We start from the raw sequence: 122,655 nt of genomic DNA, 5'->3' as shown, positions 1-122,655 counted from the left end.
CTGTCTTTGCTGTGCCCTATGGAAATGTAAAACAAATTCAAGTACCAGGAGATATCTCAGCACAGAGGAACAATGATCCCAATGTAAATGAACAGAGGTAAATATTGTATTGGAATTCACTGGCACTAGGGGAACAGGAGAGAAGGGAGGGGGAACAGGAGAGAAGACTAGTTCTCTTCCAGAGGCTGCGATCAGCTCTGCTGAGGGCCTGAGCAAAAGCTTAACATTGACTGCAAACGTAACCAATCCCTCACTGTCAACATGCTTTAACACAGGAGCCTCTGTCACTGGTCTCTACAACATACACACCCTCCTCAGTCCTGTCTGTGTAACTAAAGCTCTAAGAAATTCATCTGGGACTCAGAATAGCCTGACAACCATATATTTCAATCTGAAGTGTCATGCTCCTCGTCAAACCACACTAACTACTAGCTAGTTATACAAGATCTGCCTGATGATGGACAGTTGTGTCTGTATTTAAATTACAAACTGTAGCTCTGTAAACTGACAATTGACTTAAGAAATGAAAATGCAAAGTTGATTCCTCATGAAACCAGGAATGTCTATATTTTGGTTTGTTTCTGTGTGTGGCTGTGTTTGATGAGTTGAGGTTTCAGGGTGAAATGTAGTGCAGTAAGGCCATTCTTATGTGAACATGGCAGGCCTCTGAAGCACAGGCCTTCCAAAAAGAATAGGGGAAAAGTGCAGGAATCCATCCATCCGTTTTTAACCTCTCTATCCAGTACAGGGTCACCGGAGAGCCAGAGACTGTCCCAGCAAGCCACGGGCACAAGGCAGGATACACACTGGACAGGGCACAAACTCAAACACGCACACACCAGGGCCAGTTTTCCCACAAGCCCATTAACCTCCCAGTATGTGGAAGGAAACCAGAGCACCCAGAGGAAACCCACACCAACACAGAGAAAACATTCAGACTCTATGCATGTAGCGCCCCAGGAATTGAGCCCAGTGTCCAAACACCACCGTCCCACCCTAGTGCAGAAATCACAAAGGCAAATGGAACAGAAGCAGACTGGCAAACATGAAGCACTTTCGCCGGCCAAATGGTGCCCCCTCCCTTCCTCATGGCTCACCCCAGGGTTTATATGATTGTGGTTTCTATTCCCATCACAGCTCAAGGCCAGAAAAGATCCTTTAGCCTTCTGTAGGGAAATAAAGACTGTCCACGTGTAATCCCTCGCCATCATCATGACTGCAGCTCCCTGGGCTGTGCTGCAACACACTGACCAGTGCTGGCCCATCAAGCTAACAGCCCATGCAGTAGTCCCATGGCACGCGCAGACACAGAAGAAAAGGACCACACCAGGGAACTCTGGCAACAGGATACGACTGCTAATTAAACCTCAAACAGGTGTTTTAAGGAAACGAAGGAGCAGGTAGAACAAGTATTTAAAAATCCCCGTGAAAGTATGGTAGATAAGAACCATAGAAAAGGTACCGGAGAGAACGAGAACAGTACCAAGTAGAGAATGTTTATCATTTTTCAAAATACTAATCAGTGATTTGAAAGGTGACAAACCAGAGACGCCATTTGCTTGCCATTTGGCCCATCTTGCTTGTTCAGCAGATAAGGAATCCTCCAGATGTTTCTTATAAGACACTAGGGTATTGCCTTCATATACAGAGTTCTTATGTTAAAAACACCTCACATATGAAATGTCTTGATTAAGAAATCTTCAGATAGTGTTTCATTATGGCTCAGTGGTTTATTCTTGTTTCGTTCTCACTTCAGTCTCCCATGAAATGGGCTGAAGAACACTGGTCTATGGTTAGTGCACCTTATGACAAGACAATAGAATTTTAATTTTCTAGTTGAGCCCATACAAATTCTAAACTGTACCCTCTTCAGTTCTCAGATTTGCAGGTCACTTAGTGTTATTAAAGACTAACACTTTGGGGTGTCTAATGCAGAAATGTAAAATCTGCCCAAAGTGCCAAATTTCGGCCTTAAAGCCGCCTTGATAATCTGCCCTAGCAGCAAGCTTTGACAGCAGTGCTGAAAAACATTTTCTAGTACTGGCACAGAGTTCGCTATCCAGTGTGTCCTGGCATGACTATTTGAATGGACCTTTCCTCCTCTGTTTTCTGCAGGTTGTTTACACAGCACATGGCAAGGAAACAATTGCTTCAATGTAAACAAGCCTTTTTCACCTCCCCTGACCGGCAGTGTTTGACAAGTGAATGAGCTTCCAAGGCTCAGACCAGAACCAGAAATAACTGCCTACAAAGACAGGAAACATTTAGTTACACTTTCTGAGTTTATTTAGAGGTTTGAGGACTTTAAACACTTGGTAAAACCTTTGAAAGGGACGAAACACAGTAGAAACAGACCTGATACATTATTATCATTATACATGACCTTATATTATAATAATTCGCTCCTTATGTAGGTACAGGGATTTCAGTTCTTCCAGTTTCCTGTACAACCTCCCGTGTGCCTCAGTTTGTCTCTGATTTAGTGTGGTGGATGTGTCTAATTTTGTCTTTCCGGTGGTGTGAGAGGAATGAAGAGGCCTCCCAGATGGATGACCACAGCTATTTTTAGGAAGTATGGAAGTGCCCAGCTCTGAAGAAGTGTGCGCCCCTCCAGGGTAAGAACTTGTGTCATTCAGTGTTTTGTCATCTTAGGATCATTTTTACAAGGCAATGTGTTGTCACAATTTGTCATGCGCTTGTAATCTTAGTTTTCCTCACAGAAACTAAGCCTTCACTGAATCTTCTGCGGTGCGGTGAATAAGTCTTTGGCCTTGTCACTGACAGGTTGCAGGTTCAAGTCTCTGCTGGAGCCTCTTGCTGTTGTTCTCCTGAGTGACTTTGCCCCAGGTGCTCCTGTCCACCCAGCTGCATAAGTGGGGACCAGTATTGCTGGGGGGCATCCCCAAAATGGTAAGACAACAGAAATGAGGATGAGCTCTATCCTGATAAACCACTGTGACTCTTGGGGCAGACAGTTGGCTGAGCGAGCAGGGGAGTGATATCATTGAAACACTCATTACTGTGACAGATTATGAGTTCTGTTACATTGTCACCACTCTTGCAGAAACATGAACAAGGAGTCATTTTAGTTTCTTGCAACCATTTCCCCAAGGCCAGGCAATCAGCTGTATTGTCACTGAAAACCTCATATGGGCGTACAGACCTGATGGCAATCCACGTTGTGTCTGACAGCTCAGTCTCTTGGCTGACTGAAAATGGTCAAGTTAAAAAGCTACACACTCTGACGTCCCCAAATGATATACGATTGAAAGAGTAATTACCTGAAACTCTGGACCCAACACACTCTCTGACTGGGGAATACAGCCTTTGAGTCAAGATGGTTTGGAAACTGGAATAGCTGAGCTCTTCCAAACTTGCCACAAACACACTCACACATACAGTCATCTGCAGTTCAAACCAATACCATCGCAGGGTCAAACTACAGGTACAGGTAAACTACAGCATGCCAGCTGTTACAACAGTCAATGACAGGGGTGTCAGAAATTCAGCCTGCAGGCCAGGTCCAGCCTTCTGAGCTCATTTGATCAGCCCATGTAGCAGGGTCAGTCCAAGCCTCAGTCAGGATACAGTTCTGGTCATAGCGGAACCTACATGACCCACACTGCCCACCTCCTGATGGTGCTACTGTATCTGTCTTACATGCACAGCAATCCCTGTGCATCTGTACCTCTGTCCAGTCGTGGTGTCTCTGTTTGATATTGTCTGTCTGATTACTGCAATTTAAAGGGAGGTAATTTGTTGTAAAATACACCATAAACGTGAAAGACAACAAATAATTCATCCTCTGTAATAGGTGTGTCTGGTATTTTGATCATCTATGATAAGCATAGCCTGCCTGATGTACATTTCAATCAAATGTGGCCTGGATAGCAAATGAGTCTGACACATCTGGCCTATGAGACTTAAAGTTCACATCCCTGACCAAGGTATTCATTAAACACTGTACACCTTATGAAAGATACACTTGTTTATTTTTCCTGAGTTGCAAGACATCAACATCACTAAAGTCTATGAAGATGCAATTTACATATCCCAGCTTTGCATCGTAACCATTCCCATTTTGCTTCAGTTACTGAGTTTATATTCTGTTGTACATTACAAGAAAATGCAGCATGCCTAAAAATATTTTATGAATATGTCCAATACATCTGTGGTATACCTAGCAAAGCTCTTATTTAAGCCCTGTCTCTCACTGACCTATTTCTCAGCCCTGCGCAAACAGAGAACACCCAGCCTCATCTCCCAAATGTGGCATTTGAAATCAGCATGCTACTGGGACAACGCTGAGCCTGCTGTTCTGATTCTAATATCACAAAAATGTCAGCCCTTCCCCTTGGCTTCACGAAGGAATTAGTGCTTATCCTCAGTCTGTACCACTCCTATCCTTAATTAGTCATAGATGGGAAAAGACATGCTTGTCTTGAGTCTAATAAAAGTGAAAGTGAAGTGCCAAGTCCTATACTTTTATTGTGGAAGAAAACCCTGCTTTGCTTAACTGGAACTGGGTTCCGACTGTCTGGCAAGCATATCGATTAGTTTTCATGATCTGGCTAGAATGGAGATCGGATGTTTTGGAATAAGAAGCCCTTATCATCTGTATCTTCATAATGTGTTTATTTTCTAATTTCCTGTCTTGTTCAAATGCACACCGCAAATCTATTTACATGGTATTTTCACTGGAACAGTTGAAATATGCACTACCCTGGCGATTGTTTTACAGTTCAGATTGTGTGAATTCCAAATCACAGCGCATAAAGGTTTTACTGTTTTCACTCCTAAGCCCTGTAACATTTCTCATGCTGCCTGAAGTTCCTTTGCAGCACTGCTCAGGTAGTGAAGTAACAATAATATTTACTGGGAGAGCATGGGCAGTGTGCCATGCTGTCTGACGTTTTACAAAGAGCTCATTCTGCATGCGTTTAAGGGGAGTGTGCTTTTCAAGGAAAGGGATTGGTCTACATCGGATCTGTGTTCCCTTCTTCAGAGGCAGGATGCAGTGCTGGTGCCAACACCGAGGCTCAGCTCCTTGAGATCAAACAATAAGAAAGTAGGATACAGCACAGCCCAGTGGAACAATGATTTTGCAACCTAAGCTCTTGCTGAGAGAGGGACTTTCTAATCTTATCACCTCGGCTCAAATTTCCAAACACCACCTGATTAGTTTTTTCCCTAAGAAGGCTGTGTTCTATCGCTTCTGCATTGACCTAGTTTTGACAAATATGTACATTTGTGCAGCTACGGCAGTGCTTTTGTATTGTAGACACAATTGGGGAAATAGCATCATGCCTCTCTCTCCCTGGTAGAGCTGCTCTGTACATAGGACCAGCAATGTGAGGTTTAGATGAATGTTCAGAAGATAAAGGTCACCTGATTTCTAAACACCAGACTCTTCAACAATATAAAGGTTTATGGATCTGACAAATGTCCTGACTCAATAATGTCTCTGCAAAGGGCAGAGAAGAGGGGAAGGGAATGGTTCTGTAGTGCAGCATCTAGAAAGGTAAACCAAAAGTCCCAAGACTGAATGGAAAATCTACAGTCTTCTGGGACGGTCTGTTGTGCAACGAGAAGAAATGTTTTTTTTTTATTTATATCTTCCTGGCCTGAATCCTTCACTCTTGTTTCCAGGGGAATATGGGCATTGGGACAGGAAATGGGGGGTGAATAAATCCCATTTGGCATACAGAAAACATCAGTTTAAAACAATTCTTGCCAGCCCTTCTATCATTGCACGTAACAAGACCATTAAGACATAATAGGATTTGTATCCTGAAATTGTAGGGAGAAGGAATTTCAATCGGATTTAGGTCTAAATACCTTAAAATCGGAATACAGATTTATCCAAACTGGCACTGATACAGCAATGGTTTATAGTGAGACCTACAGAGTAAGTCAGCAGTACATGCAATGAAAACTTTATGTGCTTTGATTTTGAAAGTGACCTTAGTTAAAAAAACATTTTTCACTAGAACTTCGTATTTTTTCATTGATATTATATCACCGCAGTCTCTTTGTAAGAGGGGATGAATTAAAATGAATTCTATTCATTATGCATCAAGCATATTGTAGATTGTGAATACTATTGCTGCATGATTCTTCGAGTTTCAAAAGCTTTGCCCCCAAGTTCCTGATCTTAAGAAGAGATAACCTACTCATTACCCTTGCACGTCTCTGCTTACACTGAGGTTCTGAGGACACAAATCTAACGTTTAACTTCTGATGAATTACTCTACAGCCGAATTTGTGCTACAGGAGAACTTACACACGAGGTTCTCTTAGGAGAACGAAGCCAGAGGTTTCTGCTTTTGCTCAGGTGCCAGCAAGATCAGGCTGTTCATTTCCCTATGGACATGAAGAGCTGTTTTTCAGGTCAGCAGCCAGTTCTCTCATCTGTACATCAAACTCTTGGCAGTTCTTTTTCAAAATATGCACACAAGTGTTTGTCAGCTAGGGCATTCTGGCTTTCATAAAGTTATTACTCGGTACTGCCAATAATTTAGGAAAAAAAAACACTCTTCCTTTTTATTTCTTCAAAGAAGGTTTTTACCTGAAACAATTAACTGTACAAAAGCCATTGGGCTACATTTGCTATACATGGCCTGTAATGTCTTGTTTATAATACCATACTCCACAGGCTGAAATAATAATAACAAAGCCTGCAATGACAGTCCTGATAGATGGCTGTTTTTGTCACAGATGTTTAAACAAGCAACAGTCTAAAGGAAACCACACCCATATAGAAAATGGGCATTTTAACCGATGAGTCACTTCACAGTGACTGACTGCAAATGGTCCCGGTTTAACATCTCTCTCACAAAGTTCATCTCTCCAGTTACGTACCACAAACCTCCAGCTGGGTGCAAGGTTCATAGGGCTGCGGGTTTACTGGAAAGCAATTGCACAAGGTAAACTTCAGCCCTGCAATTGATGGCTGTTTTTCTTGAGATTAAAAACCCCAAAAAAACTGATGGCTTGAAAGCCACAATCAGATGCAGGGCCAAACAAGTACCTTGTGTAATCTGTTTTCCAGCAAACATGCAACAGAAGAGAAGGTAGACATTTTTCTTAGGCTAATTCTCAACTGGCTGGTGTATCACACAGATCTGTTTTGATCTGGTACCTTGGAGGTAACTCGAGTCCGTGACTGTATTCCCCCATCCCCTCACTGGACAGTCATATTTTACTTTGCATAGAGGTTCCGAGGTTAAAAACCTTTGTACCTTACCTCAGAGCCCTCTGGTGCTGCAGATTCATATAAAAATACAAGTGTCACTCCGTAATAACCACCTTGACGCCTGCAGATACAAGCCACGCTTGGAGAAACCCTTCAACAAGTGGCTTCCCAGTATCAGCGACGCTGTTCCAAAGGGATATGTGTACAAATCTATACCATTCTTACTAGTTTACAGAAGCCATACATTTTGTCAACAGTATTGGAATGTACAACACTAAGTTGTAGGTGTCAGCTTCAGAGTACAGAATTTATTCCTGTAATTAAACAACCACCTCGTTAAGGCTGGCACAAGTTTAAAGAGCAGCTGGACAACCAGCACCAGCTGCTCTCGAACCAGGATGTTATGGTGTCATGGAAAACACTCACCCCTCATCAGGGAGCAGGCACTAGGAAAGGATTGTTCCACTTGCTCTTTGCCCAGTGCTGGTCAAAAGCCACCCCATCCCACCTCATGCATCACTTTGACACGTATCCCACCCCCAACACCCCTGAGCATCACCCACTTTAAAATAAAGCCTCTGCTTTAGATCGGGGGAAAAAAAAAAACAAAAAAAACCACAAGTTGTGGATTTCAACATCCTCATTGCACAAGGCAAAAAGCTCATCACACAAAACAAAATGTAAGAACTCATGTCAATAAGTGCCAAGAACAAAGGTCTGTATGAGTCATAGTGTTCATTACCACGAACAATGTGCCAAGTTGTTTACTTTGCGGCAGTACTGCTTAACACCTGCAATGAGGAATGCTCGGATACCCTAAAATACAGGGATCAACCACCTAAACCCAGATTTTTTTTTACTATGTTGCATAAAGTTATTAGGGAGAGGAAAAATGCAGTTACTTGTTAAATATTATCTGCTGTTTAAAAATACAAAAATGGCAGCATAGGACAAAGGCAACACAGGTAAACCTAATTAGTAAATATTTAGCAAATTAAAGCTAAATAAAGTTAATGAATGCTTTTCTATAATGGTTGCAACAAACCCAGAAGCTTTTTAAAAAAAGAGCTATGTAAACTTATTCCCTGAGAGTATATCAGACCAGCTCCACACAGTCTCCATAGGTGCCCATGACTACTATAAATCTGCAGCTGTACAAAAAAAACCACACATACACAAAGGCTTCTTGAAGGATCTTGCACTTTATTCAATTTGACATGTAATTTTTTTTAAACGTGGGGGCTTGTATTTCAGGAACGGGAGTGGGTCGAAATCTAGTTTTGGGGAGGGGGTGGAGGGAGAGGTGGCAGATAAATAGAAAAGGCACTTTTACACTTACAGCAACCAGTAGGCCGATCTCTCAAATAAAATGAAAACAAGAGAGCAGGTAAACAAGCCGGCTTCTCTGTACAACACCGGCCAAAATCTGCCTCTCTCGTCGCAAAAAAAAAAAAAAGAAGCCCAAGTGGTTATGCTCACCTATCCACTCAAGAATATTCCACACCAGCCAGAACCCTGCGAGAAAACCCAAGGCTTTTCTGTAGGACACCTCGGCCCACAGGGGTTGCTGGAAACAAATGAATTATGGCATTCGGAAAGAAAAAAAAACCTAAAAGAGCTGCCTTCTGAAGCTCGGGCTTCTCTGTATCGACGCAGAGCTTCAGAGTACAATAATAAATAGGAAACAACTAGACAATCATTTTTCAAGTATTGAGAGCTTTGTTGACACCCTTCTTTATGCCATGATGGGAGCTGGTTTCTCTGTATCTACACCTGCTGTCATGACAGAAAGGGAGCTGAAATTTCACCTTTGTTGAAAAGAAACAAAGCAGAAGCCGCCCTCAGAAGGAGTGCTTCCGCACTGCCGGTGGAATTAACTTTCTCAGAAAGAAAATAAAACGTCAAGTACCAGTGTGTCAATCCTACAGACCTCGGGTACAAGGGCCTTCTGACATTTCTGCATTACATCACAAGGCACCCGTGACCTGCGCTGGGAGAACAGGAAGGTCACAACCAAGGTTTGGCTAGTGCTTCATCCACGATGCATAGCATTTTTAAAAAACCTTCGTCACAAGGTGTACCATTGTAACACAACGTCCCGCAACGAGAGGGGCCCCAGCAAGGAAAGGGGTTACTTTTTATTGGGCAAGGGGGGATAAAACATTTTTTAAAAATCTGCTACGTTTTTGATTAAATACTCTATATAACCAGAGCCCTGTTTCGGGTCATCTAACACATTAAAAACTACGCACAGACTTCAGAAAAAGCCTATTAGATAACAGCAGGCAGCCATGCACTGCAAAAGCCTTGCTGAAGCAGGATAACTTAGTGTGCGGTATCTCGTTTTAAGAAATCAATGCTTTGAGCTATTCTATGTCTCGCAATGTGCTGGGCATTCCCGGGAGAGAAGTACAATGAATAATCGGGTGTGTTTTTGAGCTGTAAAGACAAATACCCACTTGTCTCACAAGCTCTTTAATCATGCCACCTTGCAGTTCTACTGTGTAATATTTATTCTAATTCAGCCAACAGCCAGCCTTTTTATAGAGGGGATAAAACAGACCGTTACAAATCCGTTGAGGGTAAGAGGAGATAGTCGTGTTGGGGGGGGGAGGGGGTTCGGAGAGCACCAGTGGTCTCAAGTTACTAAATCAAGGGTCAGGCCCTGGGAATCCATGGACTAGTCTAGTCTCAAAAAAGTACAGACCCCACAACGGAAAAACCAAGATGAATGAGTACATTCAGATGGAACAAGTGCCATTTACGAAGCCGATCTCTTATGGTCCCATACACACACAGACTAAGCTAACAGCAGCTCGGAGTGGTCATGAAGTAGAAGATGAGTTAGGAGAAGACAGGGTTTGGGGTTTTGATTTTGTTTAGGAGGAGACTTTTGGGCCTTTTCCCCCCTAAGACCTGGAAGGCTTCTCTGTAGTATACACCAACAGGCCTGGGGAAAAAAAGCTTAACAAGTTTAGTATTTGAGCTTTTTGGGCACCTCCCAAGGGAAGGAATCCCTACCAAAGTGGCCATATGCAGCGGTCCTCTGATAAATGGGTTTCTTCAGGTCCAGATCCCTGGAATACACAATTTCTTCATTTAACAGCCGCCACAGGGATTTCTTCTTCACACACACAAACAAGAATGAGATCCAATTCTCGGTCCAGGCACCATCACCAAACATTCACTTCCAGTGTTTTTACAGGGTGTCTCTGATTTTCAAATCCCACTAGGAACAGTAACTTACACATTTTAGAGGAAAGATCATATTCTCCCCCCCCCCACCCCCAAAAGCAAAAACCTCAATAGACAGAACCTAGAACAAAAGGCCCTGCTGGTCGAGCGGATAGGCATTCTTTATCGCCCCCCACACACACAGAAAAACATCCTGAACTCCAAGGAAAAAAATGGACAGAGCAGGAAGAAATCACTTACCCACGCTAAACATCAAGCCACTGGACTTGGTTGGAATTCTTCAGTGAGATGAGAACTGTATTCATGGGTCTCGTTACACATCCCCCTTTGCAGTTAGCTTCTGTAGTTAACGCACCCTTTGCACTAAGCCTACCGTTGCCAGCTGTTTGCTTTCAGTCCTTGTGAATAAGTACAGGGTCGAGGAAAATATGGAGGGGCAGTAGCTAATCAAAGTCTAAACCATCCAGCTCAGGCGAGAATGAGAACCCACGGAGCTAAGTCATGGAAAGATAGCCCGTCACTCCTATACTTTACCTGACGATGACCCCAGGTCGGAGATCAAAGTTCTTCTTGACAATCTCCAGAAGCTCTCTCTCGCTCTTCTGGGAAGTCCCATAGTGGAAAATGGAGACAGACAGCGGATGCGACACTCCAATTGCGTACGAGACCTACATTGTAAATAGAGCAGCGCTTTTCGTTAAGCAAGGGGAGGAAACAGATCAAGAGTTCATGCATTGTCTCAGTCACACAAAGAGGCGATATTCTCAGGTTCTGGTCTTCATGCTTTGTAAAGAATTTATACTTTAAACCAGATTGTTTTTGCCTGACGTACACTGCTAAATCTCAGTTTTTTGCTGCATGTGCAATAATATAAGAAAGTAGAGTAATATTCAAGATTGGGGTTGTAATAATGTGAAACATCAAGACATCAATACTTCAAAAGTCACATGCATTCCTTTCTAAATATTAGGAGCTTGTTTGCCAGACCCAGAAGTGTTACGCCTGCTGGTCAGGAGTGCATGCAGCAGGCTGCAGGCTGGGGTGGCCCGTTAAGAAACCTCACCTGGACCAGAACCCGCTTGCACAGCTCGGCCTTGACCAGGGACTTGGCCACCCAGCGGGCGGCGTAGGCAGCTGACCGGTCCACTTTGGTGTAGTCCTTCCCAGAGAAGGCGCCGCCTCCGTGCGCGCCCCAGCCCCCGTAGGTGTCCACAATGATCTTCCGGCCAGTGAGACCAGCATCGCCCTGCAGACCAGAGGGGAGCCCGTTCAGTCAGAGCACAGGGGACGCCCTGGAGGATCTCTGCCAGGCGAAGGACTAAGCCCTGACCGATCGGAAAGCTGGACTCACCTGCGGGCCCCCGATGACGAAGCGGCCGCTGGGCTGCAGGTGGTAGATGGTGTCGTCGTCCAGGTAGACGGAGGGCACCACAGCCCTGACCACCTTCTCCTTCAGCGCGTCCCTCATCTCGTCCAGGTGCACGTCCTCGTCGTGCTGCACGGAGACCACGATGGTGTGGACCCGCACCGGGATCACAGCCCCACGGTCCTGACGGTACTGCACGGTCACCTACAGGGAGGGGGGGCCGCAACATCGTAAACAGAGCAGCACTTCCCACAGAGATCAAGAGTTCACTCACTGTCTCGGCCACACAAAGAGGCAATATTCTCAGGTTCTGGTCTTCGTGCCTCGTAAGGAATTTATACTCAAAACCAGATTATTTTCGCCTGACCTACACAGCTAAAACGCTGCAAAACAAACTTGAGGCATGCAGGGCGATTCCAGGGTGCAGAAAGCTGAAGCAGAGACAACCGCAGCAGGAAGTTGGTTATCAACAGTGTGGACAGACAGCAGTCCAACTCGGAAAGCTAGAAGGACGCACTTTACGATATGAGCCAGTTAAAAGGTCAGCATTACAAAATAACCTGAGAAGTCACGCCATGCAACACAAAGATAAAATCTCCCCGAGTTTCTGAAATACTGTGAAGATGTGCACTTTGAGTTAGGGCTCTCTGGAGATACAGACTATAGAGCAAAGTTCAACTACACTCTTGCAAACGCATCTTATCGGCCATGACCAACATTTCATCACCTGTGCACTCCCTGTACTTTCCATATACATTTGCATTGCTTTGTGCATTTTTTTTTTAAGGGATAAGAACAAGAGCAGCTGAGGCGACGTCGATGAACCAGCCTCTCTGAAGACACTCCCTACTCGCTGGCCCCGAGGACTCCGGTGGTCTCGAGGCGGTGGCGGCCGAAGGGCTTACCTGGGTCTTGGAGTCGGGGCGCAGCCAGGGCAGGGTGCCATTGCGGCGCAGCTCCGCCATCTTGGCGTTCAGCTTGTGGGCAAGAACGATGGTCAGGGGCATGCACTCCTCGGTCTCGTCAGTGGCATAGCCAAACATCAGGCCCTGCAGGCAGGCGGGAGAGAGGAAGGCACAGGCGGCACCTTTGAGCGTCCGATCTTGGCACAGGACTGATGGATACGCGACACGTCAAAGCCCTGCTGCCTCTGGGTGAGGGGCAAGTCGAACCACTTTAAATTGCAAAGTGCAAAATCTTAGCAGGCAACAGGAAGTGCTATAACTAAAGTGGGGGTGCAGGGCGGGTCCCCACCTGGTCCCCAGCTCCCACGTCCTCCTCGTTGCGGTCCAGGTGCACACCCTGGGCAATGTCAGGAGACTGCTGCTCCAGAGCCACCAGCACATTGCAGGTCTTGTAGTCGAAACCTAGGGGGAGAAATACAGGACTCCTGTCAGATGAGGTGCGGTGGCTAAGGATCTGCGCCTGTGGCTGGAGGGTTGCCGGTTCATATCCTGCAGCCGGCAGAGGAATCCTACTCTGTTGGGCCCATGAGCAAGGCCCTTAACCCCAACTGCTCCAGGGGGCCTTATAAATGGCTGTCCCTGCTCTCTGACCCCAAGCTTCTCTCCCTGTCTGTGCATCGCATGGAGAGGAAGCTGGGGTATGCAAAAATAGTTTCTTGTATTAGGAATTTGTATATGGGCAATAAAGTGATCTGATCTTATGAGTTTGAACAGCAGACTGCACTCTTTCCATCGCTGCACGCTCTCAGAAACACAGGCAAGCCGTGCTGTGGCCAGTCGAGCTCGGCGTGCCTGCATCGCCGCCGTCAAACAAAGACTTGAGCCCAGGAGGCGTGGGGTGCCAACGCCCACTGCTGGAGCGCCAGCCTCGAGCACGGCACTCACCTTTGGAGGAATCGTCGTAGCCAATGTGCTTAATGGTTTCCCGCACGACCTTCTGATAGTCCACGTTGGCCCTGGATGTGATCTCTCCAGCCAAAAGGATCATGCCAGTCTTCGCCACCGTTTCTGCAGCGAGAACAGAATGTCGACAGGCATCAGGAGCTGAAGCGGCTTAAAAGCTGCCGAACCGAACTAGCGGTCGCCTTTGCAAAGTGAAAGGTGAGGAGTAAATGAAACCAATTAATGCAGTGGGGAAATGAGGCTCCACAGAGACCAGAGTCAACAGGCACAGAAAGGAAACAGCTGGCCTGAAGCCTGAAGATAAGAGCAACAATAGTTACCGCAGGCGACTTTGGCATCCGGGTCCTGCTTGAGATGGGCGTCCAAAACCGCATCGCTGATCTGGTCGCAGATCTTGTCTGTGGAACGAGACACACCCTGCTCAGTTTCTGCAATTGCAATTGTTTTTGTTTTTTGTTTTTTTTTTACACTGACAGAGAGGGGGGGGGGGCTTGAATGCAGAGGCGCTTCTCTGAGACCCTGGGGCATAGCGGGTGTAGTGGGGGGGGGGGGGGGGGGGGGCTGTTCCAAACAGCTGCAGTGCAAGCAAGTGCTGCAAGGGGCACTTCTGCAGCAAGAGCAGACCGCCTCGTGACCGTCAGGCCCGAGAAGAGCGCGCCACAGCCCCGCCCACGAACGCCAGCGATTGGCTGAAGGATCACGGTATACATAAATATCGGGCAAGCCCGCCCCGGTCTGTCTCTACGCTCGTTATGAACTGAACTGCTACTATTGGCTTCCCCGAACGCTAATCGAACAAGGGTGATAAAACGTCACCCCCCCCCCTCCCCTCCCCTCCCCTCAAGGTATCGCCCCACGCCCCTCTGCTGTTACACGTTCCAAAGGACATTTCGCAGAAACGCTGCCTTTGCTTGAAATCCGAAAAGTCAAAACGCACTGAAGTGCCACCGACACGTACAAGAGGCACTAAAAAAAAAAAAACAACCGTTTCAGCAACCCCGGCCTTTCAGACGGGACACACGCCGCCTCCATGTCTCCCACACGGGCGCCAGGCTCCAGAGCGGCGCTCTCGGACCCGGAGGAAGCCACTATCGCGCTGCCCAGTACCCCCCCACTACACGCGCCCCTGCGCGGCCAGTCCCCGCACGGGCTCACGCCGGAGACCGGCGCACGACGTGACACCGGCGGCCCCCGCCCTCCCCAGAAGAGAGGCTCTGCCGCAATACGAGAGGCGGCCATGATGACCGAATGTTCCCGGGCTGAAGCCGACCCAGACGGCAGACGGGAATCCGGGGTGCCCTCTCTCGTTTTGGGCTCGGCCGGCTCCGAAAAACGGCATTCCATCTTAAGGAATACTGCTAGCGGGATTCTGAGAGGGAGTCTGGGGATGCAGACGTTGGTGTTTAAATCCAATTAAGCACAGGAGGTCCGCCATAATCCCCATTGTTCGCTAACCCTGGATGCTGCGGACTTTGGGTTGCGGTCTGTCGGCACTTCCTCAATTGAAAAATAAATAAATAAAAAAAAAGTCATTTTTTGTCTAAAATACCCCCCATTTCTAACCCTGTACATGAGCCTGATGGAAGGGGGGAGGGGATCATCACTGGCAAATCTCTACCGTTTCAGAGGCAACGCGGTCGCGCGCGCATTTACAGAGGAAGACTCGCGCCCGCACCTCGTGGCCCCTTTTCGTCGCTACAGCGGAAATCTACCTCAGCTCGTGCCCGTCAGTGCGCCCAGACTTAAAGGGGCTCCAGTGTGAGATTTGTGGAACAAATTCAATTTTTTTTTTAAGTCATGATACTTAAAATACCCAATACAAGAAAATATAATACAACCAAATACGGGCGTATAGTTATTTACGCAAAGTGGTGAGGATGAGAAGCCACCACGCGTGGCCGGCTTTCCGAGTGTATGATGTAATCGGGCAATACCGGCTAATATAGGACAGTAACGTGCCCAATCAATGTCACGGTCACGGCCGCTCAAAGACTGCTCCTATTTACATAAGACCAACAGGACCAAGGTCTACCGGATATTTTTAAACAATTTTACTCATGACGTATATCGCCCGCACAAGCCATTGTCTGGAAGCGCCCGAATTTCGACGTACACATACGACACACGGACAAGGGCAGCCCCGCTTAGCCAGCTGCACAGAGACACGGAAACAAACCTGGGTGACCTTCCCCGACAGACTCCGAAGTGAAGAGAAAGCAGTCTTCCTCGATCAGGGAGCTGTGGAAGTCGTTGATTTGTCCATTCATCATCTTCAAAACTGGATTTAAAGCTTACCAATATATTCTCTGCTTTAAGAATTCTCAGGTTTATCTAATGATGTATTAGGTATGTAGGGTTTGTTTTTTGGGGACTTTTTTTCCTCTTTTTTTTTTTTTACTGCCCTCCTTACCAAACAACCTGACTGGATCCTCTTGGCTGAATGTGCCGGCAAACTCCTGCACAGCAGCTTTTATCCGCCTTAGAAGGGGCTCTGACGTCACAGAGGCGCGCCCTCGAGCCCTCCTCTTTCGCTTCTTTTCGGCTTTAGCGGGCGGAACCATTTCGGACCGAATGGGTGGAAACGTATATCATGTGAAAGATTGCAGGCGTTGTTTGCTGAAGTCTACGTGGTAACAGCTCCTTCAGCTGACACGAAAATCCGTGGTAATGTTAATTACGCGTCGCCGTCCGCGTCGTCGCCAAGCTTCGTATCCGACAGAGGCACGAAGGCGAATCTTTCTATCCCTCGCTATAAAATCGACTCTTCTCAGACGCTGAGTCAATTGGAGTCGAGGAGATTGGCGAGCGAAGATGTTCGGGTGCTGTGGTTCTGTGCAGAATTAAAAGATGTGTAGTTAGCCAGACAGCTGCACTTAATAAAAGCAGAAATCCATAGCAACACATGGCTTCACCAGGGCCGGTGTAGCTGAAATGTGTTTTTGACATGTTTTGACGTTATTCATTTATATTTAGTAAATCTCTCAGGCTATATTTGTGTACAACTAAGTACCCTTGAATCCTCAAAATTCAGTAACGCTGGCTATGCTTCATTCAGCACAATTTAGAAAATAAAATGTTCATTGTGTATGAATTATTTTCAAATACATTATAATTGTTGTTGTGGTGGTGGTGGAGGTTGTTGTTATTGTTCTATTAGAATATATTTTCTTTGTATTTATGTCGCTACTATTTGTGCAATAATAATCTTCAAACTGGCGCAAACCGATGTCGGACAATCCATGCGGAGAATGACTGGGTATGGATCGGGTGATGTAATTCGTGAACGAGTCGTCTTTTCTATCCTACCGACTTTGGATTTGTTCCAAGGGCATTGAACCTGACATGAAGGCCAGGTTAATTGGCTTCTCTCGCTGTTTTCGAGCGTGCGTTCTGCCCTGTGTTGGACTGACGTCCTGTGTTCCGGGGGACTGCTAACACATGCAGTATAAACGGCTTTCTGGGTGGGTAAAGGAGTTCCATATATACAAATATACTGCAATCAAATATGTCTGACAATCTCATATTAGACACGCTCAAATAATATCTTCCGCATGTAAACAGATCCAGTGCTTTTCACATGCCGTTACAATATGATGGTTAGTTAAATCACATGATTAACATTTTTTAATAAAAAAAACATACCTGACCTGTTAAACCAAATCTTTCTTAGGTGGCTCTGTGCTTCTGGGCAGATTATACAACCCACTCCTGCCTTCCTGATGCTAAGGGTTCTTTCAACAAACATTGTTTTCACTGCAGATGAAATGCAATTTCACAGCACTGTGCAAAGTGTGAGTTTGCGATTTTATGTTGTTCACACGGAGCTGTATGTGTGACCCAGTGCTGCATTTGGAATCAGTGTCCTCCTGGAAATCAGACACATGTTTCAACACCAGCAGCACGCTACTTCCATGATCCATGAGGAAAGCCCGTGGACAGGTTGCACAGGCTCATTGCTGAACCTGCTGGTTCCCCTGGCTGGGACACAGGTCCATTATTGAATTACACCAGGTCTGTGTGATATCAGCTTCCCCTGTTCAGCCCAAACAGGGACCGAGAGCAGGAACAAAGACAACAAACATTCATGGAAATTGGACTTCAATTGAATTAAAGCAAACAATTTTCCACCGCAGAGCTTATCAGTGACCATTAGCTGGTCTTCCAGCAAGATAACATGCGGCCTCATGGCTGTTTCGAGAAGTCATTTTGACCTGAGCTGGAAAAAACTCACCATAATAAAAGAAATATCATTATCTGAATTCCACGGATCCTTATACCGATAGCATCAAACACTCAACTAAATGAAATGAAAAACAGTTCTCTCTACACAGATGCCCCTAATGCGCAGCTCCTGTTTAAAACGGAGTGTTTTACTTAAAGCAGAAAAACACTAGCAGTTAACTTAATAAAGAAACAAAAGATGGTAAAAGTCCTGATATTTATTCAATGTAAAAAAGAATTGTTGGATTCGGTTTTCCTTGTGGGCTGGCCGCCCATATATTTCTTTCTCTATGCTGTGGGCAGCTTGCCTACAGAGTAAATAAGGACCAGCATCTGTTAGAAGGTCACTGGCATGATCCTAATTTCTCACACATCCTGCTACTGTAGTTCATCAGTACCTTGCGCAAAGTGCTTTCAAAACACATAATGCTTTCATATGGCAGTGCTGTGTAGGTCCAGGGTGGTACTTTAAACTCTAAAACCAATCAGGAGATGGATTTTGAGTAACTGTTACGATGCGTGGTTCAGGACCCTATGCAGACGGTATAATCCGGAAGCGAGTGGAAAAGGACAACTGGGAGGAGACGAGGATCAAGGCAGGTTGATGAACAGGGGGGCGTGACGACGGTGAACTGGTGCTCGGGGGGGGCGTGGCCATGGCGAACTAGTCCAAGGGAGTCCAGGGGGGAAATCTGGGGCGAAGTCCAAGGTCCTAATCCGAGTCATTCATCCGCGATGAAAACAAGACACAGTTAAAAACCAGAACAGGATCCGGTACAGGGACAGGGAATAAAAACAGGATGATGAGGCCAGGCGCTCCGAGCCCCAGACTCAGCAGGGTCAGGACGCCAATAGGAGGCCTATGCCCTCATGCTGCAGGCGTAGGGCGACTTGGTGGTAGGCAGGCCTCCGGGCATCCATCTTCCTATGCAGAGCAGGGAGTAGCGTGAGCGCCAGGCTTAAAGAAGGAGGGGCAGGATTGGAGGCAGGTGCACATAATCAACTAAAATGTGAAAGAGCCAGAGCGCCCTTAAGAGAAGGGATTCCGATCGTGACAGTAACGCCTGCATTGAGGTCTTGCCCATGTTCTGGATACGGTGTTGCATATATGGAGTTGAACCTGGGGAGGCATTTCAATGCTTCTCCAATGGACACAGGATTGCTGTCCATGGTTCATCTGACTTTAAGCTTTAAAATGTACCTCGGGGTCTATATTTTGCAGAACCCTTATAATGTGGCTAATAACAAAGTGCCTTACATTAGGAATAATTTCTAGCACATACGCTTAAAAATAGGCAACATTTTCAAACATATGTGCTAGACGTTCTTCCTGATGTATTCTGTACAGTAACCAGTTGCTCTCAGATGTTTCATCAGACTACTTTAGTGCGAGCAGAAGGAATTTCTGTCTCCTTTTTAAGCTTTCCTCGGTGCCCTTTTCTTGAAGCAGCATGAGGAAAGGAGATTCTTTGTTGATGAGCTCTGCTGCAGTACATCACAGGGCCAGACCTTCCTCTCCCTCCTCTCTGTCTGGGATTGCTGTGCGACCTCCTTCACCCCCAGGCCCAGCTGACTCCTCTGGCCCGCCGCCAGCAGGGATTCTGCGCTGATGCGCTCGCCACGCCGCCGACATCAGCCTCTGCACAGATTCTGCAGTCTCCATGGCTACAGTACCTGGCCTGATGGGCGAAACCGCAGCTCTGCTTGTTCTCAACCAATGAAAATGGGCTTTTTTTCAGCTTGGAGACAGAGAAGCCGGTCAAGGACGTTCACTATGGGAGTTCTGCACTCTGTACAGTAAGGCATCACTGGAAACACGCATGTTATTTTTTTATCTTTTTAACTGTTATTTTTTCATGTACCCATGAGAGGGTGTTGGTATGTTCCAGTGTGACCTGAAGCATCCCCAAAGCAATACATCCCAGGCAGACACGTATAATCTAACCCTGTAATCTAGCCTGCCCCATTACTCTTAATCTGTCCCTTTGCCCCATCCCCTGGCCTCTTATTGCCCCAAACCCAGGGATCTAACAGCCCACTGTTCTGCTCTGAGTGAGAGGGCTGTGCTCCATGTCCGACTGCCCTCTGGAAGACTGCACCACGGAGGACTGTGCATAACTTTAGTGAAGGACAGTTTGTTTCAGTATCGCTTCTCATTCGAAACCGGCCAAGACAAAGACCAGGTCCATTATCCTGGTTACTGTGGTGTTAAGCAGCCCGTGGACATGTGACACCAGGACACAGGGATCAACCCCCTCTTATACAGCTGAAGCACTTCACTGTGGACGAGAATGGAGCTGAAGGGTTGCATTTAGAAATGGAAAAGTCTGAGATACAGTTAAAGAAAGGGGTCCTGGATTAGTCAGGTTCCAGTGGCGATCAGGCTGTAGCAAAATCTCCTCTAAACCGATCAGCCTCATTGCACCAATGAGGTAATTGAACAGAGATAATCTTACCTTGTCCACGTCTTAAATTAATTACTTTATTGGGGCTGCAGGAGTTCAAGGTTCAGGCCAAGTTACAGGGGAGAGAAAGCTTTTCATCTGAATAGAAAATACTGTATATCTGTCTCTATTACCTTATTGAAGCCAGTAGCTTCTCAAGCCGGTCATTGCAGAGACACAATGAGCAAACTGTTTCTGACAGACCTGGAGATCTTGTTGTGAGAAATGGGAGTGTTTACAGAAACACAGAATGGGGTTTAAACAAAGACTTTGACCTGGAGTCACTGTGTCGCTCCTTGCAGATTTTTAAATCACAAAAGAAACATTGGCTGTGGCATTACCTTTCCACTGACATTTACAACCACAGCTCCAAATAAGAACAGAAAGAAGTTTACAGACATCATAACGCCATTCAGGCTGAGTAGTTTGTTTGGTTGGTGGAGTCTATTTGAACTGGGGATTTCATCCAGCTTTTTGATAGAAGAGAAAACATAATGAATAAGTACTGAGATTTAAAAAAAAAAAACATTTTTGTTTTGTTCATTTACTGATGTCTTCCTTTAATCTCTGCCGGAATTGTTTTGTTTGTGTAAGAATTACACAAAAGCTAATACCTGGACAGCTTATCCAAATCCTATGGCGTTAAAGCACATATTGATCCTTGTGGACTGACAAGTTCAAAACTGCACTGTCTTTGAGAAGGAAAGCGTTCAATCAAAATATTCTCATCGAGGAAGGAGGGCCTGTTGTTGATATTCGTGCAAATCCAACCAGTTTCTATTGACTGAGAAAGAATTTAAAGCCGTGCTTATGATTCTGTTAATTTCCACTAATAATCACTATAGAAATAAGCACACACTGTTGCTGCTCTAGTGTTAGAGCTCTGAATGTGAAAATGAGGGATCTGCTACCTGGAGCTCATTCCCAGATTCAAAGAGCGGCTGGCCTGAGAGGTGAGCTGCTGACTCGCCTGAAGAGAGCTTTCCTGGGATAAGAAGCTCTCTTCCTCTGTCTCCTCTCGAGCACAGAGCCTTGGCTGCCATACCCGCTGGAAGCCTGTAAAATGTGCAGCAGAACAATCTCACACAGTTCAGCCAGAATTCAATATTTCTGTAGAATATTCTGTGTCCATTTATCATAAAAACAACCCACCTAGTACACACAACTTTCATGAAAAGGATCGTTGAAGTAGAATTACTCATTAAATAAGATTCCATCAATAAGCCTGTGCTCATTTATTTTGTATACACAGCTCATTTTATCAAGCATTTGTAAACTTGATTACGGTCTGCCTTGTCTCACACCACTTCCTGTACACTCTTTTTCGGGATGGGGTCTGGGTCCTTCCGCTTTTGTTTGCATTTTTAGTTTAAGATCACGGTAATCGAATTGATTTAATAAGATGAACACGATTGGTATTTTATTCAATATCTTTTAAAGCTGATTCTGTAGAAGGGACTCTCGAGAGGCACTTTGTTGTTCTTTTAGAGTAAACAATTTACACTGCGAGTGCGCAGGCTATAGTATTTTAGGAATTTATGCCACATTCCTCATACATAGAATCTAGCTGGGGTGGGGAGGGTGTAGAAACAAATAATTTGTTCTACTGGATAAATCATTCTTTTTTTCTTTTAAGGTTGGTTATTCATAGGAGACTCTTGCTTTTCTACTGTATGTAGCTGGAAAGATTTTACAAGTACCAGCAATCAGCACCTGCGATTGATCCAGAAGTAAGGAAGTCAGTCTAGAGAGGCAGACCCAGTCTAGATGAGCTGCCACATGGTCCAGATTTCTGTATGGCTCTAATCTAGGAAGCAGGCTGCTTTAAAACCAACATCCTCCTCAATCTAATCTTGCATAGTGCAGCGCACAGTCAATACAACAGCCGGGCCACACTGCTTAGCCAGCCTAGCGATGCACCAATACACAGAGAGCATTGCGTCAGTCCCCAGTGATTCAGCAGATCTTACAGCCGCCAGCTTGATGAATCAGTGATAACATGGCAAATCCTTTACAGCAGCAGGTCCTTCATACAAAACAAGGACTAAAGAACTATTGTTGCATATTGTGAACTCCTTACACAAAAGCCACATCTCACGCACATTCATCGGGATTTTTTAATTAGAAGCTCTTTTAGCGCTAGAGATGAATATAATTTAATGAATGGACGCTGTCTAATACACCTCCATTAATTGCAGGTGTATTATTAACATTAGAATTATTCATTCTAACTTAACTTCAAGTTCTGTAGTCATCAGCATAAACGAATATAATATACAAGCTGTTTGGGTCCTGCAGTAATGGGAAAATAATGAGAACTGTAATTTTATTGACTGTTTATATGTTATACACAGGACCATATTCATTTCATATGATGGGAAATATTATTTTTATTTTGTTACCATCATCTGGCAGAATAAGATGCAATGGGGTGCTTCTGATGACAATGCCTCAGCATGGTATGATGGTATTTATCATGAAAAAATGCTAAAAGTTGAAAACAATAACTAAAGATTACACAGAATGCATAAAATACTACATGCCTCACAAACAGAATTAATTTTAATATTTTCTTAAACCTTAACCTACATAACCTGCTTAATTGTTCACAATGAAATTGCTCCAGGTTTTTAGAAATTGGTGATTTCTAGTCCACATATGAAACCTGCTGGATTGGGGCTTCCTAGGAGCAGGGCTGGAGACCCCTAATTTTCAAGGATGACACTAGGACTTGGTCAGCACCCATTATCCCTGTCTGCACTGCAGTGATTCCTGATCACTACATGTGCTCCTAAAAGTGAGAAATGAAGTCACATTTGACTAATTCAAGGACTTTTTTTAAAGCACAGGATGTCTTGTCTGCATGTTCCTGTTTGACGTGATATTTGTGAGAGTTTAGCCAGAGGCAAGCATAGAAAACTGTAAATGTTGTCACTTATCAGGACACTCAAGGACAGCAGAGCAGAAAGATTTTGCAGATCTCTGTAACTCAGCGATGGCACAAGAGGGTTAAATTAGGTTAATTAAGGCTTTATTGGACCAATCTTACCTCACTGAACAGGAGACCCATTAATCCTGCTGTCCTGCTGCCAGATTACTCCTCTTCTGTGTGACTCATACCCCTGGTACTCCAAAGTCCAGGGTTTGATTTCAGCTTTGCGGTGCTTGCGTGATGAGTGTTCACAGGGTTGTTGCCCAGTGCTTCAGGTTTCTCCCACCTCCCAAAGACATGCTGGTCTGCTTTCACTTCCAATCCATCCCATTCATGGCTGGTGTGTGGGTGCTTTGCCTGCTATGACCAGCACTGGTTATTGGTCTAAAACAGAACCAGATGAGTAGGATAGTCCCCATGGATTTGCAGCAGGTCTGATGTTCTGATTGGACTTGTGAAGCCCTGGTTGCTAAATGAAAAAAAAACTAATAAAACGGGACTTTATAGCAGCTATTCCCATGTGTACTTGATCTAAACCAACTACAGGGAAAAATGAGTTATCGCTTGTCTACAGCCTTCATGAGGGTCTTGGAAAAAGAACTCACTGAACATCCTCATACAAAGCTGCTTCTTTAAAACTTCACTGGCATCTTAAGCTTTAAAGGGTTTTTTGTTCCAGGAACCTAAACAAGATAGGCACCATTTTTGCCTTTGTGCTTGCTCGTCACTAGTTGATCCAAAAGCTTCATTTCCAAAAAAAGATCACAGGATGTCACCTAACCCTCCACAGTGTTTTAAATGTGTTCTCACAGCTGTTCCCACCAAACACAGGTCACCACAAGTTCACCACTAATGCAGGCACAAATGTGGTCAAACACTGAAGGGCTGCTGTTGTAAAAAGAGAAAACACAAGCCACCTTCTAGAAAAAAACACTGTAACAGAAGCTCATTTTGTTTGAAACGTTCTTGAACAGAGTGTATGCGCGCCAGGGAGCAGGCTTTGTAAGGTGCTTTTTAGGTGTGTGGGGGGTGGCGCTGCTCCTTTGCGGTTTATTTGGAGTTAGAATAATAAAACAGCAACAATGCCATTACTTGCTAAATCACCACTACGCAATGAATCATGGGAAGGGCCCCTGCCCTGAAGTGTCAGTCAACCAGAATGAGAGAAAAGAGCAGGTAGGAGGAACTCACAAGGACAATGACTGCAGCCTTATAATACTGTATATTCACAATTATTTAAGAACTTCCCATTTCTTTGGATTCTTTCTCACTGTTCCTCCCAAAGATGCACTAAAAATGTGAAATTAAACAGTTTAGTGAATTTCTTTTTCTTGTGTCTTTATGGCTTTTATGCTCAGAATGCACATAAAAGTCATGGAAGACAAGGTACGTAACTAAAATCCTATAACTAATGCAACAGGATTACTTAATCTAGGTAAGCCCATGAGTTGAATTTAAACTTTCTTTGCATTTTTCATTTTACAGGTAGTCCAATATGGAGAGAATGAGGATGGACTGATATACAGTCCTCTGACACGTTTTCTGTCAGACTCCTCCTCTTTTGCTGTGCTGAAAGTTCCACAGCCCCTCACAGGAGACTGGACTGAGGTGAGCCACATCTCTCACTGATGTCTTTGCAAGCCTGCAGGTAGCCAGGAAGCTGCAGGAGGGACTGTGTGCCGAAAGAGTCTTGGTCAACTAATCCCAGTCGTATCCCAGTGAGGCTTGGTCCACTGCGCACCACTGTGAGGAGTTTCCATGACTACCATGATTACTAATAGGAACCAATTCCCCTCTACACACCCAGGACAGGAGCACAGAGGTCAGCTTCTTCAAACTCCCCTGATCAACACCCACGTGGAATCATGGATAAACTCAAGACAACATGCAAGCTGTCATTTTACCCAGTTCAGGCTCTGTGTACAGTCAGTGTTTAGGAGACTGAGAGTAGGCCTTTCCAGTCCATTTCTGGCACAGGCTTGGCCTACGTTATTGGCCTCTTTAAGCCAAAGCAGAACGAAATGTGCCACAATGCTCAGCAAAAAACTCCTATACTCCCCCAGGTGTGGTTGAATTGGTTTTCAGACAGTAACAAATCACGCAGCCAAAAAATATGTTCATGCACATACAATCAGGCTGTACACAATTTCTGTTTTTCATTGGGGTAACATTAACAGATTATGAGTTTTAGCTTAAGCCTAGTAATGCACAGGATTAGTGCACCTGCTCAATCAGTGAAAGTGGTTGGCTTCCTCTAGTCAGCCAAGGTCAAGTACAACTGTGCTGAACGGTGCTAATAAAATGACCACCCCTCTCACTTTCTGGTTCAGAGGTTCACTTCCTGTGGGTGTCCAATCCAACCCGCATACATCAGTCTGGCCTCATATTCACAGCTTTCAGCCTACTGTATCAGTCTTAGATTAGTAACAGCCCAAATAGCAATGACAGCAATATTTCTGTCCAGTGGGACCCCGGCCCCTGTCCCCTAATAAGGGCAAGGAATGTGATTTAGTCACACAGTAAGGGGCTGGTGTGGAGACAATGTATCTGGCACCAAAAACACCAGTTTTTTAAGCACGGTTTTTATTGAAATAAGCAACGTCAAAATATGACACCATAAACCTGTAGAAATTTGCAAGATTCCAGATTATGCTCACAAAATTGCCTCTAGGGTCCGGCTGGAAAATCTGCATAAGTACTGGTGCAAAATAAAACAACCAAGAGACTTGAGAGTTTACAGGGACTGCATAACTCCATGCCCAGGGAATGAGGGGAGGAGGCGATTCTGAGGTTTCTTTCGTCCGAGTTTTTTTGACATAGTGTGTTCTCTTTCAAAAACATACATGTGAGAATCGCACTGTGGACAGCTCAACGATCAGATATCCTTGACGTGAGAGTTGGGCTGTTTCTCACACCCCAGCAGCTTCTTGGGCTGACCTGGGGGCGATGCTAGTTGACCCTGGACCTGATGAACTGCACTCAACTTGTCAGGCCACATAACTCGCAGCTGTGAGCAGTTTTTTTCAACACCCCTGAAGCTGACAGTTCTGCCTTCTTGTCAAGTTCTTTGGGAGCTACAATACAGCACATTTTAGAGGTCTCATTAAACCAGAAAGCAGTTGAGACTGGAGTCAGGGCTAAAGTGGTCTTGTTCAGCAAATAAATAGTTAATTGCTGTAATTAAGAGCGCAGGTGAAGCGAACACTGGCAGACGCTGCAGACCTGTGTGACTGGAATAGTGCAGCCCTGCTTCACTCCCAGCCACGGGTTTGTAGCTGAACCTGATGCAAATACAGTACTGAAACACAGGAGCAGGAGCGCACAGAAACTGAGTAAACCAAACAAGCAGGTCCCATGTGCCTTGAATCTTGTGTGATCCAAGCAGGATGCTCTCTCAGGCTTGTCACTTTGCGCTAGAGCCCAAGAGTCTGACCCTGTGAGAGGGAGGCAGGCTAGCACTACCCACACTGATATAGACCCTGACACCCAACACTGAGCATGACAGTCTTCTGACATCACTTTCCTCTCGTCTGGCACTTCGCCCAGTGCTCTGGGGTCTCCTGTTCAGTTTAGAAAACATGTTCACGAGTCTCTAGCCTTTAAGATTCAAGAGGTTTTCAACTCCCAGTCATCGCAGGTACTGGGCATACATGAGGAGAAAGAAATAAACCAGCTTGCTGGTGGACTGCAGCAGAAGCTGAGCTGTTTATCGTTTTCATGTCTGGAATGACTCTCATGCGGTCTTCAGGGTGAAAGACACATCAGCAAAGCAGCAGACAAGATTCAGAACGAACCTGGCAGTGAAATCGGTATGATTCTTCACCAAATCTAGAGCAAAAGAAAAAGGGCTCCCAGCTGAGGTATTTGTGTTCTGCTTAAAGGACATTTCCTTTCATTACCAGAGGGGTGGTACTGTAGCTCTGGGTTGGAATGCTTCCAAACAGAGAACAGCTTGTACAGTGATGGATACCTCCTGGGACAGATCCTATACTTTCATGATTCACGTGCTATGTGTCCTGTTACAAATGTGACTCCTTCATTTTTGCAGTGATTGCTTCTTGTCCATAACGGGCAAATTATTCTAGCATAAAAAAGCTGTGGAAGATTCCACACAATGCAGAGGAAATGGTGCGGGGAAGGTAATCAGTATTGTAGTCCAGCAAACTAGAGATAAAGGGGTCATGCTAAATTACTCCCTGTATTAACTTTCTAGCTGCAGAATGTGCTTTCTGGAAGCTTTTTCTGTAGCGATATGTAGTTTATTGATTAGCAAATCAATCAAAAAGGCTGATGCCTGAGCAGCAGTGAGCTGTCCTCAATACATATTAGGAAATACTGACCAGAAATCAGTATTTCCTCCTAAATTTGCAACATTTCAAAGCTTGGCACAGAAAGCAAGTTATGCATTAAGAAATTAATTGTTCGTGTTTGCAGATGTGTTGCAGATGATACTTAGAAACTACAGAAGTATCTGACGTTTATGAATAAGACAACTCCAGCTTTGCCTTGCAAGTAGATTGATGTCGGTAAGAATCTGTATTACTGAACACTTAAGGAACCACAAACTATAGCCTTTAAGATGTTTTCAAATTAGTCTACACACTAATTGTACTGTTTTGAGTCAAAATGACAGCATTTGCTGTAGCTTCCTCCAGCTGAATCTCAGTCCCAAGGTATAGTACTGAAGATTAAGCGAACACAAGAGATCCCTGTAGAGCAATCACTAAGCTACCAGGTGTCTTCACACAGTCTAACAGATAAGATATTTTATAGCCATTAGAACCAGCTGCTGAAATAACACTGACCATCCTAACTCCCTGTTACCTCTCTGAACTGTCAATCATGGCATTTTGCAGATGTACCTGTATGGCAGAATGTACTGTATTAATGCACTGTTTGTACAGGGCTGGGATGAGCACTGTGCTTGTGTCTCATGGTATTCTGGCACCAACAACGTACAACAATCAGTCCAGATGTATGTAATGTAATTCCCATGCATAAACAAGGTGGCAGAATTAAACCAATATGACTGACTTTTATTTATGAGCGAGTATGGAAACTATAATTAGAACTAGAGGAACATCTATATGGAAAAAGGTTTTCAGGCGATAGCGTGGATTTAGAAAAGCCTGGTCTTGCTTCTTTAGCTCTTTGAAGTAACAACAGTGACAGACATAGACACTTACATTTTGAACAGGCTTTTGATATAGCTCTTCATAAAATATTCATTTTCAAATCACAGGCTCAAGCCTCCAGTATATACGGGTTAGGATTAAGAATTGAGACATACATTTTTGAGAGAATAAAAAAGTCAAACGGAATCTTATGATATATAATGTAAGAATTCTACATGATATATAAAGTGTAGAATTTAAATCAAGGGGTGTTATGCTGGAATTGTGTGATGGACTACCCCAACCTCATTTTGAATACTATGTACACATCCCAAAATATATACCACTGCTCTGAAATTTATTTTAGCCTGTATTTGAAGTCCGATCTTTTAATTGTGGGGATATAATTTGTGGAGTACCACAGGGGTGTGTATTAGGACCACTGTTCTTCCTAATACATTTTCATCTACAGTATATCTGTCTATACAATCATGTAGATTCTGGTAAAGTTAGTAAAGCAGTGTATTTTTCAGGTTGTACCAAAACAGATGCACATGAAAACACCATAGAAAATGCAAAATTTAATTAAGAAAGATTTAGATACATTTCAAAACTAGGCAACCATCTAATAAAATGACTTTACAGTATTGTTGTCAAGTGCAGAATGTTACTTCTAGTTAACAGGCAACAAAAGCAGCTTATGTACAGTAAATTACCTAGATGTTTATGTTAAAAGATAATTTACATGTTCCAGACAATGTGAGGAATCCATAAAATATTAATAACAGAATATTAGGATGTATGGTTGAAAGTGTAGAAATCAACTCCAGAGTTGTGTTAAAACTATGGGAGGCCCTAAAATGAGTGTTGTGTACAATTTGAGTCACCAAGTTATAGAAAATAGTATATTGCTGCTCTAGAATCAGTCCAGAGAAGAGCAACCAGCTACATGGAACTTGAAGGAATGTTCTACACTGACAGACTAAAAGGAACCTTTTAATTGTGAGCTGTGAAGAGTATGAGACCTGATTAAAACATTCAAAATCCTCTAAGGTGCTGACAATGTCAATCTGATGGATGTCTTCAGAATCAACAGCGAAACACAAACCAGATTAGTTAGTTTTCAGATTGGCTACAGTGGCGGAGATGGAATTTCTATACACCATTCCTATAGAAGATCACTTTGCACTTTCATTTCCATTTAGGTTATATGATGTCGTTTACTTTTGTGCGATAAGTTCTCTCTCTTGGATGGAAGAGCACAATGGAATAAACGTGCCAATAATAATGATCCATCCGTTTTGTGAAGACTAACATTAAACTTCTAAAAAGCCCCATTTAACATTTGTGTATGTGTATTCTTGTACCCTTGAGTGTTTCATTGAAGTCATCAGTAAGAATGACCTTTTGCCTACTGTGACATAATATAATACATTCCCACCTTCTTGCAAAATATCTGGATGCATTTTCTACAGCATTGATTGGCTTCAGCCCAATGGACAGATCTTTATAAACAAATGTGGCCTGACTCCCTTTGATAATAATTAACCAAATTTTTTTTTACATATTGCTTTAACTTTCTTAATGAGATTCCCAGTCACAAATGACCATGGCAATCGTGTGATGCCAGTTCAAAGAGCCCTTTACTGTGTGAGCCTGCTGCCACCGTGACGCCCAGTATAAGCCATGCCACGCTGGAAGGTAAAACTGGCATGGCAAGGCGTTTATTTCTCGCAGAGCGGAAAGCCTGTCCTTCACCTTTCCCCCAGAAACACCATCTCACTGCCACTTTGAAACAATTTACTTCATAGTAGGAAAACAAATCATGGTAGAACATACAGGGGGAAAAAAGAAATAAGCAAGACTACGCACAGCTCTGAATTGCATATGGATTCATCATTTTAATACTGTTGCAAATATTTCCCTATGACAGAGGTTATATAGACAAAAATGTATCACTGTGAACATATTTCTGTCCCTTATCTAAACAGCAAAACAATGTGCTAATTATAACAAAAAAGCATTTTTAATCTTTAAAAAAATGGCTCTGTTCCTGTCCTTGCAAATACATCAGTGTACAATAACTTATCTTTTAAAGAACCTAACATCTGGTCTCCCTGAAGGAAGCTATTCCAGAAACTTCAGCAGTCTTGTAATCCGCACCATGAGATGACCTACAGATGTCAAAATGCAGGCAGCCTGCCTCACTGCCCTTGCAGTTCCTTCCGTGAGCAAATTCAAGGCCTTACCACAGAAGGGCACTTTTACCTTCACCACGCCAGTTCACAGGTCGGTGGCCACAAGAAGTGTCCATATTCTCTGCACAGACGACCCAACTAGACTTACCAACAGGAGGTTTAGTAAGTAGAACAACGCTAAATGTACCACATTTTACAAATATAAAACATCAAAATACAATACACTGTACAATGTCAGCCAAAATAAAAGCAATAATAAATAGCTGTAACTATTTTGGTGGCGCTTTGTGGAGAGGGGTTAGTATGAGACCCTCAGTGGTGATTAACCTTACATTAAAACTGAAGGGGGCTGCGCCATTAGCAGCTTCAAACAGGGATATCTCAAGTGGCAATGCAGAACTGGCTCAGCACTACCAAGGGTAGGGTGTGCATTAGTCAGTCAGCGTTGTCTCAGCTCCCAGTAAACGCCAGCCCTGTGACTTCCCAGACTCCCACAAGCTGGTGATGACATCCACAAGGGACGTGCCTCTCCTCCAATCCACTAGCTCAGTGCTGCTGGAGGTAGAGTAGGGCAGTTCAGAGTTGTCTGTGAGGGACGCGGCTCTCTCCCAATGGGCGCTTGGAGTAGAGATGTCACTGCAGACTGCGAAATCTCAGAAGCTGAGAGGTCTTCTGAAAGGGCAAGCTGGAGGAACCCGATAGCTTTACTGCCCTCTCCCCAGGTGGCTACAGGGGTCGTTGCTGTGAACTGAGAGGAAGGCACAATTGGCAATTCCACATTGGGAGGGTATTAAATAACAATACCAGTGATAAAAAACTGGAATGTTTTTGTACAGGTTCACTGCTCCTAGTGCCGAAAATATAAGCTCCATATTCCCCTGCGTGTTTTGGGTCTTTAGGAATTTTTAGACTGCTCAAACAAAAAGTGAATAAATACTAATCCTATTTGATTGATATATTACATGACTGGCTGAAATCTATTTAACAGAAAGCAAAAGTCATTATGGATTTGAGACTGGCCCTGGTCACACCTTCACAGGCTTCAACAAGGCAGCACAGTCTGTAGGCACAGCAGCTGTTTCACAGAGCGTGCTGTGAGGAATATCTCAAATATCAGGGGGAAGCTACAGTGGAAGAAACACTCAGCACAGAGAAAAGGGAGAGGGCTTCCAGCATTATCCACAGGGAAGCAAAACAAAAAGGGACTAAACAATAAAAAAAGATTTGTCTTGACAACCCTAGCCAGAGCAGTTCAAACTCTCCTACGTGATTTTATCAGAAGTCCTGTTTTTTCTTGCTCACAGAGGCGGCAACTGCATTGGTCAAACAGCAGCAAGAGCAATAATTATAATAGTACTAATAATACAATTATAAGAAACAAGAGCTTTTTCATTCTAAGGTGTTGCCTATTCGTTTTGCAAAGCATTGTAAAGCAAGTGTTATATAATGCATTTCTTTTAAAAAGCATAACTCTTCAACTGCTCGACAGAGCTTATGAAACAGACAGACCTCATGGCAGTAAGGCCCACCCCCTGCAGAGCCGCAGGCTGAGAAGCACATGGGTTCTGATTAACATTCCCAACTGCCTGACATGATCTCGGGCCCAGCAGGTTCTATGGAGCAAGCATGTGATTTGATTGGACACACCCAGACAACCAACCTGCTCCACCTGTTCCAATAACTATAGATCGATCAGATTTAAGCTAAAAATAATGCTCTCAGCTTTGCTTAAACTACTGGGTGAAACTAATGAGACTTTCACAGCCATAGGTCTCCTTACATTACATTCCTGAGAGTCTAAAATTGTCATGCCCCAACAGGTCTGGTCTGCAATGCATCAGGAAGGAGCTACTGTTTGGAAGAGCTAAACCTTTTTACAGTTTTGCACTGACCCTGTGATTCCGAATTTGATGTTGAGGATGATCTAGGAAAGGTACTCCAGCATTCTGGCAATGCTTAGTGCTGAACTGCACATGCCTTTAGATTATTCACAGACAAAAGATCCTTAACAAACCCAAATACTGACAAATCCGTCATGTCATTTCTCTTAAGTCACAAAGAATCACAGGGTCTGTTTTAAATTAGCTAATGCATCAAGGGCCAGTATGTTTTTAGAAAAAGTAGACTGAAAAAGAAACCATAAATAGCTTTGGTACCATGCACAGGGTGTGACAATATGTAGGCTCAGTTTACAGTGCAGATTCCATCAGGCAGTACAGCCGCCAGTCTTCTCTTTCAGAGACACATATGGAGGAGCTCTGCTCAGGATGTATGAAGCTTTCAGGCGCTCTCAGAGGCAAAGTATTTAAATAAATGGCTGCCTAACTTGTCTTCCAACTGCCTCGGGCAACGCTTACCTGTGTGTTAAAGGACATTTCTCTCTCACTCTAAACATCTCTTTCATTGCCCTAACAAGGGTTTGGCTTTGCTGGGCTATGTGTAGGCAGCCACCACTTTCTTGAGGCTCGGTCATAATGGCCTGAACTACCACTTAGAGAAGTTTTATGCTAAAAACATCAGACTTTTATATAAAAGCTAAAAACCACAATTATAATAAAGATGCTAATAGAACAGGAGGGGTCATTTTTGTATTCTGCAAAAAATACTGCACACGCATAGAGAATTTAGGAGAAAGCTGCATTTACCAGACTCCAAACCCTCTTCTTCAGAAAAGCCTTTACTTAACTGGTTCCATTCTTCACCCCTCTGCTTTTCTTAGTACCACCATCCACGGTCTCCTCTATATATTGTAATTGTGTTTTATCTTGTGTATTCTTCTTATTTATTGTTGTTGTCATCCTGTAAAGCGCTTTAAGAAGCCACCTTTAAAGGTGCTATATAAAATAAAGTTTATTATTATTATTATTATTATTATTATTATCTAAACTGAATAGGAAAGGTTTTTAAAAACTACCCCCCAATGGGAAGGATTCCAGAGTCACCCCAGCAAAGCCAAACTCTTGCTCTTTTCACCGAGCAGCTTCTGCGTGCAGCTGGCTGTCAGGGATCGCGGCAAGAAAGAGCACAATTCTGGGTGGAGCACACTCAGCCGCCTAAATGCTACACAGTAGTCCTGAAAAAAAGAAATACAGATTAAAAAAAAATACTGGAGCGCTGGAAGCAATCCTTTTGAAGACCCGTGATGTTCTCAGAACAGCGTCAGTTTTACTGTAGCAAAAAAAATAACCGATATGACGAAAATTTTCCTCTGGAATGCAAATCGTCGGAGAATTTGGTCTTTGCGCCAGGGACTCCGCCCAGGAAACGTCTCCCCCTTCTCTCCCGGGTCCTTCCTGTGTTTTGTGAGGGAACCGCGGTGTCCCAGCAGAACGAGAGCATGACCAGAGCTCCAGGTGGGCTTCTGTTACCCAAAGAACAACAAGTCCCCTGGACGAGGGACTGCTGAGAATATCAGCCAGCAGGCGAAGCACCTGGGTGCTGACTGTACAGCTGGAGCTCCTCATCCTCCTCTTTTTTCTTATGTTATATTTGTACAGCCAGGGCGTAACTGGGCAGGAAGCACTGGTCCTCTTCGGCCCCGCACCCCTCTTTGTGATGCATGAGACCTGAGCTGGTTGCAGGGCCAAGGGACTGCGCCCCCTTATTCCCCCCACCCCCACCCCCCCAACTCCCCCAGACTGCAGGGGCCAGGGCTCCCCGCTCGCCTCCCCGCCCCAGCTCATAGCTCCCCGTGCCCGGCCTCGTCCTGGGTGGCCTCCCTGCCGCTCGGCTCCTTCAGATTGGCGTAGGCCACCTCCTGGGCCAGCTGCTCCAGTGGCGGCAGCCCCACCGCCAGGTTCCGCAGGGCGATGGCCGTCATCAGGAAACTGGGGGGGCAGGCCAAGAGAGAAAGCCGTGAGGGCGGGTGAAGAGAAAAGGAGAGAGAGGGGGGAGAAGAGAGAGGAGACGGAGGGAAAAGGGAGAGAGAGTGCACTTCCTACTGCACCGTGACAGATACTCTGGGATTAGAGAAACATTCTTCCCGAAATTCAGAAATCTAATCCCAGAGTTCCCGCACCTGCCAGAATCACAATGGGTCCCAATCCTACTGGGAGAGGGGGGAGGGAACTCAGTTGAACTGGCAGCCCAGTATGTGATCTCCTGTCACAGCCCGAGGAACAGTGAGTCTGTCTCCCAATAATGCTCCAGCCGCCTACAGTATGTCAATATTTTATAATATGTCTTTGTTGTAAATGTCTGTAATATGTCTGTAGATTTTATTTTACTTTTATTTTTTGTTTTGTTTAATGTAAATATCATTACTTTCATTTGCTTTGGCAACACTGATTGTACCCATCGGTCATGCTAATAAAGCACCTTGAATTGAATTGAATTGACGAAAAGAGAGGAGGTACAGAGCCTCCTCCACCACCTTGCGTCTGGGCACAGGCAACATCGACAGTGACCTGCTTCTGGACTGAACAGTAAACTGATACATCTGTTCTTTTTCTTTTCCCGTTTACAACCGTTTTTGTGCAATATATGCCAGGGACCTGTGCGATACATTTATATTTATAGTCATATTGTGCAATACGACTTTTTTGTGTACTGTTCTGTTCTGGTTTGTTCTTTGTGTGTTCTGGACTGTGAGTAACTCTTCTTAGTGCACTTCTCACTGTACTGATTGTATTGTATGTATTGTATTATTGTTATTGTATCATTCGTTACACTGTGGCTGTGTTGTCTGTGTTAAGATGCTGTTGCACTGCAATTTCCCTCACGGGATCAATAAAGTATCTATCTATCTACGCATGGGCATGACAGGAAAACAGAACAAGGGTTCTTGTACAAAGCTCAGAGGATGTAGATCCAGCCCTTCCACACAAACAAAAACCGAACTGTCCGCTTTAGCAAAAACAACGACATGTTAAAACTGGACAAGCTTTGCACAGTGCTGCATTTTAACTTTGCAAGAAAAAAAAAAATCCTAAAAGATGCTCTTTGTTCCTAATGCGCGGTACGTCATAAATTGGTGTGCAGACGAAACTACACATGATGCAGCCCTGTCGATGAAGCTGATTCCCCGCGATCCTTCAGGAAGCATGTGGATCAGACTCTTGGAGCACATGACCTACAGGACACACTGTCCAGAGCTGTCCCCGGGTGGGGGGGGGGGGAATCAGAGCTGCAGTCCTGGGGCCTAGTAGATGCCCACTGGCGTGATGCACATGATTTAAATCAACGATGCTAAGCGAGATCCTGGGAAGTGAAGACTTCAGCACTCTGCAGTGATACGGTAAAGGCAAGGTCATGTAACGCATGCAAGCTGTTTTTATTTTCTTTTAAGTGTTTTGACTAATCGTTTTTAAATCTCCTTAGCATACAGTCACCATGACGAGCAACAGCTGGGACAGGGAGGAATGCAGAAAATACAGGTCAGCAGCGATGAAGAGAGAAAAAAAAAGAAGGCAGTGAACTGAATGATCCCCGGGCTGTCGGGGACTCTTCTCCATGCTCGGGGCATTGCAGGAATTCATCCCAGAATGCACCACAACAGCAGGTCAAGGCCTTCGCTTTCAACACAATCTATCGACGATTCCTTCCCAAACAGCAAATGCCAGCAAACTCATTCTGACAGCGGCTGCAAGAGAGGGAATTTTTTTTCTAAGGCAAGAACTACCTAAGGACAATCACTAAGGTATAATTTACCTGGTGGGTTGTGTGGTCTCACAAGTATAAATGAAGGATATAGAATCATGTGTGCTGAATGTAACAGCGTGCTGCTACCCCTGAAGCTCATTTCCCCTGTGAAAACACTGGAGGATTCGCCCTGAAGTCTGGACCCTGCTCCTCTCATCTGTAACCTTCATGTACTTTGACATCCTTATGGATCAGGCAGGGGGACAGGGGGAGGAGCTGACCTGCGCCGGAGGATGTAGTATTTCTTCTGAGAAAAGCGGATGGACCTCTCCAGCAAGGTGGCGTTGCGCCGCCTCTGCCTCTCCTCCATGTGCTTCTGTTGCCGTAAGAACGCCTTGAGCACGGGGTCCGTCACATTCAACTCTCCCCCTGTCCCGTTCAGGATGGGCTGCAGCTCTGGAGGAAGGGGCTCTGTTTCTGCACGGGACACACACACACAGTACGTCAACTTCCCAGCATGCAGCTCAGTGTTGTAGCTTACATCCCTCCCCCTGTAGGACTGTTACCGTATTTCACAGCACTTTCCACCGAAAGAGCTTACTGAGGAAGAAATGACACGTGTGCAACACTTCAGTCAGGATTTAGCAGTCATTTTAAGATGGTTTCAATCAGACCTACTACACCAAGTCACAGGAATACCATGGTGTACTATAGTGAAATAGTAATCACGTGGATGTCATGGATATCTCCAACGTCTGCTGTCATAAAACACAGTAAAAATATGTTGAAACTTAACAAAATGAATTTTACAAGTTGGCCATTTGGATAATAGAATTTTGAAACAGGCTCCTTAGTTTCACTGATGGAAGAAAGTGACACAGCACTCCTAGAGCATGTGAGATGTAGGTCTGAAGCAGGTTTCAATGTCATGAAGCATGCCAGTCGTAGCACTTCCTACTACAGCAGTAGCTTGAAGACTGAGAACAAAATGGTGGTCAGCCGGCCACTTTACCAAATGTCAATAATACTGTAACTAGACAGGGCATTCCAAGTCTCAGTCCAACAAGGTGCCAGGTGCACAGTGACCTCTGGTGTTCACTCCTGTAACTACACATTTTAAGCAGGGCAGTGCTCCCTCTGGTGTCAACCAGCAGAATGATGGATCAAAAGCAACACTGTAAACTGTACTGTCCCTGGGAAAATTAAAATCCTGAATCTGATTCAAGTGCATCATAGGACACATTAGGGTACACATACGTACTGTATAGGCCCACTGTCATTGCATCCACTCATTACGGTCGTGTGTGGCTCATATCAAGTCCATCATAAGCCAATGCAATTGTGCAGAGAGTGACTGACAAGGCAGTCCTCTTCATTTTAGGTTATCCACCAATTAATTTAATATTTATATGTTTTCAGACGATACCACCTGTTTCTCCAACTCGCACGCATCCCGTCAGGTGTCAATTACTGTTATCCAGTGGGTAATGCATGGTGGAGGTAACACACAGCGCCACCTAGTGGCACAACAGAATGAGTCCTCAACCCAACAGCAACACAAGACACCTGGAGCCAACACCACAGGGGTACTGCAGCGGTGGGGTATATCCTGCCCCTGCTGTGTCACCTGTGCCGTTGCGCAGCCTCTCCTGCAGCTCGTACAGCTGGGTGAGATTCTTCTGCAGCGCCGTCTCCGTGGTGTTGACGTAGATGTACATGTAGCAGGAGGGCTCTGGCGAGATGGTGTAGACTTTGTGATACTGTCCTGCAGGGAGCTGGGGAGGACACACAGCAGAACAGCCTGTTGAAGGTCTAGGTGACATTATTCAAAGCCAAATACTTACTGGGAAGCCCACAAGTCTCCCTTTGCCTAGCAGTGCTATCCATTTCAGGTTTTTTAGCCCGAATGTTCTTCGTATTTCAGAGCTAAATTTAACTATTTTTATTTATCTCAAAATCTGTTATCGCAGAGAAGATTATCTTACCTAAAATCCCAACAATATTATGTATTAAACACAAACTGCCAGCTGTGGCATGTACAATGGTCTGAACTTCAGTACAGCCTGAAATTATTGCATAAACCCTGTATCCCTGTATCAGCCACTTCGATAGGTCTGGGCCTCTATGAAACCATTTTACACTCTAAAGTTGGCCTGTGCAGAGCTTCTGAACAGTTAAAGAACATGTACGACTATAGACAGCCACTGCAAAAACCTGCATCTTGGATGGATTACATCACAAATCCTGCAAGCCAGAGAGATCTGGGCCACAAAGCTGCAGACAGAGAACACCTGATTATGAAGCAGCTGTCTCCTCTTCACATTCATAAGAACCAGGATCTTCCATTGTTACTTGGAATTCTGAACAGATAAGATTTTTGAAGGGACTTGATAAAAGTATCCAACATCTGCAAGGGCACTGACAAAGTCAACCCAGTGGACTTCTTCAGAACTAATCATGAAACCCAATCCAGAGGGCACAAGTGGAATCTATAGCAAAGTGCATCTAAAACTGACAACAGGAGGCACTTCTTTTCCCAGTGGGTACACAGCCATGTTGTTGGAGCTGATAACCTGGTTGCCTCCAAGGAACGTCTAGGTGAGATCCTCAGATTAATTAGCTATTAGTAACCAAATGGGCCAGATGGTTTGCACATCCTCCTGTTGTTTGTAACTGTTCTTGTATTTCAAGAGCACAAGAACATATAAACACGGTGATCGGCAGACCGATATAAGGGCTTTGACAGAGACCTGACGTGATGAGAGGAGGACTGTGGGAGAGAAGCACTGGACAGGAAGTGCTGCCGCGCTGCAGCGGAGGGAACCTGGAACCCTACAGCTGTACCTGCATCTTGTCCCCGGGCCCCAGAGTGTAGTTCTTCCTCTCCTCCACGATCTCCACGCTCAGCTGGCCCTGCAGGAGCTGCACGCTGGTGTTCCCCAGGTCCTCGCTCACGAAATTCTCCAGGTGCAGGCCTGCGGGCGAGCACGTCAGCAAGAAAACAAACCGGGTCAATAATGACACAGAATCAGGACATTACTGGGCAAATGCAAATAACCCACAGGCACCTTTTTAATGGAGAACCTAAAAGGCTTAGGTGAGATTGCTTTCATATCAGAATATAACAGAGGTGCAAAACAACCTTATGCTCCACAGTGTGCTATGCTTTTTTCTGCAGTAAAAGACCTTCTCGTCCCTGCATTCCCAGCTGGGGGAACTGTGTCAGGAGTTGATGCCAGGGATGGTGATGTTTGTTTTTTCTAAAACCCTGGAACTGCCAACTCTTGAGTATTGCACATCCATGCAATTTGGAATGTTCAATTGGTTGGTATTCAAAATCTACCCAATCTGGTTTTTCTCTGGTTTGACTCGGTCAAAGACTAATGGCCCACAGACATACTCATCTGTCACAGCTGTTCACCGGATGACACACCACAAGCACCAGCATGCATTGCAAAACTGTAAGAGCTGTACCTCTTTGGCTGAAGTCAGCGCAAGCATAATAAATATTTACAAATAACTATGAACAATGGAGATGACGAATAATTATAGATGATGTTGCTGCACCTGGAAGCTGGAGAATTCATTGTTTGATGCCATTTTTCCTGCTTGTTATAACCTTACAAGTTTTCTTCTCTTCACTGTCACTTTCAGGTGTCTTGTGTTTTGGTGCCACACAGTTTTGGGGAGTCCAAAGTCCAAAAACGGTCCAAGAAGACATTCACGACTTCCCTGAACTTCTCACGGTAACAGCATGCATGAGACTGACAGAGAGGAGGGTGTATGATGGTTTGTGAGGGCTGGAGAAATTAATTGAGGGTTCTAGTATGTTACCACAGGCGCTGAGAGAGTGTATGACCATGCATAGTCAAATTGTTCATGTCGTTGAAAATTATTTATTCCCATTTATTTTGGTGTATAAGCAGACCCACACAGAACAGTTTACTGCATCTTACAAAACTAATGAAATCTGAAAAGCAGTATTGTTCCATTCTAAATTGAACTGAACCATGAACTTCTTGTCCCAACAAAACCTCTCCCTAAATTTGCTAACAAATCTTCCAATTCGTCCTAAACGTCAGCATCAAGGGGGGCGATGAAGCACAGCCGCACCTGGGAAGTCGGCGATGAAGACCACCTCCGTCTGGTTGTCGAGCGTGTTCTCGATCTCCAGCAGTTTGGTCCTCCAGGGTGAAAGGTCAACCAGCAAGGGCATGAGCCATGGGGTGGGGCGGAAAGGCGACCACTCAGCTTTCACTATGTCCACACGGGGATCAAAAATCCTTGTGCAACAGAGAACAAAAAACATTTTAAACACATTCACTACATGAACTGTTGGTCCTTACTAACATGTACATTAGTGGCTACCCATTGTTGATTTTGAATAACATTTTGCCATTCATGTTATCATCTCTCTGCATTTACAGGGTGAGCTCAGCTGGAAAGAATACAATGTGCATTCAGTCAAACCCATCCTGTACTCTGTATAAGGACCTGGCTTGCAGCAGCTGATGGTCTCCCACCCTTTGAATTGCTTAAATACTTAAAGCAGACAGTTTGAATATCTTCTGCTAAAGCAATGTAGCTAAATTTACCCTCTGCATCTATCTTGGATAACTTTCAATAGCCCACTGCAAGCAGCATGGGTGAATCTATCAGACAATGTCATGTAGGAGGAGGCAAGATGGAGATCCCTGCCTCAACTACATTCCCCAGAATGCTGCTGAGAATGATTTGCCACCCTCTGTCACGTGACCTTTCAGCTGACGACCTGTAGTCACGTGAGAAAGACCCGGAAGTGAATGCTCCACATGAACTGTCTGGCTCAGAGAACGGATATTCAGTTGAGCGCAGCTCCAGGGGGGAAGTGGGCCAGGAGTGACTGGAGAAATGATCGACTTGTTGAATCTTGCAACTATAACTTAGAGGATTGCATTTCAGGTGGGTAAGCAGCTTAGCTGTCCCACTTCCTACATGTAGAGAGAGACTCCAAAACAGTGCAGTTAATGTTCCACCAGAGATAGGCTTTAGTCACTCCTATACTAAATAAAGCTCATTATTCTACTTTTCATTTCATTTGTGCGAGATCCAAGAGCCACCTATCTGATATCCTGCTTCCACACCATTTTGGCAGTGTCACAGGGGGTAACTTTGACAGACCTTCTCACTCAGTTCTTTAGGGACAGTCATTTGTACCCATTGTCAATAGCTCTGTGCACAGTGGTGCATCCCTGGTTAAGACAGGACAGGCCTCTATGAACAGGGCCGCCAATCAGAGAGGTACACCTTCTTTCCCAACCGTCAGGGTGTACCTCTGCTGGAAGCGCTCGTTGATGGACACCCAGATGTCGAAGTAGATCTCGGGTTCCGAGATGTTGTAGTTCAGGAGCTGCTGACTCAGGCAGGTGGCATACTGCTTCAGCATGTCCCCATGGTCCTTCCAGCGCCGACTCTGGGTGAACACCTGGGGGCAGCAGAGAGCAGGCCTTGAGCTAGTATGGACCACAGTGGACCACTAGTGCATATTCACACCTCTGTGCGAGTGACAGAACACACAGCAGAGTGCAAAGAGCTTCCCTGTCATTCTTTACCACAATAAAGTATCAGAAAACAACAAAGGCTCTGTAAGTGTGCAGTTCCACTATGACATTCAGGACATGCCGATAAATTACAGTCACAGTTTATAAATAAATAAATTATTGTGGAAACTGTTTTTTAAGAATATGAAATACAATTTACACAGTCCAACATGAAACTCATCTAGTGATTTTGAAATTAGGGTGAAAATCACTTTAATATCCTACATAGTAGTTCCATATACTGTCCTACATTAAAGTGGTATACTCTGAATCCGAGATCTGTTAATTCCATCATTCTTACTCTGCATAATGGAGAACTGAACCTTCTCATGTGCGGTAGTACATCAGTGGAACTCACTGCCCAAATCAACTGAAGATTAAGACTCTGAGGCATTTTCAAAAGCAGATTACAGATTATCTTCACCTTTTCACTAAAATCTTTAATGTGTAGATTTACTCTTGGTTCCACAAAGCCAATCTGTTTTGGCTCTTTTCCCCAGCTTTGCTTGTGCTGTGTTAGTTATGAGTGCACACGCACAAATCAAATTGTATTATGACATGCGCTTCAAAGGAAACAGCGAATTCTTTAGAAATAACCAAGTGTGTCTTTGGCAAACATTTGTCTACAGCTGTAGTTCCCACACAGAAAGCCCATCACAGTTTTGGCTCTTTGGGCTTCGTGGCCGTTTTTTTTTGGGAATCTTCACAGGCATCCACCATGCTCAGCTTTTAGCTACTTTGGACCATGAGTGTGCGCTGGGTCCCAGAGGGGGAAGAATGAAAGAACGAGCCTGACGGAGGAGGAGGAGGGTGCCGGCGGTCTCTCACCCCAGGGTTGAGGTAACCAATCTCTCCAGTCTTCCCATCGCGGTAGGTGATCTTGACGTGCTGGTGAGAGCGCGAGTGGACCATCATGTCCCAGGAGTACCCGTACAGCCCATTGGTCAAGTTATTGTAGCCCTGAGTCGCAACACACAGAACGCAGAGCAGCCGAGTGAGGGCAAGACGAGGGAAGGACAAGGCCTCTACCAAACAAACCACTCCCTCCAAAGCCCCACACCTTGCTTTCATGCTTAAATCCAAAGTTAAATAATTCCACAGTCACCTGTGCAATCAGTGCTCAGTTCCTTTCAGTTTACTTAGGATCACCTTATAATGCACGTGAACTGGTGCAACCTGGTGCTTATTTCTGTCCTTCGTCCGTTTTTACAGTTAAAACATATAGTAGTATTTTATCACAACTGCTATAGCTGGGCAAAGCTTGACAAAGTGCAACAAAAAGCTTTTTACTCTTATAGTAACATAGAAAATTATCATCAATAAGATCCCCATCGTTTATATCATGTTTCTGTTCTGGGGGAATGCAGGGAGGACTCGGTTATTGGGAATTGAGAACTGAGCTGAATAAAACAATAATAAAAATAATCCTTATAAAGCGCTTTTCTGGACACTCCACTCAAAGTGCTTTACAGGTAATGGGGACTCTCCTCCACCGCCAGCAGTGTGCAGCCCCCACCTGGATGATGTGACGGCAGCCATAGTGAGCCAGTACACTCACCACACACCAGCTATCAGTGGGGAGGAGAACAGAGTGATGAGGCCAGTTCATAAAGATTATTAGATGCCCATGATTGGTAGAAGACCAATGGGAAATTTTGGCCAGGATGCCAGGGTAACACTCTTACTCTTTTCGAGAAATGCTCTAGGATATTTAATGACCATGGAGAGTCAGGAACTTGGTTTTCCATCTCATCCAAACAGCAGCATCTTTTTTACAGTATAGTTTCCCCATCGCTATACTGGGTCATTAGGAACAGATCACACAGATCATAGGGCGAGTGCTTCTTACTGGTCCCACTAACACCACTTCCAGCAGCAACCTTAGCCTTCCCAGGAGGTCTCCTATCCAGGTACTGACCAGGCCAGGCTCAACCCTGCTAAGCTTCAGTGGGCTGCCAGTTGTGAGTTGCAGGGTGATATGGCTGCTGGTATCAAAGGTAAACATCTAAGTTTTCCAAGTATTGTTTTTTCCCCTCACATTCCAAACAGTCTTAACAAGTTTGGTCCTGAAGGGTATCTCTTAGTAAGGGCTTTGTTTCCAAATGTTTGCACATAGCTGATATGATCAGACTCTCACATTGCTCACTGAGTGAAGAGTTACAGGGTTACTCTTGGTTGCACACTACATGCATCTACCTTTAAAAATGGAGGGTGGTAAAATTATATTGCATCAAAAATTTAAGAAGACCACTAAAAAGATTTTCAGCAACTTTTATAGAACTGCCTGCTTTTAAATTATCTGTACGGAAAATGGCACTAGTGTGTGTGCAGTAAGACCAGCCCTGGATGATCTTTCATTTCAGCGGAGGAAAGGCACCATGGCGCACGGTGGCCTACCTGTGTGATGAAATGGGAGTAGGGCATGAAGAGCTGCTCAGTGATGTAGAGGAGGGTGAAGAGGGTGCCCAGCGTGTGGCGGCGGCTGGGTTTGGTGGGGGCGCTGGCAGAGTCGGAGGAAGGCTTGGGGTACACACAGGAAGTGCTGGGCTGGGGAGGAGGCGTGATGGGTGGCAGGACCACCCTCAGGCATGATGGGAAGCGGGCGAAGAACCGACGAGGCCAGTCGGCGTAGCAGAAGAGTGGAGAGGTAGCCAGCATGGCGTAGGGAAACATTCCTTAAAGACACAAAGGCACAGGACTGAAAGAGAGTACCGAGCAAGAGTGCAAAAAACAGAGCAACACCATTATGTTCTCCGATCTCTAATATAACATCTTGAGAAGATAAAGTTCTAATCGCAGTCCTGGTTTATGAAAGTGAGATCCCATGGTTACGGTCAAGCTTTCAGCTATTTCATCTGTGGTACAGGTGCGTCTGCAACAGGCCCTGCATGATGCAGCAGGCAGAGCCTCTGGAGGCTACTGTACTTGTGTCGGCTCAGTTTGACCTAACCTTTGGCCTTTCACCTTTACAATAGCTGCCCTTTTTGTCAAGGCTGTTCGTTTGTCTTTATGTGCCAGGGTTCTTGCTGGGCTCACCGATGCTGAACAGCTGGGAGTTCATGCAGTGGAAGTAGGTGACGAAAAACATGGCGATGGGCCGTGTGGCATCGAAAAAGAGCAGATATCCAGCCGACAGGTCCAGGACCAACCCCCCGCCATGGACCACGATTAGACTGGTCATCTCCTCCGACAGCACCAGTCTGCAGCAGGCACACACAAGCAGAACCTGTTAAGTCTGTGCCATCTGTACAAATAATTGGGAATGCTAAGTGCCTCAAGAATCTTATCAAATGATGGGCATAATAATATAAACAACTGATTGACTGACAGACATATAGGACCAAGCTTCATGTGAAATGGGCAAAATCAAGGTCTTAGAAAGGGCTGGTTTACAATCCTTCAAAACAACCTGTGCTCCAGAGTCATCATGTGCTAATAGCATGCTCATTCACCCTAAAGACACAGAGGCACAACTCACTTGAACGGATCAAACAGCCAGTGGTGTGCGAGGTAGCCCATGGAATATCCTCCTACCCAATCAGAATCCAGCTTCTTGATCCCAGCAATGAAGTACACTATGAAAATCTGCACAATAGCAGAGAAGAAGTTTTAAGAAAATGATTAACCAAGCAAACTAGACAAAAATTAAACTGGATAGTAGTAGGAATGAATATTTCATCTGCCTGCAATGCAATATGAACTTCTTTAATTGAACCATAGCTGTTTCTATAGCAGAGGATATCCACCTTTTTGATACATTTGTACTTTTTCCCCCAAATGGACTAGTGTTGTTAATTAAGACCTTCAACTATAACCCAGTATAAGGCTACAGAGTGTAGCTCATGGTCTCTCAAAAATAACATTAATGCAGGGCAGTAGTAAATGGCACAGGCATGGGGTAAGCCTGTCATGTCACTGAAGGGACTTAAAGTACACTATGTAAAGTAAAGTTACTGTGCGACTGACCTGGGCCCTGAGCACAGTGTAGTTCCACAAGGGCACATCGGCGTTCCTCTTCTTAGGGTTCCTCAGCCCATCAATAGACCTTTACAACGGGGTTTAAGAAACTGATTAGAGTCTGTGCAGCATCTCCACGTGACTAAAATATCTGAGGTGCATCCACCCATCCCTATTACACCACATCTCAGTTTAAAACACACAGAAAAAGTACAGGTTCCAAACTCCCTTTTTACCTCACACATGATAGTTATACCTTGTTATAACAGGTATCGCTGATCAACTATCCTGTTGCACATCTACATTTTGATAAAGCTGATCATTAAGCATTAATAACAATAATAACAATTCCTTAAATTAATTTTAAGGAACTAACACTTTAAGGAATTTAATTCTCAAATGACCTGCAGTAAGCATCTCGGTAAATGTGAATTTGTACTGAGAAATAGTTATGATAGAATACAGACATAATATAATTAGTGGAGTACCACAGGTATCCGTATTAGGGCCACTGCTCTTGTTCACGTATATCAATGATCTAGACATTGGAGTAAAATAGTTACATTTGCAGATTTTACCAAAATAGAACGATAAGCAAACACTCTAGAAGCAGCAAATGAAATCCCAAAATGTTTTGAATAAATTCAGTACTGGACAAACACGTGGGAGATAACTGTTCACTTCGACAGAGTATTACAAGATTGTAACAAATATACAGGTACTTAATCAGAAACCTTACTCGAAGATGCTACTTATGAGAAAGACTTAGCAGTTAATGTTTAAACATTGTTAACATATTCTAGACAATGCGGAAAAGCAATAAGAAAGCATACATGTTAGGATATATAGTTAAAAGCACAGAATCTAAAACAAGGGAGGTTTTGTTAAAATTGTACAGTGCACTAGTAAGACAATGTTTAGAATATCATGTTCAATTTTGGTCCCAATGTTACAACAACAATACTGCTTCTCTGCAATTAGTCCAGAGAAGCACAACAAAATACACCCCTGGATAAAAAGGACTGTCATACACTGGCAAGCTAAAATAACTGAACCATTTCAGAAATGGGATGGATGGGTTGAATTGCCCCTCTCTTGTATATGTTCTTATGAATAACTTCAGAGGTGATGCCCCTTCAGACCCACAGCACACTTCACTACTTATCATGTCTCTCAGTGTGATATTACCCACATGCTTGTGCAGGGTTATTACCCACCAGTAGCGATTGGCATCCATGAGGCTGAGCTGGAAGCCAATGAGCCCGTATAGGTAGGAGTGGTTGTTCCAGGTGGTCTTGTCCAAGAAGAAGATGTACCAGTAGGTGCTGATAAACATCAGGCAGGCCAGGCGATAGAAGCAGCCCAGCATGATTCCAAGAGCACCTGGCAGCAGGGAGTGGGAGAGGACAGAAACGCCAACATGAGCTCAAGTCACACTGGGTAAACTGAGCAAAACGTGAACATTGTCCAGCAGCTTTGGGGTCTACCAGGGGTCAGCAAGTCTTTACTTTCCTACAGCATTTTTACATTGCTAGTTAATAAGGATTATTATTTGCAGCAACAGCCACCTCTCCATACCTAACAGCATGATGACATAGAGGAGGTACATCCAGTCCAGAGGCAGAGGCTTCAGGAAGTTGAAGAGGGGAAAACGGCACACTGGCGCCCCATCCAGGTACTTATAGTCCAGGTGACTGAGGCCCCTCTCCTGGGGGATATCCACCACCATCAGCAGGCCTGGCAAGGACAAACACACAGACAATCCTAGACACTGAACAAAACCACCATCTAGTCCAGTGTTCATTTTTAGATTTTGTACAAAGCAGCAAATATCCATAACTTTGACACTACAACCAAAGAAACCTTAACTGACATAGCTGCATAGTCAAACCCTTAAGGTCAACACACAGAGTGCAATCTTCAGATCCTGTGGATTATGAAGTCTTTCATGACTACAGTAATAATTGATCGCATAACAGCATCTTAACTGTGATCAATCCCAGCATAAGCAGAAATGCAGTGGCTTAGGCTGCAGCATTGTAGCTGCAGATGTAGCTATGGTGTGAGAAATGAGTGATGCAGATACACACTAGATGAAAAGTAGATTTGGTATTCTTAAAAAAATCAGCTTCAAGATCACAGTGACTGAAAATACACTGCCCTTTCAAAAACAAAGGAGAAAAGGTACACATCACATCCCTGATCAGTAGTTTCTCTGGTCATTCATTCAACTGAAGAACAAGGTAGAGAAAATATTTTCTTATTACAATTATCTGTCACTTAGGGATTATAAAACATGTACATTTAAAGCAACTATAAGATCATTTTGAAAAGTTAGCTTGTGACGTGCAAAGATAAAAGCAGAGAGAGGCAGTACAAGAGGATATCCAGCTAAGATCTCAATTCACATCTGCTATTTTATTCTATTCATTTGACTTAATAAAAGTACTTTCCCCCTCCACAACAACCATTCGACAGACCTCAGGTACCCAAACAAAGCTCAACAGATTTTTGATAAGCGTAATCTTCAGCGCAGTGACCTTTGACAGTCACGGTCCCAGCGGGTTACACAATCTCCACAACAACAAAGCAAACAGACATGTCAACTCCACTGCAGGCACGGCCACACTGCCAGGAAAGTGTAACCCAGGACCCCCACAGTCCCCAGGGTAAGTGGGACAAAAGGGGCCTTTTCTGCTGAAAGGCAGCAGGTGACAGAGGATATGCCGTTACAGAAAGGGTGCTTCCCGGTGCTGAACAGCTCCTTCATGACACATTAACACATGCCAGGGAGGAATAAATTAGGGATCCTTCACAGAGGTCGAAGGGAATGAGAAAGAAGCAGAATGTCAGTGATGAAGAAGAACAGGACTAAAATATAAATCTGGTATCCCCCTCTCAATGGCAGACTATACACTACAGCTGGTTTATTAAACACTTTGTGCATGTATCTGAATAGATACGGTTTATTCACCCTGTTAGAAAGCAGAGGCATCAAAAGAGACATTTAGACAGATAATACATTAATTGACCAAGACATTCAACGAACTTCAATAAAGAGATCACACACGTTTACAGTATTTTTCCAGCTTCACACTTTTTGTTGTTAAATATTTGGACTTGTAGTACTGACTGAGGAATACCAAGCCTTCTGCTGACACAACCTGACTCTGTTCTGAACTACAGACTTTTTATTTCTCTTCTCTAGCTTCATATTAACATTGGAGCTGAAAGCAGCAGATAGACATAAAAATCCCAGCCAGGTGTGCAAACACCGGAGTCCAGAATCTTTATGCATGGCCTGCCAGCAAGATTACTAGGACCCAAGTGCATAAGGAGGTAAAATCCTAAGCTTCAGACTGGCACGTACAGTACAGCACCACTCAAACAGAAAGGCAAGGGAGAGGCGACCTCTCTGACCTCTCTCAGGGTCAGGGTAATCACTCCCACTCTATCCTCTGCACTGCACCACCGGCGCGACATTCTCCAAGGGACAGGCCTCTGCACATAGCTGATCAGAGGCCAGTTGTGACCACATCCTACAACTTGGTCAGACGGCCAACCAAAAAGCACCACAGAGTTTAAAACTGCACCGGCACAGCTCTGTGCACAACATGTAGGAATCTTCCCAGTGCAATCTGTTATACACTGAACCCTGCTATATGCGTGTTGATTAGCATCTAGGTCGCCTGAGCTTTTGATTCATCTTCGGTGCCTACCATGACCACTTTGAGTTTATCTGTCCAGAGTCCAGTGAGATCTATAAAGTGCAATCATGTAAGCAGGAAAATTTAATTAGAACTATTTTTTTTTGCAGAAGTGTAGCACACTTAAATCTTTTCACAGGAAGCGAGAAGAAAAGTGGATTATGCTGGGAACAAAAAAAAAAACAAGTTTTAAGTTCTAGGCTTCTCAGGAACAAATGAAAGGCTCAATTTCAGAAGCAACAGAGTGTGGCCTATTTAGCTGTGGATGAAAGTAACTGGAGAATTGTTTTTAACAGGTGGTGATTTTTACCACTTTTACACTCATTTCTATGACAACCTTTATCTAAGATCTTCGGAAATCTGGCAGATTGGAATTAAAGTATTTTTTTCTGCAGATTCTATACATCATTGATGATATGATATAATGCTTTTTACAAAACACATACCAGAGCTTTGCATGGCTTGCTAAGAAGCACCCGATCCCTTTAAACTCAAATACTGCTGACCGATCGACCGGATCACTGACGTTTTATAGAGTAAACATTGTGTAACCCCTCTGCAGTCAAGCCCCTGCCCCTGCCCCTGCCCCCCTCCCTCCCTCCCCCACGAGGACACAGCCCTCTCTCACCAAAGAGGAACCTGAACACTCCCAGGGACGCTGGGTCAGTGGGCCTGTTCAGCAGGCACACCAGCCTGTGCCAGGAGGACAAGTCCTCTTTCTCGAACCCCAAAAGGCGCTTCATTCTGCTCTGTTGAGGAGGAGGACTGCCTTTCCGCCCTTCGGGGGCCAGGGTCTTCTCGGGGTTCCCATCATCACGGTCCACCCTCCGCCTCTTCCGCGCGGAGGCCTGGATGTAGGGGGCCCCTGTGGGAGAAGACAGCGAGAGGCTCAGTTTGCCAGGAGCATCAGTGGAGTCTTCACTCTATTCCAATTACAGCTCTTCAGCTCCATGTATCGAGTCATCAGGCCACTGATTCAGTTCACAGCCGAATGTATCCATTCATGTGGTCTCACCGATTGATACATTTGGCTGTGAACCGATTCAATAGTCCGATGAATCGATACATTTGGCTGTGAACCGATATATCAGACAATTGCTCCTTCCAGAATCTTGCAAATGCATAATAGCAAGGTCTGGTACTGAACCACTACTGGCTTCCAGTCCTGCTAAGACTGGTCAAAGATACAACAAAAAGCTAATTATTGTCTGGAGAAAAATAGATTTTATTCAGTGCACTTTGTATTTCACAGCACATTATCAGCGCGAATCCCATTTTCTTACAGCAAAGATATAAGTAAAACGGACTTTAATGGCTTGCTGTGAAATAAGTGAATGGAGATTGCTCGCTTGAGTTATGTGTTATTCCTGATACCGATCTAAACATTTTATGTTTGAAAGCTGAAGTTGCTTAATTAACGGCACAACGGTGAGACGTGCAAGTGTACCACGCACCGCTCACGTCCTGAGCCAAGTCGGAAGTTTTTATTCATATTTTAAAAGTAGAGAGCTGCATAATTCAAATTCCTCCAACCAGAAGCTGGTTTGACAAAAATAATTCAGTAGTTTATTCTAACTTGTGATCCTTGACACGCACCTCACTGGGGTCATTGTATTAAATGCAGACTACAGAAACAGTTAATCGCAAATCACACTTTTATGCTGACCAAATTCAGCACCCTGTGCCAGCTATAGCTTTAAGAGCAGACAATACAGAATTCAGTTTTTATTTTCAGCTCAAATACAACTCATTTAATGAATGACCACAATCATCTCACGCATAAGATCAGTTCTACCGCGTTTAGAATCACACATGATCAAAGAAATTCGCTCTTTCTCTTATTCGGATTTTTTTACAGCTTTTCATTGTATAATCTTAAAAGCGTAAAATACACGCAGTGGAAGGTGAGAACTCTACCTGCAGAGCTGTCATGCCCCGGTGTCTCCATGTCGGGAGTTACCAAACAGTTGCTTTATCGCCGCGGACCTCCTGTCCAGCTTAACTAGAAACTGGATGGAATTACCGAGAATTTAAAATCCTCCCTATAAATTCACGCTCAGTCCCAACCCCCTGTCTGGCGGACACGTAAACACTATCCCAAAAACTTCACATAACCAGCAGGCTCACCGGAAAGGAACCTGGAATGTCGTAAAATGCCACACGTTTCAGCAGACACGTTTATTTTACGACACTATCCTGGTGCCTTTGGTGATATGTGGCAATAGCATGTAAAGGATTTTTTTTAGAGAATGAAAAACTGAGTTAGTGGAGTTCTCTGTATTTCGGCATTTTTGTATAGCACTGCTTCTTGCAACTGTTTGTACATTTTAGCACGAATCCTTTTCTTTTCTTAATTGATAAATGCAGCGCTGGAAATCCCAGACAGGACAAAATAACCGTAAAATACTAAAGATAGCTATACCGATTAAGTCGATTTTCCGAAGGTCTTTCGTGTAAATTGAATTTTGTTTCATACCACGAGACTGGAACATTAAAGCCGTAGGACACATTAAATTTATTTTTCCATCAAAGTAATATGCATCACATAATAAAAACAGATTACCAATAGGCTAATATTGTGTTTGCTTAATATTTAAAAGAAACAAATTATGCATTTATTGCTTGATATGTCTCATTATATATGAACATTTGTGACGTGACAGGCGAGAAACCTGTCACTTTTTAGATGTAGTGTGGAATTCAAATATTGATTGTTGAAAGTCGGTTGGTGCGCATTTCCTCCATCTCGGCTTTAATAAGAATTTATCTCCCAAATTCCAGCTTTATTTAACGCCAGCGATCGTCAGGACGGATAAATTAAAATCCACTGTGATGTAATAATTGAATACCTCGAACGAGAATCATCTTAATTTATGAAACCTATCAGAAAGATTCCTAAAATCGCCTGCTATTAGTACAGTTAGCTTGATTTAGGGGAGCTACGTTACATATGCTGTATATCCTAAAGGCTGTACAGTATATAGTACAATATAGAATTCATTTTGATTGAAAAGTCATTAGATGTATTTAATAGATGTTTCTTAATGTTCATTTAGGTATGAAGATAACTGATTTTCAGTTACAGGAATGCGAGATGTCACCTGCCTTTAACATATTGTACGTATTCTAAGTTTGTGAAGCTGTGACTGTGACTCTCAATGGTTTTGTAGACACTTATAAATATCTGCCCGTTTCTCTGAATAGACCTCTCAAAAGTGCCCGGAGTCTGGACTTCACCCACCTGGTTGGGAACCTTGTTCATGATGTCAGAGTACTCTTTGTCAGAATTGTTGCATTTCCTGTTCTCCATGTCCTTGTCTCACTACTGAGGGGGAAATGGTGCTCTGATCTGGCTTAACCCTATCTATAGCACTTGAGATCTTCTATACTGTACTTAGATCAGATGTCCTCTTAATATCCTTTGTTCTAGACTGCTTAGATTTAATTCCCTTATCCTGCTCATATATTACAATCCCTTGAGTCCAAGAATCATTCTACTTCTTTCAAATTGTTTGAAGGCTAAGATATTATTTCTGTGGGATGTTGACCACCACTGAATACAATTCTAAGTGAAGAGGCTTATGAATTTTTGGCATACACTTTTATCCAAAGCAGTTTACACGTACACTCACTTAAACAGCTGGGTATTTTATTGGCGCTAAGCAGGGCGGAGATGCACTGTGCAGACAGAGCTACAAGGGTGTGGCTCTGAGCCACTACATTACCTTTCAAAAGACACTGTCGTGTACAAAAAACCAGACGGCACACAGGCTGGGTTTTAAAGACAACTTTGATTTTATGTTGGGTTTTTTTTTCAGTTTCAGGCATTTCTCCCAGTGAAAGCATATTTCCATCAACTATAATTAAAAAACAAATGTTGTAACGATTGGGGAAAAGAAACTATTCTCTGGGGGCAGGGGTTGGTTTTTTACAGTGCTGAAGGCTTTCATGTCCCAGCACCTGAACAGATTGCTGGAGTCTCCTGCAGTGAAGCACAAGGCTGGAAAGGGGAGGAGAGGAGGAAATTGCTCACAGCTCTCCAGGGTGCTTGGCTCCACCATGGGCAGCAGCAGATTCACATGGTTAGATCAAGCACAATGGAGTCCCGGGCAAGAGTTGGGTATGAACAGGCTCTCCTGCACTCTGACTCTGCCGCTCCCACTGGCACGGACCTCTGGGGTTCTGCCCACAGAGCGCAGGGAGAGCTCCCAGCCGTGTAGCCAAGACACAAGACATTGCAACGGCACCTTCCATCCCCAGGAGTCACAGGCGAGAGTAAAACCATGCTTTAATCAGAACAACAGGCAGGACCGCAGCATGAATCGAAGGTGACTTCAATTTAGCAGAATAAGATTAATATATTACAGGTAAATACTGTATGTTAAGAACTTGATAATAGTAGAATTGCAAGGTTAAACAAAGCTAGTTAACTAACTACTGAAAGTTAACAATGCTTATCTTAGTTATTAAATATGGGAATGGTGTTGACTATGACATGGCAATGAATGGCTTCATTTGAAAATGAGATCGATGGGACTGGTGCCCCTCGTCTTGCAGTCCTTATACTGGGACAGTAAGTGGTACACAGGACGCTGACTCACAGGACACACAGGACCGCTGGCATTCATTAATAAATTAGAGAAAGTTTCAACCAGCTTTTAATGAGAGCCAAACATAGCACTACACTCGTGTCGACTGGGCTGGCTCCTATCTTACACTGCCGTTAGAATGAATAGCTCCTTTACCTGCCCTGCTTGTGCTGTCAGGCGTGCTGGTAGCCTGAACACAAGCCCCAAACAGAGAGAACAATTTCTGGGTCTTCTACACTATGTCTGCATCTGTAGATAGGGTTTCTAAACATTTTGAGCTGAAAGCCTACTCTTCGAAGTCATTGCCTGTTTTGCTTTTTTTTTTTTAATTCTTCGAGTCATTATATTACTTCTTGCTATTCATAAAGCACTACCTGGCACAGAATTCTTGCACGTTCAGACCATGAACATGACCCCAAATACAATCCTCAGCTACAGCTGCATCTGACATGGGCTATTTTAGCTGAGGTGGGGCTCTCGCTGTATTGTTGAGCGAGATGCCCACATTTAAGCAATAATTTGTCAAGCTGCTTTCAGGTTCTAGTTGAGGTCAAGTAGAAAAAAAAGGAAATTTGTTTTTCCCTGGAGCCAAAAATCAGAAACCCCCAGGGAGACGAGATAAACTGTCGCACTGTCTCAGGGGGACGGTGCAGGATTGCGCTCCACTGTTGCTAAGTAGCAGCTGTGAAAGTGTCAAAGGTCGCGTCCTCACTGCAGAGAAAGCTGCCAACGCCCATCTGGTAAAGAATCCCACAATGGCTCCTCTCCCTGATCAAGCGCACCAATCTGAAGCCTGCCTACACACCACGCCCATACCACTACACAGCCAAACCACCATCCCGGGACATGTCAGTGGAACAAGAGACAGGGAAAAATCCTCACATTTCCCAAAACCGGAATAAGCTGGGATTTCTTTGCCTAGCACAATAAATGGGATTCAGACTGATAAATTGCCTCTTCCTCCTCTGCGATCAATATCAGCACAGGGTGGAGGCTTGATTTTGTTCAACTAATGGTCGTCAAGAGTCATTCCTCATAGACAAGCTGCCTAACCCCGCTGTCAGTTGCAGAGATATAAAACAACAGTCTTAGAGCCGTCTTGAAAAAACAAAACGATACAGTACCGTAGCGTCTCTTGGCTCTGCGTTGTGCTGCCATAGTAGAAATCTAGAAAAGAGATTCAGTGAAACTAATCTCATATCGTTTTACTTAAAAGATACAGAACTTCACCCAGTGAAAGAAATTTTCGCATGGCTTCTCGGTCAGGCTCGAAATGCTCTCGCCCTTCTGATCCCTGGGGGTTTTGGATGGAAGATCTCCTCTATCAGCCCCAGCACTGAGATTCTGTTTTTATCCAGACAAGAACGGTGGGAATGGAGCTCCTCATCACCGCAGGGGGAGACGTAGGAGAGCAGAGGCGATGAGACACAGAGTATGGGTGGTGGATTCAGAATACAGATTGTGGAATGAAGGATCGTTTCCGTAAGGGTAGCGGATGGGAATGGAATGGATCATGAGCTGATGTGTGGGGAATGGGAAAGGGAGTAGGAAAAAAATTTACCTCAAGTTTTGCCCCAGTTCTTACCTTGTCCTTCCTTTCAAATGGGTTCGTCAGCCGTCCACTGACCCCTCACCCTTGGCTGCCGCCCTCCCCTCGGGGCTCTGACCCTGAAGTGTGGTACGCTCCCCTGTTCGCTACCCTGACCAGCTGGCCACCCTGTCTCCCCGACTCCCTTGGAGCTCCTTCTCTGCAGCCAGGTGGACTTTCCTCCACTCGCCTAACTGCCAGGGTGTGTAGCCACCACATTAAGCTTTAATCTCCGTGCATCCTGGGTTGTCTCAAGCTAAAAGTGATGTTTCATACTCCAGAGAACCTGACCCCACTGCACGTAGAACCACAACATCTACCTCCCAAAATCAAAGAACAAAGTACCACCCTCAACCCCTTAGATTATTGTCCTAGCTCACTTAAATTACACTATCACCTACGTAAATATAAGAGGAATTTCTGTCAATTTTAAAGACATCAATGCATTTGCATTGGATCTTTCTTTACTATGCATTAAATTCTGCCTTGTCTCTCTTGATGTTCTGCTCTCCACCCCATTTCTAACCCCAGCGCATACTGCGCGACGTCTAGCAAAAGAAGAAAACGACAAGAGGTTCTCCTGCTGCAAGGAAGAGTCGGCAACACCGGACCTCCCAGGTCCTGCGCGAGCCTCCAGCGCCGGCGGTCTGCGGACGAGTGGCGGGCGCAAGAGAGGGGCGTGCGTTCAGCTCCAGGGACGAGCTCGGACTGGAGGCAGGCTGTCCTGGGCACGTCTCCTCTCATCCACCCCTCCCCAGCAGCCCGGAGGCAGCACTTTTTCTCTATCTGTGGGTGGGGGGTGCTGATCCAGTTGGGTCCGCACTTTATAAATATTAATACAGTGCTCCTGTGGGCCCTCGACCGCCACACTTTAATTTCATTAGGGGAAATGGCTTTATTCACTTAATGGGCTTTTATTAGTGCCTGCCTCAAACTGTTTCATTAGTTAAAGTGCTGCTATAATTTACAGCAGACAGGGGGGACTTGGCAAAGATAGACCTGCCTTTCTATACAGCCCAAGCAGGGGAGGAGATGAGATAGAGAACCAAGTGACTCAGCTCCACACTGAAGCCAATATGCTGTGACAAGCAGGAGACACTGGGTCTGTCCTAAAGCTGCAAGCACGTTGGACAAAGAAAGGTTTTTTGAGTCATTTCTTCTTGTCCATTTTTGTTTAGAACCCCCTCACAAAAAGCACATTATTAACTCAATGTCCACCCACCCTGTTTGTCTTGATTCGCACCCATCTCAAGGCCTGCTGCAGCTAGCTGTGAACCAGGCTGTAATCTGAGTTGACAGGTCTGCCATTATATTTAGCTGTAATGCAGGAAGGGGTGGGGGGTGGGCATTCTCTGCTTTTAAAGTTCCACCACAGCCACCTGGGTCAGCTCCTGAGAGACGGCACACGCATTTGTCTGCTGAGTGAAGCCCTTCGGTTAAAAAGAAACAGAAAGGCCACAATCTTATCTAGAGAGTCTTGATTTGTTTAATCCAGTGTTTAAGTGCATAAGTCAATTGAGAACAAATTCTCACGTACAATGTTGGCCTGTAGAGAAACCATTTATAAAGAAGAACATTCATTGGAGCCATTTGAGTACCAAAATAGTTTTTTATCTCTAAATAGGATTTTGTTCTTTCTATACTTTTGTTCTATTTCTTCAGAATTCTGTTCCCATTTACAGTTTTGTGTTCTGCATATACACTATATCATTCTCCCTGTACAGAATGTTTTTACCTTAAGCAGTGTTTTCTTTATTATTGTCTGTATACACTGTTTCGTACTCCATATAGTGTGTTGTATCCTCATTGGGACAATGTTAGGAAGTAATAAAAATCTAAACAGAATGCTTAGGTATATTGCACAGAGTGTGGAATCTAAATCAAGAGACCTTATGCTCACGTTTTACAATGAAAAAGGAAGACCTCATTAATTTTATTGTTCTGGTCAGCAAACCAAAAGGAGGACATTACATGCTTACAAGGAGTTTGTAGTAGAGCAGGAACGATCCCTGGTCTCAGAGGAACTGTCCTGTACAGAGTGTGGTTAGATGTGATAATCTTTTCAGTATGAAAACATGTTTATGAGATCCTAAGTGGTATAAATATGGTCAACGCAGGGGACTTTTTCCCAATCAGCCATGTCACAAGGATACAGGGTCAGAATCGGAAAGTAAAAGGGTATTGGTAAAGCACTGAGAAGAGGAAATGCCTGCGTCCTTCCACACAGAGTTCTGGACATGAAGAACCAGCTTCCCAGCCAAGTGATTCAGGCTCAGCCTTTGCCCCTCCTTCACGTAGGGGCTCGGGGATGTTTTAGATTCCAGCCCCTCTTCTGGCCCCCCGGTTGCTCAAACCCTAGTCCTTTCCTACCACTGTCCCCACCTCATCACTCCTTTCCCTTTTCAGAGAGCCTCCCCCACAGTCTCTGGAACCCCGACCCCTTGCCATTACTTTGTTATAGGTAGACAACGCATTGGAAATCGCCTGCATGAAGGTGTCTGCTGAGCAAATGAATCTTTATGATAACTCAGTGGAAAATAAAAAGAAGTACCTTACTGTAGGGCTCAGCACTAGTGTAGCACCTGGAATTAAACTCATGCTCCTCCAGGCTAGAGTCCAGAACCTTAAACTCTGCTCCACGCTGCTGGTCTGTATAGGGGAATCAAGAGATGAATTACACTGTTTAGCATAATGTGACATGCTTGTACCTTCCAAAATATCCCGTACAAAAACACTATTTTAACTGGTGGATCAGACACCAGTTAGATACACTAGCAAGGATTTCACCATCAGACCAAGTTGATCGTTGAGGTACTGTAGATGTCAAATTCTACTTGTTAAACCTCTAAGGAAGCATGTACAATACTATGGGATTTAGCATAAAATTATCACAGATGAAATCACAAATCACTAAAACGAACCGTTAAGCGAGGACGTATCCGTTTACTTGTACATGGAAAATAATACCCTTCCATGTCAATTAATTGAAGTACTGGAGAATTGTTTCGTCAAGAAGAGTTTTCAGTTTACGTTTTCTACTTCGTACTGTTTTTCTGAATGATGACTAATGTCGTTGTCGAGTGGAGCCTGAGATAGCAGACCAAAGAGACACAGCAACAGGCGGGAAGAGAGGCAGGACAGGATAATAATAATTAATAATTGCTTACACTTATATAGCGCTTTTCTGGACACTCCACTCAAAGTGCTTTACAGGTAATGGGGACTCCCCTCCACCACCACCAATGTGTAGCCCCACCTGGATGATGCGACGGCAGCCATAGTGCGCCAGAACACTCTCATCAGCTCTCAGGGGAGGAGAGCAGAGTAATGAAGCCAACTCATAGATGGGGATTATTAGGAGGCCGTGATTGGTAAGAGCCAATGGGAAATTTGGCCAGGACACCTGGGCTACACCCCTACTCTTTTCGAGAAACACCCTGGGATTTTTAATGACCACAGAGAGTCAGGACCTCCGTTTTATGTCTCATCCGAAGGACAGCACCTGTTTACAGTATAGTGTCCCCATCACTATACTGGGGCATTAGGACCCACATGGATCACAGGGTGAGCGCCCCCTGCTGGCCCCACTAACACCTCTTCCAGCAGCAACCTTAGTTTTTCCCAGGAGGTCCACTGACCAGGCTCACACCTGCTGAGCTTCAGTGGGTTGCCGGTTGTGAGTTGCAGGGTGAAATGGCTGCTGGCAGGATGCACAGACCTCACTGCAAAGCAACGGGGACAGAAAGGCTTCGGACATCCGGCTGGAGATGCCCCACCGAATCTACCCCGATATTGTATTCCACGACTCGTGCGAAGTGTAACACAAGTGTTCGTATATTTTATTTGCCTAAGCATCGACACGAGGGCTAGAAAGTAGCCGATTATCAATGTAAAGGGCAGCCTTTAAACCGTAAATACCGCCGGGGATGCTGTACACAAAATGTATAATAGAAGTGAGCGTTGTATCTAAGCCTTAAGACAGCTCTAAAGGGGGACCGTGAGTGATACTGGCCTGCTTTGGAGAGAATGTGTGTGAGAGGATGCATGTCTTTTAAAGATAGTACACCGCATGAGAAAAAAAACTCGTAGGTCTTGCGGCACATGATGTCACCCCAGCGCTACTGCCAGCACGCTGGCGCGGTGGCGTGCATGTGTCTGGGAGCGCGCAAATGTCCGTGGGTGTGTCCTGTGCAGTACAGCTACTAATCAGACCCCCCCCCCCCCCTTAGAAAATGAGAAACCTTGTGCTCCCTGCCGCACCCCTCCATCCAGTAAACCTGAACAGGACACGGCAGGCGGTCTTCTGCGGAATCTTACAGAAGAACGCTGCGTCTTTCAGCATATTTAACCACTTGATTTTTTTATTTTATTGTACTTGCCTGCAGCTATATCACCTTGCAGCTCAAAACTGGCAACCACCCCCTGAAGCTAAGCAGGTGTGAGCCTGGCCAGTAACTGGATGGGTCCTAATGACCCAGTATAGTGACGGGGACACTATACTGTAAGAGGCGCCGTCACTTGGATGAGATGTACTGTAAAACCGAGGTCTTGACTCACTGTGGTCATTAAATATCCCAAGCCGTTTCTTGAAAAGAGTAGGAATGTTAACCCCGGCATCCTGACCGAATTTCCCCCTGGTCATCTACCAATCATGGCCTCCTAATAATCTTTATTGGAGAAAAATAAAATTTTATTGGCTTCATCACTCTGTTCTCCTCCCCCCTGATAGCTGGTGTGTGGTGAGAGTACTGGCACACTATGGCTGCCGTCGCATCATCCAGATGTGGGCTGCGCATTGGTAGTGGTGGAGTTAAGACCTACCTGTAAAGCCCTCTGAGTGGAGTGTCCAGAAAAGCGCTATGTAAGTTTAAGGATTATTATTGTTCCATTCAGCTCAATTCTCAACAATCGAGTCCCCTCTGCAACCCTCCGAAACAGAAACATGATAAAAACATTGAGAATTTTATATAATGATTATCTTACGTTACGACAAGAGTAAAAATCTTGTTGTTGCACTTTGTCGAGCTTTGCCCAGATGAAGCAGTTATGATTTTTTTAAAAAATACTGCTATATGTTTTAACCGTAAAAACAGAAAAGGGACAGAAATAAGAGCCACCTGCCGTGTCAGCTTGCTCCAATGTGCGCGCACTAAAATGTGATCCTCGGTAAACTGGAAGGAACTGAGCATTGCTTGCACAGGTGACTGTGGGGGCACCGAAGTGGTCGGAAACGAGTCGCCTGACTATGCTTCGCTTGAGTGCTAAAGAAATTCCCACCTTTTACAAAAACGCAATTTATTTCCGCCTGTGAGCCTGTGAGCGTGTTTTCTTTCAGTGAAGGAGCAGGAGACTACTGCAAATATGCCCTAATATGTCCGGAAGCTCTAGACCTCTTGCCCAGCACTGCCCAGCACCCGAGATCTGCTAATAACTTAATAGGCCCCTTTTATCTTAAAAATATGTGCCATCTTAAAGCGTCATTAGACCATTCTCATCAGTTATGGGCTTCTGCTTTTAGTAGAGCCGCTGTGATTCCGATTCCGGTATTCCGCAACGGAATCAAAGCAGCTTAGTTAGAAAAGCTGAGAAAGTGATCAGTGAAATATTGGAATCATTTCAAAGGGCTGCAATTACGTTGTTAATTTAATTATTTTTAAATACCTAGTTTTAGCATTTCAGCTGGTCTCAGCCTCGCTTACAAGAATCGTGTAGCTTTTAAACTGCTCCCTTTGAACGTTAAAAACGAGAGGTGTGCCATCGCCTACTGCGCCTCTCCCATTATGCGGCAGTGCTCGCTGTCCTGTAACAATGACCCCGTTATAATTGTTTTTTAAAGGCAGATTTATTACGCCACGTAAAAACAAGCGATCAATTGAATTTTCGCTAGAATATTTTTAATAGATTGGTTGCAATGTCTGCGCTACTTTGCCAGGTAGAATTTTGTAACATCGCACATAAATAACAGTAAATGGTCGCAGCCCATTAAAACTCCATTGTTGAAGGAAAGGGAAGAAAAAATGTCGATTTCACCGAAAGGGAGTTTAATATTATAATCCTGAACTGTGTGCGATATCCAAAACGTACCTACAATTTAACGAAAATATACTTTTTTTTTAGAAATCGAAATAAAAGCCTACTGTGGTCTCACACTACTGGTTAAAACATACTGTGGGAAAACCAAGATTATCTTCCGTAACTCCACTGTCAGTCTTATCAAACAATAACATATGAAAACGAAAATATCTCGGCCAAATTAACATTCTCCGGTTTTAATACGCGAAACAGGAATTTGTTGATAAAATGTGTTCGTTGTGTTCATTAAAAGCTAAGGCAAAACCTCATCACTCAGGAGCTGGTCCGAAATTAAAACAATTAGCCAATGTAGAAATCGTTTCTGCCAGAAGGTGTCACCCTTGCACCCTTTTCTTGAATGATTAAAGAGCTCCTGCGTCTTGGGTGTCTACAGAGGACGTTAGCGGGAAAAATATGTTATGGGGTCAGTTGAGGACATGGGCGTATCAAAGGCTTTTTGAGACCGATTGAAATGGTGATCACATCATATGAGACATGAGCTGGCTGGGATCATGCCTCCTCCTGCAGTTCATTCTCGTCTTGGAACAACTTGGTAATGTCCGAGTTTAGCTTGACGAGAAGAGATCAAGGACAGAGGGAAAACGTCTGCTCTTTCTGCACCACAACTGTGAGGAGAGATCCTCTATTGAAAATCCAGCTTGCATTCATGACCGATGGATGGATGGAAGAATATCACGCATGTCCTATCATGTCAGATATTTACAAGGACACACGGTTTTGGTATATCGACAAAGAAGATGGAAACGAAACGCCCTTGGGCTCAGAACTGAACCCACATCGCTGTGTAAAATAATTATCAGACACCCGCACTAGTGTAAAAAAAAAAAAAACTGCATTTCTCCCTCAAAAAGGGGCAAGAGAATGAGTCACTCTTCATTTCACAACACTATTTACGATATTAATGCGACCAGGGTCAGAACATGTTCATTTGTCTTGTGCCTCGTAAGAGCTGGGCCACACTTTTCAAAACCCCTCTATCGGGCCTATTATTCTTATACGGAGAAGGCAGATGTCTGAAGAAGGTAGACAAAGAGAAGAGAACGCAGATTAATAGAATTAATAATGACTAGTAATTCAGAGTGCCTCGTCGCTCCATTTTGCATTTTTCCCCAAAAAAGTGTCACTTTTATAAGTGAAGCATTAAAAAAAAAGAACGAATACATTTTAAAAATGGGAATTTTTACGTTTTATTTTTCCCCCATACATGAAACAAAAAAGAAATTCACACGATCACAGACTTAAAAAACTTGTCAAACAGGAACCTGCACTGATTCCAATTGGTTAAATTTTAAGTGCCATTCCTTAATTCAATTAAAAAAAAACAAACAAACATAGCTGAGCAGGCTTTGAACAGAGATTTTTTTTTGCAAACTAGAAAGCCTTTGAAGAAAGGAAAAGCTTTCAGCAAATTCGGGTCCACGTACAACTGCAGAGGCACAATTCAGCTCACTCAGCACAGTAATACATTCAACAGCTGGGCGCAAACATTTCACTCACTGAACCAGCTATTACTCCACCTGAGAATGAGCCCCAACCCCCTAGTCTGCCCAGAAACGTGTGTGCATTTCGTTGTCGAATCCAAACCTGTTTTCTTATTACATTTACAGAAAAACCCTTCAATTCCTCATTTTCTTTTTAAATACCAGCAGTTGCATTATGTCTGAGAAACGTGCAACAGACAAAAAGTCTTGCCAAGTAAAATTTCACAGCTTTACCTGCTTGAAGTACCAAAACATTACCCTGTCTTTAAAGATGTCTTTTTCTAATCAATGTGAAGCTCCATCATTTCAATGTACAGCTCTTAGGACTCCCAGATCAGGCACCAGCTGCAGAATTCACTGCGTCAGAGAGTTTGGACATCTGCAATGCTGAAAGAACAAGACGCTTCACACAAAACTGCTCTTTATCTTTGAACAACTGACACCTGGACATGCTTCACGATTCAAACTTTTCCTTGTTTTAGCAAAATACATAAAAACCTGTTAATACATCAGAGGAAGTGATTATATTACAAGAGACAAACGAAAAGCATGGATTGTATGCATTATCCGCAGTCACTGAGACAGCAGGTGCTGGCACTGAGCAACTGAAACAGGCCATATGAAGAACAAAGTAAAATCGCTTCCAGGAGGCTCATCGGAATCTTAAAATTCCCAAAACATGACTCTTCAGGAGTTTTTCCTCAAGGATTAGTAATTCCACGCTGACAACAAGAAACGAGGTTCATCATGCCGAATCTCGGAACACCCTACGGTTACATTCTCTTAACTCCTCAAGCAAAGACGACGATTCCTCCTCAGCCCACAGCTATTTCCACTACACAGACAAACGGTAAAGCAGACATTTAATGCCAAGAAATTGCTTAGGTTTTTAGCAACACCAGAAAGAAATCAATCTGTAGGACTTTGAACCCAAGTTGAAAAGTCAAGAGCAGACCAGAAACTGCAGCTGCCTCAGGGAAATCAGCAGGAGTGGTGCTCTGCCTCTTGGGCTGTGTGAGGAGGGTCTATGACCAGGACCCCCGGCTGGGCCACTGACCCAACAGGCACGAGGCATCAGTTGAGCTTTAAGGCCCAGTGGTGACCAGCGTGCTGTTCCACATCTTTGGATAAAACAGCTCATTATCAGAGAGGTGGGAAGTGCACAGCATGTACAGGTGCAGCTCACGAAGATGGTGACATTTGACGAAATAGCCCAAACAGCCCTCAGATCCAGGAAGTTAAACCGAGAGCTGCCGCAGAAGAGATACAAAAGCATACCAACGAGATGGAAAACAGCAAAATTGTGAACATCCACCATTTTTAAAAACAAAATAAAGCATCTTGCTGACTTGTTGTACTCCTGATGGTGACTAGGCGAACACTGTGTTGAACCTGTGCATTTTTTGCATGAACAGTACTTGAGCACAGAGGTGCACGCAGGTGATCCATTTCATCAAGAATTCCCAATTTCCACCCACATGCGACCTACCCACCCAGACCTCGGACAGGGAGGATTGGATTACTAGAAATAGAAATTTCACGTTGGATTCCTCCAGTGTAACATGCCTAGCTGTTAAAACAACTAACAGCTGAAATACCATCAGGAAAACAAAACCTATTTTCTAGAAATTTCTCAAGCAACCATCACCTCCAGAGAGGCTGAAAGGACCGAGTATTAGCCTTGATCCGAGCTCACAAAGGAGTTTGAAAAGCAGAGCTCAGATGGAGTGAACACTGGCTTTCTGAAGCTAAAATCCTGGAGAAATCTAAGAGCTTTTTCAATGTCATTTAACTCAGGCCCTCACACACAGACCTAGGTCCTCATCTTGCATTAAAAACAGCAAGAGTTTCGGATATAAGCTTTTGTAAATTCACCATCATCTCCGTGCAGCCACACTGCTTCCAAAACATTTAGTGCTTCAAAATAACAAAATCCAACCCGAGTCTCTCAGAGGCTGAAACAGCAAGTGCCTCATTTACTAAGTGCTTACCAAGAGTTTCGGCAAAGCTTTCAAGCTGCTTTTATCTGGTCGCCAGTGCAAGAAAAGGTACTCGATTTAGCAAAACTAAAATATTTTTCCATCTAAATGATCTTAAACTACGTGAACTGTTCAGCTTTTTGGAAAAGAGTTACATTCAGACACTCAGACATTCACACTGGCACTAGATGAATCTGTGACAAGCCTGCACGTATTGAAGTAAAATCAAGGGGCTGAGTTTGAGTCAAATATCTGATCCAGCCACCTGCCCAAAATTAACAGTGCAGCTATTCATGCGTGAATTGTGTTTTCCACAGACGTCTTGCCTTAACACATCATACTGTATACTGGGTCTGTTTTATCCAGCAAGTGGACAGGACAATGCACAAGCTTGAAGGCGCTTGTCTGTCTGACGTCCAGCATGATACCTGTGTTTTTTGTGAGACACATCCCACAAACGGTTTGATTTATAAACTCAAAGGCTGTCGAAGGTGTGAGTCAAGCCTGCAGAATCCACAGATGGACATGCACCAAGAGTTTTAATTAATGCACCGAAGAAAGGGCTGTGAGTTTGGGAATGGAAACCTCGGTTTCAAACTAAAACGTCACCGTTTCCGAAATCGCAAAAGCCCTCTTGTGCATGCACACACTGGCACGCCTCACCGGGCACAGCGCCCAGACTGCAGGGGCTGCAACCAATGCGCCAAAACATGGGAGGGGTTTCCTGATTAAGCTGCTGATGTCAATTTTAATAATCTTTTAAATGTATAAAGCTGGGGTTCTTCATCCAATGCAGCAGTAAGAAGGTCACCTGATCTCTTTAGGAAGGTTGGTACCTGCAAACAAAGACGAAAGAAGAGAGGAGGGGAGGGGAACAGCTTCAGCACAGGAACGTGTCAGGCTGCTGAAGTGCATTAGGCTGAGAGGGAGGTCTGTGTCTCTGGCTTTCCGCCAGGCAGGCAGCGAAAGGGGAAGAGAGAGGAGGGGTGCATTTCCTCTAGCAGGGAGAAAAACAGCTCAACGCTGCCCCCTTGTGGACGGATTGCATTGCTCCATAACCCAGCCCGCGGACTCTGCCTCAGCCGCCAAGCGGGCTTCCTTCACAAGAGCCTCAGCTTCCTGCTGCTAGCCAGTGCTTGCCTGGAGGTTTTGGTTTAGCCTGCCTGCGTTTTCCGGCCCCTCAGTTGCGCCGTGCGTTGGGGGGTGGTAGTGGGGGGAGGTGGGGTGGTTCCGACTCTACGCGTACTCCATGTGGCCCTGACCCTGCTGCCCTGTCCGGCTCGTGTCCCCCAGGCGCTCAGAGCTGGGCGGGGGCTTGCTGCTCTCGCTGGGCTTCGCGGAGAGGTAGTCTCGGACCTCCATCTCCATGTTCTTGGCCCTCAGAGTGGCCTTGTGAAGCTTCTCCAGGAAATCGGGCATTCCTAAAAACCAAGCACAACGGGAGACAAATGCAGAACACTTAGTACACTACATTTGCAGTGCTCGGACTGTAGCAGGGCTGTCTGTTATAATGTATGCACTTTTTTTTTTTTTTTACAGGAAGAGAGGTCATCCACTGGTTAGTGGTGTATGGGCTGTTTTAAAGAAAAGGACAAGTCAGAAAACAGGACTGTGCCCCAAGATTCACAGCACCATAACAGCGCACAAAGAAATAATCAAATGCCACAGCCTGTGTCCTATATTATTTTACCCATTAATATTTTTGAAAGGAGTAAATATAAGGGTTATTCAACTGATGCAATCTTGCAAATATCAAAAAGAACTTAAAGTATGAGGGTGAGCTGCCAATATTTTATGCAAAAGCAGTAGTAAAGGATGAAAAGTGGCTGCAGTCAAAAGTTTAACATAAGAATGACAAGGACAAACCTTGTCAGGTTAGTTTTACGTTAAAGAAACCTTCATCTATATTTTGCTTGCTGCTGCTTTTTATTTTAACATAAACTCACTCTGAAGGTACATCATGAGCTTCAAACAATTAGCCTGGTTTCCCCCTCTCCCACTTTACAGCCCCCCTCGTGTCCTTGGCTCCATTATGAATATTCCGGAGTGCACTGTGGGTGAAGAGAAGTGCCCTTACCGCTAGACACCATCCAGCTGACACAGTACCGTGGGAACACAGTCTGGGGGTCGTCACTGTATGTCAGCAGGTAGTCAAAGCCGTTCTGCACAGAGGAGCACACTGTTCAGAGACACACTTCTCGCTGCAGTCACCTGACCCCTTACCTCGCATCCACAACACCACTGAATCATCAGCCTCTTCCACACAAAGGGGGATAATGACTTCATTTAACAAAGATACAAAGAGCATTAACAAAGACGGTGTGGGAGAAGTTCAAGAAGGGGAACTCATATCCCAGTGGACCTACGTAATCAATGATCAACAATACAGGCAGAAATGAGGAAGTATGAATGGAAAATACAAATCACATTCAGTACAGAAAGTCAAACATTAAAAGGAAAGTTTCTACAGCATACAGTAGTGCACACTGATAATTATGTTCATGCTTGGCTGTAGTGTCTAGGGCTTTACTGTGCAAGTGTCCGTGTGAATCAAAGGAGCAATAGATTTCCATGAGGTCCAATCATGTGAAATTGCAAACCTGTGCAATTTCTCCTGTAATTGGTCTTCACTGGAGAGCAGTGGTTAACCTGCCACACATCGGACAGTCCAACTGGAACACCACTGATGCGCGTCTGTGAAACTACAACTCACCTCATCGAACGATTTGTGTGGGCGGATGACCATCTTGGATTGGTAGGACCTCACCCGCACGAAGTCCGCAGTCTCGGGCACAGTGGGGTGTTCCACCGTCCTGCAGGGGCCAAACAAAACAAACTTCAAAAGCCCACGTAGAGTTAAAAAAAACGACACACCTATATACGATAAATCCGCCCATCTTCTATCCACTTTATCCCGTACAGGATCACAGGGGAGCCAGAGCCTATCCTGGCAAAGCAAGCAAGGTACATCCCGGACAGGACGCCAGTCCATCTCAGGGCACACGCAGACACGCACACACTCTCACCAGGGCCACTTTTCCCAGAAGCCCAATTAAACTACCAGGATGTTTACGAACTGTGGACAAGACCATCCCAGATGGGACGCGAACCCACAATCACTGGCTTAGGGGTACAGTGCCTTATCCATTAGGCCACTATGAACTGTGGAAGGAAACCAGAGTTCCCAGAGGAAACCCATGCAAACACAGGGAGAACATACAAACTCCCCACAGCTAGCACCCAGGAATTGAACCCACGGCTCTTGAGCTGTGAGGCGGCAATGTTACTGTGCCACCATGCTTCCCTAAATAATATCCATTTAAAGAAGCCACAGAGATTTACAAAGCAACAGCCAGCCAAGAGGCTCAACTGGAAATGTATTATGATTTCTATTTTCATTTGCATAGGGATGCATCTACAGTTATGTGATAATGATTTCCAAAAAGGAGGGAGACAGCACTGAGTCAGGTGAATTTAAGAAAGTAAATGCTCTAGCCTGCAGTAATTGGAACGAATAAATCAAGGAGTGCAGTGAGAATTGGAAACGTCCCTTACCTGGACACTAAAATCATTAAATTGTTCTCCAGATCCACACTGTATCTGCGGACGTACACATAATCCCGGGAATACATCGGGTACTGAAAGAAAAAAAGAGCTCATGATGTATATACATACAGGAAGACTGAATATACTACATAATACACACAGAAAGACTTGACACGCATTATCTCTAGGGCTGCTTAGGGCTCTATCTATTTGGGCAAGAACTTGTAATTCATATAAACAACTGATAAATAACTGCACTGCATAATAATCAAATTATGAATAAAAGACAACGGAACAGTCAATTTCCAGTCATCATTCATCACCTGTCACTCAGAGTACTGTCAACTGGAGATGCCCGAGATGTCAGGGCAGTTTCAGATATAGAGCGACCTGCTCAAGATGGCCAACGTCTCCTCTCCAGCAGGGAGCTGGAAAACAGTCTGTTCACATACAAGACCCAAGTCTGGTCCTGTCCTGAGAAGTGTAACATGCCTGTCGGAGCTGTGCAATGTATGTAGAGGGTCCATAAAGACAGCCTTAACATCACTGAAGCTCTGTGAACAATTGCATGATGTGGAGACAAGAAAGCACTCTTGTGAGTCTGAGTCTTTGTCACTGCAGTCCTTCTCAAAAGCTATGTGTCATCATAGCCTCGTGATAAGGATCTGGGTGCATTTCAGACCGCATAGCCTCAAAGCACATCACAATAAAACAAGCAGAAGTGTAGTGATGTTGGGAAAGAGTTCAAGAAGAAACCTGCGCTACAAAAGTTTCCCAAAACCCAGTGCTCCTTGGAAATGAGGGACTCTTACTGGAAAGTGTGTGACCCAGTGCACCACTTCTGATCCAGTGATCTCGTCTCGATCGATCACTTCCAGCTTGATCACCAGGGCATCCCACTTCTTCCTGTACTCTGTGTCCAGCTGGGAGGGACAGAGAAGGAGTAAGATACACACAGACACCTGCTTCACTCGAGCAGGCCAGCACACTGAATGCAATCACTCATACACAAATACACTGGCACTGGTAAAATTACAAAACCTTCCAGCTACAGGAGGACTTCTAAATTTCTTTAGCTTAGAGGAAGCACACGCAGAAACATGCTGAAAGAAAGTGCAGGTCTCTACCTGGACATTGAAGAACTGTCTGGGAGTGACATCAGTGTAGGTTCCCAGTACTGCACAGACACAGAAAGCAAGCGACGGATTAAAAAAGAAAAAAAAACCCAGAGAAAAAAGAATTAGAATTACATGGCCTTCCAACAAAAACGTAAAAACAATTTTACATGCGGCATGGCCTTGTTTGTAACCTGTCTTATGTTCTAGTTTAGTCTGATAAAGACAAGGTGTGGGGTTGATACATTTAACAAAATGTGTAGGAATGAAAAGGCTCAGGTGATTATTTGATTAAGGACATAAGATTGTGAGAAATCATACTTTTTATTAGGTCTTTAAAAAAAAGAGTGATAGCCTGTGCCATGTGATTGACTGGCATACCATCCCTGCCTTGTGCCCAATGCTCGCTGTGACAGGCGACCCTGCACTGGACGAAGCGGTTTGAAAATGGATGGATGGAAGAAGGGAACCCACTGACCTCTGTACTCGTAGAGGTGGCTGTCAGGGATGGGCTTCCTCCACACGTGGAAGCCCTTCCGATCCATCACGGCCTCCCAGCCCTGCTCACAGCCCTGGTGGTGGTCCTTCTGCCAGCCCTCCGCGCTCAGGCGGCTCAGCAGCTCCACGTTCTGCATCTCACTGGCACACCTGCACAGGATCGGCACAGAGGGGCTCACTGCCTGCCCAACCCCCCCCTCCCCGCACACACAGAGGTGTGTCTCACAAGGATCAACCTTCAGGGCTCTGGGGTCTGAAGAGCAAGCCTCAGGCACCGAGTGAGAATGGCCATTCCACTGCGCCACAAAGCAGAAATGTCTGAAAACACTTCTGATTCCGCTTTGCAACTTGCATCTTGAGCACAGACGGAACTGCATGCGTAAGACACCCATGCAACTTTTCTTGCATCTTTCTGGTGATTTTATTTTTCTTTTGTTGCTATTTTAGAGGACAGGAATGTCCCACACGCACTTTGCCCCTTCCTGCTTTCTCGGAATCATCATCATCATCACACACCAGTATCCTTCCAGGTCCTGGTGCACACAGGTTATCAGAAGCTCCTTTCTTGTGCTCGGGACAACCTTGCAATAACCGACAGGTACATAGGAAACATCCCAACTTTCTCCGCTTGGAAGTAACTGCATTGTTACACTGACCCTGTCCTTTAACCTTTGACCCCAGCCACTGAAAGTAATTGTCAAGGGGGAATATTCTGATTAAAGTTTATTTCCCCATGTAGCGCCAGGAAATGACACCAGTAGCTTTGACACTGGCTTCTCAGAGCTTCTTTTCAAGTGCGATCTATAATGTCTGTGATGCTTTCTACTGCAAACCTTATTGTGCTGCTTAATATTTGCCAAAGCACTAAACACATATCAGATGGGCAGACTTGTGCTAATCTTTTTTCATGTCCTATAGGCCTGCCACTTACTATAAAAAATGTGAAAGAATCATAGCAAAGTCAGAATCATTAAGAATTGGGGTATTCCTAAATTGTTTATTTTATCAATCTGCAAGCTCATTCTGACTGTTACATTCTTCTCTCCTTTTGAATTGCATTATCCAAGATAAATTATTCTCTTATTCTAGCAAATGCATTCTCTTTATTTAAGCACTGCATTTTAAAAAAATCTGCTCAGCTACCACAGACATTACACTAATCCTAGCCTATATTTGCTGTATACTTGCTACCTGAATGCAGACCTCGATGAATCCCTGCACCAACTGCACTCAGAAGCCAGATGACAACAGATCTTTTCATACTCCGCTAACAAGTGTTCTTTCAAGTCTGTTTTTGTCTGTTCCAGGACTCCCTGCAGAAAACCAAGAGGAATGTGCTGGACAGAGCTCTGGCTCCGTCTCTGCATTGTCTCCCACCATGTGACCGAGGGGGAAGCGGCTAGCTGTGTGCCCAGCGCGGTCATCTGGGTTCAGAGCTCTGACAGAAGACCGACAGCAGAGAAACTGGCCTTTGAGCCATGTCAGTTCACACCAGTTCCAAGGCATGTGTTATGCACACATCCCTGGTCATTGGCTAACCACTTCTGTGCTTAAGGTGCATGGTCAAGCATGTTCCTGAGAAATGAGAAAAAGAAGTAACAAAAAAGACAACCTCTGAATTGTAAAATACAAACGATATTATTTCAAGATTCTAACGGATAACTGCTTCAAATAAAATATGCCAGCTCAATGCACTGACCATCTCAAAATTTTAAGAAAAATCGCCATGCATTTAAAGGCCTACAATATTTACGTTGGACATCACATTTACGTTTGTTTGATTGGCACCTAAACCGAACTGTTTCACCTTTCCCAGAAGGCACACCTGTTACCGAGGGGCAAGGTGCTCTCCCACAAGGTGCGTGTGGAAGTACTGGCCATTCCAACACGCTCTGCTGATAAACTTATCAGAGTGTCCGGAGCAATGACATGTTGCACAATAAGGCTCCGCAGTTTAACACAAGCTCTAGGTAGAAAGCAGAAAAAGCTTTCCAAACACTTGAAAGGGAATCCCAACTTTCACAGCCGCAAATTGGATAAAAGCAAGTTCTGACTATATCAACCATTGTGAGCTGAAGAAGTTATTTTAACCTGTAAGTCCTTTACTTCAACTGTTGCTCACAATAAAACTAAATAAGCAACACTGGTCTCAAGGAAATGGCTACACATTCTGTTGCATAAAAGATGGGTCAGTTGTTTCAGTTTTGAGGATCTGCAGAGCCTTGTGTAAGCCTCACTATCTGAATGGATACGCGCTTCTGCCTACTAAGGTTGGGTTGGGCAGAACGCAGGTTGAGCCTTACTGGTTTGAATCTGGGTTTGAGACTGTGACCCAGGTTTCCCAAGTGGTAGTTCACTGCTGTACAAGTATACCTGCAGCCAGTGTACCTGTGACTCTTGTATACACTGTGGAACATGGAGCTCTGACGAGGGCAGACCAAGTTTCAGAGCAAGACATGCACTTTCATCCTACATTTGCTGGTGTGAAAATAATTGATTCAGTGTTTTACAAGAGCTCAATGAATTTAAAATCATAGCATGCATGCTGCTTTTCCAATGAGTACACCTGCCTGTGCCCAAAATGGAACACAAACGCTGTGCAAAGAAAGCCTTATTTTTTTGTATGGACCCCCCAAAAAATGTTTTTCAGTAGTCCAGTCCAGGAAGGCAGCCAACAGTAACAAAAAGAGACAAACAAGGTATAAGTTTCACACAAGGACACAATACTCTCCGTAAGAGCGTGAGTTTACATTACCTCCTGACACTCCTACAACAGTGGAGGGCATGAAAGAGTTTCAATGTTTCCTGCCAGAGTTAAAACACTATTGAGATACAGAGCTCAACTGGCAGTGCTTGGCACAGCTGAGCTGTTTTTAGCTCGCTCTGATTGGCAACCATTAACCACCTGTCCCATTCACAGTCACAACACTCTTTCAATGACCTCCGCAGCCAGCACAGAGACAGGAGCAGCATGAGGCCATGCCAAGTCTAGGCACAGTTCTCAACTGCACAAAGAACAGTGTTCAAATGGGCAGCCTGGACTGCCAACTGAAAGAAAACACCAAGCACAAATAGGAACTGACACAGGCTGCAGGATTGTAGCAATGCTTTTGGTATTAAATGACTTGATCTGTACAACCTGCACAGAGATCCTCTTTCATCTTAACCAGCTGACCGGATAGGATCGTTTTCTGGACAGACATTCCTACTTACATGCAAACAGAACACAACACTTAAAGGGGCTTGGGGTCTGAGCAATATTCTCTGGTGAAATCCCATCTCTCACTTCTTGGCTACAGTGCTCAGCGACATGAATGCACCTCATGACAGGCAGTCTGTATCTGTTCATGGTGCAAACTTATGATCATGTGCAGCACTGAAACAAGTCATCACTGTCACTTATCAAATGGCTACTGTTATAAGTAGACAAAAATCACTAGTTTATGTCCATGCTTGCTGTCATACATAAGCAAAATAAACATGTCACCTGCGATTCTTACAATCACAAGGAGGCATTGTCACTTGAGACACGGAATGTCAGACAGTAAGGTGGGGGTCTTACTTCAATGCATATTAAATAAAAGACCCTGTCTTGATTAGAATGACAACGGTCAACATTTCCTTTAAGAACAATTCAAATGTAATAATCGACGTTTCAAGAGAAAAAAGCTGGAGCTCTTTCCCCTGCAAACTGCTCACTCTGTAGAAAATTAATTCAGTCTGGCTGCTGGGCTGATAAAATCCTCTCAGCCACCTGCCCATAGGTCTGATCTAGTTGTATGTTGTTTTTTTTTCACACTGAACCCCTTGTGCCACATACCTCTGGGCTTGCATTATATACTGTCCCAAGGCACATTTACAGGGGTAACCCACTGAGAATAAAGATGTGAGGTTCCCTAGGGAGTTCTGTGTGTGAGTTCTCCCTCTGGCGTGAGAGGTTTCAACCCTCCCTGGCTTGTACATGCACTGATGACGGTTCTGCAGGACCCAGGGAGGGTCCCTGTTCACTCCTGACACGGCGCCTGCCAGCACCTGTTGTATAAAGAGGCCTGAAGCACCTGCAGATGGCCCCTGCGTCTGAGGAGCTTGGGCTGCGATTTCACACAGATTCCTGACTGCTGTGCACCAGGCGCAGAGAAAGCAGACGCGCGTGGGTCAGGATGAACTTCACAAGCCCTTGCAGGAGTGAGGGCAAGGACTGCAACGCTGCTAGCAGGCTGACTGCCTCCGAGTTTCATTATGAGCTTAACTACGAGTTCCTGCATCTCCTAGTCTGCTAACGAGATTAAAGGAGCTCATGCAACAGGGTAATAGGCTTGTGGCGCAGTGTGGCCTCTGACTAGCGAGGACTTGCCCTTGTCCTGCTGACTTTAAGAACTGGCACAAGGAAATCAAAGACACCTCAAGAATCTGATGAGCCAAAACTACTCACTAGCCAGCACAGACTTGCTGGATCCTTGTTGCTTTGCATCCAAACAGCAAACATTATTTCAGAACTTGCATCAGACACTTTTCTTAACCATTTTCTATGAAGACCAATTCAACTTGCGCAACATGAAATCCCCTGTAATGACATATGGCAAACCACGGCTTACAACTGACGTGTCGTTAAGATTTGCAATTAGTGTACAAAAGAACCAACAGATTCAGAAAGCCTAGCATGGGCTGTAGCAAGAGCTACATTGAAAGCCAGTGGTTTCTATGTGATACAGTGTTGCTACAGGCCTATTTATAGTCAGTACAGAAAAGCAGGATGCTCAGAACCTATACACCTTTCTATTGAATGAAACCACCATTACTCTGGTGCACACCTGTTGAATCTTTATTGCCCCAAAGTTAACTTGTCTTGCACATCAAGAGCTCATAAACATATATAACATGTATGACAATAATACAATACAGCAACAGTACAATACCATGATACAAAACAATATTTAACAACACTGCTCAGTAAGGTCCCAACCCAGTATGATAAGATTAAAAAAAACAAGAATCAGCTGGTAAAGTGTCTAAACAACAACAATAGAAACAAGATTCTTACCTCCATTCAATCTTTTCATTGTTCAACAATTTAATGCTCTTAGGTATAATAAATGAAGTAAATGCTCTCTTAGTCTTTATACAGTGGATCTGGTACCTCCTCCCAGAGGGTAATAAGAGTATATCCTAAAATTGTAGTGGAAGAGAGGGGTCATCTCAGATTTTATATTTTTATATTGCGCAAGACCAATAACATGGCCCTCCGATAGACGTTATCGAGTGCAAGGATTAATCATCACTTTGTTCAACTTGTTTACGTTCTGCAAGGACAAGGCACCCCCCCAGCCCTGAATACAAAAGGTTAGAACGCTCTGAATAAAACTCTCATAAAATAGAGGTGTTAAACTACTATTATATATTCAATCACAGGCGACAGCCCGTAGTGAGGACCAGCCTGCCTCCAGCACTGCACTGCTCTGCTCTGCTCTCCGGTTCTCCTTACCTCTGCATCTCGTCGTCTCTGATCTTCTCCTCTTCCCACATGAACACCCCGGCCAAGGCCGCCACCAGCTTGCCCGTGCGCGAAGACCGGCCCTGGAAGCGGCGCCACAGGTTCCCCACCAGGCTCCTGCGGGACCTCTCGGAATACAGGCTGCCGTACAGCTCCCCGATCTGGTAAGCGCGGCGCAGCCTCTGCCCCGTCACGAAGCTGCACTGGTTGGCGATGATGGCAATCATGCCCTTCCCTCTCCCTTCCCCTGCGCCCTTCTGCAACCAGGAGAGCACCGAGCCCGCCCGCCTGCCCAGCCACGCCGCGGCCCCGCTGCCCTCTCCGCAAAGCGTGCTCAGGGCAGCCAGCCTCGAGTGGCTCACGTTGTAAGAGCATAACCCGCTGGTCGGGCCGCGCTGAAGCGTCTTGAACATCACCCCCGTTGTGCGCCGCTGGCCTGGTTTGAAAAGCACCTGGTTTACTGAAGTTGGCCCGGTTGCCGATTCCGACACGACACGGCAAGGCGAGCTCGGCAAAATCGCGAGTGAACGTGACACACGCCCCTCACCTCGCCAGGCACCGGATGATCCTGCAAAGGTCCTGAGAAGAGAAGAAAAAAGGTCAGCGCAACGCAGTCTTTCGGTTGAGTAAAATTAACAGAAGGTGTGAGGGACTGTATAGCTAAAATGAGCTTTAAAGGAGAAAAACTTCCTCTTTTTTTACTGGACCAGTCAGTTATTCTTGAAGCGAAAAACCACCATCGCGCGCAAAACAAACCGAGATGGATTAGCCCTTGTCCGGATGTCTTAAATGGTAATTCTGCAATCAGATTCAATTTTCACAAGCTCCTTTTTTACACGCCTAATCAAGTTTGTTCGCTGGTAAGCATGAAAAGGTGTTTGCAGTTTGCAGTGCTTAAAACGCAGCTCGTTAAAAGCTGTTAATGCTCTTTAAATCCGTGTGCGCGGTAACGTTTTATATTTGTTGACAACACTGATGTATCAAAAGCTAAATAAAATCGGTAGATATTTTCAATTGCGCCGTACACGTGAACTAAATTTCAACAGCGAGCGAACGCATTAATTCATATTTTCCATTACAGTTACAAACAGCTGACATAAAATCATGCAGTTACAAGTGCATTTCCCTACCAAATGACAACTCGGCAATCCGTGGATTTCGCAAAACTTTCTTTGATGGTCTTGTTTTTGGAGCCTAATGACCACTGTACTGTATTTGATAGACGCACAACGCCTGTCGAATTATATTAGTCACGCCTAAAAATCTTATTCTAGGGCGCACTACATACGAAATGATTGCAATATCTAAGATCAAATGCAACGGAAAAGTGTACTTATTCCCTTAATTAGATTAAACTAGAAAAGACGCCCGTCTATTTACCCTTCAACAGCCACATTAGCCTGTAGTATAACCCCCCAGTAGCTCTCACATGTCTCCTCTCTCATCAACCCATTATCCACGCCCCGTCCATAAGATCCGCCCCTCGACTCCCTCCATTGGTTTAACCAGCAAAAAGTCGAGTTCACATTGGTTCCTTATCTGTCCGTCATATTTTCTGACCACCTCCCACAAGCAAGTTTGGGTGACGAACACGTGACGAATATTTTCGGGGTCAGTACAGTAATAGGCCCCACCCAAGTATTCCTAGGAAAGGTTAAAGAACGGCTTTAGCGATGCCTGTTTCCAACTGGATGTGCTTTTTGTAGGCTTCTGCTTAATGTATCCGTCCCTGAAGGTACATTTTAATTTAGCGATATGGCTTTCCGTAAGAGCCATTCACCGAGTAAACAGCTCTCGATTAAGAGATTAATTTGCTTAAATATAAAGCGCAGTCATGTTTGAATTTGCTGCTGTAATGCAGTGTAAAAAAAACATTTTTCGATATTCAGGATGCAGTTGTTGGCATTATGCACAAGTATTGTAATGCATAAAAGCGTTGTGCTGTTAGTACTTTTCTGGAGGACAACGGTGGAGCAAGCGTGTTTTCACATATTTTAGACAGGTGGTCAAATGTCAACTCTTTATAGGGACAGAGTCGTGTTTTGAAGGGCAAGAGAAGAAGATCGGGCGTAAGGTCTTGAAAACGTAGGCGAAGGTGCGTTATAAGCTTTGTACTTACAACGGACTCCTAGCAAACGTGAGCAGCTACTCAGGAAGTCATGTATATAAACACGTGACCTTAAAGAGGCCCTGTGGTCTCACCTTCAAAGGGAGTGTTCAATAAATGGTGCTGTTACCTCATTTCCAAGACCGTCACGGTTACAAAATAGTTCAGTTTTAAAAACATGTGCCACGTTCACATCTGAAACTAAGACGCTTACACCCATACCAGACTACAACCCATTTCGACACCAGATAGCGACTTCTGTCATTATTAATTACCTTTGCCCATACATTCAGATTACTGCAAAACAATCTCCATTTATCCACATGCTATAACATGTATAACACTGCCCTAGGCTAGGACTGCCAGCCCTTCATCTGCTCATCTATGGACAGCATGTTGCACTAATATACTGTAGTAGTTCACGTGGGTAGCTACGTCAGCATGCGTAGGCTGCAAAGGAACAAGTAATAGGTTTATTCCATGCTGAAAAGAGAAGAAAGAAAACAACGTTTCGGCCGTGTTGCCTTCTTCAGGTGTGAGAAAGACAGGGCAGAAAGCAAAGGTAATGTAGCGGGAGAACAAAAGCTGGGAGAGAGGAGGAGCGAGGGGCGGGAGCAGGGGACAGAAAGGCCAATCAGGAGGTGTGAAGTCAGGATAGGTGAAGAGAGGTGTGAAATGAAACCTACAATGAATAGAGAGAGTTTAGAAGAAAAATAATATACTGTTCTGAAAAAATTAATATACTGTGGTACTTTCAATCTGTATATACCTATGTGCATTTTGCACATATTTTATTGTTATACAGTGACTCTTAACATATTTTGCACACACCTATTTATTTTACATTGTATTGTTGTACTTATTTTAATTCTTAGTCTATTCTGATGTCTGTTTTTTCTTGTCTTGGGCTGGGCTGCTATAACACCTCAATTTCCCTTCGGGATCAATAAAGTCTTATCTGTCTATGGCTAAAAACCCATTTGGAGAGTAATGTTTTAATGGCACAGCTTTTAAAAGGTATGGCTAAGGAGAAGGAGTCAGAAAACACAGTCTATTTCAAACGACTGAATTCGGCATTTGATATTTTTTATTTTTTCACCAAGTAAAAAAAAAAACAAGAACAAAAACCCAACAATTAGAAGCCCTACAGATGACTGAACACAAATCAGTGTTTCACCTCACAATTTACTCACACTAACACCAACAGTGATAGTAAACAGAACAATACAAAAGAGAATAAAAATATAACAACCCCTTGAATACATTTTAAATTAAAACAAAGCCATGATTAAATATTAAATGGTTGCAATTTCAAAACTTGTTTTTTAATGTACATACCATTCAGGATCTGGTAGAAGGTCAGTTTGAAACCATGCAGGAGTTACACTGTCATATATAACACAATCTTGTGGAGATGACGCAGTGCACAGGGCGAGAGTGGGATTTATGGCCACAAAAAATGGTGGTGGGATTTGTGCAGGTTCCTTTGACAGCACAACACGGATCCGATCCATCCACATCACCACACTGTGCGATCCCAACACGAAAGGCATCTGGGTGGATCTTATTTGCTCTGACTCCTGCAATGGAGGCGAATGCAATCTGAACCCTCACCAACTTCCCCCAACCAGCCCATTCTATGCACGATTCCCCAAAGCCCTGGGCAACCCAACAGCTGAAGAAGCTAGTTCACGATTGGCGGGTGACTGCTTCCGTTACTCTTTGCACATCTAGATGAAAGGAAAGAGAGGTTGCTGCATGGGATTTTAACACTTATTGGCTGGTTTGGGGTTAAGTTGCTAAACATAGGGAAAATGTTTTTTTGAGGTTCGATGGCAGCTGAAATACCAGTCCCGGACCTTCACATACAATGGAGATTCCCCTTGCCTGTACGAGGTTACACACCTTCACACCACTCAATCAAGTCTTTTGGGATCACTTTCCCACACCAGTCCGAGTCCCAAAGTTCTCACGAGTGCTGAGTTTTCTGAACCACAGCAAAGAAAAAAAACATAAACAGATGGATATGGATATGTATATGTATAAAGTGACACCAGCATTGACAATGACTTTGGCTTTGATCCGAAAATACTGAAATCGGACAGAACAAAACCTCCATAGCGTAAAGCAACATGTATGAGCTCGACAGAGCAGCAACACTATAAAGCCATGAGTATGCTCAAACAAGTTTCAACACAAAGCCAAAGCCTCCTGTTGTTTTAACATTTAACACATTTTAGGAACTCATTTTCACAGCACTGTTTTCTCAAGTCTGTCATTCACACTCATTCACTCTTGTAAAACAGAATGCTTCAGTCCGGGCTTGGAAAGGGCTGTGGCCTGTTAGCTGCGTGGCTGTGAGGTGTGGTTCTGCTGGGCTGGAGGAATCTGTGGAGTGTCCACAAAGTGCTGTCCAAGCATAACAGTCAAGACAGAGAAACTACACAGGCACAATTCAAATGTCTCTTGTACTGCGAAATTCAAAAACGAAGTGAAAAGGCTGAAACACGTGACTATATACATAATACAGCTGCTTTCAACAATTCTGTTGAGCGCTACACAATCTTTAATTGAACCCGCTTCATTTTGCAAGGGGTTCTGTTTTTTTTTTCAACTTAATAATCTTAAATAATTATATAAAAGAGGGTGGTGATTAACAATACACATTCCTCAACATCTGGCCCCCTGTTTAAAATATCAGTGATTTGCACTGCATGGATTGAAAATGATTAATACCTGCTTCAAAATACTACTTTTAAAATGGATATCATCAGCAACCTGTTTTTTTAACAAACTCAGAGCCACAGAGAATGAAGTACTATATAAGCACTGTGGGAAAATGATAAAAGAAGCCAAAATGTTAAACTGCCAGAGAAGTTTTGGGAGAAAGACTTTGGCACTTTTCTTAAATTCTTAGTCCAGTGTGAATATCAGAATAATAAATTTCAGCTTCCACTGGGATTCTGAACTGACTGTTTCAATGGCTGAATGTCTGTGTTGAGCGAGACTTCAGGCCAATGTACAGAACCACAGTATCAGAATTGTACAATATAAATTGTGTAATCTGAAAGAAAACAGGACTGGTAAGATGAATTCACACCTAGAGCAGTTTAAAGAGAATCAGGGAAATGTGCAGGAAATGGACACTCTATACTGGGATTTTCCACAGTGTAGATTACTGCTAATGAAACTTGAAAATTTGTGTATTTCAGCATTGCACTAGAACTGGCATCTCCAACCTTACTCCTGGAGAGCCCCAGTAAACCAAAGCCAATGAATCGTCAATCACCAAAGACAGGGAATAAATCACCTGCATTGAATCACTATTTTCGACATGAACATAATTTAGAAATCTGAAGATCAAAAGCTCCCTTGATCAAGCACTCTGTAGATTGCTTGATGATTACTAAAATATTCCCAGTCTTCAGAAACAGGTGATTTTGGGTTATCTATTAGACTTCCTGGATCGGGGGTGTCTAGTAGCAGGGCAGGGGACCCCAGTGATGCTATAATCTGTTCTTCGGCTGTGTCTAGACACCTGCAACGCATATGGCGAAACAAAAATGGCACACGGAGGGCAAAACATACTAGGAATTGCAGAACGTGAAGGACATTTTCAGCAGGAATCTTCACCGTCCTTACATAACAACTCTAATTCAGTAGTTACCAGATGGAATACTTCTGCCTCAATGTCTACGTGTGAACCCAGCTTTAGGAAAAGGCTCCTATGGGTAGGTTCTCAGTGACCTGGATCCCTCCAATTCCAGTTCTTTCGCATTCCAAGGTTTTGGACCGATCAGTTAGATGATCAATTTACAGATGTGGCTAGAACGAAGTCCAGTGTTAGAAGAGACGGGGAGGTGGGGTCGTCTGGGAACCTCTCTGAGCTGCTGAAATAGCAGGAGCAGTGGAGTACAGATCCGACCCCCTGGGACAGGCCAGCTGGGTAAAGTGCTGGGTGCACACCCCTGACTCGTGCGTGCGTGCGTGCGTGCGTGCGTGTGTGGGGGCAGGGGGCGGCCGAAGGGCGGCGCAGGCCTGGTTTAGGGCGTGTAAGCAGGAGGGGGCTGGAACTGATTAGCAATGTCATAGTCAGCGGGGTACGTCTCGCTGCTCTCCTCCATCTCCGACAGCAGCTCCAGGGCCTGCTCCTCTTCCTCCGTAGGGTAGTGGCGCAGCAGGTTGGCGGCCGTGGCCAGGATGGAGGCCCCCCCGGCTCCAGCCACCAGGTAGAAGCTGATGGCGAAGGTGACGTAGATGAGGGAGCCGTGGTACTTCTTGTGCTGCTGCTGGAGAGACAGGATGAGTTCGGAGGCCCAGTAGCAGAAGCCAATCACCGTGGCGCACTGCAACACTGCAGGAGAGGGGAAACGAATGACAAAGCAGAATTAACACAGCTTTGGGTCACACATATCACACTTGTCACCACTGCACTTTCCCCAAGATCTTACTCTACACGTCTTGAAAGTAAGACAAGATGTTACAGCAAGACTACCTATAGGTAATGCAACTGTTCCTTTCTGATGACATTAGCAGTTTCTTTGGGCTTGTTCCCTGGTTCTTCCCTGTGTTGGCCCGCTGGTCCAGAAACACAAGCTCCAGCTACCTGTGAGGATGTGTGCGAAGGCGTAGCGGCGGGTGATTTTGAGGGCTGGGTGCTTGGGGCCGAAGACGTCCAGCAGGAAGGCACTCAGGCTGCAAAGAATGCCCAGGAAGCAGAAGGCAGCGATGACACGCAGCAGCAGGACAGTCTGGGGGTTCATGCAGTAGCCTGTACAGAGGACACGGAGGAGAATTAGTCTTTCTCTCTTTTATGGGATGAACAACAACAGTTCTGATCACTGTCACAGTGAAGGTATGAGAAGGAAACAGGAAATGCAACATCTCAGTAGGTCTGCATTCCGTCTACAAAACCAAGTCATTAACAACTCCAGTTTTCTCTTTAAGAAAGTTGGATGAATAGAACTAAGTCTAGATTTCATTCAATACAAAAAAAATACTAAGTGAAAAATACCTCCTATCGGCCTGCTGCTTTAAATCTGGGATAACTTGCATACAAATGTTCATTTCTTTCAAAAACCAAATGATGTTGAACAATGCAGGAGAGAGTAGAAATACAAACTCAATCCACTCTGTTTTATCTTTCGCGAGGAAAAGACAGCTTTGGCTTTTGGCAGAATACAACTTCCCTCAGCAGCTGCAGACGGCCATGCCTTGTCTGTCTCGTCACAATGAGTCACAGCTAAAGCACGTCAAAGGTTTCAGTTCCAGACTCGCAGTCATACAGAACTGCAGCCTGTTGCCTAAATTCACACGGCCTTGAACTATTGCTGGTCATGCTCTACCTCAAGTTCCTGGTTTTAAAAAGATTCTTCCTCATTTCTGTTGTTCCTGCTATAGCAAATACTAAACATATTTCTCAAGAAAACAAGGGAATTTTAGCAAGGTGATACCACAAACAAACGTATTAAATGTTTTGTGAAATACAGCTCTTATTCCATACTTAGTGCCTCACTATATATGACAGTAGATAAACTGTAATACAACTGACATCAACAAAAGATCCTACACTATAGTCTTGCAAAATCCTTTGTAATCTTCAGAGAAAGTCATTGCAAATATGACTCCGTACAAATTTCAGCCTCAGGAATCTCTAAATTCCACTTAAGAGTCTTCTGGCCTATATCTGGTCTGCCTAAATCCATCTGTCCAGTTTCTAACTGCTTTATCCCATACAGGGTCGCAGGGAAGCTGGAGCCTACCCCAGCAAGCAATGGACACAAGGCAGGATACACCCTGGATAAGACACCAGTCCATCACTGGGAACACACACACACACTCTCACTCATTTTCCAAGACGTCCCTGGACTGTGGGAGGAAGCTCACACGAATACGGACAGAGCATACAGACTCCACACAGAAGTGACCCCAGGAACTGAATCCAAGACCCCAGCTCCATGAAACAGCAATAAGAACCACTGTGCCCCCATGCTGCCCCCACCTGCCTAAATGTCCTCACTAATTCCATTAGTGATGTAAAATCTCGGCTGAGCTGCTGGTACAGACTGGGTGCTACACATCACTCAGCTAGTGAAGTGCGTCCCCTCCTATTTGTAAAGAGCTTTTAGGATGAAATGGTTTAAAATTGCAAAAATTGAGTTTCTGATTTCAGGATTCCTTCATAATAGTAAGGTTTGAGAGTTTCTATGAGCTTTCTCAGCGCACAGGCCTGAAAATTATTAATAATAATAAATAACAATTCCTTACACTTATATAGCGCTTTTCTGGACACTCCACTCAAAGCGCTTTACAGGTAATGGGGACTCCCTTCCACCACCACCAATGTGCAGCCCCACCTGGATGATGCGACGGCAGCCATAGTGCGCCAGAACGCTCACCACACACCAGCTATCAGTGGGGAGGAGAGCAGAGTAATGAAGCCAATTCATAGATATTATTAGGAGGCCATGATTGGTAAGGGCCAGGACACCGGTGTAACACCCCTGCTCTTTTGACCACAGAGAGTCAGGGCCTCGGTTTTACGTCTCATCCAAAGGACGGTGCCTTTTCTACAGTATAGTGTCCCCATCACTATACTGGGGCATTAGGACCCACATAGACCGCAGGGTGAGCGCCCCCTACTGGCCCCACTAACACATCTTCCAAAAGCAACCTCAGCCTTCCCAGGAGATCTCCCATCCAGGGACTGACCAGTCTTACACCTTAGTTTCAGTGGGCTGCCAGCTGGGAGTTGCAGAGTGATAAAGCTGTTCAACCATTAAGTTTCATGTTGGACATCATTACATGTTGTTTATGGAGATTTAAAATGTAAATGACATATTACAAGTTGCACATAATACACCTAGATTTATGATAATAGCCACTGAATAAAATACATGATTCTAATACAAGCTTCTTCCACAAACGTTAAAGAACTTATTAACGGGTTTTACATCTCACCCGAAGGACGGCGCCTTTTTACAGTATACTTAATTAAGTCAATTAAGTTCAGACTTAATAGTGCAGTACGTCGATGGTTACCAAGGAATCTAAGGATTCATACCTTCCAACAGTTTAGGGTCCACATATCCCAGGACATCCGCTACGCCGAGCTCCTGTCGCGGGCAGGCCCCCCCGTGAACGCGCAGCCAGGCCGGCTCGGCCAGCGCAGTGCACAAGGCGGTGATGGACAGGGCTCCGGGCAGCGCCGAGGCCAGGCTCCTCTCGGGCTGCTTCGGGAGAGCGCTCCCCCCCGGCCCTCGCCTTCGCCGGCTCCCAGGCAGCCCGGGTCCCGGTGGCGCGTACATGTCGCCCACAGACGTGCTCTAATAACAGGCAACTAACAGAGAAGGCGGTCTGGGTTTACAACAACCGCCCGCCGCTTTCAAAAGTGGTTAATTTAAATCCCGCCCGAGCCAGGCTTTAAACCCGAACACAAAAATGGTAAACTATTCAAATATGAAATGATAAGGATTAAGTTCTAGATTAAGACTGTAAATCTGAGTGGATACTTAATGTATACACCGGCCGGGAAACAACACAGAATTCCTTTTGTTACAGCGATTAGGACATTCAGCGGTCTTGCGTTTACGGCGTCGTTAAATTCATTCGAATATTATGTAATCGCTAAACATTAGCCAGAAAAGGATTTTAAAATTCGAAACACTGCAATCAACTCGCATTAAATAACAAAAAAAAACACTATCAAAATATTTTGGCTGTATGAACCATGTCTCCCGGCCTATGAAGACTTAACTAGGTAGTAAACTAGTTTTGTGTAGTGGCATTTATCGACAAGAGTTCTGTACCCGGATCGGGTCTATATCGACTTGAATTACGGTGCCGAAAATCCCGGTTCCGATCTAACACTAAAATCATTAAATTTTCGTCTAATTGTCTCTGGAAAACAAAAGACAACCTATCTCCTTCTGTGCTTCCTGTTTCCCGGAGGTGACAGCAAGTGACGTCTGATGGCGTAACTACCGTCCAAGAAGGTAATGAATTCTGGTAGTTGAAGTTGTTGAATATTTTCAAACTTTCTAACGGAAATGTATTTTATGACTTCTAAGAGGAAACGTAGTAATAGTAAATGCCATCTTCGTTGACCCTTAATAAGCAACTTCACATCTGTGAAGTCGACTGTCTTGTCTTCGCTTCATAGTTTCTCTGAATTATTTCAGATCATAAACTCGAGTTCCCAGAGTGCCCCTCGGCTGACTGACATAATCGAGGAGTGTGCGAAAAAAGCACAAGTCTTCTGCACAGTTTACATTTCGGGGGTGAATGTGTTACAATATAGGTGTTATTTACTGAAAAGGGATTAATGTAGATGTGTAAGCCGTCGGTTAATCTGAAGATTGTCTTCAGCAGCTGTTGATAACTGCTGTGTTAATAGCGTTTTTGTGAAGCAGCGTAGTTGGTTAGGGTACAATTTTTAAGTTTCGGCGTTTTACCAGGGGTCACCAAAGCACGGTAGTCATAAGTATCATCATGAAAGACTCACTAAAACTGGTCACAAAGTTCAGCGGCCATCCAGATTCGAGGTGCTGGTACGTGGCGTGGAACCCCAATGGGACCCTGCTGGCGTCTTCGGGCGGCGACAGGGCCATCCGAATATGGGGCCGAGAAGGTAGGTTCACCCGCAGGCGGCGGGCGCTTTCAAGCTTCACTTTGTGCGTCCTTTTAGCTGTGCTGACAAAACTGCGCGACAGCGTGCTTAACTGACCTCCTGCGCCGCGAAAATAAAGAGACCCTGGTGCCCATATCGAGCCACGACGTGTCTGTTACTGACGTGCAGTTCATAATTGAGGCATGTAAGGGTAAACAGAGATCTGAAATACTGGACAAATACCGAATCCAACCGACCTTTCCGCATATATCTGTCAATGCAGGAACTGCTCATCGTTTATATTTTTAAGCATTAGCTGACAGTAAACATGCAAAATTTAAATTCACTTGATTTAGGAGAGTCCAAGTTTTATACTCAAGTTTAACTGCCACCGCATGTGTGCCGGAACGTTACCTTTCAGTTCAGAAGCATGATGTTAAAACAAATGGATAATGCGAACGATCTTCAGCCGTCCTCCCCCGCGCATTTCTTCCCTTACCCTCTTCCCTCCGGTGGCTGTGCAGGTGATGCCTGGGTGTGCAAGTCAGTCCTGCAGGACGGGCACCAGCGGACTGTGCGGAAGGTGGCCTGGTCTCCGTGCGGCACGTACCTGGCCTCGGCCAGCTTTGACGCCACCACGTGCATTTGGCGGAAGAAAGAGGACGATTTCGAGGTAACGTCAGCCCAGCGCCTGTCCGAGCAGAGAGAGAGAGAGAGAGGTCCTGACCCAGAGGAATTACCTGGATAAGGACCCGGTTTTTTTTCAACGCGGTTAAAATGGGCGTTTTCTGTCTTGTCTGTCTATCTGTCGCAGTGTCTGACCACTCTGGAGGGTCACGAAAACGAGGTGAAGTGCGTGGCGTGGGCCCCCTCGGGCTCCCTGCTGGCTACCTGCAGCAGAGACAAGAGTGTGTGGGTCTGGGAAGGTCAGTAGAGCGCCGACTCCTCTCACCCCTGCTGGGGCTTGCTTACCTGTTGGACCCGTAACCCTGCTGTTAAACCCAAGTTAATAATCTGTTTCATTTTTTTTTCTTTAAAAGAGGAGGAGGGTGGGTGACATAAAAAAGTATGGTTTATTTTGAAAACATAAGCAGGGCACTTACATTTTTTCCTCAGAAAACAAACTCCAATTGTTTTAGTCGCAGTCAATACACATTTTTAAGTGAGTTTTCTTTAAATATTCCCATATGTTTAGTCATTTTCCTCTAGTGCCAGAGGCAGTGCCGATATTCCACTTATCTTCTGTCATGTGATTTGACGGCTTATTTAATCAAGCATCACTTGATTAATGGTCTGTAGCCACTGATTGACTGGAAAGCCCATCAGGACTGGTGGTCTTGAGGACGAGAGTGGGAGACCAGATTTCTGAAGGACCACAATCTGGCTGGCTTTTTTTCTGAGCTCTGATAGTGGTTTAAGGAAACCTGCTGGACTGGTGCCGTGTGCCAGCTGACCCGCTGTCTGTCTTGCAGTGGACGAGGAAGAGGAGTACGAGTGTGTCAGTGTGGTGAACTCCCACACTCAGGACGTCAAGCACGTGGTATGGCACCCCACGCAGGAGGTACGACTCTGCTGTCTTCCCCGTGTGCGGGGTAGGGCTCTGTCATTGCTGCAGTCTGTGATCCCCCTCTCTCTCGATTGCTCAGACGCAGTCTCTCCCACGGCCTGTTCCTCTTCTGCTTCCCTTGTTTTCATCCAGTGCTTAATGAAGTAGGCTTGAAGAAGACCTTTTTATTATCACCAGTATTTAGAAAAGTATTGATTTTCACATATCTGCCAAATCTTAAGCAAAAGCACCTGTCAAGGTTTTTTAAGAGCTCGAAACAATTAAAAAAGCAGCTTGCGCCTTCAATGAAGGGTTTAAGTAAGGGTGTAAGGACGGAGTAGGGAAATGACTGCTGTCCGTCACATGTGATAAACCCAATAATCCAGGGGTCTATATGGAAGTGCATATAAACTGAGAACAAGAGGCACTTCTTTATCGAAAGGGTAATGGGAGTGTGGAACAAGCTACCCAGCCATGTTATTGAAGCTGAAACCCTGGGCTTTTTCAGAAAACAGCTTAATGAGATCCTTGGATCCATGAATTACTAGCTGCCAATTAGAGTGAATGGTCTTTTCTCCTTTTAAGCTCTTAGTAGTTGATATCCTCTCTTTGTTTGCTGGAAGCTGCCTGTGAAGTGTAAGTGGCTCAGTTTGTAGACAGGCTGAATCTTGGGCGCAGTTGGGACGCTCTTTCCTTCTTCTCTAGAACATTCTCTCCTAGTCCTGTGGTTGAAAACTCCAGTGATCTCAGCTTGTTGTGCATCTCTCCCCCCCACCGCCCCACGCAGCTCCTGGCCTCGGCCAGCTACGACAACGCGGTGAAGCTGTACCACGAGGACGATGACGACTGGGTGTGCCTGACCACCCTGGAGGGCCACGAGTCCACCGTGTGGAGCCTGGCCTTCGACCAGAGCGGCGAGCGGCTGGCCTCCTGCAGTGATGACCGCACCGTCCGCATCTGGAGGGAGTATCGCCCCGGCAACGAGCAAGGTCTGCAGCAGTCACTCCCCTGGTTCAAGTGTCCAGGAAAGATGAGCCTGTTTCATATCTCGGTTTTAGGACTCTGACGTGCCTCTGCAGGGGATTAGTAAGGACCCTTCTGGTTTCCCTTGTTCTTTATGCTGAAGCGTGTTACAAGTTTGGTCTAATATTAAATGCCTTAGGATGGCATGGAGGTGCAGTGGTTAGCACTGCTGCCTCACAGTGCTGGGGCTCTGGGGTTCAATTCCAGACCTGGGATGCTGTCTGTGAGGAGTTTGTATGTTCTCCCCATGCTCATGTGGGTTTCCTCTCACAGTACCAAAAAGATACTGGTAGGCTAATTGGCTTCTGGGAAAGTTGGTCCTGGCGTGTGTGTGTGCATGTTTGAGTCTATGTGTGTGCCCTGCGATGGACTGGTGTCCCACCCATGGTGTACCCTGCCATGTGCCCATTATTTAGCAGCTTGCATTAAAATTGGAACGAATAACATCTGAATCCAAGCAAATACCACAGCAGGATAGAGCCACGACGGGTGATGTCCGATGAGGAGGGTTTGTGTTGGGTCTGAAACGGTGTGTGTTTTGCAGGAGTGGTGTGCAATGGGACTGACCCCACCTGGAAGTGTATCTGCACTCTGTCCGGCTATCACACGCGCACCATCTACGACATTTCCTGGTAAGATTTCCCCTCCCAGCTGGTACTGTTTAAGGGAGAAACAAACACTGTTTTACTCTACAGTGGAAATAGATGAACAAGATGAACCAGTCCCACAGCCAAGACATTTAGACCTAAAAACCAAATATCAACTTTTATGGATTTTTTAAAATAGTTTTAGACCACAGCCACTGTATGTCAGAAATGCTAGAAACAGACTTTTGCCTCCATCATTCAGTGCAGGCGGAAGTCTGAACTTCCCAGAATTCCTGTATACCACTGGTATAAGACAACTGTCTCTATTGTGCTGCCAGGTGTCACCTGACTGGCGCCATAGCGACAGCCTGCGGCGATGATGCCATCCGCGTGTTCGAAGAGGAGTCTTCCTCTGACCCCCACCAGCCCACCTTCTCCCTGATGGGCCACGTGGCCAAGGCCCACGCACAGGATGTCAACTGTGTGGCCTGGAACCCCAAGGAGGCGGGGCTTCTGGCCTCTTGCAGTGACGATGGGGAGATTGGCATCTGGAGCTACCAATCCCAGGCCTGATGGGGCTGGCCTCCTGTGAGGCAGGAACCAATAAGAACCAACCAGTGAGATACTTTCAGCGAGTGTATTCAGCACTAACAGGAAATTGCAACTGATGGAAATTCCAGTTCCCCGTTTGCCTCTGTGTTAAAGAAAAATACACAAACTAGGCTACTTTAGTTTTGCAATCCAGTGAAAGTGGTTTATTTGGGGGAAATTTGTGTGAAGATCACATCATCCGAATATTATTTTATATAAGCACAGGTATGTTTCATTTCTCTTGTACATTTTTGGCAAACCAAGCTTTTCTAAGTTGTTACTGCTGTGAGGATATTTTTGGTCTTGAAAGGGAGACGAGCAAGGACCAACCCAAGCGCTTTTTCATATGTTTGCAATGTGTGTTAATTTTTAACTGATGATAATAGCACTGTAAAATGACAATCCGGCATGGGTCTAAGGATTTTTTTTTTTAAGTGACTTGAAAAGATTAAACTTTACTTAGAAAGTAACGTCACATTTATGCATATAATTTGCAACAGGCAATTTAAAGTACAGTGGACACTAAAATAAAACTGCTCTGCAGGTGAAGAGGCTGGATGATGTAGCTGAAGAGACAGGCTTTTCTTCTCACTGGTTTTGAAAACTGCACATTAATTCTGGTTAAATAACAAAAATGCACTGTTACTGAGCGTTCTGGCATGTAGAATAAAATGCAATTCCACCAGAGTAAGCTCATTTAAAAAGGTTTTATTTATGATGCTAGATTAGAAAATCTGTGGCTACTCAATTTTCCAGGAAGGCAGTCCAGTTGTATAGACACACCCCTACTGAAATTTCAGCTGTTGTTGATGTAAAGGCTGAAATCAAGACAAACCATGTCAGACCTTTTTTCACCCTTAATAAGATCATGTAACCAACAATATTTAAGTGAAAAACACATGTATCCTTTTTAGGAAAAATAATTACAAATAAAAAAAACTTTCAATGCCCTGATGGCATAAGTGTGCACACCCTTTAAGTAATACCTTGTGGAAGCACCCTTTGCTTTGATTACAACAGTAAACCTGTTTGGATAGGTCTCTATCGTAGCACGCCTGGATTTTGCAATTCTATCCCGCTCTTCTTTGTAGAAGAGTTCACGCTCGGTCAAATTGCAAGGGGATCTCCTGTGCACAGCCCTCTTTAGGTCAGTCCACAGATTTTCTGGATTGAGGTCCAGGCTCTGACTGGGCCATTCCAGGACATCGATCTTCCCTTTTTTTAAGCCATTCCTTGGTTGAGTTGGCTGTGTGCTTGTTGTGTTGAAAGGTGAAAATCTTCTTTTACTTCAGCTTCTAGCAGAGGGCAGCAGGTTTTGCACCAAAATATCTTGATATTTGGAGCTATTCATTTTCCCCTCTGTCCTGACCAGAGCCCCTGTCCCCGCTGAAGAGAAGCACCCCCCTATCATGATGCTGCCACCACTATGCTTGACAGTAGGCACTGTGTTCTTTGGGTGGTGAGCTGTGTTGGCTTTGCACCAAATAGATCTTTTGGAATTAAAGCTAAGAAGTTCTACCTTGGGCTCATCAGACCATAAGACATCCCACATGGTTTTAGGAGACTGAATGTGCCTTCTTGCAATTGTTTAAGGGCGTGGATGTTTTTTTGTGAGAAATGGCTTCTTTTTTTGCCACCCTATCCCATAGCTCAGACTTGTGGAGAATATGTGAAATGGTTGTAATATGCAGGGAGTGGTCAGTTACTGCCATAAACTCGTGCGGTTGGCCTTTTGGTAGCCTCCCTGATGAACTTTCTCCTTGCCCGGTCATCAGTTTTGGAGGGACATCCTGATCTTTACAATGTCCTGGTGTTTCCTCCACTTCGTAATGATGGTCTTTACAGTGTTCCATTATGTAATGCCTTTGAAATTCTTTTCTATCCCTCTGCTGATCTGTATCTTTCAACAATAAGATCTCATAGGTCTTCCATTAGCTCCTTGTAGACCTTATCTCTGCTCTGTGCAACCAAGAAACCTTCAGGGACAGAACAGCTGATTTTATCTAGGGCTAATCAGAAACACTTCAGTTGATTTCAGGTGAAGGCAGATTACCTTTGTACATGATTTGGAATGTGATTGGTTAAATCTGAACACAGTTACAACCCCCTTTATAAAGGGTGTGCACACTTATGCAGCCAAGGCATTGAAAGTTTTATTTTTCCTAAAAATGATCGATTTGTTTTCACTTAATATAGTTGCTTACAAGCTCTTATTAAAAGTGAAAAAAGATCTCACATGATTTGTCTTGAGTTTAGTGTTTTCATCAATAAAAGCTGAAATTTCACTAAGGGTGTGTACAAGGGTTTTGATATCCACTTTATATTGAAGAAAATGTACATTTAAATAGAAAGAGGTTGAAGCAGGGAGATGCATCAGAGTTGGCTGCAAAGGAACAAGTACAGGTTAATTCAATTTAATACAAAATGAACAGAAGCTGTTTTTTGTGCTCATGGTCTTTATTTGGATTGATGACAGACAGCTGTATTCGTCCACTGCAGATCTAAACTTGACATCAACCTCGAGCCTTTTCACAATTGAAAGAAAATGTCTGTACAAAAACTTTAATTTCAAATTCACTTGCAGCATTTGTAGAGGAACACCCCTCTCAGAGCACTTAATCGCATAAAAAAATACCAAGGATATCTTACCCACTCGTCAATAAATGTAAAAACCAATCTACATTAACTATGGGGGGGGGGGGGGGGAAGTTCAGCAAGACAGTTTTAACATTTCTTACTTAACACATTTCCTCTTTTAAAAACAGCAGGACTAATGCACTAATTGCCTGTATTCTGTACACAATGTTATCCATGACAGAACAAATAACCATACCACACTGAATCAATGATGGTTAATGTACAGCCACCTGACACGTTCTTGAGCATCCCCACTATCTCAAAGGCTGGTGGGAGTTGAAGTTCCCTTGATCATTGCTATTTTAGGTAGAGGGTGGGCCTAAGAAGGGCAGATAACACTTAACCTAGATTTAAATTCTTAAGATCTCCGCTTTACGTAGCATAGTAACATGCGAGCCTGATTATATGACAAAAAAAACAGCGTTGGAATGCAACATTGCATAATCTGTCAATTTCCTTTTACAAATTGTTTTAGAGCTTGAAATCGTGATATACAAAGATCAGGGAGCTGGCCACCCAGGGCTGATTCAGTCCAGATGATTTGGGGGGGGGGGAATCACTCTCAGTCAGAATCACTGTCGCCCTCGCTGTCAGCCTCCTTCACATCCACACTGAACTTGTACTCCTGGTCACAGCCCATGTAAGCATCGCTCATGAAGTACAGGGTGTAGTTGTGGACACCCTGGGCAGGTGCAACAAAGTCCAGTTTCACCTACGTGAGATGGAGAAATCAAGTTAGCCCCATTATTTATTGTCCCCAAGAAAGATATGAAACCGTAACGCTGGTAGGTAGTGACACTATGGCAGTAAAGGAGATATCCACCATAAGGTGTTTTTTCCAGCATCACTAAATGTGCCTGTCCAGCAAGCAGGGGTCATTTAATATAGTACAGCTGTATACACTACATTTAGGAGCAAGATATAACGATACATCTGACAAGGGTACATGTGGATACTTTTCACACTTTTGATTATGAGAGAAGGTGTTACTGATTGACAGCATGTACCTGTTGACAGGTTTTATATAAGAGAAATATAAATGAAATGGTGCCAATGTTGTTAATTTAATAATCTTCATGTAAACATATTCCATATTGAGACAAATATCGATGTCAGCTGGACATGGAGGACTTTCTGGGTCCTGTTCGGTGCTGGCCTGTAAAATGGAACTCCATGACCAGCGCTGGCTTACCTTAGCCTTCTGCTGCAGCGTCAATCTCTTAATGGAAATCAGGCTGTTGGATTTGGGGTCTCCAATCACCACCCACCAGCCCTCCTCACGTTTCTGGAAAAACAGGAGATCAGATGAGCCATGAAAACAAAATGCCCAATTAGCAGTAAAACTGGCCAGATAAGACTGCACAGTTCACCTGCCACAGAGCAGCACTACACTAGATAAAAGAAAACTTCTTCCTCACCTGTGGGAAGAGTGGCGCAATGACGGGCCCGGTCACCTCCTCCTCTCTCTCCAGCTGTACCAGAACCACCACGGGGCCACCGCTGTGGACAGAGGGCATTAACATGATGACACGGAAAGTAAGAGGCCTTAGACATTTTTGCATATTATGTACGGTGAACCATTCTCCAGGAATAGTCGAACTAAACTCATTAACAGTTAAATTAGAAACCTTTCTGATTAAAAGTTTATCATTACTTTTTTCCCCACCATCTAGAGCTGTTTTTAATAATACTTTATGCCTTTGTCATTCTTTACAAACAACCGATCCTCACCATCCCTTTTCACGTCAAGTCTAGGTCATGCACAAATATTTGCACTGCATGTAAAGTCTGTAGATTTCTATGATACAGTGTCATCCTGGTGGGAGTGACAGGAACCCCATCATGTCTTTCACCCCTAATCTATGGGAGTGCAGGACCGCCTTCAAGAGCCCTTCCCTCACCTCTTGACGCCGTCCTTCTCGGCCACCTCGTAGGAGAGCTCGATGTTGGGGTAGCGGTTGCAGAAACGAGCCACGTCTGCCATCTGGCCATCTGAGAGCTGCAGCAAGGCACTGCGCTCGTCGTCCTCCATCTCCATGATGTCAAATATGCTCTCGACACCCTGGGAACAGACCCACGACCACGAACACATCAGACACTTTGCTTTGGTCAGCCAGAGCGATCACCCCTTGGTATTGCTTAAATATTAGAAAAAATAAAACCATATGCCTTTCTATTACATGCCATCGCAAGAGTTTGGCCTAACCATACGTCTCTGTGATTAATTTCATTTCTGATTGAGCCGATTCCCAGATCTAGACTGGAATGGTTTAAAAACAAGCACACCAAACACTGCAGAATTAGACTGAGTAAACAGAGATGAGATCCTTGCCTTATCCGTGCAGCGCTTGATGTGCTCAGAGGTGAAGTAGGGCAGCTGTTTCAGGTAGGAGTCCTTGGACCACATGGCCTGGGTCACCATCTGGGCCAGCTCCATGGCAGCCAGCGCCGGGCTCAGCCAGCCATTACTGGACAGCACATCCACGCAGGCCTGGATCAGACGGATAGCCTGGAAAAGACAACAGAGTGAGTAGTGAGTTGGTACAACACTGCCCGGTGCCAATACTGAAAAGGGCATCAATGGCAAACACAGCCATATCACGGGAGAGGGTGCGATAATCAGCCTGGCTAGGAACAACAGTCTGGATCAAACGGATGTCCTTGTCATCATTTATAAAGTCAGAAAGCATGGTCTACCTGAACTGGACCAGGGACATGAGACCGTGCAGCCAGTACTGCACAAGAGAGCAGTAGGCCCGATGCAGTGTTAAAGTGAGTAAGCTTGAGAAGACAGTAGACCGTGCAGAACAACCACTGACAAGTTTTCTCAACCCACACACTTTGTACTGCTAAGATCCAGATGGCCATGCTGAATAGAAGTTTCCCTGCACTTGCAAGGATGAGACGGAACTGTGGGGCTGCTGTCAGAGGAACTGAGGTGTCCACGAAGAGAGAGAAAGCCCACCTTGCTAAGGATCTCCTCTGTGTCCGACTGCAGTTCGGCGCTCAGCTGCATGCGGGACAGGTGGGCCTGGAGCAGGAGGTTGGTCTTCACGTGAGGGTCATTGAATTTGGGGTTGTTGAGCTTGTGAGGGACCTTCTGAGCCAGCTGTGACAGGATTGGAGAGAGAGAGAGTAACATTCAGGACCAGATGAAAAATAAACACTGGAGTCTACTAATTGCCATGGTTTATTCATAACATGAAAATGCAGATTGTGATATACAGTAGGTCGGGAGTCCCATTCCAGCAGCTTTTAGAGGTCAAGAATAAACAATGATCTTCAATTAGGCAGATGATTTGTTAATTAATGTGGAGATGTCCTAGAACCAAAATCTAAATATCCTTCAACAGTCAAGGATTTGAATTTTCTTAAATGAATAGATTTCAGAATTGACAATATATCCCAGTATTCCCAGTGTTTAGAAACAGAGGAGCTGTAACACAAACTAGATCAGGGCTCCCCAGGATAAGGAATGGAGAAGCCTTAATGTAGGTAGTAGATTACATCATACTTTTTGTACACTTACACATTCCAAAAGGATGTGACTATTATACTGAAAGAGAAAGAAAGTATTCTCTTTCAATTCAGTACCTCAGTCTGTGAATGTTCCCTCCCACTCCCTCATGTAAAGCACTCCAGCACCTGATCACGTAATCTGCAACTGCTGACTGGTTTTAATGAACTGTACCATGACGGAAACTTTCAGATCTGGCAGTATCTGGTTGTATCCCCTGGCTCTGTGTCCCTACCTGCCGCAGCAGTGTGTCCTCGTGGTGCCTGATGGGAATGTTCTTGTACTCGGCAGCATTGGAAATGATCTCAATGAGCCCACGGATCTTCGTCTTGGCATTGAGAGACATACTGAACAGCTCTGAAAAGTGATTAAAAAAAGAAGAGAGATTAAATGGATAATGCATACTTATAATGGATAATTGAAACTAATATTTTTATTTTACATTCATTTTCAAAGGTTTTTCTAGAATTTTGATAAATACTGAACGGCATCAAGCATTACAAGAAGCTAAAGCTCAAACGTGCAGACTCTACGGTACCTCCTATTTCATTCTGGAGAACTGTTGCACATTAAGAAATTAAAAGCGTCTATTTGACATGAAGTGAGAGGAAAGCGGGGGAGGTACCGATAGTGGTGTAGTTGATATAGTAGTAGGCCGCAATCATGCCCAGGTTGAGAGGTGCCACGTCCATCTCGTCCTCGATGCTGATGCACTTGGACTGCTCCAGATCGTTCAGCGTGTGCTCCACCAGCTCCGAGAGGTGGTCTGACAAGTGCCTGTGGGACATGCCTGTGAAAGGAGGGAGATGCAGACCCCATTATGACAGTGCTTTTCAGTTGGCATTGCTCAGCCACCTCTGAATGCGTTCGTGTGCAGATTCTGAACCCATCATGTACAGCAGTGTTAATACCATTCACCCTGAGATTCAATAGTGGTTCAGATGAGTTCAGAGTGTGAAGGCTGGAGTGCAAGGAGGTGTAGCTGTGAGTGCTGTTCAGGGAGTATGCGGCCTTGACCGCAGTTATATTGCGGTTCAGTGTCAGCGTGTAAGTGCATCAGGTGCTCTCTCTGGCAGCTCACCCTGTAAATTGTAGTAGTTGGGGTTCTGGGTCATACGGCGGTACAGAAAGGTCCAAGTGAGGTAGTCCACAGCATCCTGCTTGTTCTCCACCGTCTTGGTGACAATCTCAGCATTGAAGTGGTCATGGAGACAGTGGTCCAGGTGAGACTCCACTGGCAATGGTTCATACAGGAATTTTTTGAAGAAATCCTGTGTAAAAAGACAAGTGAGCATGTTATAGCAACCACTGAAGCTGCACATTAGACATGATACTATCTGCAAGGATTCTGTGTTAACCAACCAAAGCTTTGAAGACTGTAGTACGTATTGTAACAAACAGTGCGTCTAATTCAATGACACTACTGGTCAAACCTCATCCCAGATAAGAATTTGGCAAATACATTAATTACTTAATTGGTTTAAATTATCACTATTTCCATTGAGGTTCTTTCCTATAGTGGCATATTAAACCTCCCTATAAAACCTGCATATCTGTGGCTCTCCAGATCTGAAAGAGAGCAATACCTATCTAAATAAAAAATTGATCCACCTTGCGATTTTCTTTTTCCTTGTAACTCAAATGCTGATTTTACCAGTTGGCCTCAATGACCTCCCAAGCTCCTCCAGTCTTCTCCCCTGTTGCACGCCGAGAGCAGGTGAGCTGTGTGAGGGTGGGAGGGTGGCGCCAGCAGTAGCGGCCAAGTCTTACCTTCTTGGAGCCCTGACACATGATGACACAGCGGCCCTCGTCATCCTGCAGAGGCCGGTTCGCCCTGCCCACCATCTGCAGCACGTCGTAGATCGGATAGTCGACATACCTGAGAGACGGAGAAGAGGAGGCAGCTTCCCTTTACTAACGTAAGTCCCTTAGAGGGGCAATGCACAATGCACTAAACGCAATACACGAGAAAAAAAACGTAGTTGTAAGGAACAGATCTGCAGAGGTGGGCAGTTAAAAGAACTGAAGTTCATGAAGCTCAATATCATGCTTGAAACCCAAGAACTTAAAGCATGCAACCAAGAAGTGAAACGTAGCTTGGGTGGGAGACTCACGCATGGATCTTGCCATTGTAATATTGTGTGTCCATGACGATCACCAGGTGGGAAGATATGCTGGTGCCCCAGCAGAGCGAGCGAGATGCCACCACCACCTGCACAGCACCTGAGAAAGAGAGGTCATACATATCAGAATACCATACGCATGTTCAACGCCATGGTGCGGTATTTTATTTTCTTAAAATAAACAGACAGGCAGCCGCCATTCAGTTTTTACTTCAGTCTATGACAACTGTGTGAGACCTCAAATGGAGTGTCTGTGTGCAACATTGTCTTGAGTGAATTTAGCTCCCAACCATGAATAAAATGCATACTGGCAGATATTTACAAGTCCCCTTCCTCCTTCCTGTCAATGCTGTGAAACATGCATTCAGAGGTAAATGCACATTTTATCTACCTTGTAACGAGGAGCACAGTGCCTTTCATAGGCTTGTCTCCCAAAACATTTATATAGCAGATTTTATCTCCAAAACCTACATAAGACCCACTGCAGAGCAAATGTGGGATATTTCTCCATAGCAATTGTGGACCTGTTCTATACTCTGCAATATCTAGGTTCAATTATCTCAATTAATTGACAGGCTGTCTCCCTCCTAAGCTAATATGCCAACCCCCACCTAATTAGACCATGGGCATAACCTACTGATCATGCCAATCAGTCTCATTCCCCTCACCAGAATTGAAAAGCTGCTCCACAATCCTCCGCTCGGTGGGGGTCAGGCCCTCGTGGAGGTACCCCACTCCGTTGGCTAGCGTCTCCTTTAGCGTCACATCGCTCAGCTTCTCTAGGTAAGGGGACAGGTCCTTCTCTGTGCAGTGAAGGAACCTGAGGACACAGCATGGCCAGGGAAACATCATTTGTAAGGCACTCCATTGGACAGAGTGAGCTGTTCGGACAGTAACACTTGAGGTCCAAGGAAAGACTTAAGGGCAATGCAAAGAGAAACAAATAAAATAAACCATTTTAGTAGATAGAGAGCTAAGTTTTAAAGGCACCTCAGCACCTAGAGCTTCTCACTCCTTGAGATCCTCTTTCAGAAATGTGAGTAACCCTTCTACCCCTCTTTCACAGTGATCTGGAATCATTTTCCATGTGACTGCAGTGGGACCTGAGTCGATCTTCAAAGTTGTTTTTGTTGTAGCTTCTCCAAACACGGCTGCTGAGCTCAACATTAGTAAACCACCAGGCTATGTATTCAGCATTTTCCCTGTAGTGTAGGACCTCTGCTGAACAGAGTACACGGACGAAAACAGAAAAACATTCTTAACAAGAAGCCGATTCGTCACCTCTGCGGCGTGATGTCGGCAGTGCAGAAGGTGAGGATGTCGATGGCAGTGAGCCGCGTCTGCTTGCGGGACGGCACGAACACGATGGCGGGCTTGCTGGGAGAGTGCTTCATGATCGCATGGTACACCGGCTTGGCCATGGACAGCAGGCGGGTCTGTGTGTGGCTCACGTTGAAACCCTGAGGTCGAAGACAGACAAAAAAACACCACTGCAACCTCAAGCCACTTCGAGCTGCTGCTGGGTAACTCTGGCGCAAATTCAGCATGACCCAATTTCTTATTTTTACTCATCTTGATGTTGATAGAATTCTCAAAAAAGATCAAGCACCATCCAGACTTCTGATGAGTAACCGTGTAAAAACAACAATAATCAAACTCAACGGATCCTGTTTCTCTACGGTCATGTAAGTAGTAGCAGATACACCAGAAAACTCCTGACCTCCACTGTGTGGAAAATATCAATTTAAAGCAGCCAAACAAATCTACCTTGACCATCTTTGGGATGTCGGAGGAGCAACTGTCTGGAAACAGAACATGCAAACTCCAAAAAAAACTGAACGCTCGGATAAACAAAGGATGTTCTTTCCTATTTTTTTAAGGATCATTAAAGATTCTAGGATGAAAGGATAAGATGAAAACAACCACCAACCCATGTCACGTAACAGAAATGTCACACTCATTACCTGGATGTGCAGCTCCAGTGGGACGGGGCGCACGTTGGGGTGGAAGTTGAACGTTGCCGTGGTGCTGCAGCCCAGCCAATGGGCAACGTCCTTGGCATTGGAGAGGGAGGAGCTGAGAGCGACGATGCGGATTGGCCGCTCGATCTGAGAGGAGATATAGCGCATCCTGGAACAGATCACCTCCAGAACGGGCTGTGTAGGGGAGGAAGCACTGGTTATTGTTGTGCCACACTGGTCAGGAGAGAACAGATAATTCCATATAAAACTACATAGAAGAGCATATTAAACCAAGAACACGAGGCATTCCTTTACCCAAAGGGCTGTGGAACAAGCTAGTTAGCCATGCCGTTGAACCCTGGCTTCTTTCAATAAGTCTGTATGACATTTGGCTTTCTATCATTTGCAACTTTTCATATGGTCTAGATAATTTTATTTCATGCAAATACTGAACTCATGCAAACTGACTCTTAAGAGAGGTCAAGGTCCTTTTCATTCAAATCTGATCATGACCCTCACAAAAAAAACGGGTACTACACTATTGTTTTTTCTAGAGAACCACAAAGAAACTACGAGTCAAAAAGGGACCCGTATTCACAAACACTAAGCACCCCTGAATTTAGTTGAGAGGAAGCACACCAACACCTACCCCATTCTCCCCCCCAATGAGGTGCGTCTCGTCAATGATGAACAGGCTGACGTTCTGGACATTCTTGCGCTGCTTCCAGCGCCGGGACAAGATATCCCACTTCTCCGGAGTGCTGATGATGATGTCGCCCTTCCCGAGCAACTTGAGATCCGTGCTGGTCTCCCCTGTCAGCAGAACCACCTTCTTGCTCAGCGTCTCCTGGAATTTCTCATACCAGTCTGCAAACACCTGATGGGGCCAAGTGCAGAGAAGCTTACAGTCAGGCAGACTATACAGAACATACAAGATTACACAAGTAACTGCAGAGGTCAGTGAGGACTTTGGACTAGCAAGATTCACTGAACTTCCATGATCTTCGGAGAAATCTGAGAAAAGTAATAGAGGGAGTCAGTTCAGGTGGACTGAAAACCAGAAAATCCTAAGCCCCTATAAAAGAAAGGAGTTGAGGATCCCTTATTAATAGCGTGGACATGATAAGGTAAGGTACAGTGAAGGCTAAGTCAATAACACAACTTGGATATTTGCACTGGATGTAAAATTTGAAGTTTTCTATGATGCACAGTCAGCCTGGTGGGAGTGACAGGAACCCCATCATGCCTTTGTCTTGAGGTCTTCATGAATTCTTAGATCAAGACTAAATTGCTACTGAGGTCTTGCCCACCTCTGCAGTAGTGCTTGTTTACTAAGATGGGTGCAAATGATGTAGGCAACAAGTCAGGACAGAGGAAAGAAAAATTTGATGAAAGGTCCCATTGTTTTTCAGGGTTAATCAGAGCTACAGCAACACTTACCTGCTCGGCCAGAGCCTCCATGGGTGTGATATAGACACAGCGCCCCTCTGCATTCTGCAGCAGCATTCTCAAAATGGCAAACTCTGCACAGATGGTCTTCCCGCTGCCCGTCGGCGCGCCCACAAACACATTGTCATCACTGTTGTACACAGCATTGAACACTAGGGGGAGCCACACAGAGACAGAATGCGAGATTAACCATCTACCATCAACCCGAAAGAAAGATCTTCAATAAAAGCCAAAAACATTGAGCAATGACAAAGGCACTGGCCAGACTCCACTAGGAGAGGAGAATACAAATCACCAGACTGCAGCATAATGGGAATCTCGAATCTCAGGGTTTGCCGAGCTGGAGAATCATAAACATGAGTGGTATAGAATATTTTTGATATGATACATGAAAATTAACACTGAATATTCAAATCGGCTATCCTGTGGGAGTCTCTCTTGTATTTCCCCACCCGTGATGTGATGGGGGGGGCCTGCTTACCCTGCGTCTGGATGGGGTTGAAGAAGGGGAACCTGTCCTGGTAGAGACTCTCGAAAGCGCTGTTCCTCAGGGCCGAGACAGGCAGGGGCTGCAAATCCAACAGCTCCGTTGGCGGGGGGTACTTTTCCGGCAGGATCAAGTGCCGAAATGACACGGGGAGCTGGGTCTCGCAGGCTGTGCAACACGCAAGAAAATAAATAACAGGAGCTGGCTCAGAGATTGGCACTGCGCAGAAATGAATCAAAGAAATGGACCAAAGGCGCTTCCACTTAGTTTTTTCAACAAATCCTCTCCTGACGTTTTTATTTATAAGACTGCCTTCACCATATTCGTTCAATTCTAAGAGAAAGACAGAAAACCCGACAGAATTCACTCCTTTAAAAAAGCCACCATTTGCTCTTTAGCTACTAAAATCATTTTATCACTTTAAAGGTGATAATCTAGTGTCATACGCACGCACGGTAGCAGTCAAAATGCTCACTCACACAGCCAGCGGTCTGAGGCCACACGGATGAAGTACTGGGGGGGCAGTGGCTCAAACACAGGCACGAAGAACGTGACCAGGTGCTCGTCTTGGGCGTACTTGGCCTTGAGCAGGAAGTACTCATGGTGCAGGATGACCTCGCTGTCCACATCCTCCACCAGGATCCAGAACGCCTCAGAGGTGCCATGGACCTGCAGAGAGGGAAGCAACTCCCAAGATTAACCCTTTGAGAACCGGACATGACTCTGTTCTGCAACAAAAGAAGAATCTGTACCACAACTGATACACCACTCAGAGAGAGAGAGAGTCAAATTATAAAGAAAAAGGAAAAAATAGACTGCAATCAGCAAGGGAAAGTGAAGAGGAGGGATGGAGAGCTCACCTTTTCGTCCCACTGGAAGTCTGGGGTAATGGTCAGCTCCACCTTCAAAGTGGACCGCGTGATGGGCTGCAGGTGCACAGACAGGTCCAGTTTGGGGAACTGGTGCACGTATTTGTGAATGGTCTTGCCCATTTTAGGCATGCGGATCAGCTCCCCTGAAGAAACAGAACGTGAAGGAAACTTTAGGTGTTGGACACCTAAATGACTGTACTGTGGATACAGTACATCTAGGGTTACGTTCAGTGTGGCACAATCCTGGAATTTATGCTAGTAGGAGATAACAGGCCAGAGAGAAGTACAAGAGTCTTGTCCTGTTAGCTGGTGTCCAATCAGATTTGAAGAGTGATTCTAGTGATAAAAGATTCACCTATTTCGTTGTGGTTGAGGTCGTAGAGACGCTCAAAGGGGAAGTTCTTCTTTTCGATCTTCTTGATGACTTCTTCAGGCAGCTTCCTGAACTGCCGCAGTGGAGACATGGACTGCCACCTGATGGGGAGAGACTGGTGGGTTAGAGGATGACCCTGTCCCAGCAGATACACTTAGCGCACTGAAACAAACCCGAGAGCCACAGGTCCAACAGCAAGGAGCCCTGTTTCCCGGAATCCAATCACTTTCTGAATAATGCCACACAGACTATGTATTAAAATACTTATTTAAACCAATATCTCTGAAAAACAGTTTCATATAATTTCCCATTTAGAAATCTTTGTGAGGTAGAGATTTTTTTTAATAGTAACTTGCTTTGCATTGTCTCAACTTATAACCAACCAGAAAATACACACCCTAAAAAATATTGGCCTGAAAAGACAAAATGTCATGGAAAAGCTGCTTGGAAAAAGGTTTGTGAGTGGGCAGCAGCAGCAAATTGAAAACAAGCCTTGTCCTGCTTTTGTTAGGGGGCAGGATTTTCCTTTGATTACTTGTACTGAATACATGACAGCCTAGGATGTGATGGTGGCAGACAGCAGGCAAAGACTCACATTCTCTTGTCAATCATCTTGCAGAGGTTGATGGTCTTGTCAGTAAGCTGGGCCCAGCCCCGGTTCAGAACGATCTCGAATATCGCCCTCATTAGACGTCCTGCAGACTGTAGAGAGAGATGAAAGAGTCAGGTACATTCCGGAACCAAGAAGTTTCTGAAACAAGCCGCCAGCTCCAGTCATAACCTCAACCAAGCCACAGCTATGCTGACACTGTGTTTACACCAAGAAAGAGGGTTATGTATTTCTATTATATTTGCATGATGCACCATGACATACAAAGACTCACAAACCAACCTTACTTATGTTGAAATTCTCCTTCCTTCACTCACCTGTGTGACATATACCATGTCTGCCATCAGAGCAAAACCCTCCAGTTTCAGCTGGGAGATGTAGGCCTGCAGCAGAACATTGATCTGCAGAGACGAAGAGGAACACTTACACACTAACTCCCTGACATTCTGCAGTTTACCAGTCTGAGAACAGGACTCTTGTGTTGGAGATGCAAGTAATCCATTAATACCTGGGTATTGGATACTGAATTGTAATTTAACAAAACGTTCTTTAAAATCCAAACTTCAAAATTGTAATTTGGCAAACAAAATCAAGATTAAATTTACATCTTGATGTAATATTAATGAATAAATTATTTTGCCGTTGAGGCAGAGAGGAACGACATGACATCTCAGCTGATGATTAGATTAGTGGAAGGTTTGCTGCAATATGAAGACAAGTCTCTCGCAGGCATTACAGATTCCTTGAACATCGCACCTTGGCACTGGGCTCCTCAATGCTCTCCTTTACAGGAATAGGGACTCTCTCCAGTAGCTTCTGAAGCTCCAGTTTCTCCTCCTGTTTAACAAAATGGGGAAAAAAGAAGGCAAAACTCATTACCCAGTGCATAACTGTAAAGGTCTAAAATCAAATTCATCAGTGATGGTGTCCAGGTACTGCATATATCTAAGCAATACATTCTTTAATGTTTAGCAGAAAAGGCCCTGTCACTGACTCATGGTGCATTACCTTGAACAACATACTTAACTTCTGGCTGTTCTGTCCTTCTACTGTAAGTGAGCTATACAGCAATGTATCCACACAGAGCCCACCTGCTAATTGTATTAGATTGCTTTGGATCTCAGCACTAGAGAATTTACAAACCTCCAAAATGCTCACTCACTTTCTACTTCAACACATTCATAAAGCAGTAATTTTAACACCAGTTGAAACCATGTGGGAATTTAATAGAATGAAACTAAAATTTAACCCTGGGCTTCTACTACTAAAGACTATAAGGGACTCATGTGACTTGCGTAACCTAGCCTGAGAGCTTGTGTGATTCCAGTTGCACAGAAATCTGTGACGACTGTGCGAAGAGGATGGTGCAGGGAGAGGTAACAAGGCTCACCTCGCGCACAGTGATGTTCCTGAACTCGGAGGACAGGGAGAAGACGCGGAAGAGCTCGATCTCACTGAGTGTGGGCTTCAGCAGCTGGTTGTAGGTCTGGATGGAGTCGTGGGTGATGTAGAAGTGGCTAGCAATGCGGCCCAGGTCCGTTACCTAGAGGGGCAAGACAAGCAAAAAAGCCAGTGATATAGGAGAACCACACAGCAAGGCACTAAACATCTTGATATCTGGGCAGGGTGCTGCATCTGCATGCATAGACAGCATTAGAACAGGTAAAGGTTCAATCCATGCTGAAAGGTAAGGAAAAGAAACACTACATTCTGGCTGAAAAGCCTTCTTCAGGTGTGAGGGACAGAGAGAAAGTTGCAAAGAAATAAGGTACAGGAGAACAGAAGAGAGTAGCTAAGAAGAGAAATTAGCCTTTACCTGTTACTAATCTTGATCCCACCGATCTGTTAAAAGACCTGAAACTAAATCTACGACCATATTTCATGCTATAGAACCTTGGTTCAAAAAAGGTTCTCCCTGTTATTCCCCTAATTTAGCAGCCTTTTCAGGAGAACTGTCAGAGGAACCAAATGCACACATCATTACCGGGAAAGCAAACTAGCTGCTGACAACTGTTCCCAATCCTGTGCTGTAGAGCTCCTCTCCATTCCCCCCAGCCCATCTCCAGTACCTGGAAGCTGCCGGACCTCTTGTCGTATTTAATCAGGTTGTTCTTGTCCAGGACGACTGCAGCAGTGTGCACCAGATCCAGGCGCCTCCGTTCCAGGAGAGGGTCGGCAGCCTTCTCGTCGTGGGACACCCCGTACAGGGTGGGGTTCCTCAGTACCCGGATATACAGGTAGGTGTAGCCCAGCCAGTTCACTGCATCCTGCAGGATGACATGGAGAAAGTGGAGTGTAAATGTAGCAAAGAAAAATGAAAACATGGTAACATAACAGCAAAGCATACAGACATAATAATGCAAACTTAATGTTCGCAACACTTATGGGGAAATCTGCAAAACTGTGATAAAATGTGAATCAACTGACTGAGGGATTCAGAATCACAAACTCAGTTTATTGAACAAGATTCTATAATGAGCCAGGTAGGTGTCAGCACAACTAGACAGCCAGCACATTATTAACGCTTCTATTTACTTTACTGGATGTTTATATAATGCTTTCTAACTTTTTTCAGAAAACATAAGATAATGGTACACCTTAATTATTGGTTACATAGCTTGCAAGCTATACCTTCGCATTCTGCACGTTGCCCAGGACGATCTCGGCGTTGAGCATGTCAGGCAGCTTGGACACCATCTGGCTCTCAATGGGCAGCTGCTGGTTGAGTAGAGACAGATAGTACTGCAGCTCCCCATGTGAGGTGATCAGGATGCCTTCTCCCTTTGTGTCGTACTGGGGACGCCCAGCTCTTCCCAGCATCTGGAAACGCAAAGAATGATCTTGTCAACAATTCTGATCAAAACACTTCCCTTGAGACCTGGGTCTTAACAGCATGGCCTAGCACAAGCCATTAAGCTTGTACAATTATCATCTATCCAGGGTGATATACATATTGCATTAAAATAAACTGGAAGTGTCCTATAGAAAAAAAATGCAAATCAAGAAATGGATATTTAACAAGCAGAACTGCAGAAAGGTTCAAGACTACAAATTAAATTCAGCTGAAACATTCCAAGTTCACATTCACAGGGGATTTACAAACGTACAAGGCCGATTACAATGTAGAACTTGTTAGAGAAAGCAGAGACGACACCTGTCAACTTCTACAAAAGCAAATGTATAAACATGTAACTGTAGTTAATTAACAGTTTTCCTCAATGCAGTTCTTGAACGTAGCCTGACACACATCAAACCTCTTTAAAGGGTTAAAAGCTTAAATCATTCAAAAAGGTCCAATGAGAAAACAAGCATTTATATTGTACAATGACAATCTGCTGTGGTATGAAGCCCCCAACACTGAGAATTAACTTACCTGCAGAATGTCCAGAGCTCCCAGCTCCGTCCAGCGCCCCTTCTCTGGACTGTACACCTGGGTCCCTTTGATAATGACAGTGTGTGCTGGCAAGTTCACACCCCAGGCCAGAGTGGCAGTCGACACAAGCACCTGCCGAAGAACACCACCATGATGTCATCTTTACTCATACAGCTATACGGAGGAGCAGCCATTTAAAAAAAAAAAACAACACTTTGCACAGATTTATGATTTTATAAACATCTGCAGAAACTGCAATCATCACTTTTGCGATATGATTTCCAACAAAGGACAAGGCACTAGAACGCCACTCAGATTTATCTGAATATTTAAAATCATACAGGAAATTGCTTCAGTAAAGGCAATGCTACGTGTAAGATATAATCACTATAGAATGCCACCGAGTTGTATGTGTTGTATCCGCATTACCACAGATCTCAAGTGAAAAGCTGCACGAAGTTTAGAAACAGAAGCTAACCTGGATATGTCTATCTGCAAACAGGTCCTCCACAAGTGTCCTGTCCACTCTGGTCATACCCGCATGATGAATAGCAAAGCCATAGGGCAGCAGGTCCTTCAGCTCCAAGTTCTGGGAAAAGATGAAAATATTTTCTTTGCTGCAGGTTTTAGCTTGTCAGGGTCATGCTTTTTCCCCACCCCACGTTTTTGCTATGAACGAGCTGTCCAAACCCGTCTGCCCCCTCCTCACTGACTTCCCATCTGCTTCAGCTCTGCCCCCTTACTCAATGCCCCCCCTCTCCTTTCCTCACCTTGCACTGCTCGGCCTCAGTCCTCAAGACTTCAGTGGAGGCTGAGCCTTCTCGAAGGAAAAGCCCCAGGGTGTCCTTTTCCAAACACATGTCCCTGATCGCACGTGCAGTCTTCCCAGTCTCCTTCCGGGAATGCACGAACACCAGGACCTGCACACCAGAGGTTAGAAACATTCACTACAAATGCAGTGTTATACAGAGACGAGCTTTACCAGAGTTGGCACAGCTGTCAACATAACAATGAAACAACACCATTATTATAAAACACAACTCCTTCAAAATGATTTTGGGAGCTTATCAGATACATTTGAGAAAAATAAAAACAGAAGCTGGTCATTTGAACTTGGAAACAGTTGTAATTGAGTGCCTTTCCCTTCCAGTAGCAGGATTTTGGATGCAAATGACAGAACAAGGCAATGTTTTAAGTATTACATAATGGGTTTACTCATAGCTCACATCTACTCTTACAACGGCATTTTCAGCAACGTCCCAAAACCCATTCATATCCCCATCAATGAATGTAACTAGGCTGTCAGGATGGGAGGATCGCACCTGGTTCTTCCCAGCATGCTCCATGATTTTCTCGTACACAATCTCATTCATGATCTGGAACCTCTTGATGGCTTTCTTCTCCGTGATCCCCACGTACGTCTGCTCCAGAGGAACGGGGCGGAAACTGAAGGCAGAGCAAAACGGGGAAACGTCACAGCAAACGTCACAGGTTTTGAAAGAAAAAACAGTAGCAGAAACCTAGTTTCCACCTGAGAGAAATTATATCTTTAGCAACTATATCTTCTGCAAAAACAGACAAGTGGGTAAATGTCATATATGGCTCCAATGGCTATGGTTTGCATTCAGTGGCAATACAGTTCATAATGATTAAATTGTTTCAAGCATTTGTGTAGCCTTAAGGAAGCAGGTTTTCACTTTTGTTTCACAACCCATCCCCATGAGTAAAGACATGGACAGTCACCTGTTGTCAAAGTAGAAGAGCCCTTTGGCAGGGTCCACCCTTAGGAAAGTAGCCACGTCCTCGTAGTTGGGCAGCGTGGCGCTCAGGCCGATCAGACGCACGTCCTCCTGCGTCATCTCAATGTTGCGGATTGTTCTGGCCACCAGCGACTCCAGCACCGGTCCTCTGTCATCGTGGAGAAGGTGGATCTCATCCTAGTGACGGGAACGGGATCATTTGGAGGAACAAGCAGAAATCTACACATGCCAGTCCTGTCTTGGGAGTCACAACTCTTATATCTAGCTTGGTTTAACCCGTTCCTAAATTCAAACCTATTTAAATTTGCTTCTCCTCAACATCTCTGAAGTCATTTTCACACCTGTACCCGTGAGTAGACAAACCACATCACCCCCAATAAAGTCTATGTAGTTTAAAACATCAAATATGCTACCATCCTTATCTGGATACCACTTTCTCTTGCTTTTAATTTCCATATTTCCCAATAAACTCAAATGAGACATTTTATGAAAAGCATCATCAATCATTACAGTGCAAATGTGGGCACATATTAACCTCAGGTTAAACATCACTGCACTCCCTACCTTTGCTGACCTTAATTTTAACAGAATGAGCAGCATGCAGGTCACTTACTAGCTTACTTACTGGGATATGGGGGCAGCAAGTACTTACTATAATGATGAGGCGCACTAGCTGGGTGTAGGTGCGCTCCCCTCCCTTCCGAGTGATGATGTCCCACTTCTCTGGTGTGCACACAATGATCTGAGTGGCGTTGATCTCCTCCTTGCACAGCTGGTGATCCCCAGTCAACTCGGCTACTGTGATACCATAGCTGGCCAGGCGCTGGGGAACAGCATTAGACATGAATGAAAGCACTCTACATATATATTAACATATATATATATAATAACAGGGTGATTACTACAAATATAGTGCTAAAACATCCTGAGAGAAAAGATTTAACTTGGCACTATGATAATCCTTATGTCAACTTAATCCTACAAAAAGCAAATCACAGCAACAATTACTTAATAAAAGTGTAGCAGAGCGACTTTGCTATAGATGCCTCACCTTGCCGAAGCTTCCCACCATCTCCTGCACCAGGGACCTCATGGGGGCCACGTAGATGATTTTGAACTCGTCCACATTGATGGTGCCATCTAGATTGATGTGCTTGCCAATCTCGCGCAGCATGGCCATCAGCGCTACATTGGTCTTGCCAGCACCCTGCGGAAAAAGGTAAGAGAATGTGAAGGCTCCTGCTCTCTTTGATATGCACCCAACCCCTTCAGCTCTGTTCTTGTACTTTCCGTTCCCTGTTGCGACACGCCACCTCTAACCTGACACTTATTTGACTGCATTGTTTGACAGTATTAAATAGTGCCGAAGCCTACACACAGATAACACCACCTCACTGTCCATTCCTGTGACTGGATGGTTAAAAGAAATAAAACATCCTCAAAGTACGGTAAAAATACATTGTACACAGTTGGTGTTACGGTGGCCTTCAAAGTTGAGCTTCTCCACCTGTTTACACCAGCTATTCACCTCCACTATACAACCATTACCTCTCCAACCATTTCCCACTAAATACTTCACCAACAATCAGCACAAGACCCAGATTAACATTTAAACCCCATGCCCACTTGTCCAGGTCCAGAGAATTTCAAATGTATTTCTTGATATTTCATCCTGAAACAAGAGGAGGTCTGTAATGCCAAGGCAAAACACACACCCTCCTGATCAAGACAAAACACAACCGCTACAACCTGTACATTGGCTGGGGACTTGGGGTTGTGTAAAAATGCAAATGCCAGATCTGATTAGGGTTGCTAACCATTTCTTCTTTCATTCACATGCTCCTGTCTGCCGATGGTGAATCACGCAACCAGGATTTGGGATTCAGGTTAACAGGTTTTTGTGTCTCCTCAACTCCCTTTTCACAATTGCCCTTTTTAGGTTATGACTGTGATCAGTTGGAAACATTTCAGGTGGCAAAAAAAAAATCAGTAACCATGTGATCTTGTTCATTAGAGCCAAGAGTCCACACTCACCGTGGGAGCACAAACCAGCAGGTTCTGATCGGTGTCCATGGCAGATTTGAACAGCTTGCTCTGGATCCTGTTCAGAGTTTTAAAGCCCTCAAACCCAGCCTGGGCATACTTGGGTAACTTCTCAATAGGCACTAAGACCTGTACAAAACAGAAATAGAACATCAATATATAAAGGTCAGATTAAGAAAATATTCTACGTTTCACAGCACAAGGAGATTTTCATTGACTACACCCTGTCTGAAACATTTTGCTTCGTTATTCTTTACATCAAGCAAATTCAACATGTGTCTGACCAGACAGACATACTTGACTGTAAAAAGAAGGATCATGGGACTTTTGCATTGATAAAGGATGATCACCTTCTCAGTTTTAGAAAACTTAAAAACATTTCATACATCGTGCCCTTTGGGATGCTTTGACAGGGACAAGTTGGAACTAGTGCAAAAATAAACACTTGTGCAAGGTGGACTTGGACTTGTGCATCAAGCAAGGGCTGATAGGACAGTCATGCCAAAGGCTGACACTTAGAACTAGTGCCAAGGCACTATGTGAAAAATGTAACATCCAGTATTTTGAAGTTATGGTAATAATAGAGTATGAGCTGACTAGACCCTTAGAAACCAGAACCTGGAGCTAGGCTGCTTCCTGGCTGAACCCCCCTGACAGCTGAGTGCTGTACCTCATCGTCAGCAAAGGGCTTGGGCTTGAGCGCAGGCACGTGCACCTCCTCATAGCCCTTGCGCTGTTTCCTGAAGGAGCCGTCGGGCAGCTGGCATCGCTTGTTGGCCATGAAGTGGCTGCCCTGCGTGAAAGCGAGGTCCTCCAGGTCCAGGAGCTGCCTGGGCGCCAGAGTCTGGGTGAACAGTAACAGGGTAAGAGGAGAAATGCCGTTACTCTTGGCATTTGAGAAACTTCAGGAAAATATGTGAAATTTATCAACAGAAATGGTAATTATTTGACCTGGGTAGAAGTCGATGTACAAGGACAAGGACTTAAAAATCAAACATTACTATTCAACATAGGTTAAAGAAGTCAGATCGATAACCATTTTAAAGGAACGTGCTTTTGAATATCCAATGACGTTCTTGAGACTGGAACTTCACAGTTGAAAACATCGGAATTTCAGCAAAGTGAAAGTGATCCTGTGGCAGCTAGAGATTATGCACCATGTTCAAAGTGATTTTTCACTAGCCTCCTATAAAAATAACTTTCTGTACAACCTCGTAGATGTTTCATTATACTCTTCCACTCTATTTACAATCACAGCTTGATCTACTGTCAAACAACTACCTCAAACTCAATGATGGAAGTACTTACTGTTAAATTTCTCTTCATTAAAAGTATTCTTATAGACAGTACTGTCACTGGTTATTTTGGGGGGGGGGAACAGAATACCAGAGACAATTAGCTGAGCTCAGGTTTGCATAAGTAATGGGTCACGCTGCTATGTGTAACCTTGTCCTGTATTATATATCCTAAACTGAAATAAAACTAGGAAAGCGGCCGCAGTGTCAAGAGGAAGAAAATGCTGGGCCTCACCTCCCCCTGCTGGTCCAGGTCCATGGCCTCCAGGTCGTTATCCACTCGGGATTTCCTCACTCGCTCCCTCCTGGACCGCTCCTCCTGCAGCAAGAAACACACCCCGACTCAGACAGTTTCCCTCTAGGCAAAGCACTGCAGCTCTACTTCCAGTACTGGCACACTTCACTTTTAGGCCTGTTTAGCACAAGCTAATTCCCAGTTCCAGTCCTAGGTAGATCAAGACAGTTCAGCATTTCTTGGTATATAATTTACTATTTATAAAACTTTATACTGGTATACAGGGTGATATTTAAAACAGTTACATCTTGAATTTTAAGCTTCAAGTCCTCCTCTATTTTAAATGTAATGGAATGTAGAGCTAAGCAGATAATTAAGTGCAGGTTTGATTAGAAGTAATATGAACGAGATTTGAAGCAATAACATGCCAAAAGAGGTAATTAGTAGTGCAATTAATATCTTGAACACTCATCTCTTACCCGAATAATGTCCTCTTTCTCAGTTTCCTGGAGCTGGTACAGTACTTTGGAAAGATCGGGGTCTGCTTCCATTTTACTAATAATCCTCTCCTTTTCCGCCTCACTCTGAGCGCTGGCCAGCATGGTACAGTACTGGACTGAGGAGCAACAGCACAGAACATGTGAGTGACGGAGAGGAATAACTTCTCTATCACAGAGTTTAAGCTGCGATTTTATTATTCTGTTCAGCTTAAGTTGCATTAAACATGCTGCTTGTTCACCCTAAATAATAATTAAAAAATCAGCTGGAATGGCATCATTAAAATGTAAGCAAAACACTTGTACTCCCCAAGCTGTATTTCAACCTAATCCCCATGTAACCTGTAACTGCTATGCTACTGTGTAAAACATTACACTGAGCAAGACCTGTCATTTACGCCCACCACACTCCTCCACATGAACACAGGTACCACCAGCCCAGACTCACTCATTCGCCGGTGCTGTCGGAGGACCTTGATGAAGTCAAAGGTATTGAAGCCCAGAAGCAGGACCAGCTGGTTCTCACACTCCCTGTCGTCACTGGCCGTCTGTAAAGCAACACAAACATCTCCCAATACACTGAACCGACCCCACCACCACCATCTAATCCTTTGCTCTCCTTCCCTGGTGTTCTAATGTTTAGAAAAAACAGATGCTGCCTGTTGGATAGACACAAACCTACTTGACTGAAGACACCATGCAGGAGTTCAAGAACCAGGACAGGAAATAAAAATGAATCGCCTTCAAGTTTTTGTTTTCTACTTCACTAAAAGATGTTTATATCTGTCCCACACATTTACTATTGCCATCCTGCTTCAAGGAAAATATAATACACGTTTTGAAATCCGTGCAATCAGAATATTGTGAAGAAGAAATGTCAGCTAACACCGAAGTTGGTTTCCAGGTTTTACTATATTTTTCAGTGGAGACCCAGAATCTGGATAATTTTCTCCTCATTGAAGGGATGGTAAGAGTTCTTATTTGGGGTACCCAGATTCTGAGGTATGTGTGGTCTGCATGCTCAGGGACCTCACCTTCAAGATCTCCAGCACCTCATCTGCCTTCTTCTGAGACACGATGGCATCGTCGTAGAAACGGCTCAGCTGCCTCTGGAGCCAGAAGGCATCAATGTCACGAGGGTGCAGGTCTTTCTTCTTGGCAGTCATGACATCACCTGAAGAGCCCAGCTGCAGAAACAGGAATAAGGCAAGTTAATTTCTGGGGGACAAGGACAGAAAAATCTGGTCCAATCCACGTTTGATGAAATGCAATATCTTCTGCAGTAATCTCATTCAATGTCAGCCCTAATATTCTCAATTATCTGGGAACTCTTGTGAACAAAAATACAATTCTAACTGACAAGACTATGAAACTACAAATCTTGAGTTCTGAAAGAAAAACGATTCTGAGCATTAAGGGAATCCAGATACTTGAAATATGGCCCACTGACAAATAAAAGCAGAAATGGCATGTTCCAGGTGTTTTTCATGTTGAAACACATTGAAATTTGACTTTTTTTTATGCAAAGGAAAACTCAGACAGTGTGATTTATTATATATATATTTAATACATATTTTTTTAAAAACAAGATAAACTAAACAGGGAACAAGAAATAAGAATGAAAAAGAGACACGAGATTCACTCAGAGGTAGAGAGGGAATAAGACAGGAGGAACTGGCAACACTTACATTGGCACTGAGAGTACAGCCCACATCGGCCTCCACCCCCTCGCTGTCTTCATCAGACACTTCATCTCGAACCTCCCCATACTGGTCCTCATCTCCCTCCTGCAACAAACACAGCTGTCAGCACACTGACATACAGCTACACACACAGTAACTGTAAGCACATATATGACTTCTCCATTTGCTATGCCCCACACAAGAGCCGCAGAAAGGTCACAAACCAGAGTAGACCAGCCATTTGGCCCATCTAGTTCATTGGCTTGCTAGAGGCAAATTGACACCAGGAATGTATCCAAATGATTCTTGTAAAAAACCAGTGTATAAGCTTTGGCAATATGGTTGAATTTCTTATTCCAGACCCTCAGCGCTGTAGAGGATTTTGAAACTGTGTTCAGCTTCTCTGACTTAAAAATTACAATTTTTAAGCCTTTTAGAGAAGGACATTCCTTTGTGCCTTATAAAGTATCTTATCATGCTGGATTGATTCCAGAAACAGTAGATCTGATCCAAGAACCAGGAAATATTCATTTTAACCCAATATGCCAATGTAATTCTTCACAAATATTTGAAATAGACAAACGTTCTACTCATTTTCACCCGCCACTCAGAATTCCCACTTAAATCTTGGGACACATGGCAGCCTGGATGTAAATCATCTTCCTCCAGGTCATATGCCATTTCAATTTTGAATTTTTCTGCCCATTTTGTACTCATTTTTATTGGGATTCTGGGGGGAGGGAAGCCTACAGCTCTTTATATTTGGTAAGGTTAGATGTCACATATACTCACCTCTTCATCAGACTCAAACTGTACATTGACACCATAGGTTTCATCAATATTGTCATCTACAACACAAAAATGGCAATATGAAAGATCATCAGGAGAGAATGCACATACAATAGTGTTCTGCAATACACCTTTCCTATCCAATTCCTATAAATGATAAATCCATTTAATTGTGTATTAATTCTAATCTAGTAAGCTTCAATACTGTAGGACTGGCACACACCTACAAACCATCAATCACTATTAAACAAAACAGGTGTTTTCACCCATTAAGATCAAGAATCAAATATAATACTGCAGGCTTAAATAAAATCCACAAGGCCGCAGCTCTCCAGGTTCTAGGCTAGCTGCCCCTGTAATAAAGTGACAGGTGGACTCTGTACCCATATTCTGGAGCTCCTTGTCTCCCCCGTAGTCGCTGATCTTCTTGCCCAGGTTGACCAGCACATGGTAACGCGTGTCGTCAGTGGGACCCAGCAGCTGCTCAATCTCCTTGCGTCGTTCCTTGTCTCTCATCTTCTCGTTCTTCAGCACAGCCAGCACCTCGTCGGCTGCCCCACACAAGATGTCTCTGGGCTTCAAGGACATTCAAAAAGCCTGATCAGTCACAGGGAAGAAGCCTCCCTCATCTCGAGATTTTGCTTTGAAAATGTTATAACCCCATCTCTTAATGTTCTAGTAAACATTCTTAAAAGCTATGTTACAACCCAATGTAACTTGTTAAGATTCTGAGATGGTGCCAATCATGACAAAAATCACGATAAAGCAGTAATATATAAGCCATTAGGCAATAGGATGATAACATTTTGTGATGAAGCACATACACCACAACACAACGCACCTTGCAAACATACCACACTGTTGCAGAAAAAAACTTCCTAAAGCTTCCAGTAATGTGTCAAAGCACCACAACAAGAGACTACTGAAACACGCCCCTCACCTGGTCTCCCAGGGCAGCCTGGATGAAGCTGAGAAGAACCTCATAGGTCTCCCTGGTCTCCTTGGTTTTGGGCTTGTAGACGATGCCCACCATCTCATCGATGCCCTCTGACAGCAGGGTGAAACCCTTCATCTTGTTGATGTCATGCCGGTCCTCGTCTCTCTTCCTCCTCCTGCACGAAGAACAAGTGGGCACAGGGTCGTCAATCTCCCCTAAACCGCTCAGCCAGAGCCTCAGCACTCAGGATCCCACACTCTTCCATTACAGTGGGCTTAAACACTGCAGGTGCCTCAAAGGTAACTCCACACACAATCAGTCACATTCTGTAAAACTACACAGCAGGACTATGTAGTTCCAGTCCTTGAGGATTACAAGGATAGCCAAACCTGTCTGGAGAGCCGGCATCACAAAAAGCATCCACTGATCTATTTCAATTTTACCACATGCACATACACGATTAAAAAAAAAAACACCAGCACTTAAAAGGTGTATTAACATGTAGTAATGTAACCGATATTGTATTTCCTTTACCAGGACATTTTATTTCCAAGTGTTTTTTCCAGGTCTACACGTTTCCAGGACAAGCCTACACCGGGAAATATGGCTCTATCATCCGGATGGCCATGTTCACAAACATTGGGCCACTATGCCATGTTTACACACCACATGCTCATAAAACAGTAACAATAAAACTCTTCAGGTGGCATACACTAGTCCCAGGACAGCAAGGAAAGACTCTGAACTCAATCTATTAAACCCATATGGTCTTACTTGGCTCTTCTCTCCTCCAGCATCTGTGGCTTTGTCCTCTGGGCCTTGTCCCCCATCTTGGTACCATCCAGCTTTCCCACAAGGGACAGAACCTCACCTGTGGGCTCATCGCGGCGAGTCCGGTCGATCAGAGACCGATCTGCTTGCAGTACAAGATTAGAGTTCTGTTCCGGGAGAAAAAGAAAACATTCAGGCCACGGCTCTGTATGCATCATAATTTCAGACCAATACAAAGTACTCTGAACAGATGCTGTGCAAACATCAGTGATCAGATGAGGCCCTACTGGCTCCTTTACTAACTCTATACCTCCTCTCATTTCTTGCTCCCCTGACTCACCTATTGGGATCCAAACCAACAGCAATGTCAAAACTTGGAGACCCAAGGTATCTGTAGATATTCATTCTAGGTCAGCTCTTAATCGTAATCATAATTATTGGCTTAATTGGCCATTTAACCCCCCGGCTCTTTGATTGCTGCAACTTCAAAGAAACCTGCTTCATACCAGAGCTTTTGAGGCTCTGGTAATAAAATAAGAGGGGGTTATGGCAAAGCCAAAGTATGCAAGGGAATAGCGCAAACTAAGTAACAACTCACCTTTGCACACAGACCTCTTGTAAACAGAAAAATCAGCCCTACATTGAGAACTGAACAGTCCCATCTCGCCCCACACTCGCGACGTAGGGTTGCAAACGTTTCACTTTTTCCAGCTTGCGATGCAAAACTTACAGAACGCCACAAGCTCGAATACAACAAAAAGTTATAGCTACATTTGCACTGGCGCGCTGTTTGTGCTACTTACGGCTTTGTACTCGTACTGCAGGCTCCGAGCGGTAACATCCGCCATGGCCGATCCGGCGCTTCACACGCCGACCTCCCCGCTCAAGCCTACCTCGTCAGAAGAAAGATAAGATATCTGTTACGTCTGTATACGATTTCTTTTTGTATCCAGGGATCTACCTTACTTGCTACAGGATAACTGTTTATAGTATTTAGGAATTAATTCTCAGCCCCCCCTCTACTCTGATCACTTCTCTCGCGTTGGCTGTGCGTTTCAAAAACACACACGCCACCGGGCCCACTGCGCAGATCACTTCCGCTTCCGGGGCACGGTAAAAGTAACCTGTCATGTGGGGAGGCGGGAGGTCAGAAGTCCAAATACGAGATGCTGGACTGTGCTTTTGAAAAAAAAACAAATAGCGAGAATGTTGCAGTATAACATGAGATGCATATGTCTAGTATTGATTATGAATCGAAAACAGTAATTGCACTATTAAATTGTAGTGTGATTATGTTAACCGGTTTGGATCAGTACTTATTTATTTTTGAAGTATAAATAAGATTTTAACAATCTGAAGATGTTTTAATTTGCTTGCAAATTATCCCTTTATCACCGGATGTGAACGTAACATGATTTAAATGACATTTTTTGTGAGAGTTGGAAAAGCCATACTGTGTCATGGGTAATTATTATGCTACTTTGGTCATTATTAATATTAATAATAATTATTAATCATGGTACTTTTTTGACTAATAATGTAACCTTTGTCCCAGGTTTCGAGGACTTTGAGCCAGGAAAGGTGCCCATGAGCTAAAGAAATATGAATATGTAAATTGAAAACTAGCTATTTTCAGATTCTCAAGTGTTCCTTAATTACTGCAGGGCACCAAGACAGACTCATAGTATTTTAAAAATCCCTGTTGGAGCAATTGTTTGTTGTTACTCATAATTTTAATTTTGCTTGGCTTCTGTAGATTGATTATGTAACACCCTAATACAGTTAAGTCAATAATAAGATTTCAATTATAATATACAATAATCTTTCCTGCTACCGGGGTGATTTTTCTGAAGATGTATCATTTGAGCAAACTGAAACAATGCATTTGTAAACAAGAGAGCAAAAATAAAATTTGTAAAACTGCAAAAAATATATATTTTAAATGTTTCTGAGTACAAGTATTACAATGTCCTTGTAACTCCAAGATCATGAAGAATTGGTATACTGTTCTGTGTTTGTTGAGATCATTTGATGTAATTCCTTTTTGCACAACACAGTAATTTTCTGATCCCTCCTGTGACCTAAATAGCACCCTCGTTGTTTTCATCTTCACCTGAAGCTCTTGCATCTCCATCAAGCGAGCGCCTGATTGCCTCTCTGTGCAATTGTTCCCTTCTTTAGGTCTTAGCTAACAGAGATTTGCATACCTCATTCACAGAGTTCAGCCTTCATCCCCCTGATCTCCAATTTAAATTGAAATGCAAACTGATCTTATACAGAGTGAACCTGAACAAATACCGAAAGAGATATGAAGATGAATAGACAACTGTTCTGTGAACAAAGAGCTAATAGTCAGGTGTGGTCACATAATTTTATTTTTTAAGAGGTTAATTCACAAGACCTTGATAGCATTCAAGCCTTTGATACGTATTGCAGCTATGAAAAGGCCATGACAAACGGACTTTTTCCAATGCATCCATTTTCCAACAGCTTCTTCCAATTCAGGGTCACAGGGGAGCCGCAGCCTCTCCGACAAGCAACGGGCGTAAGGCAGGGTACATCCTGCACAGGATGCCAGTCCATTGCAGGGCACACAGAGTCACACACACTCCCACCAGAGCCAATTTTCCCAGAAGACAACCTGCCACTCTTATTTTGGTTTGAGGGAGGAAACTGAAGCACCCAGAGAAAATCCATGCAAACACAGGGAAAACACACAAACTCCACACAGATAGCACGCACCACTGTGCCACAGCTCTCGCCACAAAAGCATATTTTGTTACTTACAAACAACCACTATAAAATAACTATTTACATATGAAAGTCTTAACTTAAAATACAAGGAGGAAAGAGATGATGGGTATTTCTTCCCTATATTTACACTATTGACATTTAAAGCACAGATACTGCAATCAATTTTGACAGCAGCAGTATGGGCTCACGTGTGCACCAGCAGGCCAGACTAACTACAATGGAGCTCACATTTGTCATACGATTAGGGAAAAGAACCATACAATTTAGGGGAGAAAAGGGAAAGGCAAAGCTTTTTAATGCTTCTCCTGTCTGTAGTTTGTGACCAGAGACGATCGGCCAATAAAATTAAGAAAGCTTGGTTACAACCGTGATGTGCACATAAGCACAATAATTGAAACCATGTGATGAGTCGGACCTCTTACTTCTGCTATGTTTACAAAGGAATAAACTTAGGTCAGGTTCACACCTACAGTAGAAAAAAATATCAGCCCTTCCACATATCAACAAAATATGTTATAATATGGCTTTTACATTATAACAGAGCAAAGTAACAAAACAGTTTGGAGGCTGACACCAACTGTTTAAATCTGGAGTGGGTTCAAAGGAGTATCTAATACTGGAAAGGAACAAGTAAGGGTTAATTCCATGCTGAAAAGAAATGCCCGTACTAGTACTGTCATTTTAAAACACATAGGAATTGCTCTATGATTCTGTGGGATTATCTGTGGCTGTTTTGGCTTCAAAGCTCATTTGCGTTGCTAAATATTTCTCCAGGAATGATTAACACTATATTGGTAAGGCTTTTCAGCCTTTCTCTGTCTTTGTGGGTTGTTTCTAAGACATTAACTCTGACTTTTAAAATTCATTATAATGCAGCTCATACAGAAGTATTTAACCTGCATTCATATATGCATCTTAAATAATTCTCCAGCCTCAAGATATTGCATTCAGTAATTTTTCTTGTCCTTTGTCCAGTATGTTCTTATTTAGAAGAAAACAACTGTGAGATTAAAGCTATGTGGAGCCCTGAACCATATTGTACGTACTTTAAAAATATCTTATAACACAGAAATAACATTCTGTTCCTACAATGCTTACACTGTAGGTTTCTGTGTCACAGGGTACTAAAGCAATGCATATAATAGGACATGTATAAATCTTATAGAAATTCAGCATAGAATTTCACTTTTAGTTTGCTCTAAAAGTGCTGGAAAAACCCTATGGGACCAGGGACACTGTCAAGGAAATGTGGCATAGCTTAGTTAATCTTTTTATTCAGCCTAGAAGGAAACATAATACTGCAGAAGAGGAGCTGATTTTTTAAAACAGTTTATTTATTTTTTTCAATGTCGAAGAAGTTATTAAAATACACACAAAGACTGGGATTTGCACACAACTCATATACAAGAAAAGAGAAAAGAGTCCAGTTAAGTTTTACAGCTTTTTGAGAACAGTTTTTTGCAGGAAAAATGTAGCTGAGAACTGACAGGTTCTTTCGAGTGCATGCTTTTAATAAGCACAGGCAATCACATTTGCTGTGTGTGCTCCTTTTAAACAAATTCTTGACATACAGTCAAACATAGCTTTGTCCCTCCCTGTCACCTTGTGTTATTCAGTAGTGCTCTTTTCAGTAGGCATATTGCAAGGGTGCTGATGCTCTTTGAAAGTGCCAGAAGGACAACCTTTAATACTGAAGTCATTTCTTTTCAAAAGAGCAACGGAGTAAAAAAAAACATCTCGTTTCCAACACTGCAACAGAAATACTCTGCTTTGCACTGACCACCTGCCTGTGTGAGAGGAGGAAGCGCTATAGACCCAAACTCTTGTCCAACTCACATCCGTGAGACCCACTGTGTCTTTGTCCTAATGAATCTTCCAGCTGCTGGGTTAACCATTTTCCAACTTTTAAAATGTGACAGATTTCAAGTGGCCTGTCAAATCACACATGTAAGTTAAAAGCTCCGATATTTCCCATCATATTTTCTAATTGAAATCTTTTTTAAAATGTCTTAAAAATAACTTCAATGAATCATTATCTCATTTAATGGCACCAGGATTCCTTTAAGGAAAAGCAGAGGGCAAAACAACAGCAGACCAGTGGCTTGGGTGTACTCTACCAGCCTATTGCAAATGCCAAACCACTTTCGACTTGTGTGTCACCACACTGCCTGCAGGCTCCAATGTAAAATTAACAACTACAGTTCCTTAAATATTCAAAGTGCTTTTCAAACAGGAGGAAACACCTTACTTCCACCACCGAAATACAGAAGCCAGCCACTTGCTTGACCTCCG

At 44.3% G+C, this 122,655-nt stretch overlaps 6 protein-coding genes across 7 annotated transcripts; 1 reads left to right on the top strand and 5 right to left on the bottom strand.

Moving 5' to 3' along the window:
- Positions 1–8,378: 8,378 nt before the first annotated feature.
- Positions 8,379–16,138, bottom strand: LOC148839136 (S-adenosylmethionine synthase). Its single transcript, XM_088909142.1, has 9 exons — positions 15,801–16,138; positions 13,945–14,022; positions 13,607–13,729; positions 13,011–13,123; positions 12,662–12,805; positions 11,742–11,960; positions 11,454–11,636; positions 10,925–11,058; positions 8,379–10,272 (listed from the first exon to the last, which is right to left on the bottom strand). Exons 1-9 carry the CDS (start codon positions 15,892–15,894, stop codon positions 10,170–10,172), a joined length of 1,191 nt encoding a protein of 396 aa, XP_088765268.1. The 5' UTR covers positions 15,895–16,138; the 3' UTR covers positions 8,379–10,169.
- Positions 16,139–30,207: 14,069 nt separating this feature from the next.
- Positions 30,208–51,468, bottom strand: ggcx (gamma-glutamyl carboxylase). Its single transcript, XM_088909529.1, has 15 exons — positions 51,274–51,468; positions 49,985–50,221; positions 47,228–47,386; positions 46,867–47,032; positions 45,659–45,737; positions 45,171–45,277; positions 44,729–44,892; positions 44,090–44,367; positions 42,521–42,652; positions 41,426–41,577; positions 40,227–40,396; positions 38,958–39,088; positions 37,741–37,888; positions 36,395–36,590; positions 30,208–34,360 (listed from the first exon to the last, which is right to left on the bottom strand). The coding sequence occupies exons 1-15, from the start codon at positions 51,302–51,304 to the stop codon at positions 34,213–34,215; spliced, it is 2,298 nt and encodes a 765-aa protein (XP_088765655.1). The 5' UTR covers positions 51,305–51,468; the 3' UTR covers positions 30,208–34,212.
- Positions 51,469–62,787: 11,319 nt separating this feature from the next.
- stard7 (StAR related lipid transfer domain containing 7) lies at positions 62,788–77,183 on the bottom strand. 2 transcript variants are annotated; one of them, XM_088909137.1, is made up of 9 exons: positions 77,117–77,183; positions 75,728–76,315; positions 70,226–70,395; positions 69,760–69,809; positions 69,445–69,555; positions 68,642–68,724; positions 67,800–67,899; positions 67,164–67,248; positions 62,788–66,507 (listed from the first exon to the last, which is right to left on the bottom strand). In XM_088909137.1, exons 1-9 carry the CDS (start codon positions 77,179–77,181, stop codon positions 66,323–66,325), a joined length of 1,437 nt encoding a protein of 478 aa, XP_088765263.1. In that variant the 5' UTR covers positions 77,182–77,183; the 3' UTR covers positions 62,788–66,322. The 2 variants fall into 2 exon arrangements, with proteins under 2 accessions (XP_088765263.1, XP_088765264.1); XM_088909138.1 differs by lacking the exon at positions 77,117–77,183 and adding an exon at positions 76,867–76,945.
- A 1,725-nt stretch (positions 77,184–78,908) lies between these two features.
- On the bottom strand, positions 78,909–85,797 carry tmem127 (transmembrane protein 127). The gene is made up of 4 exons (XM_088909141.1): positions 85,762–85,797; positions 84,907–85,182; positions 82,450–82,614; positions 78,909–82,197 (listed from the first exon to the last, which is right to left on the bottom strand). Exons 2-4 carry the CDS (start codon positions 85,148–85,150, stop codon positions 81,887–81,889), a joined length of 720 nt encoding a protein of 239 aa, XP_088765267.1. The 5' UTR covers positions 85,151–85,182; positions 85,762–85,797; the 3' UTR covers positions 78,909–81,886.
- A 247-nt stretch (positions 85,798–86,044) lies between these two features.
- Positions 86,045–90,885, top strand: ciao1 (cytosolic iron-sulfur assembly component 1). Its single transcript, XM_088909140.1, has 7 exons — positions 86,045–86,472; positions 86,976–87,124; positions 87,266–87,377; positions 87,924–88,012; positions 88,785–88,986; positions 89,565–89,652; positions 89,946–90,885. Exons 1-7 carry the CDS (start codon positions 86,334–86,336, stop codon positions 90,178–90,180), a joined length of 1,014 nt encoding a protein of 337 aa, XP_088765266.1. The 5' UTR covers positions 86,045–86,333; the 3' UTR covers positions 90,181–90,885.
- Positions 90,886–92,636: 1,751 nt separating this feature from the next.
- On the bottom strand, positions 92,637–118,695 carry snrnp200 (small nuclear ribonucleoprotein 200 (U5)). Its single transcript, XM_088909136.1, has 45 exons — positions 118,413–118,695; positions 117,613–117,776; positions 116,842–117,013; positions 116,285–116,477; positions 115,905–115,960; positions 115,119–115,217; positions 114,465–114,617; positions 113,879–113,978; positions 113,413–113,549; positions 112,934–113,017; positions 112,074–112,247; positions 111,395–111,532; positions 110,412–110,567; positions 110,013–110,183; positions 109,344–109,537; positions 108,923–109,046; positions 108,371–108,520; positions 108,079–108,189; positions 107,601–107,732; positions 106,859–107,047; positions 106,297–106,494; positions 105,618–105,770; positions 104,984–105,064; positions 104,545–104,628; positions 104,213–104,319; positions 103,600–103,718; positions 103,233–103,387; positions 102,852–103,041; positions 102,367–102,540; positions 101,877–102,037; positions 101,086–101,313; positions 100,440–100,631; positions 99,757–99,935; positions 99,144–99,295; positions 98,467–98,575; positions 98,123–98,231; positions 97,434–97,623; positions 96,978–97,142; positions 96,588–96,709; positions 95,801–95,944; positions 95,168–95,344; positions 94,737–94,897; positions 94,254–94,335; positions 94,028–94,120; positions 92,637–93,547 (listed from the first exon to the last, which is right to left on the bottom strand). Exons 1-45 carry the CDS (start codon positions 118,455–118,457, stop codon positions 93,398–93,400), a joined length of 6,417 nt encoding a protein of 2,138 aa, XP_088765262.1. The 5' UTR covers positions 118,458–118,695; the 3' UTR covers positions 92,637–93,397.
- Between the last annotated feature and the right edge of the window lie 3,960 nt (positions 118,696–122,655).

The sequence above is a fragment of the Atractosteus spatula genome, chromosome 2 (genome assembly GCF_055471065.1).
Source record: "Atractosteus spatula isolate fAtrSpa1 chromosome 2, fAtrSpa1.hap1, whole genome shotgun sequence".
Classification (NCBI taxonomy): domain Eukaryota; kingdom Metazoa; phylum Chordata; class Actinopteri; order Semionotiformes; family Lepisosteidae; genus Atractosteus; species Atractosteus spatula.
The sequence above is the reverse complement of the archived record's forward strand: the minus strand, read 5'-3'. Positions and strand labels throughout refer to the sequence as shown.

Excerpts from the sequence above, each read along its gene's own strand:
- tmem127 (XM_088909141.1), bottom strand. The coding sequence starts at position 85,150 with ATGTACGCGCCACCGGGACCCGGGCTGCCTGGGAGCCGGCGAAGGCGA. Across the intron at positions 82,615-84,906 it reads GGACCCTAAACTGTTGGAAG|GCTACTGCATGAACCCCCAG; the intron begins GTATGAATCCTT and ends TCCTCTGTACAG. Across the intron at positions 82,198-82,449 it reads CTTCGCACACATCCTCACAG|TGTTGCAGTGCGCCACGGTG; the intron begins GTAGCTGGAGCT and ends CCTCTCCTGCAG.
- ciao1 (XM_088909140.1), top strand. The coding sequence starts at position 86,334 with ATGAAAGACTCACTAAAACTGGTCACAAAGTTCAGCGGCCATCCAGAT. Across the intron at positions 87,125-87,265 it reads AGAAAGAGGACGATTTCGAG|TGTCTGACCACTCTGGAGGG; the intron begins GTAACGTCAGCC and ends TATCTGTCGCAG. Across the intron at positions 88,987-89,564 it reads TCGCCCCGGCAACGAGCAAG|GAGTGGTGTGCAATGGGACT; the intron begins GTCTGCAGCAGT and ends TGTGTTTTGCAG.
- snrnp200 (XM_088909136.1), bottom strand. The coding sequence starts at position 118,457 with ATGGCGGATGTTACCGCTCGGAGCCTGCAGTACGAGTACAAAGCC. Across the intron at positions 117,777-118,412 it reads TGCAGTACGAGTACAAAGCC|AACTCTAATCTTGTACTGCA; the intron begins GTAAGTAGCACA and ends CTCCCGGAACAG. Across the intron at positions 101,314-101,876 it reads TGGAGGCTCTGGCCGAGCAG|GTGTTTGCAGACTGGTATGA; the intron begins GTAAGTGTTGCT and ends TGGCCCCATCAG.
- stard7 (XM_088909137.1), bottom strand. The coding sequence starts at position 77,181 with ATGAGAGAGGAGACATGTGAGAGCTACTGGGGGGTTATACTACAGGCT. Across the intron at positions 67,249-67,799 it reads CACACAAATCGTTCGATGAG|AACGGCTTTGACTACCTGCT; the intron begins GTGAGTTGTAGT and ends TCCTCTGTGCAG. Across the intron at positions 66,508-67,163 it reads CAGCTGGATGGTGTCTAGCG|GAATGCCCGATTTCCTGGAG; the intron begins GTAAGGGCACTT and ends CTTGGTTTTTAG.
- LOC148839136 (XM_088909142.1), bottom strand. The coding sequence starts at position 15,894 with ATGATGAATGGACAAATCAACGACTTCCACAGCTCCCTGATCGAGGAA. Across the intron at positions 13,124-13,606 it reads CTACGACGATTCCTCCAAAG|GTTTCGACTACAAGACCTGC; the intron begins GTGAGTGCCGTG and ends TTCTCCCCCTAG. Across the intron at positions 11,637-11,741 it reads TCGTCATCGGGGGCCCGCAG|GGCGATGCTGGTCTCACTGG; the intron begins GTGAGTCCAGCT and ends TCTGGTCTGCAG.
- ggcx (XM_088909529.1), bottom strand. The coding sequence starts at position 51,304 with ATGGAGACACCGGGGCATGACAGCTCTGCAG. Across the intron at positions 47,387-49,984 it reads AGTGTTCAGGTTCCTCTTTG|GCCTGCTGATGGTGGTGGAT; the intron begins GTGAGAGAGGGC and ends TGTCCTTGCCAG. Across the intron at positions 47,033-47,227 it reads CTATGTCATCATGCTGTTAG|GTGCTCTTGGAATCATGCTG; the intron begins GTATGGAGAGGT and ends CCCTGCTGCCAG.